Source organism: Antennarius striatus, chromosome 6 (genome assembly GCF_040054535.1).
Source record: "Antennarius striatus isolate MH-2024 chromosome 6, ASM4005453v1, whole genome shotgun sequence".
Classification (NCBI taxonomy): Eukaryota; Metazoa; Chordata; class Actinopteri; order Lophiiformes; family Antennariidae; genus Antennarius; species Antennarius striatus.
Genome location: NC_090781.1, coordinates 24071903 through 24210762, shown reverse-complemented (window position 1 = coordinate 24210762; position 138860 = coordinate 24071903). Strand labels below are relative to the sequence as shown.

Here is a 138860-nt window from a genome sequence, read left to right as displayed (position 1 = left end):
GTCCCAGAACCAAATGAGATTTTGAGGCCGGAGCTGGTGTGCTCTTCCGAATCACTTACTGTAGGCTGCATGCAGGTATAAACCCATTATGCTTCCAAGCACCTCTTAACCAGCCACACATTGAATGGAGAGAGGGAGGATTCACTCTATCACCCCCTTTTTACCTTTTTTTATTTGTTTCCCATCACACTTTCTCAGTTGCATTTTTCCCCATCTGATTTGAGATATTTTTTTGCATTTTACTCAGGCAAAGTGTGTCTGATTCACATAGAATCAGTACATATTTGTTAACATTGTATGACCAAGATGACACCACCACTCTTTAAAGACTTGTCTGGATGGAAATTCTTAACCTTCTTAACCAATGTCCAGGCATTAAGCTTAATGCCTGGACATTATAAATTTTCAGAGGCATGTTGTCAACTTTCTGGATCACATATTTGGAAAAAAGTTCATTTTAACTTCCACAAAACACAAATCAATAGTGTTTTTTTTTTCTCACTGTATTCATTTCGAGCCTCCTGAGCCTTTATTGCGCCTCAACTTTCTGCGTAAACACTATAAAGGTGTAATGAGACTGTTGTTGTTCTTCCACCTCTGAGCTGGCAGTTTAAACTGGCCGGTCTACATAAGGGACAGCATAGGTGTGTGTTGTGTGTGTGTGTGTGTTTGCACAACCACAACCATGAGATTTAAAAAGCACTTAAAAGTAGATAGTAGCAAACTCCAGGAAGAAGAAAATCAATTTGAAGTGTGTGTTGGGGGGGGGGGGGGGGGACCAGGGGGGCGAGATCAACAACTACGTACCAGAGAAGGTAAATGATTACTAGGATATTTAGAACTTTTTAAAAAGTCTAGTTTAATGCATGAACGAGACAATTACCACACACAGTCTGAGTTGGGATGAAATAGCTATTTCTGATATTATATTCATGATTCAGATGAGACGCAGGTCGGCAGGTTTGGTTTTAATGCACTTCACCATTAAACTGGATTATGCTGCATACATCTGCAAATTTTTGTATCCCAGACAAAGCAGATGCAGGTGTTTAGTCGGTGTTTTGGTGGCCTAAAGATTGAACACTGTCTATATTCTTGAGGAAGCTGAGGTGAATAATAAGATTTTTGGCTGAGAATAGCTAAAACTCACACGCTGCTATTTCTTACAGTCTTGGAGGGGTGTGTAAAACGCAGGGGAGTGCGAGGTCATTGCGCCGGGTCAGACGGAAAACACAGATTTTTTTCAACTTCATGCATTTGTGAAACAGATTTGAGAGAAAGTAAGAAAAATATAAATAAATACACTGCTGTTTGTACAGATTCAATTGCACTATTTTGACATCCTGGTGTATCATCTGCTTTGTAAGTCTGTGTGTGTGTGTGTGTATTTCTCTATAGGGGTTGGGGACAGCTTTTGCTACCCAGAATTCTTCCATACCTCCTCCTTTATATCAGCCTTGGTGGCACCAGTCGAATGTTATCTCTTGCATCAGTGGACTCTAAATTGTGGAAAGGAAATAGTAGTTAGCTCCTGCCTGGGTCTATCCAGCAGGATCCAGCCTTGAGTCAATCGAGGGCTAACCGTGTGTGACAGACCATGGCAGAGGGGAGTTCGATTGAGAAAAATGGAGTGAGTATCCATAAGGGCCTATTTAGGTCAGGAGGAATTCTGGGACAAGAAAAGCTTTTTGCTCTGCTGGATATTTATTCCTGTGCTTAGAAACCGTGCCAGTTGTGCACCAGTGTAAGAAAAATGTTTATCGACTGCTACTTTTAGTGGTAATTTATATAAGTCGGAGATGTGGTCGCATCAATTCTGCTTAAATAGAGCCACAGCTATCTAATGACATGTTTCAAGTAGGGACGTCTGAAGAGATGCAAACCACCAGGAACAAGCTCTTAGTGACAGTAGCAAGGTAAAGAAGGTAACTAGTTGACCTTAACCTGTTTGTATCGGGAGAATTTTATTCCAGGAAATGCTGTTCAAGACCTGAAATGGACTAAAAGAAAACTAAAACCCTCCTCCAGTTATATTTCTTAACTTCTGCTTCACGATCGGAGCGTCTTCTCACCTTTCTGCTCCATCCATCCCCGTCTTTTCTTCATGTGAATCTCTCTGACTTCATGCGGTGAAAATACGGACACACTTTATCATAAGCTATTAAAATTGTAATGTGACCTTTAACCGTGAGAGTCACTACAGTTGTGAATGTAATACCAACCTCCATCAGTTATCCAGTAAAGCCACAGTAGAGCAGTGATCTGTTATTATGATAGTCCATGTATTTACTTAGTAATCTGTCTAAAAAGACTACAAAGAGTGACATTCTGATACCTCTTTTTATCTTTTCTGACCCCTTAAGCTTATTTTTGCTCCACGTTCGGTCGAAATCCATTCTATAATTTTTGAGTAATTTTGCTCACTAACAAAGTAATTGATCTGGTTAAAGGTTTTATTTCCTTGGCAAAAGTAATGATTCTATCCTGTCAGTTAATTGTCAAATGAAGTACAACACCTCTATGCTGTACAGTTTTCAAATTACATATTGATGAGATATACTTTTCAGGACACTTTTCCCTCATCTGCTTCTTTCCGTCTCCACCTCTGCCCCCCACCCCCCATTTTCCGTTGCTCCAAAGCGACTGATGCACTGATCCGTCCACAGCAGGGTGCCAGCTTCACCTATTGCCAACATAACTCGTGGCGCAGCAGGCCTGTCCTGTGGAACCCCACGCCAGGAGAACAGATTAGAGCCACTCCTGCTTCACCCTGCTGGTATGCCAGCTTTACTTTACCTCAGCCCCCCACCTGTGGGTGTGGAGGTGCTGATCCAGCTGAGCCCAGCCCCTCTTAAAGGGTGTGTGTGTGTGTGTGGCAAATGAATTCAAATATGCATTAGTGTAAGAACTGAGCGTCCCCATGTTTCATATTTAGGAATGAAAGGATTATTATAAGAGGGTAATAATGTGATACTTTTGACGTAGCTAAAAATATCAAATTACTGTAAAAATGATTAATTCCGTTTTACCAGTTCCTCATCAGCAAAATCAATTAGCGTAATTGCTCATTGCTTAACTAGATGTCTTCAAAGATGCTTTTAAAACAGCCTCAAAGGGTTTTAAATGAATGGAAATGATGATTGGATCACGCCAAAGCTGGGGTGCAAATTTTGGAGTTTGTGGAAACGTCTCCTCCTTAACTTCTTTGGTGAGTTATCATTTATTAATGTCTGAGTTTTGGGGGAAAAACAAAATAATGATGCCATTATTTTGTATAATTATTTCTCTCTGCCTGCCATTAAGGCCCAGTTCTTGTACTTCTAGGAAAAAAAGCTGATAAAACATTTGATTACCTGGAAAAAAAAAAAAAAGAGAGAGAAGAAAGAATGGAAAAACAGAAGCAAACAGGAAATGATGTGCTTACTATTTTCTCTTTTCTCACCCCAGTGGCAGTTTTGCTCAATCAGAGCCGGGACATTGGCTGACCAGCAGAGCAACATTATTATCAGTCACCTGACAACATCGCTTTATTAAGTTATCCCCCTCTTACATTTCGGTCTCCTTATTTGGCTTTTCTCTCGCTCCCTTTGTGTTTTATGAGCTGTAGAGAGCAATAAGAGAGACGGACGGAGGGGGGAGCGAGGAGGGAAGGGGAGATGGAACCGATGAATAGAGGTGAGGAGATAAACAAATGGGAGATTCATCGAGAAAGACAGATAGGGGGGTGTGGGAGCGAAATAGGATGGCAGGGAGGTGTGTGTGTGTGTGGGGGGGGTGTTGCAGAGGAACAGAGACTCCGTCTTCCGTTCGATGTGCCACCGCCACTGGGTTGGAAAAAGAGAGCCGATGTAAGAACGAGAAAAAGAAAATGAGAAAAACAAAAAGGAGACAAAGTGAAAGCACGGATGCAGAAAACAGACAGTGACTAAGTGAATGAACAGGAAAGAGGAGATATCAGGTGACAAGTGAATTAGTGGTTGGATGGAGAGGTGATTGATGGAGGAGGAGAGAGTGAAAAAGGGGGATGAAAGGTGTAAGCTTTATAAAAAAAAATTTAAAAAAAGGGGAAGAATTCTCCTGAACAGCAGAGATAAGACCTGAGAAGAAGAAGGATTTCAAGCCGGGACTGGGGAGTTATGTTTGGAACATTTTTCTTATGTTTCTGGGAAGAAAAAGGAATAAAATAGCCAGAATCAAATTTCCTGACAGATATTTTTAAAAACACAAAAAAATCCCCATAATTTCCCATGTTTGGCACTTACAGTCCTGTAATAGGGCCATTCCATCACTTCATTTGGCTTTGCCCTGAATCTGGACTCTCAGGCTAAGTGGAAATATGGCTCCGGCTGTTAGAGCGCTGGTTGAATAAGAATGACTGAGGAAAGTGTCACCAGTGCTTCTAACTAGCCATGTGTTGTGTTCCAGAGGGTTCATTATCACGGCGTTGGGTCCATTTTTAAAAAATTTCCAGATAACAATGATAATGGCAAACACCCTCATCATCACGTTAATGACCAGATGGCTGTCGTACCGTCATAAAATTATATAGAAGAGGCAAACATTTGTTTTCCCCAGAGAAGAACAACTCCTATTAACTTTGTGCCATCAGGTCAAAATTTTTAACAAGCCTGTAAAATCTGACATTTCTGTCATCCGTAGCGCTCTGTTAGCGTATCTCAGCGTGCTAAACTTTACCATTCTTTCTACTTATAGCAGGATTTGCATTCTGTGTGCTGCTGGAATGTTTCAGGGGCTGATTTAAATGGAGGTGTCTGATCGTTTCCTCTCAGGAGGGCATGGATTGGATCTCCACTGATCAAACTTATTGATCTGGAGACAAATTATTGACAGAATGGGATGGATTTTGTGACCCTGTCACCGTCGTATTTTAATGCTTCCTGAGATTACTGCATTTTCCCTGGATTTAGAAAAGTGGCAGCACACACTTTAACCACATTTATTCACAAACTAAAATAACCAGAGAATCCAATCCTACACGAAATTTGATTTGTGATTTTTAACTTTTGTCCTTTTTATTTTTTTGTGCTCCTTAAGCACAGATCAACCAGAGGAGAAGAATATTTATTAAATGGGTGAAATAAACTGATTTTTTTCATTCAGGTGAAAATCGTGTTTTCATAGGTCCCTAATTGTTCAGTGGAGGACGGTTTATTCACCCCTGCTTTAAATAATACCTGCAGACAAAGCAGTAAATAGACCAGATTCCTCTTGAAACATTACAGGTGTAGAGAACGGCCGTAGAGACAGATGCACGCAGCACATGTTCATCCACAAGGGGAAGTCTATAGGTTAAATATGTGTGTGTGTGACAAATAAAATGTACATTTAGGGTGTTTTCTCATCTGCGATGTAGATTTTAGAGCGTTCCTTCCTCAGATATTCCACATATTCTCGTTCATATTAATTTGCCCACTCTGAAATGAATACTGATTAATTCCCTTGGTTGGTTCTAGTAGATCCTTTCTATACTGATATTCATTCTCTATCTCTCTTTCTCTCAGTTTAATATGTTTGCAGTCATGCATGCATTCCCTCATTGTCTGTCGGCGTGGGCCCCGGCGGCAGAACGACTCCCCAAACTTCACGGCCGGTGGGTATTGTGTCGATTCCCCCCTCCATGCAGCAGAACGCTTCTTGTGCGTTTTCACTTTCTCTTCCCTTCTGCTCCAATTCATCTCATTTCTACCCCTCCCTCCCTCTCTCTCTTTTTTTTTTTTTCTATTCCTCTCTGAACCGTGGGCAAAAACACTCATAGCCTCGTTACACGCTGCCGCTGCTTCCGCTTCCGCCCCCCAGCTTGAGCGGGGACCCCCTCTTTTTTTTCCACCACGTGTTACACACTCCGACAAAAAGGCTCGTGCATATAGATTTACTCACCGACATCGGCGCGTACAAATATTCATCCACACTGATGCGGTTCGCTGCACTTATTCAGACTCATTTGAATTGAAACCCATCTCATTTGAATAAGTGCACAATGTGGTCTTTGAAATGAATTTGCTTTCATATCCAGAGGAGAGAAGCAAGTGAAACACCCTCTAAAGCGTGTGTGCATTAACTCCAGCCATGACATCACACACACTCCCCATCATCATCATCATCATCATCACCACCGCCGGATTCTCCCCTCTCAGGCGGTCCTGTTTGCAGAGACAGTGGTGTAATTATCCAGTTTTACAGTTGGGATTACTGCAGGAGAGACCTTAAGGCGGCGCGTTAATCCATCTATTCCCTTCCTCTCTGCTAATCTCTCTGCACACCTCCTCCATTCCCCTCCATCCATCTCAAACCGACTGCGGCGACGGCCGTGCAGCTACATCAACTAAATGACCAGCCATTGTGACTCCTTACGTTTGCCAGGGTATCAGCGGCAACCCGCTGTGTAATCGGTGCACACACACACACACACACACACACACACACACACACACACACACACACATGCACGCACACACAGTTCTTGAGTGAATGCTGTATGCCCTGCTTGACCCTTCAATTCCACTGCCACACACCCACTGTGATGGAGTATTAACTGCCACCTCTCCAATGTGTGTGTGTGTGTGTGTGTGTGTGTCAGTCTATATTTGTGTGTTTTCTGTCGGATGCAAGTGTATTGTTTGATGTGTTGTATGTGTGTGTGTGTGTGTGTGTGTGAGACACACCAGGGTTTGTGCATTTCGCTGCCATGCAGTGGACTCATCTTCACGGGTTCATGAGTCTGTCGGGGTGGTGTGTGACTCCGGTCAGCGTGTGTGAGTGTGTGCATGACAGGTGGGGTGCAGCGAGTGCCATTTTAATTTTAATGATGAAGTCAGTGGAGTAGAGATAGTTCTAATTTGCTGCTGCCTCCCCAGTGGCCCGGCATAATGGACTGAAAATAGGCTTCAAATTAAAGTTGGGGGCTTCCAAACACAGCCAGGTGGACGCACAAGTGAAAGCTTCGCACAACACACTAACACACTAACACACAATGTCCTAACGGCACAATCTGAAATGAACAACACTGCAGGAGCTCCATCAGCACAGATTAACATCACTGATTGATATAATAATCTGTTATTATTAATTTCAAACCAGAGATGTAAACAATAGAGAGTTTTAAAGTTTTGCAGTTGTCTCTATGAATTCTTCTTTTTAAATAATATAGATAAAGACCTGATCTAGAATTGATCTTTCTATTCTTTTATAAGTTTGCATCCCTTAACCTTTAAAGTTATTTTCTTTTTAAAATTGAAGTTTGCAGTCCCATCTTGAGACGTGGTTCAAACCACCTAAACAGTTCTATGTTGAAAAGCACGATGTAAACTTCACAAAGGCAGTGAAGTAGAACATTTTATTTTATAGGTTATAGTTATTATTGAATACATTTTAAAGTGACTCATTTTTATGGCAATTGGAGCATGTGTTATTCTGGTAAACATCAGTAACAGTAACTCTATAGTGTTGTCATAGCAACGTTAAAAGGATTCAACGGAAAATTCATGTTCGTGAGGAAATTAAACATAGTTCATGTGTTGCCTTTAATCGATTGCATTCAACCCCTCAATTTGGAGGCTTATAATAGCAATGAAAGCAAAGTAGTACAATAGATTAAAAGGGGTGGGGCGGCAAAATGTTTTAACAGAACACTAAAAGATGAAAATATCAGTTTAAATGTCTGCAAATTTGAAATAATTTAAGTTTTTATATGTTGCTTTGCCAACACATCTTCATGTTGTGTTCTGGTGGAAATCAATCTGTTTGTGGTTTATGGGGTTGACGTGAGGATGTAATATAATATAATAATATAAATGCAGTATGTAGAAAAAGGTTCTGGTTATACTGGTACTGGATGTTTGGTTAGTGGTTTTAGTATTTAGTTTAATCTGTGTTTCTAGTTTACAGCTGAGATTCTAAAGAAAATGCCTTAAAGCTGTGAAACGTCCCCACGCATACCTTATATCCTACCCTATATGCCCCAACTCACACTTGGACACTTCCTTTCTGGTGTTTAAAATGCATTTTGCTGCTTAACATTGGTGCCAGTACTCCTGTCCGCTTCTACAAACCGGGGCAAGAGAATAAATATTATGGATTATACTTCATACAAGCCCCTTTAAAAAACCCAACTATTCCTATGAAGAATGCAGCATATACTCACAGAGGTGCAGCTGAGTCATGATCAACTTCCACGTACACCCACACCGAGGCTTTGAAATGTTATTTTCACTCAGCAATATGAATTTATTCCTGCATCACAAACAATAAAATGAATACTTGATTCTTGAAACACTTTCCCTCATTTAGGCGCTTTGGTTGTAAACAGCAGGATGTTTTCCTTTGTTCTTCTCTTCATGCCTTTTTCGCATAATTTGACCATATTTGTCGACACAATGCACAAATCATTACCGACACGTTTAGAATTCACCTGCTGTCAACACGGAGTTTATATTTTTCTGCTCAGATTTTAACCCAGCTTGTTAGAATGTGTCACATATACCTTTTATTTTGACTCCTACTGATATTCGATGGACAAATGGACCAAAAAGGAGGTATTACGTCACGTAAAACAGTTAGAAAAAGTCATTCAGTTGTTGCCCTGTGCCTCTAAACAAATAAGATTTACGTCACTCGCAGTCAAAGCAAAGGGAAAAAGAGGAACCGCAGAGGTTAATGATGTGAGAGGAATCGATGGGGGTGACTGGAATCCAACACCGTTCATTTGCGCAAAACATATATCTTTATTTGTATTTGCTTTCATAAGTCATGCTTTCGTGCCCTCAGGGGAATATCAATTAAAATGTTTTTGTAATCAGTTTTCACACGTGAACTCTTGGGTGTGTCATTATTTCCCGTCTTGTCCTCCATGGTTTAGAGTATCTTGCATCGGATGCATCGGTGCACAATTAATCACCTTCTCTGTAATTACAGGAGCAGGCTGGGTGGGTGGGTGGAAAGAAAAGTGACTCATGATTACTGCTCTAGAATTAGGTTATTATTGAGATACAGTTGTATGTTTGAGGAAGTATGGATGGGGGGCTAAATAGGGGCCGGAAAAGGAAAGCAGCAACAAAGACCAACTAAAACTTGCTTTTCATGATGCTAACCTACGTATCCTGGCATCTGCTCTCCTCACTCGGACCGGATATTGCGGTCCTCCGCCATCATTGCGGAAAAAAAAAAAAAAAAAAGTTCATTAAATCGAAAAGGAGGAAGGAGAGAAGGATGTTTCTGGAAGTAGATGCATCCTTTGTAAAAGGTTTGTAAGGAATGGGGAAAGTCTACCGATCGATCAAAAACCCGCAAGTCCATGTGTTCCGTTTTAAACTGAAGATCTGGCTGATTCTAGTAAGGAGTGCTGGAGTTATTAATAGTCGTTAGTTTGTGAGAGAGAGAAAAAAACTAAAGGAGATTTCTCGTCTTTAATCTTTCTCCCCCTTTTTTTTTTTTTCCTGTAAATTATAAATCAGCCACCCAATCGGTTCAAAGAGTCGCCGTGTGGTTTATTCCCACTCACTCCTGTCTCACAATTCTGTTCTACATTCAGTGAAGCTGGTTTTTCAGTGTTCACTATTCCTCGTGCTCAACGGCCAAACGCGGGATGTCTATCAAATTATCATTGTTTCAGTGACTTGAATTGTTTTTTATGAAGCTATTCTGCAGAAAGTAATGTTCTTTCCATCATGTCTAGGTTGACACCAGAGAAGCCGAATGTTCCAATCGTTAAAGTTCCTCCCTGCTATACGGATTTCTGACGTTTTGTCTCTCTTGTCTTTCTTCTTGGTTTCCTTGTTTGTGTGTCTTTAACCTTTTTCACTTTGATTTCTAAGTCATGCATCGATCGATCCTCCAATCGGAGGACGAGTAGCTCCCCACTGTTGCTCTGGTTGTCTGATTTGACGACATCTTTGCTTGATTTCCTCCCTTGACTTTGCTGCTAACTGGTGGCGTAGAGCCCAGGTCTCTTTGTAAGTTCCCGGTGTGAAATCAATTTGTTCTCTTTTTTATTTCCTTCCCTGTGGCCTCGATGGCTGGGGGATATTAATGCCAGACTGCCTTCCATCTCTCCTCTGCTAGTCTGGATACATAAAGAAAAAAGCTCAGCCTCCACTCAGACCTTTTCAGGCAATCGAGACACACCGTCGGCTTTCACCTCCGGTTATATTCAGCGCTACCAACAAACAGTTTAAACCTTCCTCTAGGTCTGATCAGAATTCAAAGCCAGATCTGATCAAAGATGATTCAATAATCACTTAAGTTTGATCATGTACAGTGGTACCTCTACTTACGTAATTAATTGGTTCTGGAAGAGATTTCGTAAGTAGAGATGCATTTTCCATGCTAATGCCCTAATCCGTTCCAAGCCCTCCAAAATTCAGACAAAAAAACTCTTTTCTTCGTCTTTTCTTTTCCTCTTTTCTCCGTCACTTTCTTGGGGTCCATAGTGAATACTCAAAAAGTTAACATATTTACGTTAAACTATCAGAACACCTCACAGGTCGAGGGCTGAATGACGAGGACGCTGCATAGACACCTATCTAGCTCCACACAGAGGTCCCTCTTAGCCAATTGGATGCCAGGATGCTAGGTAATAGCCAATGGCAGAGCAGCTATGAGAATGTTGTGTTCAGGAACCTGTGGGAGCTGGGAGTATCAGCCCATACTGTATTTTTACCTTTCGTAACTCGAGATTTCTTTCGTAACTAGAGGCAAAAATTTTCTGTTGAGGCGTTTTGTAAGTAGAAAATTTCGTAAGTAGAGACATTCGTAAGTAGAGGTACTACTGAATTTGTTTTGTAGGGGTTTAGGGGAGGAAAACAATGCTTTTCTTTTGCCTCAGCAGACAAACTGTTGGGTGAGTCGCCCAAAGCGCCGTCCTCCATCACTAAACGGATGTTTCTGAGAGCGCTTGTTGTGAGACTTCACGGTGTGGTTCACTTCCAGAAATATATACGGGCCAAGGAGTCTATAAGCCAGAAATATCAGCCCTGTGGACAAGTAATCAGCAAACCATTTATATTGATCATCAGTCCAATCCCGCCCAAGAGATATGAAAAACATGCTGTCTTAAAGGAAAAGGGATGAATGGAGATGAGGAAAGAATGATAATGCTGCAGCTCAGTCATTCTCATTTGATCTCTATTGCTCTGCAGTAACTCTTATCCGGTTTGTCAGTTTGACATTCAGGACTAGGAATACACAGATACAGGACGACGTGGGTAGACAAACACAACGCGGCAGACATGAAGACTCGTCCAACTTAATGATATCCAACAGCCCTGCAGCAAAAGCAATCTCTGTAAACATACTTTCAGAGCGCCCCATCCTTGAGTTTCGACAAATTTGTGGAACGTATTTCCCTCATTTTAAAGCAACAATGTGTTAAGTGTTTTTAAATCAAGGGGATTTTACAGGCATGTTTGTTTGCTTTCAAATCTCTTCCTTATTGCATTTCGTTGACATTTTTCCATTTATTTGTATGTTACCTCCACCTGTACATAAATGGAAAAGTGCAAAACAAGCTCCAGGAGTGTGCAGAGATCCACTCAGAAAGAAGAGCATCAAATTTTTAAAAAACACATCTCAGTACGCCAGCATCTTTCATTAAACCATCCCCACCCTCTGTTAAAGCGAATACCATTAGTCGTTTCCCAATCAATCACATGGATACAGTATTCTTTATTAGCATTTAGAAAAACACTGGCAGTAATTCTCAGTCAGACGTCATTAAAATGAGGTGTTAAAAAAAAAAAAAGGATGTTGTAAAAGAGCAGCTGTCAAACTTTAAATTAATTAAAAACACATAAAAACCTGATATCATTCACGTTTATATTATATTTTAATTTGAAGAAAGACAGTCTTATGACTCAATGCAAGTATTCTTTTTATTTTTTAATATATTTTTCATCACCACAGTGGAAATTCAAGTTGCAATGCTTTAGGGAAGAATTTATTAAGTCTCTTTTTAAAGCGCTTTGCATTTTACCTTTATTAATACAACAGCTTTTCCACTTTAGTCAAGAAAAGAACATATAACATCATTTTCATCATTATGCTCCATTTTCTACTCACACAAAAAGAACGTATGCAATCTTAATATTGTATGCACAGCTTCTTTCATTACTTATACATGTCTATCTGTCTGTGATAGAAGGAAGTTAAAGGTTTGAAATAAAGTCTTCAACTTTCACTCTAATGTGCTGACTCAGCTTTTTTCAGTTGTGTGTGTGTGTGTGTGTGTGTGTGTGTGTGTGTGTGTGTGTGTGTGTGTGTGTGTGTGTGTGTGTGTGTGTGTGTGTGTGGTGTGTGTGTCAATCAAGTAGAGTGGTTGCGTTGCTTGAACCGATCTGGCAACATGTGTTCAGATCAATCAACGCTTCCAATCAAAGCTAATGCAAATAGAGTTCAGATCTAAACACAACACACGGGTGCAGCTGTGAAATCACATGCAAAAACTTTTTTTTTTTGCACCAATCACAAGTAATGAATGACCTCCCACCTCCCCATGCTCCCACCTCCACCTTTAGTTAAAACTGATTAACACATTTTCCTATTATCACACTCGGGAGGAGTCTTTGTTGAGGAATGTTTTCTTCCTAACGAACAACCTACGCCCAAATAACTTATCAAACACTGAATTATTTCACCGTTGGATCAGGAACCCACGTCTTCACGCTAATGACGGCGTCATTAATAAATGTATTTCTGAACTGTTATCTTTAAATCCCCACCTGTGACGAAGCATTCTTCTTTTATCTATAGCTCTGGACGGGTTCTCATCTGGGAGCACAGACTGAGTTGATGAACAGTAATAAATCCAGAGTGGACTAAGAGAAACATAATGAGCCACGGGGAGTTGGAGTCAGTAAAACCTTGGAAACATTTGCTATTAAAGACGTGAGATGTGAAGTGCTCCAAGATAGAAAATAAATCATTGGTCTTTCATGCTGAAAACAACTGTTTATTTCCTTTTTTACTGCTGACAGTCATCATTGCTTTCTTTCATTAACTATGACCTTAGCAATGTCCCATTTGTAACTGTGTGCTTTTTATTGTCACCATGACAACACAGCTTAATAGCAATCGTTTTAACACAAACCACTATGTAATTCCTGTAAATCCAATCCTGTTGACTGTCTGTCAGAATAAAGTATAGATTATGGAGGAAAGTAGAGTTCTTCCTAAAGGGGGAAAATCCACTGCTTGTAATATGATGGTGGATTTTATACCAAAAAAACCCACCCAAAACAAGCCACAGTTTGACTTGATTTATGACTTCAGTAAACTGTTTGTGTTCTTATCCTCTCAATTAAATCTCCTTCGATACAAGATGCTCATTCTGTAAATCATAGTCCTTTTTTAGACTAAAATAGGCAATAAATTCTACCTGTCATTTCATAGATCTAATCAAGATATACAGTGGGTGGAGAACCCAGTGACTCCATCGTCTCATCAAAATACGGTCACTTCTGGTTTCAATTACATCAGTTCTGACTCACAAACCATGATGTCACAGCGGGTTTAACTTGTACGAAATAAAATCTCCAAGCAAAGCGTTGATGGACAGATTTTGTTGTTTTGATCATCAGAAACAAACGGATCATGTCATCGTTTGTTTCGACTCATTTTCACACACAGTTTTGTTTACAACCTCTTTCCAAAAGTCACATTTTATCCCTGGAACTGAAGACATGGCGAATTTTCAGGTTCTCCTTATTGTCTTATCTTTGGAGGTCACTTGGTCTTTGTTGGGATAATTGCTGAAGCACATGCAAAATCTATTTCTCTCTTTTTTCACACACACACACACACACACACACACACACACACACACACACACACACACACACACACACACACACACACACACACACACACACACACACACACACACACACACACACACACACACACACACGCACATCATGGCAGGTCTGCAGCTCTCTTTCAGGGCAGCTGTTCAGCTCCATAATCAATATGTGTCAGAGAAATGCCAGAGTGGCCAGAGGGTCCTCGTTCCATTCACGGCGACTCTCTGCTGTCTCCCCCCCTCTTCAAAATTCAAATAAAAAGATGCTTCACAATAGCTAGTCTCATGTTATAGAATTCTGTAGTCTAACATTCATATGCATTCTGATAGCAAATGTGGAATAAATGTAGAAGCACAGATGTCAGGAACATGTGTCATGTTTTTAGCTTACTTTATCCTTATGCTGCAGACAGAAACTGTTTAATATTCTGTTTACTGAAGGAATTATAAAGATTTTTTCACCCAGGGACACCCTGACATCCTCCATCCATTGGATGGATGGATGGATATTTTGTCTAGCTATAGTCTGAAAACCCGTAGGTTATAGTCTGCAGGATGAGATGCTGCAGAAAAAGTGAAGGTATCTTCATCTGCATGAGCGTCTGCTCATCTGCTAGAAACCTGTGACTTCCTGTGGGGGCTAGATGACATATTGTTAACATTGTAAAGTGATGAACTGACCCTGGACACATGTTAGGATCCCCTTTGGTGCATCCAGTCATGTTGTGGCAATAGATTCAATAACATCTTGGTATTTAGAGAAATTCCCACACCAGGATGTCGTAACAAACCGATTTGCACGCCCCTCAAGGTCCTTCATGATTTCTCGCTCGCCGTTCATTAACAGCTAAATTATGGATGTCTCGCTGTTGAATTTAAGTTGTTCCACAAATGAAGCTCATCTTCTGTCCGTGACACCTGGACCCTTGGAATATTAATATTTAGATTTTCTTGAGGGGTTAATGTTTGGGGCATGAGTGTGGCAGAACATGTCTAATAGAGGCAGGTTCTACTGCAGAACCAAGCACATGAAGGTCACAGCGACTCAAGACTGAGGATGTGGACAGGGTGAAGACAATTAGATATTGGAGTCTTCTTGGGGTTCATGATTGATAATGATCGCCTGCAATTTGATTGGATTTCAATTTGTCTTCAGGACATTTTTTTGTCTTTGCTCCAGAAAATGATTCCTAGAGTTCTCTGCCACACTTTTCATGAAAAACCATTATTTCATAATGACAATAAAGTGATGACATCATAAAATAAATATGAGGTCATGGTATAGACCCTTTCACGCTGATGTCAGGCCGGGTGGCATTCAGAGATGAATGAGATCAGAGAGGAAAAAATCTGGATTGTGTCACTATTAGATTCAGTGGAAGTAGCCTTTGTCTTTACAGTATATCATCCTTAATGGGTTGTCTTAACTTTCCTCTTCACTTTCTTAATTTACTGTACAATTTCAGTCAAAAATGTGCAGTACGACTAAAGTTAACAGCTGTTAACTCTGAGCTCTTGAATTAGCCACAGTGAAACGTGACGTCACATTTGCATTTGGTATCTTTCAGTATAAAAATGTAATTAAATCATTCACAAGAAGCAAAGTCGAGATCCTATATCTATACCTGTGACTGAGCCCATCCTGTGTTTGACACTTCTCTGTTTTCACCCCAGCAGCGCCCCCACATATCAACACCTTTTCCCTGGGCTCAGCGGTAGTTTGTCATCAGGTTGTGTCTTCCACGGATGAAATAATAATTTTCTGATGGCCTCAGGGACTGACTGCCTCACATGATACATGGCGGGTTACTCCGACAACAATAAGAAGACATTGGTTGACATTTCTGGAATCTATTGATTTTCATATCATAGAATATAGGGACGTATTGAAAAAAAAATGTTTCAGTTGGATTAAACTTTTTAAAGACATGTAAAAGCAAACTAAGTGCATGACCTACAAATGCTGGCAACATGTGGAAACAAAAAAAACTGACCAGGTTATGTTCTAAAACTACAAATTACATCATTATGTAAATGTCCTTTGCATGGAAAGACTTTTTTTGCCGTGCAACACCTACTTTGGTAGTCACAGCAACAGTAAACTAAGGATAGAATAGAATCTAAAATCGCATTTGTGAATTTGGGCTATGCAAATAAAATTTGACTGATTGATCGGCAAATAAACATTTTGCGTGCTCATCCCTCTCTTTCTCTCTTTGCATCCTCCTCCACAAAAATAGTCATCCTCTAAATCACATCTCTCAAGCATCTATTTCACCTGAAATTAATATAAAACCCCGACTGATGTTTGCTTAGCTTTTGATGATGTCATATTCTGGCTGCAGCCACCGAAAGCAAACTCTGCCAAAACGATAAAGATTTTTGGGAAGGACACATCTGAGCATCTTCTGCCAGAGGAGATTTCAAGAAGTTTTCTTCTTTCCCCTCTTCTGCTATTTAGAAAGTTTACAGGATAACGACATCATTCATTTCCAGTGTGGATTCTGCAGGTTTGGGATCTGCACCAAAATCATCAGTTTGATTAATTGTTATGATATATTGGAGGCTTATTTCTATATGTACAACCACAGTCAATCCTATGAGGATGTTTAACTTGTTTAAACATATGACCTAACTCCTGCCTATAAAGTACACCTACTGAATAATATCGCATAGAGAACATCCTGATAATCCAGTCCACTGCTTTTACTGTAGCACTTGTTTTATGCCTTTTATTTATCAATTTTACAATTGCATTGTATTGTATGTTGTATTTCTCGCTGCCGGGTTGGATTTCGCTCAGCGGCAATGAAGTCTTAAATCTTGAAAACCTGTTATGCGGCCGTGTTATTAGGCTGCCTAGGCAACCGCTTATGACACATGATATTTGCAGAGGCGCCGTACTCTCCTACACTCTCTGAAAAAGTACATTCAATTTGGTCTGGACTTGCAATGGTGATTTTATGAGTGCTAAGCCATTTACAGATATCACGTGCAAAGAGCAAATGCACCGTCTCATAATGAAGGTTGAGGCTTCTGTTGAACACAGCAGAAAAATTATTATAGAAATGTTTTTTGGTGTTTGACCTTGCTGGCTTAGAATGATAGAAAGAATAATTAGTATTTTTCCTGAAGCGCTTTACTGTAGAACAAGTACCTCTGCTCTATTTTACTGCAACGGATGTCGGATTGATTTTAGAACCCTTATTACATGTTTCCTATTTTAGATATTTGAATTTCTGTAGTTGTAAGTTATTACTATGAACATGAAATTCTATAAAATTATATTTTTTATCTAAATGGCCTGTTTGAGTGTGTGTTGCTGTAAACGCAAATGAAACACTCCAGTTTGAACCAGAGTCAAACCTCCAGCAGTGTTTCTTAGCCTACAGCTCCAAAGCAGGCCAACTGTCTACCGACACCCCATAACTAATATTAATATTATCCGTAGGTGTCAGTGTGTGAGTGGTTGTTTGACTTTTGTATGGATCCACGGTGCACCGGCGTCACGCCCAGAGTGTTCCCCACCTCTCGCCCATAAGAACCCGCGTGAGCCGCAGAAGCAGAATAAGCAGATAAAAAAATTAATATATATTCCATCGAATATTCTGCAGTATATTTAGCAGTTATCACATAATTTTAAAAGGTAACACTTAAAACAAGCACTAATGACATTTAACCCTTTACAGACTTAACCATTAAAACAAATTTGAAATCTTTTTTTTTTTTTTTTGGTAAATAAGATCTTTAATGGAACCTTCTGTCAAATGTTTATACATGAATTTGTATGTAAGAGTTTTATGTTGTGTAACTTTTGCTAAATTTGGTGTTTTTTCACATGCAAAATGCAGATGCATGTGTTCATTTAGGAACAAAAATCAAACTTTGGAGGTAAAAGTCTCAAAATCCTGATGGGCCAACTGTATCAAATACGATCAACTTGGCTTTAAAGGGTTAAAAGCATGAATGCTTGGCGAATGCCCCCCCCCCAAGTTCCACTTCTCTACTTAGGCAGACATTATAAAGACACTTTGACCCCCCTGAGAATTTGAAGCATCCTTGAGGTCTCCGGGGGTGACCGATTCACCGACAGGATGCTCACATCACCCCGCGAGACAACATCTTGAACCTCGGCAGCCAGAGGTACTGATCAGACTCCTAAAACCCTGGATTAGCCAAAGACTCCCAAGCTGTTGGAGGATGAGGAGCTCACTTTCTATTTGCTTTAGCCCAAGAGGGTAATAGGAAACGTTCACCTGCAATCCCACCTGTGAACTCTGAACAGTCGGAGAGGTTTTGAGCGAACTGGACGATGAAAAAACGTGGCAGGATTTCAAAAAATACACCTGTGCCCGTCGGCCCGTCAGGGTCTTTTGTGTTTTTTTTGAGAGGGTTCTTGTGGGGGTTCTGGGTGAATGCACGTGTTTTTGTGTTTGCAGGAAACACTGCCATTTTGGAAACAACATTTCATTTTTAAAAAAAAGATATTGGGAGCTTTAGAGATGAATAGCGGGGGTAGAAGGCCACAGGTGGAATCAAACTGGCTTCGCCATATATCAACACGGCACTTCCTGTCTCACAGGGAAACATCAATGTTCCGCTTCACTTCCTGGATCCTAGCATTGTGTCCACATACAACAAAAAAAGGATTATTTGTATTTGCTGGTTTTTTTTTTTTTTTTGCCTTGTCCAAAAGTGTGCTCTTTACTTTACTAAAAACACAGTTTTTACTTTAGAGCTACACTTAAAACTTAATGAAATATAACAAACTTCTCCAAGATGCTAATAAAGGAATCAAGGTGACGACTGGAAGCAAATACATGTTTGTAGACTTGATCCAAAATACTCCTTAAAAGTAATACTCAAATATTTGTTCATTGTATTTGCGTTCTCAAAATTATGTCACAATATGCTAGTTTTCTTTCTGAGACATCTACACCCAAGGACATACCGTTTTCTGCACAGGAAGCGTCAAAGTTTTTATTTCCACAGATTTTAGGGAGCTGCAGGATTTTTAAAAAAAAACGGGTATCTTCATATTGGCTGGAACAGAAATCCTCTGGTTTCTAACCTTAAGATTTTGAATCTAGAACTTTCACCTGTCGTTTAGTGTTTATTCTTTGTCACTTTGACTCAGCTGATGCAGAACCATCTGAAAAATTCTCATTAAATGGAGAATCTGGAAAGGATTAATTCAATTTCTGGGTTATTTCTGCCAATGTCAGCTCTAGTAGTCGTTACATAGATATAGTAGTCAATAGATGAAACTCCAATCTGCAACTAGCGCCAGATGATACCAACATAAGCGCACACCAAAACGAAACGCCGTGCTCTGTCTGTCACTTCACTTCAGCTACTACAAAAATAGACATAATAAACACACACACACACACACAAACACACACTTATGCATTATTTATCATGTATTCAATTGAAAACACACCGACGTGGTAGCAATTCATTCACATATACCCGCATCATTTCACAATCCACTGGCAGCGCTTTGCTGGAGAAAAGGCATGCATGCTCAAACGCGCGCACACACACACACACACACACACACACACACACACACACACACACACACACACACACACACACACACACTGGTCCGTGGTAATAACAGTGGGGCTGATGGAAAGGCGGATGAATGCTTAGCTGCAGCAGCAAAGGGCCATCCCAGCATGCTGCCTGCTACACACCAGTCCTCCCACCACTCCCAGTCTGCAGTGATTTCTCATACTCATCATGGGAGGAGGGAGTAGTGATGAGGAAGAGGGAGACAACTGGTTCATACTCTCCACAGGGGAACTTTCAGTAGGAAGATGGATGGATGCGTGGAAATTAAAGATCTTGGTGCGGCAAACGTGAGCTGTGACACAATCTGAGACCTCATTCACAGATTTACAGCCTCAAATTCATTCTCTGTGATGTGAGAGGGAGAGCAAAGGTTCTTCAAGTTTTCACTGAGCTTCGGAAATCATTTGATCCATAAACCTACCCAAACTTTCATCACCTTATTGTCTGGTAATGAAAAAAGATTTATGTTTTTCTACAAAAGTTGCAGCAGTTTTGGGGCTGATAAATGAGGCTTTCCTGCTCCACACTATGTCAGAGAGCATTCAGACCCCCAAGCTCCCTTCTCCTCTGTCCTTGAGTTCTATCACCATGAAGACACCACTAGAACTTGATCCATCCATAGGTTCACTATTTCATTCTGTTTCCATCTCCGGTGAAAGTTTCAAACACAACACCTTTCTGAGTTAAGTGGATTTCCTCAGGGTAGGTCAAGATTTAATGCTTCCTACTTTCATACAAAGTCTTGCACTCTTATTTTTATTTTTTTTTAGTTTAGTTTAACCATAATTGTCAAAAATGCTCTAAAAGGATTTTAAAAGTCCTTTATTCAGATGTTGGACAGTTTCATGTCGTCAGAAACAACAGCAGTCGAATGGGGATTATTTTAAGACAGCTAATCCTTGTGGATGAGCGCTGGCTCAATAACGTACTGATGGGCCTGGCATCCTGTGTTTTGTGTTGACCAGAAAAGAAGATGCTAACCATGTCATTAGCACAGTTTCTTTATAACGTGTTGCATCTGACTACAACGAATGAATGCATTCAGTCGGACCGTGTTCTCAGAGCCCGTGTCTGTGGAACCTGTGCGGGGGTGTTGTAATGAATCACTACACCACACCGGCCTCATCCTTCAGGCGAAAGCTGTATTGACAGGTGTCGTCAACAGGGGGCCTAATCCTGTTTGTATTTTCGCCAGTGGCATTTGTACCCGTGTGTGTGTGTGTGTGTGTGTGTGTGTGTGTGTGTGTGTGTGTGTGTGTGTGTGTGTGTGTGTGTGTGTGTGTGTGTGTGTGTGTGTGTGTGTGTGTGTGTGTGTGTGTGTGTGTGTGTGTGTGTGTGTGTGTGTGTGTGACTTTATGGAGGAATCCGTGTGCCTGTTCTTGTGTCACTCCATTCTGATGTTTGTGTGTAGATCTTGCTCCCCGGCTGTGGTCGCCAACAGAGTGCCATATCTGGATGTGCCTGCATGCATCTGTCTCACCTCAAAAAAAAAACAAAAAAAAACCCCAACCCATAATACTCTCTCTGCAATGGCAAAACATATTTTTAACAATTCACCTTTTATCCATGATTTCACAGCGACTTAGACATGAAAAACAACCGATACCTGATCTGCATTATTTAGAATGGGATTAGCAGTGAATTAAAAATAAACCCTGGAACAAAATTATTGGTATTTTGGGGTTAATTAAAGATTTTGACGAGGAGCCTGGAGTGATGCTCAGGATGACGCCGCAGAGGAAGCTTTGATGACTTCTTTGGGTTTAATTACAGTAAAGAGAGCATATTGTGTCAATAAGGTGACACAAACTTTTTGGAGATCTATTTTTTATTACATGATTTACTTCAAAACATTTGACATTTTATATAAATGACTACATATATTTACATATAATCATAGTGAGGTAAGAATACCACCTATAAGCCAATATCCAACTGTCCATGTGTCAGTGAGATAATATGAAAATAACATCCTGGAGAAAAATCAGGGTTTGGAGCAGCCACACTGCACCAGCTGCCCAAGAAATAATCAATGATATAAGTTTTACACTTAAAATGATTGATCATGATGTCTTAAACAACCCCCTTTGAAACATTTTTTGGTCCTCTGACTCTTTTAAACTTCTTCAAAACTTTTGTCAATATGAGAATGTTTTCACTTTTACAGACACTTTATATCTGAGGTGTTCTGATGTTTGTTGTAGTGTCACACAGATGAGTTGTCTCGGTCCACTATACTGTTGTAATCATGCTTACAGAGATTGATTCAAAAAAACACAGTGCATGTTTCTGCAGGTATGCAGATGACACACTTCTATTACTATTTGCTGTGGCTCTCATTACAATCTCTTTTTGGCTCTAAATAACTGCAGAAGTATTATTTTAAGTTAAAAGATTGTTGAACTTTAATGTGTAAAGGAAAGCTCTTCAACCAATTATTGACTTAGATATTAAAACATGAAACTTCTTCATTCTCAACTTCTGCACAACTAAACTATCTTGAAAATGTGTTTCCTTTTACTTTATTTCATTTGAACTTTATTTCATTTGAACTTTTTCTTGGATGTCAAGTAGATGCCATCATTTACATATAAACATAACTCAATAAACATTCAGCGGTGGAAAATTATGATTATTATGAGAGCTGGATGTCTTGGCACCGCTAGTGAGAACAGAGGCCCAGACAGAAAAGATTACACTGAATGCATCTCATTTAATATTAAGATTGAAATCTCTCTACAAATCAATAATCTAAATATCACTCAATAAAACCAAGTTGTGGCCCCAGAAATGATTTTAGTGTGGAGCTTGTCATCGGCTTTTGGATGGTTGGATGAGATAAAGATAACTTTGTTTTTTTGTCTTTTTTTTCATCATAATGCTCTTTCTGATCCACAGTAAACTCCTGCATATTCATGAGGATGAAAATAAGATTCTCAGAAAAAGAGAGATTATTTTTTGCAATAAATTATAACTTCTGTCACATTGCAAAGATAACAATCATTAATTTAAGAGAGAGAGATTTAATTATATGCTGTACGTACATAATAGCCCGGTATTTTGCACTTGGCAATTTTCATACAGCTCTCCCTCAGAAATCATGCCATTTATGGAGCAAACAACCTTAAATGTAAAGATATATTTACGAACCTGTTGGTCATTATTCCTAGAACAAATTTGTTTTTCAATGTCTCAAATATTCCTCAATGTTAATCTCTATTTGTAATAATCTTGGAGTCTTGTGACTTGTTTTGCAGAATTTAATCTGGAATTGACTTTTTTCCTATTTATTCCAGCTCGTTCTTCACTCTTTTAATGATGTATTTTTCATGTTTGGGACTATTTCCCTTATTATAGTATAATAAAGAGGTATGTGTGTACACTTTAAGGTAAATGCATGTTGTTGGTGTACGTTCCACACCATCATGCTAGCAGGAGGAGGTGTTATGGCAGGTGATGCAGAATTAGAAAAGCAGGAAAATTGAAAATGAGTCTTGGAGGTGGCTCCCCCCATTACCGGAGAGGCAATTCCAATCCAACATAATTAAGGCACAACAATGCAATAACTGTCAGCTCATTACAGGGAATAATAAAATTCACATCACAGTGTCACTCTCACAAATGCCAACTTCAGGCGCCAACTGTGATCATGCATCCAATCCTTTCCTCTTTAACAGAGAAATTACAATGGAGCTTTGGGTGGGGGCCCATCTGCTTAGAATCCTTATCTCCAGTTTCTCTCCAGTTGCAGAGCGAGGATCGGGTGAGACAAGAGGATGAAGAGGCATTAAGTGTGTGTGCCGACTGTAATTAAAAACAACCTAATAAATATGAACAAATTGGGGCAAATTCCATAAATTTTATTGAATTATTGTTTGTTTTTTCCTTTTGTCTTTCTCACCTTTTCTAGAACGAGTGAAAAAACTGTTTTCATGCCTAAAAGTGAGTCATTCCTCATGAAGGTCCATGTTAGCAGCACTTTAAACATGATTAGAGCCTTGACCACAAAAAAGGTTTATAACTCCAAAAGCAAATTTCTCCATCCATGAAAACTCATATTTCATATTTCCATATGAAACTCTGTATTACTATATATAAAATAGTAAAATGACATTAATAGTTTAAATAACATTAATTCCTTAAGCCATGCTTAACTTGAGGTGTTTAAGTAACATTTAGCTGCTGTGTGTTCTGAGTGTGTAGTTGTGGGTGTATGTCTTTATGTCTAATTTTTCATGAAAATGTTCATCAATATGTGTTCGCTCATATTTTTCTTCATATTTTTTTTTTACTTTTCAATGCTGAGTGTGATAATAACGAGCCCTTGACATACTGTTCAAGTGTAATATAATATCTTTCCACAATCCAGCCCAGTGTGCTTCTAATAATTCTACAGGGACAAATGGAGAATTCTGTTTGGACCGCGACACGCAGCAATATGACGATCTGCTGCTTCCCGTAAGAGAAACAGACCCAATGAGGGAGGGGGAGGGGAGACATGATCTCTGGGAGCACATACAATTTAATTATAGCTGAAATCAATCTGATTTATAGACACACACACACACACACACACACACACACACACACACACACACACACACACACACACACACACACACACACGGAAAGACAGAACAAACAAGGCTCTCTTTTCTTTAGCTTAAGCTTAGTTTCAGTTTTTCTCACTTTGCTTTTTTCACGTTACCACCCCCCCCCCCCCTCCCAACACACCCCCACACACACACACACACACACATGTAAACATAGATTTTTCTCAAGGGAACAAAAAGAAGCACAATCTGATGGATTTACTGATTGACGAAAACACACACACACTCACACACACGTCATTGTTCTCAGCAGTAATGTAATCTCGCCTCAGCTGCTGGCCTCATCATACTGATGTAATAGGAAACTGCTATTTATGTGTTTCAGAAGCGATGGATGGAGCTGGAGGATGGAGGGTGAGAGGAGGCTACAGCCCTGGACTGACTGGACTCTAACTGTCAGGCCCGAGGTGGGGAGGGGGCGACAGGAGTGAGGCAGGCTGGGAAATTGGATCAGCTGAGGTGGGGAGACTGGAAGAGGGTGAAAAAACGAGAATGCAAGATTAAACAGATTAAATGTAGGATTGTTTTCTTCTTTTCATCTTATGTTGGCTTTACTTATCAAGCGCGCGTGTCTGTGTATATGTGTGTGTGTGTGTGTGTGTGTGTGTGTGTGTGTGTGTGTGTGTGTGTGTGTGTGTGTGTGTGTGTGTGTGTGTGTAATCATGAGTGCAGCATTCTAGTGTAGAGTGATATGCAGCAGGGCTATTACATGCAGGAAATCCTCCCTGGAGAGTGAAGTAATGTAAAGGAATATAACACTATGTCAACAGGAGCAGGGTGAATGCTTCTATTTGTGCTACACAAACACACACACACACACACACACACACACACACACACACACACATTGTAATGATAATGAATACAGTGATAAGCCAGCTGTGTCTAGGATGAATCCAAATGTTCTTTAATTTGTTTGAATGAATTAAACTGTCAAAGCATAATGATAAAAATTATTTTAGCTCTTTAAAAAATATCAGTGCTGATTTGGAGCACATGACAATTCACTAAATGATCATTATTACACCCGGAGAGTGTGCGCACACGCACACACACACACACACACACACACACACACACGAACACACCAATGGAAACTAGTCTCCAGATGATATCAAAATATATCCTGATGATTTTTTTAGCAGATGAATGCACCCCCCAGTCTTTAAAATATATTCAGTTAAACGTGTCCGTTTCAAAAAAATAACAGATTTAAAAGCTTTTATATGTACTCTACTCTAATTTTAAGTGATTTTATTTTCAAAGAACCCGAGTTCCTCCATCGTGTGTCATTACACACATCATGCTGATGTCATCCTGATGACATCATTTTAGTCCGACCTGTGTCATACCAAATGAAGTGACACTCCAGAATTTCTCAACCCTAGAAACCAGCCTTTTGCATGTATGTGTGTGCGTGTGTGCGTGTGTGTGTGTGTGTGTTTGTTTGTGTGAAAACCTGGGAGGGAAGGCTGACAGATCAGCTTTTGAAATTCTTGTAATCTGCATACCCATAATTTATTTGACCACTGTGTGACCTCATAAGGACAACGTAGCTTTTCCCTGATTGGACCAACAAATTGCCAGGAAACAGCAAAATAAAATATTCAAATGTGCAGTAAATGTATCCTCAAGAAGACGTTCTAGAAAATGAAAATAAGGAGTGAGTTTAGCGTTCTCCTCCATAGACGGGAGGATGTTCAAACATTCTGTTCAGTATTTTCCTCCAAATTAATCAAAGTAATACTGAATGGAGCCGGTTGAGATAATTTCCTCCTCTTTCTCGTCGCTGTCTCCTCTACAGCCGGGCCTCGGGGTTATTTCTGCTTGAAATAGTTGTATCTTTGTTCAACATGGTCAGCATTTTCCCTTTTTCATGCTCTAATCTTTAGAGCGGCGTTGCCCCTGGCCCTGTTTCATATAGTCTGTTCATTACACCGTGTTCTGCTATCGACTGACCGCCTAACACGCCACTGGCAGGAGGAAAGCCATTCAGCAAAAACATGGCACCAAAAACCCAGGTGTGTTGCCATGGACACTGCATCATCCAAACCAATGAAAGCCGTTTTTCCAATCGTGTTTTTTGGGCGATGGGGTCAATCTGTTTTCTGCGATAAAGTGTCTTTAGGGTTTTTTACAAATGCATTATCTCATTCTTACTGTTTATGTTTTGACCGGCTCCCCTCCCTTCTTTACATTTCTCCATCTGCTACAGTCACAGGGATCAAAATTTACATGTCGGAGCCACATTTTCCGAGGCGTCCGTGTGCCTACAAGGTAGACTTTATGGTAATATCACGACTGACCAATAAACTGACTGGAAAGACTTGTGTGAGAATGGAGCAGGGTTTGATGAGTTCATCCTTAAATGGAGTTTAACCTGCAGTGAAAACTCTTATCTACAGTACATTAGCATGAGATACTTCACCCTCAAGTTGTCTTCAGGTCAAAAAAGAAACACCAGCTTTTTTTTAAATTAAAAAAAAACCCAAAAACACTCTTCCTGGAGTAATGCCAGTGTTAGAAAGTCAAACTTTATTCATATTTCCTTGAAAGATGATCTTCAAGTCATTTTAGAACCAGAAGTTAAAATCACAGTCATAGATTAGAGATGTAAAGATATTAAAACTGTGAGCTTCTGATGGATCTCAGACAAAACTACAACTTTCTCCTGCAGGTGCAGCGTCACCCCTCGGTGACATGACTTAAGATGACTACTGAGACATCTAGATTACCATGTCTGGGTTGTAAACCTCATTTTTACACCTGTTGATCACAGCCTTTGTAGAAAAAGTGTGGTTGCAACTGCAGCCCTGAAGCAGCAGAAGATGCCATAATCAGTGGGAGGACGCGAGAACTCGCCATACGACTATTTTCAATCTCAAACCCTGCCATATATTTTCAACAGTGCTGGTTGTGATCTACTTTGAACTACTCATCTTCTTCTTCTTCTTCTCCTTTCGGCTTTTCTCTTCAGGGGTCGCCAATGACCAACAGGAGAAACTCGTCTATGAACAAAAAAAACAAGTCAAGCTGCTTTGTAAAAATCTTAAATTTTCTATATACACAAATAAGAACAAAATAATGACCTGCTAGGTTGCTCAACATATTATTTTTCTTCTTCCGTCACATTGTTTTCTCCTCATGCCTCCTGTTTACCTGCTCGCCGCTCGTTTGCCGCCCACACTTCATTGTCACCATCCTTCAGCTTCTTGGGCTTCCTCAGTTCTCAGCTGGACACCGTCTTCTCTGCAGCTCCACCAACCTGTCCCCCCCAACCCCCCGACATCATCAAGACTCCCCCACACTCAACAATCCATCTATGTAATCTCCCTCTTAATCAGGTGGGATTGCATTTGTTTGACCAATCGGGTCCAAACAAAGAATATCGTCATCAGCAAACAAGTAATTACGAAGTTCTGACTTGCAGTTACACTGGTTATTTAATTCTTTAATAATAGATAGAGATAGAGATGGCCAACCAAGAGCTAATAATAGTCTGTCTTCGTCTATATTTGTCAAGTTAGCCACAATATAAACCTAACAGCTGTGACTCTAGCTTAATAATAAGGCTTAAATGCCATTTTATTCCCCTCCATCTCTTGGTGCAGTAGTTTATTACCACCCTCTTTGGGACAGGTTGCTCGTTCACCATAACTATATAGAAACTAATGAGGCCCATCCAAAAAGTTGTTGGGTGCACAGCCAAGTTTTTCCTCTTCCTGTCGTTAATCCGTCGTCATTGTCTGAAGAAGGGAAGCAGCGGAGCTGATGAACCAATCAGAGATGAGGGCGAAGCCACCGCTGCCCCAAAGTGTCTGGAAACACTCAGTTAGAGCAGAGGTAAACCCGGCTTCTCAAGGATTGGTTAAGGTTAGTAGTTTTGTTGTAAACACACACACACACACACACACACACACACACACACGTCATTGTTCTCGGTTTTCTGATTTACTAGAGATGTGTGACTTTTTAGAGGTCGGAGGTGCTGGTGGGTGTGGGAGCAGGTGAAGTTCCGCTCTGGGTCGTCTTCCCCGTCCCACCGGGGGCTCTTTAAGAAGCCTGAGGCTTACAGAGCCACGAGTCAGAGAACACACACAGACACACACACACACACACACACGCAGACACACACACACACACACACACACATGCAATCACACACACACTCGTGGTGGTGATAAGGAGTTACTTAAGGGTGCTTGAGCTTTCACACTTGAGCACCTATTTATTAGCTATAAGCACACCTAGTCCTGCAGCTGGGTCGCTTATTCATAGCACACAAAAACCCCCACACAGAACTGAGGCGGATACAGTATAAATAAATACAATATTACACACACACACACACACACACACACACACACACACACACACACACACACACACACACACACACACACACACACACACACACACACACACAAGAGGAACTCCTTTCATAGCATCGCTTTTACCACCTCCTCATCTCCGTCCCTTAATGAGGCTGTGAGCGGAGATCTGGTTAGGCTTTTGTTAGCGGGTGGCTGGAGCTCCACAGACAAATTAAAACTCAATTATGTTTTCATTTCACACTCTTTTATTGGGCCTGATAATAAAAAAAAAGGGGGGTAGCAGCTCAGGAGGGATGAGTGAAAGCAAAGGAGAGAGGATGGATTGAGGAGGAGAAAGGGAGGATACAGAAGGTGCTCTAACTGTTAACTCCTCCCTCATGAGTTTCTTCTACAGGCTATTATACTGTCTGCTTCTGTCTGTCTGTGTGTGTGTGTGTGTGTGTGTGTGTGTGTGTGTGTGTGTGTGTGTGTGTGTGTGTGTGTGTGTGTGTGTGTGTGTGTGTGTGTGTTGTGTGTCCTATTCTCTTTAGAAAAATAGCCACAAAGCCTACAAGGCCATTAAATTGAAGTATTAAGGCCATACAGCCCTGCAACGCCCATAATAAAAATAATGTATAGTTTTATATGGCCTCCAATGGAGACTACATAAAAGTACTGGATATTTGTAGGATTTTTTTTATATACAATTGAACTGTCAATGTTTGGATTGGTGTGGTCGAGTCTGCATTCAAAGAGAATCACTGGAAAAGAATAAATTCACGATCGTTCATTTTAGCTTGTGGACCAAATAGATTTTATACTATAAGATAGAAAAACATGCAACAGCAAAAATATGGCCGGTAATGATTTATCTACAAACATGTCAAATGTTCTCCTGTTGTAAATTTATTTAACTGAACGTTGTGTTGCCTAAACTAAACTGAACTAGACCAGACTAAATTGAAATAGACTAAGCTAAATTAGACTAGACTAGACTAGACTAGACTAAACTAGAGTAAACTAAACTAGACTAAACTAGACTAAAGGAAACTAGACTGGGCTAAACTAGACTACACTAAACTAAAATAGGTAAACTAAAGTAGACTAAATTAAAGTAGACTATATTAAACTAAAATAGACTAGACTAAAGTAAATTAAAATAGATTCGGTTAAACTAAACTGGACTAGACTAGACTAAACTAGACTAAAGAAATTTAAACTAAAGTAGAATAAACTAAACTAGACTAAACTAAACTAGACTAGATTTTAATAAAATATATTAGACTAAACTAAATTAAACCAGGCTAAACTAGACCAGACTAGACTAAACTGGACTGGACTAAACTGGAGTAAACTAGACTAAACTAAACTAGATTAAACTAAAATACGCTAGACTAAACTAGACGAGACTAAGCTAAAATAGAGTAAACTAAAGTAGACTAAACTAAACTAGACTATATTAAACTAAAATAGAGTAGGCTAAACTAAACTGGACTAGACTAGACTAAACCAAAGAAGAGTAAACTAAACTAGATTGAACTAGACAAGATTAAACTGAAATAGACTAGACTAAACTTAATTAAACTAGACTAAACCAGACTATACTAGACTAAACTAGACTAGACATCAGAGGTGATTTTCAGCCCTAGTTTCTGGTGTCTTTTTACGTCCAACATCGTCCCAAACCACCCACACCTCCACCTTGGTGTGGCCCGTTACTGTTATTCTATGAAATAAACTTTATGTCCTCTTGTGGAATAGTGTCATTAGAGGTGTGGTGTCCGATCCAGCTGATCTTTCACTCATTCTCTCCTCAAAGCGACTGACGACAGGAGCCTCCCTTGGTGTTCATGCTCACAGCCATACATTACATTGATGACAAGGAGAGTAAACACACACACACGACACATACTGTAGTGTCATTGTGTGTTGCTATAAAGTGGTGTCTTGAGAGGACACACACACACACACACACACACACACACTGCTGTTGCCCTGCCGTGGACTATCTGTGGTAATTGATTGATTGTACAAGAGAACACAACAGACACAATTAGTTCATCCTGGTCATCTTGTTAGTAATTCCCTTGGGACCCTTTTGACATTTTAGACATGCACTTCTTCACACACACATAAACACACATAAACACACATAAACACACACACACACACACACACACACACACACACACACACACACACACACACACACACACACACACACACACACACACACAAACATTTTCTCTCCCTTTCCTTCCTGTTCTCCCATTTTTCTTCCTCCTGCACGTCCCTCGTTCCAATCAGGCTAAAGGCTCTGCCCTTCCTACAGTTTGCTTTTTACCCCTTTGCTCCCTGCCCCACGCCACTTTCACCCCTATGCATCAATCAATCACCCCGTACCTCCCCACCCAACACCTACCCATCCTCACCTCCCTCCCTCTGCCGTTGTTGTAACACGTTTAATTACGGTGAGTTAAAAATTACGAGCTTGGAACAGTGAGTCGCTGGCAGGTTGGCTTTAATTGCCTTGTCTTGCAATTCCGGACAGAGGAAGGGGGAGGGAAGAGAAGATTGGAGGCGGGTCACAGTTTGGTGTCAAGAAGAGAGAGATAGAGAGATATAGAAAGAGAGAGAGGGAGATCGACTTTCATATGACCTCCTTCATTAATAGACAGTCAATAGTGAGTAGTGATAGAGCTCTGCAGCTGTTTCCACCTGCTCCACCCTTTACTTACTGCTCCTCAATGCACACACACACACACACACACACACACACACACACACACACACACACACACACAGACGGTATAAGGCCTGCTCAGACTCTTGGTGATTTTTTTCCAACAGATTTCTCCTCGTCCATCGTCTCGCTGTAGCTCATGACTGGTCCAACTATTGGACTATTGTGGGATCTCCAGTACCTTTCTTGGCCCACTCATTATTTTATTTATTTATTTTACTTTATTAATCCCATAGAAAATTATTAATTAAGCAAAACACCATTCACACCTTGATTCCAAATGCAGAAAAACAACCCACACACACACACACACACACACACACACACACACACACACACACACACACACACACACACACACACACACACACACACACACATACCGGCTTCTACTCCAAACCGTGAATTCATAATGATTTGAAGTGATTTATGTCTCCACCCTCCCTCAGGTGCACACCCGCCACTGGAGCCACTCTGATATATTAAAATGGAGCACACCCTTGTACCACAGCTCTAAGTGGTATGGTTAGCCAACCTAAACAAGCCATAAAGCTCTTCAAGCTCCGCTAGAGCTCGGCCCGTGGACGATCTGACTGCTTCACTCCACCCATCAAATGATACAGATACATTTGTGTCCTTTGCAGCCAATGTGCATTAAGATGTAGGTCGCTGCGGGGGTAAGTGGATGTGTGTGTGCGCAGATGGTGACAGTGACAGAGATGTAAGCAGTGGTGGCATCTGACCAAAGGATCCATATAAGGATGACATCATCCTTGGATGAAAGAAGGAGGAAGCGATGAAGGGGGGGGGGGGGCGGCGGGGGGTGAACGACAAGCCCGGAATATCAATGTAGGAGGACGGCTCTGAGCGCCACCAAGCTTCTCCTCCCTCCAGCCTCACACCCCCTCCGGCTCCATAACTCCTCTCTGGCTGGCCTTCCATCACAGCGCCCTGACACCTGTCATTTACCCAACCCCACCTCGTGTTCGCTCCTCTTTATCTGACGCTCCAGCTGCTCTAATCTTTATTCTCTAATATAACAGAGACACTTTCACTTCAGCTCTCCTCCTTTACTTCCCTTTTTTGCTTCCTGCTTCCATCGTGACCTTTAGGCCGACAGAGAGAGAGGAAACCAGGTGTTAACACCGTCCTGGGTCAACTAGACCATTAAAAGCTTCCATTTGTTCAAGCCTGGCATTAAAATGCATCTCCACATGCGTCTGGAGTGACTTTCCCTTCCCTACTTTTTATTCAAATAGTACTGTAAAGTGTTCTGTGGGACAAAAATGTAATGTTTTTAATCATAAGGACAAAATAAGTGAATATTTGCTCCTAGAAAGGTTTAATAAAGTTCCCAAGGACAACCTTGTCAATAAGATTTTCTTTAATAAATGTAATAAAAATGCCACAAAAACCAGTTCAACCAGTGTGTTGAGCCAGACGAATCCTTTTTAAGAAATTAAAACACTAAATGTGCTGCATTAAATGCCAGCTGCATATGAAATTTATGATTTTGAATTTGCCATGATTTTTAAAGGGGAGTCTGGGGATGCTGTCATTTCTAGTTCACACATTACGTATAAGCAGTCTGTAAATGCAAACATAAAAAAACAACAACAACAAATTAGAATTAAGTTTAAATTCTTTTTTAATTCAAATATTTGTGGATTTTTGTGACATTAAATAAAGAATACTTCATCAAATAAATGGTGTTGTGTTGTTGTTGTTTTTTAAACTTTAAAATGATTTTTGCCAAGTCATGCATTAGTGAAAGTGGAGACTAATCTTTTTCAGTGGTTTTGGGCGAGTGCAGTCACTAGACATTAGAGCCGGGAGGAAAAATCTTTTTTTGCTGCTTGTTTACTTTTTAATTTCGCTCCTTTTAGCGGCTGTTGTTGCTCTACATTCATTTGCTGACAGTCCTTCATTCTTCCTCACGTCAAGGTTGATGCTCCTTCACCAGTCTTTTGCCATCTTGTCATTTCTTTTCCTCCTCACTTGTGCTTTTTTTTAAAAAAAACAAAAAAAACCCAACAAAAAACATCCAAATATCATTATAAAATGAATTATTACACCTTTGTGTAATTATCAGTAAACAAATTAAACATGATAGGGAGCTTCTGTTCCTTCAAGGAATGAAGAGCGACACCACAAAAGGAATGAAGGATGATGCTGTCGTGTTCCATGCTATGAAGCCATCACACAATCGCTGGTGTTGGGGTGTTGAAGTGTAGAGGCTGGTTGAAACTGCCAATCATTGGGGTGGGGTGGGGGGGTGGTCTCGTTTGTTTATAGCAATTATACCTCCATCTCGGAGTTAATGTGCTGCTGATTTACTGGTGAAAGGAAACACGTACACCTTCAAGTTGCTTCTTAAAAGTTGGTTGTGAGGCATTATTTGTTCTGCCTCCACCACTTCATCTCTCCTCCCTCCATCCATCTCTTTCCTTCCCCACCATATCTCCAGCGCTCCATGCATCCCTCCCTCCCTGGTTGTTTGAAGGAGAGCTCTTTGAGGGTTCGCTGACTTAATTACTGTAATGGGGTTTTTGACACTTGAGACTATAGAAGTAAAAACGATGGGGAAAAGGGACTGAGGAGGGGGCAAACGAGGGGGCGTTATTATTAGTTTTATATGGAGGCCTGAGCGCGTGAGCTAAACAAAAAGTAGTCCTCGGCTCCACAGAGAGACGTTTATTTAACGCAATTTGTTGCACTTTTCATCAGTCCTCGGTTATTGTGGAAGTTTGATTCCACTCTCGTACAAGTTTGTGTGTTTTTGTTGTAGATTTTTTTTTTTTTTTTAGCATATTTCCACAGCAATTCACAGAGTTCAGAAGTGTTCAAAAGGGTCCCTCAGAATACATGTTAATTAAGAACTGACCACTGGGGGGACGTTCTGGCGTCTATAGTTTTGCAGGTTGTTTATGGCAGCAGTTCTTAAACTGGAGTTCAAGGTTTTCCAGAGATCCTCCAAGGGGATCAAGAAATTTAATTTTTTTTGTTTTTTTTGTTTGGAAAGAAGTTTTCTAATTTTATGTTTTCAAAAGTTTGCTCAAAATCTTAATTTTTCTTCTAGGGGAAAACGCACATGTTTTGTTTAATTTCCTTTACGTAATGAAATGTCTGCATACAGGAGTGAGAGACATCCTCTGGAAATTTTTTTTTTTTATGTGTTGGACTAGAAATTGAATTGACCCGTGTTGTCACACGGACTCAAACGAGAGGAGCGGGAAGAAAAAAGGATTCACAGAAGAAGAGACAAGATGGGAAGAAGAAAGCAGAGGAGGAGGACATGACAGCCAAGTTCTTGTCCATCTTCATTTCGTTTAATTTCAGTCCTTATCAGTTACAGACATCTGGCTCCATGCACTGGCACACATGGACAAGAACATTTAAATGAGGCTGAATTCCAATATTTTACATTTTAATTAGGATTTAACAGATGTGCAAAAAAAAAAGACTCTTAATAAAAAAAACTTGGAATGCGTGGGGGAAAAATGAAGTAAAATGGAAAAACCCTTTTGATAATGGGTGACATTTACATTACATTCCAGTGATGTGTATGAATATGCCGACACATGGCCACTTTTGACGCTATTTGCTATCCAAATCCCCTTCGGGAGCATAAAAAAGCAGAGCTGTGTGGCGGCGGTGATGGAAAGCTCTAAACATAAGTCAGATCATAAGATAATCCTTGGGGAAGCATAAATGTGATCTGTAAATTTCTTGGTAATCTGGCCTGTTGATTTTGTGTTAATTTTATCCTCATAGCAGCACCAGAGGGAATGTAAGTGTCACCTAAAACATCGCGATGCGTCCCTCGGGCCACAAGTTGTGAAATACGATCCAATGTTGAGAGGGTAGGATCGTTTTTGATGACCCTTGATGGAAGTTTGCCTCCAGAGACTTTAGAAATCACCCAAGGGCCACCCCATGTCAATATCAGCAGAAGAAGAAGAAGAAAGTGAACCATCAACGATGAACAGACCAGTTTTCACACATAAACATCTGATTTTAGAGAGAACAATAACAAAGGAAATCAATTTGAAATGAAAAGGGTGCGTTTGCTGCTCAAACAGCTCCAGAGGTCAAACATTTAAAGAACTGGTAAATCATTTTAGGCTCCTCCTACCTGTCATGTGACATAGGATGCCTGTTTATATGTTAAAATTTACAAAGTAAGATTTTCAGATGACCTCAATTCCTTCACTAACTTATCCTTTTACAATCCAAAACAAGCGACTTCATGGAGGACCAATAGAAAAGCGTTTTGTTTTACATCACTAACAGCGAACGCATCGGCTTCTCTTCTCACACTCTTTATATCTGTGAGGGTTCTGAATTTTTGGCGGTCTATTTAAGCTGCTTAGATTTCCCATCTCTCTTCCACGATGCCTCCGCTGCCCTACATGCAGATCGCTGCCTGGAGTTCGCTCATCACTCCCCAACATCTCTACACATACATGTAAACCAATGCAAACACCTGTGGGGAGGGAAGAGGACATCACCATGACAACAAACTCATAATACCCATGAAATGGGTATTACATATTATGAAATATGTACTATCCATGAAAAACACTGACACGTAACAGTTGTGATCAGTGGGCTGGAGTCAACATCCAGCGTTGGTTGTTAGTCGGAGGTTCCTGTAGCCACTAGTTTAACTCATAGAAAGACAAACAACCAATCACATTCAGATTCACACCTATACTAGAGTCAGCAGTTCAGTAATATGGGATATTTTCTGGATATTTTTGGTCCACGTGAACATACAATGTCCTAACAGCTCCAGGTTGGATTTGAACCCAAGTTGTTCTTGTTATGAAGCAACACAAAAGTCACGAGAACACACAAGCTACTGTATGTCTTTACTCCACCAATAAGGAAACGATCCGGTCTCACTATCCACCAACACGTGGGAAAGAACGAGATCCGGTCTCACTGATGTTGTATCCATCCACCAACATGTGGGAAAGAACAAGATCCGGTCTCACTGATGTTGTATCCATCCACCAACACGTGGGAAAGAACGAGATCCGGTCTCACTGATGTGGTATCCATCCGCCAACTAGCAGCGGTATCCTGAAACACAACTCATATCTCGTATTTTGAACGAAAATAAGAACGGATTGACGGCGTGTATCTGGAATAACTTGTATGTCGATCAGCTCGTATCTCGAGGTTCTGTTGTACATTTAAACCAAGGCATTAAACTTGCTAAGTTACCAAAAACAGAACCATCCAGCGGATGTAGAATCTGCCCCCCAACAGCTGAGGTAGAGTGCTGGTGGGGGTTGAGTTATATAAATGACCCCCTCAGCTCCCCATTAGTCTGTATTTAGTTGAAGATAGGGAGGTCACATGGGGTGGGGTCAGGCTCAGGTGCTGAGCAGACTGGAGACAAACCGTCTCCTTGTCCTCTTCTCTCTTAACCTTATCCTAGCAGCTGCGACTTCACCTTCATCAGGAACTCAGACGAATGTCTGAAGTGAATATTTTCAAATTCTTCTAAAACATTTTTTCCCTTTGCTAAAAAATACATGTGTAATCCATGATAGAGGGGAAGTGATTAAGTGAGCAAAAGATGTGTGTTTCCTTGCGTTATTCTTGTTTATTGTGTGTGTCTATGAGTGTATAGTTGGGACGGAACTATAGAGGGAGTTTCCTCATGTGTCCCGAGGCAGCAGGTGTTTAAATAACACCATCATAAAAAAATGATGCCGAATCAAAGTGCTGAGGGACCGGAACGCCACTCATCCTCACACACTCCCTCCTCTTGTCTTCATCAAACTCTGACATTGATCCTGGCTCATGTGCTCATTATAGATGTCCCCCTGGCTGTACAACCCCCCCAATTTGAGATCTGCTGGGCCACTCGTTATAATGCTGTGTCTGTGAGTGTCCTGCCTCTGCCTGAGCGTGAGCTGGCAGCTGAACCCAACGCCGCTGCTCCAGTGAGCCGGATTATAGAGCGGCGCGCCTGGTTTGCCTCGTTTCCCTCGTTTCCCTCGCTGTTGTCACCTGTTAGCATAACGAGCCCAGGAAAACCGCCGGGGAGAGCTGGGGGGGGGGGAGAAGGAAAAAAAAGGCCTCGTGTTAAAGTTAAATTAACCAAGGAAATCACATCCAAGGAGGAGGCAGTCAAACACAGTCGGGGTGGATGAATAAGTGCAAACAGCAACGGTGAAGTCTTCTGCAGATGTGTGTGTGTGTGTGTGTGTGTGTGTGTGTGTGTGTGTGTGTGAGGATAACATCAACTTTGGCACTGGATCTAGTTTCTGACGCGCTCACAGCAGGATGTTTTGTTAAATCTGAGGGTATGGCCCCCGTTTGGAAGAGAAATGACTCACCAGACTGTCTGCATTGTGGGTCCAGCATCAGAATTACATTAATTTTTTTTGAAATAGCAGGTGGTTGTGATTGATAAAACTGAATCAAAACTAAACCATTACGTTTGCAGGCTGTTAACCCAAAAGCAGGGAGCCAAAAAAAAACAAATAATATTTAATAGAGCTGACAGCGCTGAGTCATGTTTCGGTGCCGTTTGTCTGTTTGTGAGGGAGACAGAAAAACGACCCGCCTGATCGTCGTGAAACTCGACGCAGGCAGAGAAAGAAACCATTAAAAGCATCTTTCACTTTTGATGAGAGGGATGCGGATGATTCAGATATGCTGCGCTGCTCTTTCTCCCCCCCAGCGGCGGCGAAAAAGATGCCAGTGAAAGGTTGTTAAAACGAGAATAAACCGCACATCCCTGAAGGAAGGCGACGAATTCAGAAACGGTGGCGTAACCCGATCTCTCACCTGTAGCCTGACCTCTGACCCCAGACGCCATTGTCAGGGAAAAGGCTACAAATCCGCCGCCTGACTGACGCACAAATACATCCATAAAAAAAGCGAAGCAACCTGACATAACACAACCACACACTTTTTTTTTTTTTTCCTGTCTTCATTGTGATGTTTGGCTCATCTCTCCAACGTGATGCTACTGGGAACTAATTACATCTCTGAGGTGAACTGCCGTCTCTGTTTTGATAGACGTTTGTGTTTATTATGCGACCTTTAACTACGGGCTGAGTGAAGTAGGAAACAGCAGAGCTTTGGCTTCCACTCTCCGTGTTACTATGTGTTGTTTACTGCATTGAATATTAGAAGGTATCAACCTGACATATTAGCATCAAAGTACCCTCTGCTCCCGGTGTGCATTAGTGAGGACTTGCCGTTAAAAAAAACAAACCGCTTTCAAAAACCAGCTGTTTTTGTGTTGTCGGGGAAATATCTGCAAGAAAAATAACTTAAGTTCAATAATCAGACCTTCAAGCTCAATCAGCACAGACTCCATTTCCTCAGGAGCACCATTAACAAAGCTGGGATACACACAGACATACAGTATATGGCAAATGAAAAGTTTGCATTTCTTTGACTATCCATCAATCCTTAGGAGAAAAGAAAATCTTAATCTACTTTTTTTGTTGTTTCACATGCAATGAATGCATTTTCTTTCACTTTTGTGTCACTTGCTTTCAAAAGAGGCGCTGGCTCTGATTTCCCAGCTCTGCGACAGTTCAGACCTCTGAGCAGAATCCATGAAGGTCATCAAAAAAAGCCTTCAAAAAGGCCTGTGCATAGAAGATTTCTGGGTTGTTGACTATTAAAAGGCAGATTTTCTTTCACTAAATTTACAATAAAACAATTTATTAGTTGGACAATTGCATGAAGTTTTAAAGTTTGTGTGTCATTTCCGCTTCTTCCCTTCTCTGAGGTGAGTCAATACACTCTTTGTTATTCCACCTGAGTGTTTCACACCTTTCCTCTTGCACAACTTCCTCTTATGAGTCAAAAGCCTCATCATTTGTTGCAAGTCACCCCTGCCTGCATCTAGTTCCTGTGAAACTGTTGCCTCCTGCTGGTATTTTCACCTGTTACCTGCCTGCATGACTTCTGGACGTGTTGGTGTGTTATCACCTGTAATGCTGTTACTTTATTCCACATGTAAGTGTAATAAGAAATTATCTGCCTTAGCGTCCTAATTGGTCATCGCCCTCCTACCTGACAGACAGGAAGAATAGAAACACATGATAAAATATTCTTTTATATTCCTTTATTTAGCCACCTTTTTCACCTAATTCTTTCTCTTCCTTTTTATTTTTATGCATTTTTTTTTCATGAAGGCAATGGTGAGCAATTTTGATAAATGGCACCGTCTGTTGTTCTTTCCATTTGATCAATAATTCCACTAAGAAAAGGTGAAAAACGAGCATTTTGTGGCTACAGTCTCCCACATCCACCCGTAATCCTTCTCTCACAAGCTCTTTAGTCTCTGAACACTCAGGGTAATGAAATGACCAGTTAGTTACTCAACTGATTTGCATAATATTATTAGTTATCCTTTTGGTTTGATTAGTTTATTTCCATAGTGAATGTATAGTAGTTGTTTAAATATTCATTCCAATCTGGATAATGACAGTGAAGCAGTGATTTTTTTTTTTCTTCCAGCGGTAAGATGTTCCTGTCGTGTTTCGATGTGGATGGAAATACATGGGAATGAGTTGGGGGATAAGTTTTTTTCTTTTCTCGTGGTGTTGAATTAAACATCAGGATCTCAAGTCTCCCTCCTTATAAAATCCGGGATATAAGTAACAGGTCAAGTAGGAGTTATTTTAAGAGGAACTAGTTGCTCCCAAATTATTAAAAATAAGCAATTTGAGAAAGATTGACAAGCAGATCGATATCTGTTCATCCGTGTGTGCCTGTGCGCCTTAGCTTGTTAATGACTCTCTCCCCCCACCCTGACCACCCCCTTCTCCCCTCTCTCTCTCTCTCTCTCTCTCTCTCTCTCTCTCTCTCTCTCTCTCTCTCTCTCTCTCTCTCTCTCTCTCTCTCTCTCTCTCATCCATCCCCCTCCTCCCTCTCCGTCTCTCCTCCATACATCGGAGGCTGCGAGGCTGCAGCGGCAGCAGAAGGCGGTGCGGATCCCCGTGTGTGGCAATCTCCTGAGTGGGGGGGGGGTCCCTGAATATCCAGTCACTGGAGTGGATCTCCAAATTAACGGACTCACTCAGAGCGAAGCGCACGATAACGTCTCCACCGGCGATCCAGGTTTTTTCTCAGGACAGGTAAGGTCGTTTTTCACAAGTTTTCATCGCTCCGGGTCAGACAACACCTCTAGCGCTGCTCTCCTACCGGCCAGACAGGCTCAGGGCTCTCGAATCTAAAGGTTATTATGTTTTGTTTTATTATAATCACGACCAGTGAGGATGGATTTAAATAAAACTAAACAGCCTAATTTAGAAGTTGCGTCCGAACAGTCGGCGCCTCGCCGAAAGGTGTCCGATCGTTTTTTACGCACATGTTCCTGCAGTCGTTGGTCTTCATGCTGTTCATGAACAGGTCGAGAAGTTTGGTTGGCTGGTAGAAATAAGACGCTTCCATTTGTCAAAAACATTTCAAAGAAACCCCAATAAACATCGATGTGCGCTATCCCAGTGGGTTTGGAAATGACTTATGTTGGCAGCTGGATGTACTTTTTTCAGAAGGATTTGCGCGGTTTATTGTGATCGTCTGATTTGATCCTTTTCTCACCGTTTCCATGTGACTCGTTGTTGTCCACGATAAGAATCGAACGCACAGTCAATGATTAACAATTAAAGATGAAAATAACGCGCTAAGATTCGAGTTAAAGTCAGACTAACTCCATGCCCATACATCTGTTTTCCTTTCCTCTTTTGCGCACCAGCATCATGCGCCTTTACGCACCAAGAGTTTCCGCATGAAAGTTTAAGTAAAGCTTCTCTTCGCTGTCTTTATCAGCCATCGTCGGTTTTAACTCCATGCATACTCTCTGTCTGCTGTGTCCAACACCAGACACACACTTCTGTTCTCATAATCAGTGCAGTTGAACACCGACGTGTTCCACAACCCATTTGAGATGCTTTTATCTGAACGCAATAATCATATTTATAATCCCTCCCGTCATAGAAATACACGAAGATGGTTTCCTAACAAGGTTCTCCTAACAAGTTAGATGAATAGAGATGGGGAGAGCTAAAGTTTTACACATGGAATTTCACAGAAATCCCAAATTTGAACTGTAGATGTCACACTCCTCTATCCAGTAAAAGAGATTTGGCTGTTAAAGTTAATGGGCTTACAGTGTGTGAGTGCTTTTCACTTGGTGTAGTGCCGTGTGTGTGTGTGTGTGTGTGTGTGTGTGCGTGCGTGCGTGTGTGTGTGTGTGTGTAATGGAGAGAACAGAGGTACTGAACAAAGGAGCGTTCTTCAGTCTGCTGTTCTCTAAAATGGTTAAATTTCTCCTCCTTTGGTGAGAAAATGAAAAAAAAAAGTTTCTGTATTCTCCTTAAAATGTCTTTCAGTACTAAAGCAGGACACAGATGTGGGGAATATCATGCATAAATAGTATTTAATGGCTCCACTCATGAGGTTCTGCTCAGTATAAGTCTATGAAGCGCCCTGGTCCCACATAGGACTCCTGAGCTGCATGTCCAAATCTGTAGTCCACACAAACGTAGCGCAGCACTCTGCTGCAGCCTCTGGCAACCGGTGATAAGGCTGGAGGGGGGCCGACTCCGGCACTGAAACCTCCGAGAGCTTTGAAACTTCTGGGACCACTTTGATTAGGGGATAATAAACCCATTTCTTGGGGGTGCTTTCAGGTGCCCCAGAGGAGATAAAAGTTTGTGACTGTGCTTTTACTTGTGGTCACCAGAAAATATCATCATAAACCGCAGAGAGGAGTAGAATCTAAGTGAATGTATTTCAATGTTGTACACCTGGAAAGCAATAGCAACATTCAGATTTTTATTTTTATTTTTTAGAAAAAGGGTTGTTATGTACGCCCCAGCTGATAACAGCGTGTGGTTCCCATGAAGTGTCACTGCAGGAGAGGTGTTGGTTCAGCAGGTTACAGTCCTACAGATTAGACTGTGGAGCAGCTTCTTCTTCCTATTGATTCGACAGTAAATAATGCTGGCAGGTTTAATATCAATAGATATATTTTATAGTCTTTTATTGTGCCCTCTAGCAATAGCTGGCAACTTTTCAACCAGATAATGTTGATCAATAAACCAATCACTGGAATAACTGTTGACACTTTTTCCACACTATCTTTCTACAAAACCTGAATTTGTTAAAACTTGATCAAATGTTTCTGATAATCGAAATTTTAGTTTGACTCTAGAAACCTGGTTTTGTTTCCTGGAATTCTGCTTTCAGCACCACAAAGAAGGCTAGAAATACCCCAACAATAGTAAAGCTGAGCTGGTTTGTGTTACAGTGGTCTCTTACAGAAGGATGCAGAGCCAGCATCCTTTCTGGTGGTTACTGAGTCGTAACCTGTGGCGCTCTGAGGTGACCACAGGAGGAGTTGATGTGTGAACTGCCAAAGCTCTGAACAACAAATGCAAATCTGTGATTATCATCGATTATTTAAGGTCCCTCACAAATTTCAAATACTTCTAACCTACCTGGACACTAAGAGAAAGCTGTCAGGGTCATTATGGGTTAATGAAGTGACATTTGCATTGCAGGATTTTCAGATGTTTCCTTGAAGTTTAGAAGAAAGACTTATTTTATTGTCTTTGAAAAAATAAAAGCGTGTTTTCCTGTACTGAAGAGAGCGATAGCATCACTGTCATTATTATACACATTTTACTAAAAAAACAAATCTGAAAAGTTACTCCTTGAAGGTTTTGTGGTTCATTTGGATCTATTGAAACACTTTCAGACCGTTTGGTACTTTCTGCAGGTCTCCTGACGGCACTCCCCCCCTCCCCCAAACCACAGTTTGAGAACCCCCTGCTATAATTTAAGTGATTGTCTATTGCTGGAAAGATATATGGGAAATGCTTCGCAACTGACACAATGCAATGTATCACCAGGGGTGTGTTTTGATGCACGCAATGAGTGTCCATGCATGGGCTGACAGAGAGAAAGAGGATGTGTGTGTGTGTGTGCGTGTGTGCAGCAGTATTAATATAACTTTCAGATATTAGGTCTTGTCATGTTTGGTAAATACCCATTCATCACCTGTGCCTTTTTTTTCTTTTCTTGTGATGATAACCACAAGATCCAATCCATTAGCGATATGCTGGGTGTCCACTGTCTGTGTGTGTGTGTGTGTGTGTGTGTGTGTGTGTGTGTGTGCGTGTGCGTGCATGTTTGAGACTCTTAATTAATGATAATGCTCAAAGATCCATGGCATATCAGAAAGCACACATGCATTTGAAAGAAAGAAACAGAGAAGTGGAGGAGAAGAATATATCGCCAGTTAATAACATTTCCATTCTAATCTATTACATGGCGTCTGTTCTCATGCATGAGGCGGATGAGGCTCACACTGACCAGATACAGGTTCATAGATGTGGAATGTGTGTAATTGTTGTGAGTGTAACAAGACAGAGGGGGTGATGGATGATATTTTGAATTGACAGTGACACCTCACAGACGCACACAATCCTACCCCCGCCACAATTTTCTTCCGCTGTAGTAACACTCTGTCCCCTTTGCACGAGCACGTGTCACCACTGCTACTGTTGGCATTGAGGGGGATGCAGGCAGACATGTGTTGCACGCTGTCACTATAGAGCTTTCTTTTCACCTGCCGGCCGTGAGTTTCACCAGGACACGGATTAGACGTGTAGAAGGTTTTTGCACTCTCCAATCCAGTTTCTGCATGTCCACTGTGGAAAAAACAGCAGGAAGTCACCAAAAGCAGCGACAGTTGCCACTCTGTCGACAAACACGGTGTTGATATCGGTTTATTGGCTGCAAAATCCCCAGAACTGCAAACAAGGAAAATGTTTGTTTATTCAAATGCCAAATGTTCGTTTGGCAAATAAGACATTTTTCTCAGGTTAATGATTGGGGGATATTGGAAGCAATGCAGCATGAAAGGTGAATTCTAAGTAGCTAATTAGTTGTTCAGGTGCATCAATGAAATATGTAAATGTCACTCGGGTTCAGTTTTATTCTGGTTTTTGGTCTTTAATCTTGTATACCACAAACAACACACGGGCCTCTTTTATGCAGGCTGTTCCAGACTGGCTTGTTATCACGCCTCACAGTCCTGTATTAGAGCTACAAAGGCAGCGTGTTGTTGGGTCACTGATGTTCCGCCTTCGCTGGAAATAACGGTGCAGAGCTAAGTGGTAGAACCGGATGAGGCAGTCACATTTTTTACAGCGTGTAATGTGTGCAACCTGCAATGGAAGGGGTTTAAAAAGCAGATATCAGTTGACTTTGATACAGGGGTGACAAACTCATTTTCACCCAGGGGCCACATCAGTATAATGTCTGTCCTCAAAGGGCCAGATGTAACTAATAAATGTAAGTAAACGTAACTCAATTATAACATGAATTTGTTTAATTTGTCAGGTTATTAAACCCACAGAACTCCATCAATCAAGGATCAAACTATCAATCAATAAAGAAAAATAATATCAAACACAAGTTAGGACATTAACTTTGTTCAAAACTTTTATGTCAAAGTTAAAATGGGCTTAATTGCTGCATTGTGGGAAATGTAGTTTTTAGTCAAAGCACACTTTTGACCTATTTATTTTTAGACACTCTGACTTTTTATACTCTAGCCACCCACATAAAATGACCTGGCGGGCCACAATTTGGCCCCCGGGGCCTTGAGTTTGACACATGTGACTTAGAAACTCGCTTAATGGAAATAAAATCAACTTCAATGTATGCTATGGAAGCCTGGTCATGCAAAAATGAAGATAAACTATCGACACCATCACTTTTTGAATTTGGACACTGGACTGACATTAGACCAGCTTTACATTCTTCAGTTACAAAAAATAAAAATACAGTCTATGAAAAGCCAGTGTAGAGAAGGACAGGTCTTGACTGCAGAGTCTTTCTGCAAAAAAACGGGCGACTGACTTCTCCTGACATCAAGGCTTGTTCCCGGATCACAGCCTGTCAGCTGTTGCAAACAAACAACACATGTCTGAACATAAAAGAGGTTTTTTTCTACCATTTCCCCGAAGACTTCTTTCGACTCTGGAAAAACAAAATAGACTGACAAGAAGTTTGTGATTTAATTTGAGCTTTATAAAACTTGATGGAGGTGCATAATCAATCACGGTGGAGCCAAACTGCTTCATTACAATAATGTTCGTCTGACAAAAATGGATGCAGATGGTCACTGTGATTGATTACTTACTTAAAGGGTTTTATTAGTGTTTGGAAAAGCTAACGTTGTCTGTGTTGGAATAATACGTCCAGTTTCCAAATCTCTGCAGTATGGTTTGGAAGTATAGACGGTAAGGAGAACACCGGGAGCGCACGGTGTTCTGCATATGTCAGATTGAGGGGTTTTCAGGTGGGGGTGGGGGGTGAGAGATATTCATGCTATCATTCATTTCTTACAATGCAGACACTCTCTGACATGAAGACAAATGTCTGCCTTGCAGAACCTCTCAGCTACCAGTCGAGTCAAATTCAGAGCTTAGCTGCTATCTTTCCTCGTGGAGCTCCCTACTCGCAATATAGGCCTTTAAAGTTATACAGAATTATTCAGCGTGAGAATAAGTTCCAGGGATGTAACAAGGAGAAACCTTCTTGGCTTCTCTATTGGATATTTAAGCCAGAGCTACCACCACAAACCAACTACCTCATATTGATTCCTTGAAATATGAGTAAAATGCTAAATGGAATTAATTTGTTGCATCACTGCCAATCATTCTTGTTATGACAAATAACGTCCAAGATGCAAAAAAGACGAGATTGGAAAAAAAAACCCCAAACATCTGCTTCTCCTCTGCCTCCTGCTGTTCAGCAGTGATATTGCAGGAGAGTTTTATTTTTATTTATTTATTTTAGTTTTTAAAGTCCTCTCCAGTCATCACCACCAGTGCTTGGTTATCCTTACCCTCAATCAAACAAGTGTTGGCGTTAACTTCATCTCATCATCCGTGATGTGTGTTCGATCTGTATAAGCAGAAGATCTCTGCCGTGTTTTCTTTGGTTAATATTTTAACAGATGTTTGGAAATTTGAATTTTAGATGATCATTTTAAACCACCCGTGCACGTTTGTCCCCTAAGAGCATAATACTAAAACCCACTCATAATCCATCAAGTCTACCTGTGAACACAAAGCGTTTCATTTCTCTGTTTCACTCTTATCTACAGGCAGCAAGCCTGTAAGGTGAAGGAACTCTTGTTAATGACATCAGTGAAGTCTATCCTCACACCAGATAACACAGATCAATTTTCACAGATCGCTTTCACAGCATCCAGCAAATTCACCGTGTCTAGCTGCACACACAGATACACACACACACACACACACACACACACACACACACACACACACACACACACACACACACACACACACACACACACACACACACACACACACACACACACACACACACACACACTCATTCCCAAAACTATTTATGGGTCAGTTTCTCTGTCTAAATACTTGATATTGCTTACAGCAGGAGTGTGCAATTAAAATTTCATGAAGTCCAGTAAGTCAAGCCTCCCCTCCTGAGGTCTGAATACTTAGGTAACTACAAATAGGGGTTCACGCTTTTTGCCAGACTAAAAATATCAGTTTCCATCACATTTTTATTCAAAAAAACTTAATAAACTCTATATTAATCTCTTCATAGCTAAATTTAAGTTGTAAATAAGTTCTTTTCTGTCCATAAAAACTTGACATCCCCAATAAAGAACTAAATAAATTGTTGTTTTAGGATAAACGGATCTTAACTATCACTTAAAGTTGGACACACATTCTTTATATTTGGATTATGGATTATCACAACTCACATTTAGTCACATAAATTCAAAAATAAAAGTTAAACAGGGAGCCTGTATAGTGCAGAGACAGGGTATGTAAAAAACATGGTAAATATGTTCTTTTTTAGTCCATAGAAACATCAAACCATCAAAGTAGACTTAAATAAAGAGTTTGTTTAGGCTGAACTGAGTTTAACAGTCATTTAAAGATGTATTGGTAACCTCTGCATATACTCCTGCAGCAGAGCACCAAACAGAAAAGTGAATGAGAGAGAGGTCTGGGGTGTCTTCATTCATTAGGTCACTGCATCGTTTTCTTGTCTCATCGTGGAGGCAGCAGCATCAGTCGTCATGGATGCAATGATCTCACCTTGATTCCTCTTTGTGACATAATTTATGTTACTGCCAGGTAACTGGGACCAGGATTGGCCAATGACAAAAAAAAACATTGAATCTGATCTAAATGTCTTTCCCTCTGTCTCCAATGAAATCTTTTTCTCTCTGCCTGGTAAAATATAACTTACAATAAAAGTTGTTTGCTGTCACTGACCTCAGTTGATTCATGACTGCTAAAGAGACGCCTGGTGCGGTCGGAAAAGCAGCACCGAGCTGCAACTATTGGAAAAACTTTTTTTTTTAACGTTTTTTTTTTACTGTTCATGCCATTTTTCATGCATTTTGGGATCTCTGTTTATTATTTGCTGTGTCAAACTGTTGTTTTCTTCGTTTGTTAGTGATTAAATCAATAAATCAAGTAAGAATCGTAGCAGCCTTGCAGCATAAGGGATCAGCAATCACTTCTTAAGGACATTGAATGCAATTTAAAATTGGTTGCCGATATTTTTTCACACAGAAGCCCTACATTTGGTCCACATCTGGACCACAGACCTGATATTTCCTGCTCTATACTATGAAGTAAACAGTACATGAGTAGAATGCAAAATGCTAGAAAATACATCTAGTGTCCCTGAATTTGTCTGGGTGTGTTCTGTTGCATGATATATAAGTATAAATGAAAACACTTGGGAATATATGCGCATATGATTACTATTTAGCAGCTGCCTGTGGTCTGACTTCTTGTTCTTCCTTTAAAACCTCCACTGAGGATCAGCTGATGCCCTCGACGCTGCGCCGGAGACACGAGACATCAATTCTCCACGCCGTCTGTAATAATATCAACTTTTACATCTGTTTGATTCGGACGCGGGCTCAAGTCACGGCGATTGCTGCTCGTCTCCATGTCCAGCTGATGCTCACATCTTCGCTCCTGTCTCTACTAATTTATCCAAAAGCTGTGCGTCACCAGGGGGGGGATATTATCCCCCCAATAGGAAGACTGAAAAGATGCCGTTTTGTCATTTTCTGCTTTAAGAATCGTCGATAGATTTCCTGTCTCTTGCTTGATTTACAGGCCGTCCCTCACCTCATTTTTATTCCCGTTGACAGGTGACCTGTAACCGGTTGGAGAGAGAGAGGGAGGAGATGAGAACAAATGGAAAGGGAGCAGAGAGGAAGAGGATGAGAGGGAGAACACATGACCCTTGAGATTTCCACCCGTGCACAATGGGAGCCCCCCTCTGGCTTTCACTGGCTTTTGATTTCTAGCAAATAGAGTGAGTTTTTACATAACAAGGACCAACAGGATTTGGAAATCACTTCAACTTTTTTTTTTTTTTTTTTAACCTGTAGAGACTCAGTGGGAGAAATCATGGCTGTACACTGATCACAACAAACCCCCACTTCCTGTCATCTCTACTCTCTACTTCTTTCCACTGCCATGGAGAAGACGTACTCTCTGACCGCCCACTACGATGAATTCCAGGAAGTGAAATACGGCGGTCGCTACAGCAGCGACATCCTCAGCAATGGCATGACCCTTCACCTGGGGGGCAGCCTCGACCGACACGTGGGTCGCGCCCGTGGAGGCACCTGGTCGAACGGCCGAAACAGAGATCTCAGCAGCGGGTCCAGCAGCAGCGGGGGGCTTCCCCGATGGAGCCGGAGGGAGATCTGCCTCCTTTCCGCTCTGGTCTTTGCAGCAGGGATGTGTGTGATTTTGGGGAGCATGCTGGCACTGAAGTACATCTCCCTGGAAGCCCAGCAGGACCCCCAGTGTCGACAGGACTGCCAACGCAAACGCTCCCTGCTGCGCGCGGCGAGATTCGTCCAAGCCAACATCGACCCGACCATCCAGCCCTGCCAGGATTTTTACTCCTTCGCTTGCGGCGGATGGCTGAGGCGCCACGGCATCCCGGAGGACAAGCTCAGCTACGGCATCATCACCGCCATAGGAGAACACAACGAGGACAAGCTCCAGCGGCTCCTCCTGGAGCCCATACGGAGACACGGGCCCGACTCGGCAGAGAGAAAGGTCAAGGAGTTCTACCGATCCTGCGTCAACATAGAGACCATCGACAAACTGGGCTCTGAACCCATGACGGAGGTGATAGAAAGCTGTGGGGGGTGGGATCTGGTCGGAGCGCCTCCCGGGTCAGCTGGGTGGGAGACAGAGGGCGCCCCCCAGAGGCCGGACTTCAATGAGCTGTTGTACCGGACCCAGGGGGTGTACAGCACCGCCGTCTTCTTCTCCCTCACTGTCAATGTGGATGACAAGAACTCCTCCAGGAATGCGATCAGGGTGAGAGAAAGTCTAGATGTGGATGGTGTGTGTGTGTGTGTGTGTGTGTGTGAGTGTGTGTGTGTGTGTGTGTGTGTGTGTGTGTGTGTGTGTGTGTATCTGAAGGTCACCAGTGTATTTGAAGTTGTGTGTTTCCTAGAAATCGTATCTATTTTTGCAGATTCTCTGAAAAAACACTGCGTCGCTCGCATCTTCAGCTCCTTATGATAGAATCTTTGCTGGATTCAAATATTCTTTAAGCTTCATTTCCCAGCTTTTTTTTGGGTTTTTTTTTTTTTTACTGCAACCTACTTTGATGGCACTCAGCAGAGTACACACCTAATTCTAATTATTTGGTGCATCCACTCACAGACACAAACTCACTAAGTAGAGATTCTGTTCTACATATCTGCAGAGAAATTAACAAAAACGTCCAAAAAGAAATCAACTAACACTGATCAAGGGGTTATTTATTAAACGTTAATAATGCAGAGGTGTGTTTGTGTGTGTGTGTGTGTGTGTGTGTGTGTGTGTGTGTGTGTGTGTGTGTGTGTGTGTGTGTGTGTGTGTGTGTGTGTGTGTGTGTGTGCATACAGGTTGATCAGGAGGGACTCACGCTGCCTGAGAGAAGTCTCTATCTGGGACAGGATGAAGACAGCGTCAAAGTAAACACGCTTCCTTGACTCCTTTCCTTCATTTCCCTCCCTTTATTTTACTCTCCTTTCATCTTTTCTTCCTTTTCATGCCCCCCCCTTGACCACTTCCTGTGTTTTACTTCATCTACTTCCTTCTTTGCCTCCATCCTCCTATCATTACTCTTTCCAAAGCTCTTCTTCATCACATTTGATTTCCTTCAGCGCGCTCCCACCTGAACTCCCCTCCTGCTGACCTTATTTACTGTTTTTTCTATAATCCCTCCGCTCCCTTCTTCCCTCGCCTCCATCTGTCTTATTGACTTGGTTCTCTCTCTGGTCTTCATCCATCCCCCTGTTTTCCTCTGTCACCCGCTGTGCTTTTGTTGTCCCGTCCACTTTGCCACATGTCATTCCCGTCACCGATCATTACTAACGATGCCACAGCTCCTTCTGTCCATTACTGTCGGTGTAATTGTGCTTCTCAGATCCTGGTGGCGTACAAGGCCTTGATGGAGCGCCTGCTGAGCATGCTGGGAGCTCAGAACGCCACGCAGAAGTCCAAGGAGATTATACAGCTGGAGACCCGTCTGGCCAATGTGAGCCGTGTGTGTGTGTGTGTGTGTGCGTGCATGCGTGCGCGTGTGTGTGTGTGTGTGTGGCGTTGAATTAAATTTCTTCTCCTTTCCTCCAGATCACTGTGTCAGAATTTGATGACCAAAGAAAGGACATCAGCACCATGTATAACCGCATCACCCTCAAACAGCTACAGCGTATCGCTCCCAGTGTGAGTACTGCACACGCACACACACACACACACACACACACACACACACACACACACACACACACACACACACACACACACACACACACACACGGGGCCCACAGGCACAAGCACATACTTCAAGTTAACATTTTCAGTCATATGTCTAGTGTGTAAGAGCCAAGGTGTGTGTTTATGGGGAGGGTAATATTAGAGATTGCACTAAACACACATGTATAAAAAACCTTGTGGATATAGAAGCATTTTAAATACTTAGGTTGTCTAATAAAGACAAGGTAAGACACTATTTGTGATGATTTTTGTCGGCGATGCAGTCAGAAGGTTCTGACTAATATCAGTATTGGAACAGGTCAGTAGCTAAGAGAAGCATACAAGCGCTAAGTCATAAAAAAAAAACTCCATAAGTGATCAAAAGTATATTAAAATGATTTCTGTCTTGACAGGCAGCCAATGTGGTTAGACAGTAATACGAGATCTCTGATTGGTCACAGTTCAAAGTGTAGTCGGTCCATTCTGGGCGAGTTGGAGTCAGACCAGAATGGTGTGAAAGTCAAGGTGTGAACGATGCATTCAAGTACAGAGACTGGTTGTAATCATTTGATTTGATGTACTTGTGTATATATTAATAACAGTAGGGAATGGACCAATATGTTTAAGTTTTAATAGATGGTAAAAACAAGCTGATATTTGTGTCAGTGAGTTCTTTATGGAGGCTAAGTAGTTGTAGAGATCATCTGAGGTCCTTGAATTATTTGATTCCGAATATATATACAGAATATATACAGTATATATATACATAGCGGTGTATTCTCTGACTCACAATGTGATGCTATACAAACAAAGTATCTCATTATATGGAAGAGATGGGACCAGAGACTGAACCCTGAGGAATCCCATATGGTGAAGGAGCAGAAAATGATGCATGGTTACCTGGTTTAACACGTCAGTTTGATGAATATGAAGACAGAACCTCCGTGAGGCTGTTCCTGAGGTATCAGTGCGTGCTGTCTGTAAATTAGGATGTTTATTACGATGGAGTGATGGATGTCACAAGAATAACAAAAGCTGTCCACCTTGCAGGGTAAACGTGAAAGGGAATAAAAGAAGGAAGAGCAAAATTAGACAATATGGGTTGGGGGGGGGGTCAGGGTGGAAATGATGGAATGATGGGAAGGGGAGGGAAACATGCCAGAAATAGAAGCTTAACGAAAGAGGAGGAAGTTGTTCTCTAATGGCTCACAAGGAGGAAAGGTTTGATGTGTAAAATATCCGTCCTTTCCTGGAAGGTAATTATTTTTTAAACATGCTGTTTATGCTGAAATGATCAGTAACGGTATCTCCAGTGTGTCTGAAGTGTGCACAATTGTAGAAGCTTGAAGTGTTTTATTGCCAATACCGTTTTTGCTTTGCAAAAAATAATCATTTTCCAAGATTTGTGTTTGTCTGCCACGAGAACATGATGTTCCTGTTTGGTTTATTTTCAGCGCTCAGCCTTGAGCTTGACATCAAGTTATGGGTCTGGTTTTACTGGGTCTGGTCTGATTTAAAGACATAGAGGTGTGATCCCTCAGGTTAGAGCTCAAAAGAGGGTCTAACAGTAGAGTTTCAGGGTCGGGTGAGGAGCAAGTTTTCAGGACTTTTTTATTTAACACATAGAATGTGTAATTATGATTTTAAAAAATGTCATGTTCTCAGTAGGACAGTGAGCACCAGAACTAACATGGTTCCTTCAACCCCTGCAGCTTCACTGGAAGCGTTTGCTGGACAGAATCTTCCACGACAACTTCTCCGAGGACGAAGAGATCGTCGTGCTCGCCACCGATTACATTCAGAAAGTCTCAGACATCATCAAGAACACGTCCAAGAGGTAAACACGGGCGTGGCATGTTGGAGGCGTGGCATGTAAAAGAAGGATGAAGGGCACTAAAGTCTATGGGAGAGAGGGGGGGGGGGTCAATGAATTTAGATCCAGGAATTTTTGTGAATGTCCTGAAATTGCTTAAGCGATAATGTCTGACAGTGTTTAGTGTGTGTGTGTGTGTGTGTGTGTGTGTGTGTGTGTGTGTGTGTGTGTGTGTGTGTGTGTGTGTGTGTGTGTGTGTGTGTGTGTGTGTGTGTGTGTGTTTGGTTGAAGGCTGTCAGTGTAGGTTTGGTTGAATCCCCGCGTCACAGGGTGTATGGATTGGTTTCTGAGTGCTGCTGCTCACAGATTCCAAACACACTGTGTGTGTTTCAGGTGAGTCACTGTTGGATGGAATTCTAGTTCTGCTGCAGCTGATTATTATTGATCTGCACCCACCCCCACCCCCAGACAGGGACACATGCACTCTTGGGACATTGCACACACTTATATTCATCGCTTAGAGGCTAACCTAAATCTCTACATAGACACAAAAGTAACCTTAAAGCCGTCACATCAAATATTAATTATTTATGCTTTGGGCGTTTGCATTGTTGCCCCAGGAGGAGGGCAAGTCCCCACTGTAGGACTGTGTGTCCCCACATTGTGAGTAATACACACACACACACACACACACATATAAACACACTGTTGTTGACAGTCTCCAGACGGCCAAAGGGGGCTTCTGCGTGTCAGGATGTGTGTCACAGCCGCTGACAGCTCGCCAATAGTGGCTGTTCTCTACAGAAACACGCCGCAGCACGCGGCCCCCGTGTACAGCCGACTGGTCGGATGACTGGCAGCTGGATTACCTCCTTGTCATTTATGTGTGAGGCCAGATTCATGTCTGTCTGTCTGCGTAGCGGCGTAACCTACTCATACAGTTTGGTAATTTTATAAGCCATCAGTTTTGTGACACTTTACCGTCACGTTTGGTCATTATTCCACCCCGTGTTGCCAGTTCCAAATCGTATGAGGCAATTCCTGGTGAGTTTGGTGTAAGGCTTGTCCTTCTCTGTGGTAAAAGGATTTCATCAGAAGAAAATAGTCCCCCACTCTGCCAGGAAGGGGCAGCCTCAGGTCAGTCTGATCGGACAATGAGGACGATGAGCAGTCATGGGTCGGAGGTGAAGCCAGAGGAAACTTTGGTGATGTGTAAATCCACCATCTGACCAGGAAACAGAAGTGAGTGACTAACAGAACCATCCAGCAGCTGGATCCCTGCGCTTCCCTCAGGACAGCTGGCGCTCACAGTTTCATCGGGTAAATCCACTGATTAGCGGTTTTCAGGGCCAAAATGATCTCAGCTTCTTCTCAAGCTTGAAATGGGTAAGAAGCTCGGCTCGCTTTGGAACATGGTCCAAAAAAAACCTAAAAAAAATCAGAACGTGTTCCGCGTCTGGATGCTTTCCTTAAACTGACATCACCAGACAGACACTTTCAGTAACGCTGCATTATTAATCAAAGCGCTATATAAATCTAATCCATTATTATTATTATTGTTGTTGTTGTTGTTGTTGTTATCAGAAATAAATTAAAACAGCAGTTAAAGAAACTCTAAAATAATAATCAGAAATATCAACTTCAGGTTTATTAAAACTAGACAATAATATGTTGTGTTCCTTGACAAAAAATATAATGCCATGACTTTAAAACTTAAGATACAGAATAATGTTTGTCATATAAGATTAAAACATAAAAGGACAAAAATAAATAAATGAAGCAAAAGAGGTCTTAATTTTTTAGATATCATTGTCATCTGTGTTCTTTACAGTGTTGTATGTCGATTCTGTCCCAGTTAGCGTCATCATCTCATTTTTAAGTATAAGACAGATAGGAAATGAGGAGAGCATGGTCAGTCGGGACATTCAGGCTGGGAAATGCAAAAACAACAGAGTTTAGGGAATAAAATTTGTATATATATAACATTGAACTGTATAAAACGTAAGTAAAACTAAAATTCTGTTTCATTGTAGCACAAATTTCACTCAGATAAAGGAACACTGAGTCAGATAGACTACCAAACTACTTTGTTTTAATATGGGGAGATTTAAAGGAGTGATGGTAACATAAGATTTCATTTTTCTGAATCAAGGGATCGGTTTCTTTACCTGCAAGATTCTAACATATTCTCTGCACCAGGCGGAGCGAAATCAGCAAGAGGCTCAAACACATTCCAAATAGAATATCTTCTCTTTATTTGCTTTTACTTCAATCTGTGGCCTTATTTTTCTTTTCTCTTTTTGAAATGGAGAAAAACTTTGTTATTGTTCACTTTAATTTTTCAGTGTTTATTCTACTTATTTTTATCTGCCGCTGCAAACGATAGCATCTTTTCTTTTAGCGCTGATTAAACTTTGCTCCCATCAGTGTAAACAACTCTTCCATATCACATTTCCTACCCTCTGTTTCGTGTTCCATTTTTTTCCCCCTCTTATCTCCTTTCATCTGGTCTCCTGCTGCTCTCCATTCTTTGTAAAAATGTACCTTTTAATCACAGCGCTCCAGCATGAATGCGCCTTGAGTTTGGGTCCTATCAATAAGAGATTCATATTCTTCTTTGCAGACGTTGCAGCTACCGTCCCCTGTGTCACATCCATTAGCCCGGGTTCACTTCTCCTCAGGCTCCAAACTCTATCGCCTCCCTTGTTGTTTACCAATCTTCTCTTGGTCTGTTCATCCATACCCCCCAATGACTTTAGGAATAGACTCTACATTAAGTTTCAATCATCCTCCCTCTTTTGTTCCCCTCCACCTGCGTCTATCTCACATCCTGTCTTCTCTCGCCTTTATCATGCATTCACTTATTCAGCTATTACATTCACCTGATAAGGACGTCATTGTTCAGCTGCACTCTGGAAGTTAAAACCAGCTGACAATCTCAAAGAACTGCTTTGTTGCTGAATTACATCCCATGGCAGTCCCATCTGAGCCATATGACTAGAAGAATGGCTGCTGTTATCCAGGCAAATATGGCAGTTCAACCTCAAGCCTAAGCCTAAACCAGTGATTAAAATACACAGGTGACCAACAAGACTGTGTGAAGATGAACAATTGTGAATCATAAATTAATTTTTATGTCAAAAATAGTCGAGAACAGTCCTTCTTTTCACATCAAAAGTTGTCAAATGCCAGAATTTTACAGTCTGAACTACAAAAATGACAATCAATACCTGTTTCGATCCTATAAAAACGAAATAAAAAGGTGTTTCATGCCAGCGGCAGCTATTATCTAAGAAAATTAGAGTTAGAATTAATTACCTACGAATCCCTGTTTGACACTATTAAAAACAAATAGTGATACATTACTTACAAATTTTCTCGTGACCTTTATATCAAATAATTAAAGTTTGACTAATTTTAGAAAGACTAAGGATAAACAATAAATCTGTCTTATATTTTTGTGACAATGGGTGGTAACAGTGATGACTCCCAATGTCTCTGACTCACTGTCCTTCCTTCTCTCTCATCCCCCCATCATTAAACTCTTCTCTTCAGTCTCCTTCTTCCCAGCACTCTCCATCTGTCTCCCTTCTCCTCCCTCGCCTCCTTTCCCAAATTTTTGCACGATAATCCTCACTCTCCCCAATTTCTGGCCCAATCCCATTACGTTTTCTCTCCATGCATCACTTCCACTGTTTCTCTATTCCTTTCTGCTTCTTTCACCTCTCTACCTCCCGCTGTCATCCTCCTCCTCAGGTGTTCTCGTTTTCTCCACGAGAAAAGGCATCTTTTCTTGGTCACTCCAACATTCTCATCTTCCCCCAAATTCCAGTCGGTCCCTCCTTATGTCCCCTTTGGAAATTGCTGCTGCATTCACACACAAATGTGTTCTGTTTTACATTAGATTGTCTGCGGAGCTTTCGAAATGCCGCGCTTCCTCACATCATTGACTCTCTGCACTTATGGCGCTTTCACACTGATGGCATCAACTCTTCTCTACTCTTTTTTTTATTTATTTTTTTAATTTGCATTGACAATCCTGATGTCTGGCACTCTGTGTTGTTTTGGTATCACCTCTGTCGACATTCCAAGAGAACCATTGTGCTACCAAATCCAATTGTGGAGCCAATGTCAACTACTGATGGGTTGGATAGAACTGTCACTATTATTAAGATGGGACAAAATTAAAGACAAACCAGACCTGCCATTTATAAATTACCTCGCTACTGCAGGCACACAATCGCTCTTGGTTTGAATATATTCATTGTAATTTATTATGGCAGCACAGAAGACATTGGAGCTAAGGATGATTGGTGGTGTGTGTGTCGTTTGTTGAGTGTCGCTATGGTAACTGGATATAATATGCAGAGACCTCACTTGTAGTATGAACAAAATTACGTTAACAAAGCAAGGCAATGTGAGTAGAGGTGTGTGTGCTGTTTGTACACACTTAAGAAAAATAAGCCAGAAATTGACAGTTTTTACCATATTCAGTAAGTTAGTTTAGTATCTTATGCCGAGTTCATTAAGCATCTGTTTTAGGTTGTTAGCCCAGATTACAGAATCTTTTACAAATTTGGTTTTAAAACTGTCAAATAGCTCAGAGACTCACCAGGAACCAAACTTTTAATTTGTGACTTATTTGGTATTTACTAAAGCTGGATGTTGAGCGTTGGAATTTATTTTTGCAGAGAGGTGCATCATAATTAGAAGTATTAAACACTTTTCATCCTTTGCATGTATACACACACACACACACACACACACACACACACACACACACACACACACACACACACACACACACACACACACACACACACACACACATAAAATGCCATTGTTTGGGTTCATGCAGTGTGACTCTAGGGCTGTGGCAGAGGTGTTAACCTATTGTTTTATTGTCTGTGACCCGATGGAGACGTTTGTTTCCTCTCTCAGACACTAATGGACCGGATAAAACCTCCATTGTTCTCTTCTGTGCAGCAATATTCCACCAAAGTGCACAAACCGCATCCAGAGTGCAGCTGAACAGGGTTGACCTGCACAGAGTGACATTCCAGGAAAAGGACGAAGAAATAGGTCCTCCGTTAAAATAGAACAATGGTGTAAAAATTTCATCCTAGACAGGTGAAAGGGTACAAAGATGAAATGTTAGCCTGTTAGGGAGATGCGTGTTTCAGCATGACAGGATGCACAACAACAAATGAATCATCCTTCTTCCCAAAGTGCTTTCTATCTCTTGACTTACAGTAATTTTTAGTGTTTTATTTTTATTTCTTGTCCTTCACAGATCCTCCCTTCACACCCAATTTCCCAGTTTTTACCCTCCTCGTGTTAAAATCACTGATGTCCCCCTTTCTACTTCATTCCACCTCCTTTCATCAATGTCACTGATTTGAGGTTGCTTTTGATGAGTCCCTTCATTCATCTATTTCCACTCGCCGATGCCCCCGTCTGTGAGAATACACACTCTCCATCTCTACAAGTATCTATTGAACAACTCCTTCTCTTCATTGTTATCTCCCTCTAAACCATGTCCCCCCGCACTTCTGAGTTAACAATCAAATATGTCTGCTGACAAGTGCGGTCACACCTCCATCCATCCTTCTTCTTCAAAACGTGCTTGTCTGTGTGTGTGTGTGTGCAGTCTACACACACACACACACACGAACACACACACACACACACTCCGATGACTGCACCCAATCCCATTAGCCAGATGAGCAGGCCTCAATGAAGGGGAAAGCATAATGACCACACCGGCATCTGTGTCACACACTCTTCCTCGCAGCTGCTCTCTCAGTCTGTCGTGTGGGAATCGAGTGTGTTGTTTCCCGGAGCGTCTGAGTTTTGCAATCAGACGACTGGATGAAGACATGTTCCAGCACACGATGTGTGTTCGCTCATGAGTAATCCAAAGAAGTGAAACAGTCGAGGATTCGCTTCCTAGCAGCTCCACTGCTTCTACATTTTCAGATGAGCTGTTCGCTAAATTTCATGGCGCTGTGGTTTTCAGGGTCGGGGTTTAATTCTAGGCGAGGTCTCCAGAGCTGAAAATGTACGCACTTATGCTACTATAAAGGTGCTTTGGTTAAAACTCTAAACTCTTACCGTGTGATTTTTACGCTTGTGGGTCGAGAGCGTTTGTGTGGTTAGTCTTGTTGTTCCACATTCACTTCATCGTATAACAGATCAAAAAAATATCGAATGGCAGTTTTCAGGTTATTCCAGGTTTAGGAATAGAGGAGTCCCTCCATCCTCCGTTACCTGCAGGGTCATTACCTGTGGTAATGTGTTGATGTAGTGCACAGGGACAGTGTCTTTTTATCTCCCTAACTAGCCCCATTAAAATCCATTCAGCTAATGAGCCTTCACTCAGTCCTCAGGTGATTAGGACCTACTACTTGATCTGAACAGCTCTCTCACCGACGAGCCCTCTGCCTCCATTTAACACTAACTCCATTACAGCTCTAAGCATGGCGGGTTCCCAAACCTGTATGGATAACCACAGCGACCTGAGCTTTAGGGGCTTTCTAGGGAGTCAAAGACAAACTTAGGAGGAGATCTGTGATTTTCATCAGAGTATAATCCATGTGTTGGTGGATGGATACAACATCAGTGAGACCGGATCTCGTTCTTTACCGCATTTTGGCGGATGGATACATCAGTGAGACTGGATCTCGTTCTTTACCACATGTTGGCGGATGGATACATCAGTGAGACTGGATCTCGTTCTTTACCACATGTTGGCGGATGGATACGACATCAGTGAGACCGGATCTGGTTCTATAGATGGATTTCAGTACACACCCACAAACACATGTACATAGATGAATTCTAAACTCACACCTGTTCACACGCGTGTATGTGATAAAGCAAACACACACAAACCTGACAATCAAACAAAACAGCCAATTAAACCTGTGGAACTTGTTGATTGGTTCAAGAGACTGATGATCAAGGACAATGCCTGAGTCTCTTATCTTTTGTTGTTGGTTTTTTTTTACCCCCCCATTCCTCTACCTCCTAGCTTCCTCTCCCTTTCCCATCAATTAATTTCACTTCACAAGTGCTCTGCTGGCAGGGCCTCAGGGTGCAGTTTCCAAGATACTTTTGATTTAATATCTGCCATGAATAAGGGAGAAAAAACAAGGGAAAATGACAACAACATGCCTTTAGGTTCACACAGAGCCTCACAGTAGGAGAGTAGGGCGTTTATCCCTGTAGGGCAGATGAGATATGTGCTCCCAGTGGGGGCATGAGGACACACCAACACTCCATCGTCCGGGGGAGAAGACACAGCTTGAATACATAAATGAGTGATCCATTTTTTCCTCACCCCTCCGCCGCTTCGCTGCTCAGAAACACTTTGAATTGGAGGGGGTTGTTCCTTAACTGCTGGGCCCTCTTGACTCCTCACCACCCGCTCTCCATCACTGTCTCCGTCTTGTTTTTCCCCCAAAACTTTTCTGAATGTTAAGTGGCTCAAAGGGCAGATGGAAAAACAGAACTTTGAGCCAGATGGAGCAACATGACAGTTGCACACAGAATATGTCAATTTACGAACCTAGCGCTAAAGGGAGCGTGTCGTTAAATTTGGAACTATAAAGAAGATGTGAGTTGAACGCTTGAGTGTAACCTCCAACCAAAGTCCCCTCAGTTTATTATGACATTGCACCTGAAACCAAAAGTCCCACTTCTATGCAATCAATATAATTATTGGACATGCGTTTTTATGACCATCCCATTTTTGAAATCCAAAAACACTGATCTGGCTCTTATTTGACACATGTTCAACCATTCTACTAAGATTATTCAAAATCCATCCGCTACTTTTTAATCCTATCAGTTTAACCAACACCAACAAAATATCTCCTCTTTGTTGGAGGTAATAAGACGTTATTGTTGTTGTAGATGAAGAGTTGAATTCATTAGAAGGAAAAAGCAGTTTTTGTTCAAAAAACTAGTTTTTGGTCTGATAAGACTTGTAGCTTAGAGTTTTAAGAGTAGCTAATAGAAATTCCCTTCACATAAACATTTGTTTGTGAGTTTTCTGACTTTATGACTCTTTCGCACTCTTGCTGCTATCACGATATGTTTAGCATTTATATATGTCACATTATAAACTCCTGTCAACATGGACAGGCCAGTAATAGTTGCACAAGCCTATCATAAAAAGTTGGAAACTTTTCATAGCCCAATTCCATTTCATCACCCCTCTGTTGAGGTACCTAACAAACTAATCTGATACTAAAAGTTGAAAACAACAATACAGGGAGAGAGAGAGCAGAAAAGCAAATAAGAATAGATCATAGGATAATGTTAGCAGATTGTATGTTGCCAATCAGTCGACAATGGGCTGTATGGCAGTTAATAAATGCTGCTGCTACTAAAGAGAGAGAGAATTCTCTTCTGTTGTTCATGTACTGTTAGAAAAGTTGAAGTAGTTGCCCTCAAAAGCCCCAGTAACAACTTTTCCTGTATTTAAAAGTCTTATTGTGGTGGAAATATTGGACAGATGTAGGGTTTAGGTGCGTCTGTCACAGGTTACTTGCAAGAGTACCACCAAAAGCCCTTTATATCACATATAGATGAATGTAGATAAATGGTAAACTCCTTCTTCCAGCTGCTTCCTCCGTCTGTCACGTTGGTTTAGCAAAGCATTCAGGTACCTGACCGGTCCTTCTTGTTTCGCCCACACCAGAGTTCTCCACAACTACATGCTGTGGCGCATCGTGGCGGCGCTGAGCGAGCACCTGTCCACCGCCTTCCGGAGCACCATCCACGAGTTTTCTCGAGAGATCGACGGGACGGAACAGCAGCTGGAGCTGGGGAGGCTTTGCCTCACTCAGGCCAACAAGCACTTTGGCATGGCCCTGGGGGCTCTGTTCGTCCAACAGCACTTCTCCTCCCAGAGCAAGGCAAAGGTATGGAGGGGTGGGGGGGCGATGGAGCTTGGTTTATCCATGGATGGATGAATTTGAATGAATTAATGCTTTTTTATTTTGTACATGTGGTGATGAAATAATAAAATAGACAGAACAGAAAAACAAACAAGAAGTTTGGAAAAAAGACGTCAACTTCTTAATTAATAATCAATGAACTCAAAGATATATGGTTATACATGAATATTTACAAAAACATAGTTTATTTAAATTATTATTTCCAAAAATAATTTAAAAAATAGTGAAAATTTAAAGGTCTTCATCACCTTTGCAGAGGAAGTCACATTTTCAGTCCATTGGTTATCTGTTTTCTGATTGGTTAATGGGAAAAAAATATGCAGAATTCTCATGAAACCGAACAGAAAGTCGAAGTCAGTCAATACATTCTCAGTCATTATGTGCGAGTACAAAATATTTGTGTGGTCCTCCTCACAAATGAGGATGTGGATGAGAAACTGTGCAAAGAGAGAGAGCAGATTTGGTGGCAATAAAAGCATTCAGTTGCAAAAATGAAAAAGTTCTGATTGTGTCACAATAATGCACAAATAAAGAAAACTACACCTCCACACAACCCTGCAAGATGAGATCGCATCACTGAATGATGTTTCTGAAAATTCAGACATTAGAACACAAACACAAATGCAGCATTTTCTGAGAAAGAGCAGAGGACAGTGATGGAGACGACAAAGTCTGGTCGCTATGTTACCAAGACTCGACTGGTGGGTCATGAATGATGATGAGGGCTGGGGATGATGCTTCAGCTGCTCACAATGTTTTGACATGATTATAATACTGCAGGAAATATCTGCACACAGGTCACACCTGTCGATTTGATTTTAATAGAAGCGTAGGGTTCTGGTGGTAAGGTACGAGTTGTCTGAGCAAACTAGTTTTAATCCAGTTTTCAGGGGAGAAGAGATTTGCCAATGTTCATTTAATTAATGTTATCAAGATGTTAGCTGTATATCACCCAAATGGAAAAGGTTAAGGTGATGACTTACAATTAAAACTTTCTACAAAAAAGACAAAGAAACAGAATTACATGTCGAGTTGTGCTCTGTCGGGGTGTATGAAACTCACCATTTGCCAAGTGTCAGCTGGGACCAGTTCCATTTCTCTGCAACCAGTCTTAGATAATGAAGGCATGAATGGATGTCGAGTTCAGCTCGTCTACAACCTGAGAAACAAGTCAGTTTAACACAAATTATAAAGTCACAGCCGAGTCTATTTTCAGTAAATTTATTTAATTACAGCGTTTCAGGTTTATACAATGCATTTGCTGAAGTTTAGTCTTTTAAAAACTTTTTTCTAAAATAATTACTTCCCATTTGTAGCTGCTTTAAAATGACTCAAAAACAAACACAGGAAGTGAAATACAAATTAAAACAAATGAAATGTTACTCTTAAATGTATGCAGTACTTTATTTGAAATTTTCATGTAATTCATTCAAAGTCAGCAGGACCGTCATCTGCTCAACGCACAATCAACAACCTACCCACACACACACACACACACACACACACACACACACACACACACACACACACACACACACACACACACACACACACACACACACACACACACACACACCCTCCTCAGACAGCGAGAGGAATAACTGACCTTGGCCTTGCGTTGTACTTAATGTGATTGCACTTATTACTTAAAGCATTTGAAATGCCTGCACAGTCATCTGAGACATTTCTGTTTCCAGAACTTAGTTTTAGTAGTTTTTAAAAAAAAACTTTATTTCTTCTATTTACTCTGTGTTTCTTTTTCTTTCATGTTAGTTTCTATTCCAGTTTTATCCTTTGTTGCCTCTTCCACAGAGACAGTGTTGGAAGGTGTTGCTTTTTTTTTGACAGGACTACATGTTTTCGATGAATCCCTGCATTTCTTTGAGTAGGTCAGGCGGTACTAATCCCTCAGATCTGCCTTTTTGTCCTCCTGTCCTTTACCTTAATCCTTCCTCTTCTGTATTATTATATCTTATGTCCATTTCAGGACATGCGGCTTTGCTTGCCAATGGGTTTTCCAACCTCAGGAACTCCCTAGTCTACCCTTCCTTACTTTCATCCTCTTCCTCCTTAAAACTTTCAAAGTCCACCCAACATGATTTATCTTTGCTGCTTTTTCTTCTTCTCTGGCAAAAGTTTTAAATCTCTGCCAAAATTCAGGAGAAACTCTGCATGAAGCAAGTCTGATGTAACTCCAACTTTTAGACACTAATTACTTCCTTTGTATTGCACCTCAATTAAGTTTGTTCCCATATCTTAATGTTCCGTTTATGATTTTAATAAGATGCAAAGTGTAGATTTCAATCAAAAGTTCAAGCTGGTGTGATTAGCCGTGTTTGTGTCATAAAATAAAATAGAGAATTGATTTTTTTTGGATCAGTTCCACATTTTTGCAGGGTTTCTTTGAACAACTGATATCAACACTAATCCCATAAGGATGTGAGCATTCAAACCATCAAGGCTATTTGTTCTCTTTGTGTGTACAGAGCGTTTTAAGTGTATTATGTTGAAAGTGTCAGGCAGGGTTAGTGCCTCTTTTTTTTTTTTCTGGAGTTTTCCATGTTCACACTAATCATCTCACATTTCAAGAATACATCAATCTGGATTTTTGGCATGTCCACACAGGTTTGAGAGCTCATTATCAACACGAAATGGACTGGCCAAGTTGCCAATGGCGATATGTGAAGCCTTGACTGACTCACTGATGGTGCTTACCTCAGCATGAACAGGAATTAATGAGTCTCAGGAGCTGAGGCTGGGAGACGGGAGGCAGAGTGGGAGAGATGTTGCTTTCTTGTTAGTCTGAATTGCCAATATAGAGGGGGCTGAAGGACACACCATGTCCCAACGTCTTTTAGGAGCAGGCTCGCATACTTATTATAGTAGTTTGAGTAAGAAACATGATTTGTTCATGTTATCGGAAGTAAGGATGGAAAATGTCTTCAACCTTGTTGTCTCTTAAATGAACTTATGGGCGACAACTATGTGTGTTGTAGAGGGCTCATTTACAGTACATGCAATTATTAAAAAGACAAAAAGCGCAAAGAGAAACCTTCAATTAAAGTGTCTATGTTTCTTCATATATAATTCTCTTCATGTGATGAACAAAAACAGGCATGGAGAAGTATAAAAGAGTCACATGAGCAAATTCCTCACACTTCAGATACTTAACTGTTAGAATTTAGTTTCTCTTCTGACCTTCTGAAAATTAAAATAAATAAAAAAAACATGACTTAAGTCATTCATTCATTAATCATATTGGTTGCCTACGCGGACATGTTCCAATTGTCCTGACTTGCATTGGTGTTTTATGTTGGTTAATAGAATTGTGTGCCATACGTTTTGTGAAATGAAAATTTTCAGTCCATTGGTTATCTGATTTCTGATTGATTATCTGTTTTCTGATCAGGATAATGGAAATAAAAATATGCTCTTAATTCTCATGAAACTCAACAGAAAGTTGAAGTCAGTCAACAAATTCTCACTCATTTTAAGCGAGTAAAAAACATTTTTGCGGTCCTGCTCACAAATGAAGATGGTGGATGAGAAACTGCAGAGAGAGGGAGCAGATTTGGCGACAATAAAAGCATTCAGTTGCACAAATGATGAGAAGTTCTGATTGTGCCACAGTAATGCACAAATAAAGAAAACTACACCTCCACACAACCATGCAAGATGGGATCACATCACTGAATGGTGTTTCTGAAATTTTAGACATTAGAACACAAACACAAATGCAGTATTTGTTGAGAAAGAGCAGAGGACAGAAATGCAGATGGAACATTCAGAGATGATTCGAGTCTTCAACTTGTGGTTCACAGTGTTTTATCAGCTGCTCATTGGGTCAACAGTAATCACATGTTGGACAATGAGAATTCGCTATTATGGAAAGAAAATGCAGCATTAGAGACAATTTAATTGATTAGAAAGCCATCAAGTCAGATATATATCAGTTAGATTATTGAGTATTCATGATTATTTCCTTTGAGTTTAAATAAAAACTGCATCCAAGTTTGTTTTCAGTGAATTTCTAGTCACAATATCACTCATTTGCTCCTGGTCTTAGTCTCCTTAGAATTCTAGGTCAGTGTTTCTAGTGGGTTGCCTTGAGGACAGACAATAGTTTGTCATTTTACATTTCTAATAAAACTTTCCCACATTAAAAAGAAATAGCGCTAAAAAATAAATAAGATGAATTCTACTTTTTTCAAGAGCGAAGTAGAAAAATAAATAGTGAAAGTTTTACAAAAAAAACCCCAAAACAATCAATAGACTTGGCAAGTAATTAGAGACCAAAAGTACTGATACATCTAAGCCCTCAGCGCAGTCTCACAGGAGAGAACCATAGACCGCACAAGCAACAACATTGCTTTCATTCCTTTTAAAACTTCCTCCAGTGTGTGATCTCCTTCCAGGTACAGGAGCTGGTAGAGGACATAAAGCATTCCCTGGACCTGCGTCTGCACGAGCTGGACTGGATGGATGATGCCACCAAAGAGGCTGCCAGAGCAAAGGTTTAGAGAATAACTCCTTGTGCATCACAAACAACCACGACTCCCTGCCAGATCCGATTAGAATTAGAAAAGGATTTAATTATTTCTTTGCGATTCCTTTTTCTATCCCGAGGGTTTGATTGATTGCTTGGTTAGATGGAAGTGTGTGATAGAATACATCAAGGGCTTGACATTGAGAAGTGAAGATTGTCTAATCCGGATCTTTTTTGTGGTGCTGACGTCGGGTCTGCACTGCAAGATATCTCTTCTAATACTTTTACAATCTGAAGTTATAATCCTTTTAGAGGGGCATGCTGAATATAAAGAGCTTCCCTGTAATCCTATTACTCTGGGTGTGCTCGATTAGTCGAATGTGTGTGTGTGTGTGTATGCTTGCATAGTTGTGTGCCCAAAAACAAGTCTGGGAGTGGTTTTTAGTTACTCGAAGTGTATTTGGGGTGATGTTGGGTCTGTTCTTTCTATCCCACTTTCTCCTTCCCCCCCATTCACTGTCTTTTCATCCTCTCTCCCAGTTGAAGCACATGATGGTGATGACAGGATACCCCGACTTCCTGCTCAAACCTGAGCTCATAGATCAGGAGTACGGGGTGAGTCACCAGGATTTCATTTCATTCTGCATCCACAGCCGCACACGAGCGCCCACACATCAAACCGACAGATTCCAATTCTCAGCGTCCCTTTCCATCTGTGTCTCGAATGTCATGTTAGAAATCACCCAGGGATCCTAACTTCAAATTCAAATGCGGGAGTGAATGAACCCAAAACACACCTGTTTGAAAAGTATGACTATAAATCAGTCGGCATATGTAAAATCAGCTCAGTTTCTAGAAAAGGAAAAGCCATGAAACATGTATGTTTTGCACATTTATGGGGAAAACTGGGATGAGATTTCTCTTAAATGTAGGTGGAACACCAAAAGATCCAGCGCCTCATGCAGGCAGTGCTGAAAGTAAATTAAAAAAAAAAAAAGCAACCCTTCTTTACATCTTTTATCAAAAGTTTAAAGTCTAATGTGTCTTTGGATCAACTGTGTTGTTTTGTAAAGTGCTATTTAAATAAAGTTTGTCTGATTTGAGTTGGATTTCAAAGCACACAGACACAAGGTGATAGAAAGAACCTCCATCGCTGGCAAATTCCCTCCATCTGCTTCCATGACGTTCAATAATTCTCTGCAGAGATTTGTATGTTTGTCACAAAGTGACAGAAGCACATCTGGCCCTGTTAGACTAAATAGGCAGAAACAAAAAGAAACAAAAAAAAACAAAAAACAGCAGAAAGATGATTTGCAAAAGTATGTTTGCATAAAACACTTTTGAATAGCAAACGGATAGGCTTTTCAATATACGTCCAATAAACTACTGCTGCTGTGGCATTTTAAGTGATACCTACTGCTAACTAGCATTTCACAAATTCTGAAGTGAAGAGTAGAAAAAACTTTTTTACTTCCTTCTGCTGCAGCAACTTTCTTTCATCCCTCCGTCAGACGACTCTCGCCTCCTCTCGTACTCACGGTTCTGTCTTCTTCTTGTCAGTTGTCTCATTCATGCAGATGTAATAGCTCACCACAGGCTGGGATGTATTACATTTTGTTATCAAGTCCCTTCAGATTTCATTTAAGTTGATTAAAATGGCTGAACACATTTTTTTTTTTTTATCCATCCGTGTCAAATTGATGCAAAGTTTTTTGGCAGGTGTGAAAATGTGGTCGTCTTCTGATGCTTCTTGTTGCTGTTGCAGCCTTTTATTTTCTTACGCGTCTCGTCTGATTGGTATTTCAGGCATAAAAATGAACCAGTCTTGCATTAGTCATTCACAGGAGAGATTTATGCAGCAGGTAAATTTAATATGACTCCAGCAAATCTGGCTTTAGGTTGAAGCCATATGGTCGAGCCCAGCCTCACAAATACCAGCTGGCTGCTGCTGTAAAGATATTATCTGAACAGAAAGTGTATTATTGCAAACATTTTTCTCAAACTTACAGTGGTGCCTCTACTTACTAAATTAATTGGTTCAGGAAGAAATTACGTAAGTAGAACATTTCGTGAGTAGAGACGCGTTTTCCATGCTAGTGCCCTAATCCGTTCCAAGCCCCCCAAAATTCAGACATAAATGTTTTATAAAGCATAAAAATGCGTCAAAACATGTAACAAATACATGTTACGATTAGATTACTACACAATAAATGAGAGTCGTGCATAACGTAAAAAACAAACAATAGAGTAAAGAATAAAAAATGATGGTCATTTACCTTTTAACTGTTGTCCTCATTGTTTTTTTGCCCTCTTTGGTTCATGCCCTCTTTCCCCCCCATGAACAACAGAGTGAATTCCAGTCCTCCTTCTGAACTTCTCCAACCACCCACGCGACGCCTTGAACTCCTTAAACTTCCTTTTGTTTTAATAACGTGGTGATTGTAGATGCATTACGGCCATATTCTTTGGAGAGATCAACCAAACGCGTCCCTTTTTCAGGCTTTTCTATTACCTCTTGCTTTCAATAGACACCTATCTAGCTCCACACAGAGGTCCCTCTTAGCCAATGGGATGCCAGGAAGATGCTAGGTAATAGCCAATGGCAGAGCAGCTATAACAATGTTGCGTTCAGGAACCTGTGGGAGCTGCGAGTATCAGTCCATTCTGTATTTTTACCTTTCGTAACTCGAAATTTCTTTCGTAACTAGAGGCAATATTTTCCTGTCGAGGCGTTTCGTACGTAGAGGTACCACTGTACTTAAAGAAAAGGGTGTTCACACTTTTTTCATGACTGTTTTTGCAGTTTGATGTGGACGAGAAGACCTACTTCAAGAACATCCTCAACAGCATCAAGTTCCACATAAAGCTGTCCGTCAAGAAGATCCACGAAGAAGTCGACAAGACGACGTGAGTCGTATCTGCAGCGATCTCAGCCCTCTGACATGCAGCGCAAAAAAGCAATTACTCCGGGTTAATATATTCTGAAATCCAGCCTAAGCTGGTGCAGCTGAGTCTCACACCGGACGCTCACTTTCCCCCCCTGAATCCGTCTTAATATATTTGACACGTCTAACATGTGTCCCCGTGAATCCGTTTTTTTTTTTTTTGGACATTTTTTTGTTGATGCGCCTCTAAATTAAACTAACAGATACCGAAATCGACGTACACAGCTGGAGAAATCCATTTGATTTACTTATCTATAGCAGCCAGACAGCAGGGAAAAGTGCTCTGGGACATGGAGCTCTTTTTTTTTAAATACTGCCCTGTTCTTCTGGATTCAATGATTCTCCACTATGACAACACATTACAGAGGCATCAGTATGCTCAAAAACAACTGTATCATGAGCCCACGCTCCATGTCCGGAAGAGTTAAATCACACACACACACCCCCCCTTTTATCACCAAAAATGATCCCTTCATCACTCAGTTTGTCTCATTGCTGGGAAAAAGAAATACACAGGAACCCTCCTCCTCCTCCTCCTCCTCCTCCTCTTCCTCCTCTCTGTGTTCGTCTGTCCTCAATCTATGCAGAGGCATCAGTCTTTCCCTCCCAGCGCAAGGGCATCTCACAACTTCAGAGTTAGTCATTTTTGGGGGGTGGGGGGTGTGGATTTAGTGCCAATCAATTGGTCTGGCTTTAGTGGATTACCCCAAAGGAACTGTCCGTGGTTTCACATGCTGAGAGGAACGCCGGCCGTGGGACCACACACACTGATTATTTCTCACCGGGGAGGGGGGGGTGTTTTTTGGGAGGCAGTCAGAGGTGTTTGGCATTCTGTTCAGGAGCCTGTGTGTGTGTGTGTGTGTGTGTGTGTGTGTGTGTGTGTGTGTGATCGGTGACTGGAGCGTGGGTGTTGTTGTGTTTGCGATCACACTCTTCTTGTTTGACACTGTTTTTTCTCTCGCTAGGTGGCTCCTCCCCCCTCAGGCCCTAAATGCCTACTACCTCCCTAACAAGAACCAAATGGGTGAGTGTGTGTGCATCGTCCATCTGCATTCACACACAAATACACACTCCTCTTACAGAAAAATCAATGGTATGATCTCAAAGTGACGCCAGAGAGCAGGAGGAGTCAGATATGTGCCCCCCTCCCCTCGGGGGGGTCGTTTCTGTTAACCTACAGACATGATTTCTCTCACTTAAACACTCCTTTAGTCCTCCTTTGGTTTTCATGAGTGTTTTACACCACTGATAGTGTTAAACCCCCCAAAACAAATTACTAAGTCAAACAATTTGCTCCAAGTAAAGATGGAAGCTCAATCCATTCTGTTGTATTTTTGGATGGTGTACATCCAATAGTTTCAAAAGTTATATATCAGCCTAGGTGGTGCATTGATTTTAATGAGTGCAGATATTTCACAATCCAGCTGCAGACTCAGGAAATCTTATATCAACCTCCAACAAATAAAAACGAGCGCCAGGAGTTACTAACATGAGATTCAGATGCTGTAACTATTTCACCTCTTCAGCAAACGGAGCACAAATCATTTTTCCACTCTTAAGGGCACCCCAGGGCAGAAGTTCTGAGACTAAACCGTCCTGGAGTTCCTTCAGCAGCTCTTTTTTTCCTGCTTCATTTACACCTTCAGAGGAAACGCTGAAGTAACACGAGCTGGACGGGGGTCAACGGAGCAAAGTCAGTCCTGCAACAGTTTGGGTTGAACTTTGTCTGGTTTAGTTTAGCTTTTAAGGCTACTATAAGACGCCGTTACAGGTTTTTAAAAATGGAGTTGACAGAGATGCATTGGTCCATAGATTCAACCAATCACTGGAGTCTTAATGTCCTTTGGGCGTTCTTAAATCTAATCTAAAGCAGGGACAATAAACGTCAATCAAAACTAAACCACAATAATTCACAATTCTTAAAGTTTGATACCAAACATTATAATAAAAATGCTGATTTTTAAAAGAAAAATCCTTAGAATATTGCCACTGATTTTTTTCCCTATAATATATGATAATTTACTTCCCTCTAATAAAGTTTTTCAGTTGAAGGTTATGACAATCAGACAACAAGCAGCGGACATCCTGTGACTATAAATACTGGACATAAATCACTCCGGGCTCCACGTGGAAACCATCAGCGATGGAGAGAAACTAATGTTCAGGGGAGATAACTTCTTGAATTATTTTAGGACTGAAGGAGTTGAGGAGAAACTGATGATTTTTGTAAATGAAATGTCGTCTTTGGGAGTGTTTGATAGCGTTGAGAGGCTGTCCTCTACAGCAGCTACACTACGGAAAGTTGATGTATGTATTTCATATAGACATCAATGCATCTGTGTCCCTTCCCTCCAGGAACTTTCCCCATGTCTTGACATTAACAATTTTTATTTTTAGTGATTATTACACCAGTGTGTGATATTAACACTGGGATTATTCCCCTTTCTTTCACATTTCTTGCTCTCCCAGTCTTTCCTGCTGGCATTCTCCAGCCAACTCTCTACAACCCAGAGTTCCCGCAGTAAGTAGACCTGGTGTCCTTGTCTTTCCCTGCATCCTAACGTGACGACAACATCATAACCTCACAGGTCATTCAGTGTTCCGTTGTTCTGGAGAGCCTCTGGTTCCCCTCAAGTCCCCCGAAACACCTGATTAAAGCAATTTAAACTACCCACCAAGAGCTCAATTACTGAACAAGGTCCTGCTAATGGAAGACGTGTCATTGCCAAGTCGCCTCCCTAAATCCGAGTCCATCCAGTGAGTTGATGGTGCATGGAAATGGATCGCCTTGCCTGTCTGCATCTCCGCTCTATCTATCTATCTGTGGATTTCATTTGAGGCTCTGGAATAAAAACCCCTTTGTGATGAAGAAAGTGTCTGGAGACAGAGTGATTGCATTACGACAGCTTTTAAGAGCGCGAAATGAGCGATCTGCATTTCAAAATAAAATAAAATAGGAGCCCTCATGGCAACAAAACAGGTATAGGTGTTTATTGTTACAAAATAGTGTCGTAACAATAAAGCACTAGCTGTACTAATGATATAAACACACACACACACACCTTACTCATTGAATTCATTGGTCGGGTGGTGTCGGGTGGTCCAGGTATCCAAGGCATCATCTAAATGGTCAAATATTTGCATTCGGTTGTTGAATGCAAAGGATTTTTTTCATGCATTGTGTTGCAGAAAGTGTTTTAGATGCATTCATCACAGCAACACTCAAAGTGTGGTTTGTCACCAGCATAACTACAAAAAAAGAGTTTTTAATGAATCTGCAGAAGATAAAGTGTAAATACCTTTACTTTTAAAGCGATGAGCGTCTCTCCCAGAAACATCAGGCGTTTCTTGAACATCTTAAGATCAGGGTAACTGAGGGGAAAAAATAGTTTTTTATAAAATGTTTTGGCTTTTTTGTAAAATGGTCTGGGAGAAAAACAACGCAGGTAAAAAAAAAAAAATTGTTCAACTCCATCTACCTTTTGTTAGCAAAGCTGTTTACCGAGGGGAACCTTACCGCTGCCAGTGCTGAGCATTATTCTAAGCCAGTGCTGCAATACAGTCCAAATACCTGCTGCACAATACACACACACACACACACACACACACACACACACACACACACATCTCAGTTAGCACTTTGTGTACCCAACATAAGCCAACACTTCTGTCTTCATTAGAGCTCCACTTCTTGCACGACCAGCTGCCATGAATGCTAATCAATATCAATTAATGATGTTATAACGCGTGTGTGTCTGTCCCCTTAAAGTTATTACTGCAGCAGCCCTAACCTCCATAAACCCCTCGCTCCCTCTGCTCCCACACACACACACACACACACACCTCACCACGGCATGAAGAGTATAATGAAGCCTCAATCAGCCATTTAGTTTTCTAGGAGTTGGGCCCTCTGTAAGGCAGCGTATCGACGAGCTGTCAGAAAGTCATTTTCAGACGTAACCATGTGGATAGCCCTAAGTCTGCCCTCTCGTCGCCGCCTTTATCTGCATGGGTTGCAAAGACAGCCCAGCCCACATCTTTTTTTTTTTTTTTTAAATCAGGATACACGTTAGCAAGGGTGGTGCAACACTCTCAAAAAAGTTATGTTGCTTTAGTTTATCGTAGACAGCTTGAGAAATTAAAATTTATGCTCAGACCGCTCCTGAAAGGTACCCGGGGCAGATTTTCCACTCACATGTGAAAACAGATATCTGATGTTTCCAAATCAGTGAGAACAGAAAAAAAAAGAAAAACACAAACGTGGCAATGAGCTTATTTTCATTCGATACCAATCCAAAACCGCATGGATCCAAAATTTGATCCCAAGTGCAGCTTGTGTTTTGCTTTGGCTTTGGCTTGAACAGAATTAACAATGAGGGCCGATAAATGGAGAGAAAGCCACAGAGATGACTGTAATTAGACATCTCCTACCAGTCAAAGGGCAGATTGTTTTGTTCTGAAGTGAGTGGGTCTGCATACTAACCCAACTCAATCTGTTAGGTCTCATTCACACCAAATTATTCACTGCTGCAATTAGCATGGGGTTGTGCTGTTGCTGTGGGAGGACACAACTGTGGGGGTATCATTGTTTGGTTCATGCACCCCTCTCGGATGCTGCTCTCCCAAGACAAGAACCGCTTCCCGTTTCCAGCCCGGGAGTAGCAGCTCCTGTTGCTCCTGCAGCAAATTTGTAGATTAAATTTGTAAATTTGGATGTGGGATGGTTTTTGAAGTACTAGGATAAGTAATGCTCAAAGTTTTGATAGTGACATTAAAAAAAAAAGATATCATTTGCATTCTGAGTGAATTAAAGGTGGATTTTGACGCTCTGGGCTGCACCTTGTAGAACTTTTGGAAACTTGCTCTCTCTGTCTCTGAGGGTCCAATGGGAAGATCAATAATTCTCCGTCTATCCATTATTGAAACTGAAGCCAGGAGATTCTTACCTTAGCTTAGCTTCGACTGCAAGCTACAACTCAAAAAACAAAAAAGTGTAGTAATAAACCATTTTGATATCATGTTTGTTTACTTTTTATAAAAAACAAGAACTCAGGAAGATTTTTATGGATTTTTTGTACCGTAAAAATGTTGACTCTCTACTCCACTTCTTAATTCTGAGTACATTTTGATGAACATTGGCCGCTGTTGCCATTAGAGAGTCAGGAATACACACGTTTGCTTATTTAAAATCCATTCAGTTTATCAAGGGCGTGTTTTATTGCTTGCGATTTGAACTTTTCTTGAAGAAAATTTAATGCAATTTTGTGTCGTCTTTCAAACATTAATAGTTTTGCTTTTGAATTTTAAAAACACTTTCCAAGGACCTGCAGATAATTTTGTCCGTTCTTCTGCCAGGTCTCTGAACTATGGAGGGATAGGAGCCATCATTGGACACGAGCTGACACATGGATATGATGACTGGGGTAAGAATGGCGGCCGGCGCCATAGCGACAAAGTCTGTATGCCTTTTCATCATTTTAGAGATCACTGTTTTCCCACAAATGTGCTGAATTAATTGTAATTGTAGGACATTTGTATGACACCCATGAATGTACAGCAAAATACGAAGGGCTTAAACAGAGATGGTGAATTTTGAAGGAATGGTAAAGCTGACATTGACCTTTTTGTTCGTAACATTTTTCCATTGCAAGAAATATTCAGCGTTGAAAAATAAAAGACAAACATTAAAAAAATTTTTTTTAATTTTGATCATTTTTAATGCTTGTTTTTGTCATCTACAACAGCTCAAGTTTCGTTTGTTCAAAACACTTTATATCTTCAATGCCTGAATTCAACGTCGCCATCCAGACCACTTTCAAAGACAAATTAAGGCCACAATCTGTAACTTTTATTTCTACTCTAAAGTGCTGCCTTCTAGGATACATTAAAATAATCAAATGAAGGTGTAAGATTTCTGCTAAACCATCTTCCAATGAAACAAATGTGGGTGTGACTGGTAGGGTTGTGCACCACCAGCTACTTTGGCAGACAGTCATGATTTAATTCAATGCAATTAAATTAAATCCACAATAATTTACCTCCAAATACGTGAATCGTAACTTTACAAAGTTTAAAAAAACTAAAAAACAATTGATGAGCAGCTCTTTGGAGTGAGAAGTAAAGATGCGGATTGTGATGTCTTCATGCTAACTCTGCCCCCCCTCCCTCCTGCACCTTTTGCCCCTCATCTTAGTGATGCAATGGTTCATGTCCCTAGGGGGCCAGTACGACCGCCATGGCAACCTCAAGCAGTGGTGGACTGAGGAGTCCTACAGGAAGTTCCAGACAAAGGCGGAGTGTATCGTCAAGCTCTACGATAACTTTACCGTCTACAACCAGAAGGTTGGTCTGCACGCGCACACAGGTCTACACCAGTAGGATGACATCTAGTCGTCTCTGTCTGGGGTCGCCAGGGAAACGTGTTTCTGTGATCATCTAAGAACTAGTCGAGACCCCCGTTAAATCCCAGCGTGTGGTTTTTACACTCGCCAGTGTCACCCCGGTAAGAAGCATCACTAATGGTTTACGAGGTGCTGGTGGGTGGAGTCCTCGCCACCTGTTTCCAGTCATTATGCGAAGCGACGGCCACTGAGGTTTCCTGGCTTCAGTTTTTCAGTACAGACATGTGAGAGATTTTGATCTTCTCTTACAAGTATTGGCACGAAAGTAAAAGAGGCTTCTTCCCCCGAAACTTTCTTTTTTTTATAAAACAGGGTCAGCTAGATCCCCCCAAAAAACCCCATCAGTGTTTTATTTTATCCATGTAATCCCACTCCAAATCCCAGATTGAACTACATCATTGAAGTACTCGTATGTTCTTGAATGTATCTTCATACCGAAGCGATTTGTGAAACACGAACACAGAGTTTTCAAGTATTTTTACTTGAGTATTTAATGTTCTGACATGTTCTTACTTGAACTCTTTACATTTCATCACAAATATCTGTTCTTTCCACTCCTTTGCGTTTTAAAACAGATGTGTTGCTTCACTAGATTACTGCTTGTATTTAACATAAGACTGATTACAAACCCAATGGATCATTAACGCCAAGAAAAAGACGATATCTCGCCGCATCCATCAGCGCACGGCAGATGAAATCAGACAGCACACAAAGAAAAGGCGCCGTGTTTTTCCGTGGTGATTTCCTCCTGCCTGTGTTCTACATAACGATCATTTACACTGAATAGACTCGTCTTCCTGTGAATGGCGGGAACTGAAGTTGAAGCAAAGCTCTAAATCCTTTTGAACTGATTTGTTAATGAGACACGATTCAGTTCGCTTCGTGCAAAAAAACAGCCATTAAAAGGAGCTACTCTTTACTTTTATACTCCGAGTACTTTTCACTTTTACTTTACATTTTACTTTGGCTGCCCCTCTCTAGGTGAACGGTCGCCTGACGTTGGGAGAGAACATTGCAGACATGGGAGGTCTGAAGCTATCATACTATGTAAGTAACATTCTATGTCATCCTCAATTCACATAAGCAGCATTCAGTAACATCTAAATGTTATCATTTGTTCTCAGCTTGGTGCAAATATCTTCATTTTTCATAGAAAACTGTTTTATTTGCATAAAAATGAAAAAGCACCTCTGAAACAAGAGGAAAGATAAACATTCCACTTGAATTTTTTTCCCTCACATCAGTATGTGTGTGTGTGTGCATGTGTGTGTGTGTGTGTGTGTGCGTATGTGCCCGAACACCATCTGACATGCTGCATAATTCAATTCCATATTAACTGTCTGAGTGTTCTATATTAAAGTGAGCGCTGCTTTGTGCATACAGAAACAAAAAAGTACAAAGGAAATGAGTGGACGCTTTTTGAAATTATAATATTAAAATGCAGGCAAATGTCTTTCAGTCCCGTCAATCAGTTTGATTGGCTGAGGTAAACATAACATGCAAAGCCAGGAGAGATTGAATAAAAAAGAAAAAGAAGACCCATTTGGTTTCACATCAGAGTGGAAACGAGGACATGAGGGTTGAGGGATCACCGTTTCATTTTGTTTCTCCCTCTTTCTATTATTACCGTCCTCCGGCTGGACAGGCGTATCAGAAGTGGGTGAGGGAACACGGTCCGGAGAGACCCCTGCCCGGCCTCAGATACACACACGAACAGCTCCTCTTCATCGCCTTCGCTCAGGTACAGAAGCCCTTTATGGCCGCTTCGTTTCATTACCTTCACGTGTTACGTCATTTCAGGCGTCAGTCTCCACTGAAGAGCCCAGAGTTGTACATTGTTGGAACACGAGCTGATGGATGTGTTCATCATAAATACAGACAGTACAGTGAAGCTCCTCCTAACCATCATCACCATTCACTAGAATTCAATGCTGTCATTGAAATTCATGTTTAAATGTAATATTGAGTGAGTGCAGACACACATTTGGAGGATTTTTTTTAATTTTTTATGTTTGTACCTTAGAGCAAATTATTGGTTGAGCTCATTTGAAAGTCATTTCATCCACAGTCTAATTGTATAAAAAAAAAAACAACGGAGCAATTATGGAATTGTTGTTCATTGATTTTCGAACACATTCTAGGTTATAAAAGACCTAAAGGCAGCGTGTTGTTTTATGGCTGATAGGCAGTGTTTGTTTTATTTATTTCTCTTTTAAAACTGTCTAGACGCAGGTTTAGCCCAGCGCTGAGTATGCAGCAGTGAAAGAAGAATTAGCAAATCAAAAAATTAGAAAAACATTAGCATTAGTAGCAGCTTACTGTTGTATCTCATGGAGCTTGAGAGTTGTAGCTTTTCGATTTACCTCCCACCTGTCGTCAGACTCCCTCTGAGGAGTCACTTGATAAATCTGAGGGCTTCTGAGATGATTAGTCTTCTGGAGACCCCTGAGAGGACCTGAGCAGACATGAGGAGAATAATCAAATCCACACAGAGAAAAACCCAGGAGGACTTGAACCCAGGACCTACTGCATGTCATTTCAGAACTGGTGCATGAAGAGAAGATCTCAGTCCATCTACCTGCAGCTGCTGACCGACAAACACGCACCAGAGCACTACAGGTACACACAACACGGTACACACACAACACAATACACACAACACTATTCCAGCCCGGCAGAGCCAATGGCAGAAAAGAACCGACTTCAGTTTAAATCCATTCAGCAACACCTCACTGTCATTATGACACACATGCACGTGTGTGAGGCAAAACAAACACACACAACAAACGCTTCACCATCATTTGTCGTTCTTGTGTTTTCTCCCCCTGCAGAGTCATCGGCAGCGTGTCGCAGTTTGATGAGTTTGCCCGTGTTTTCCACTGTCCAAAGGGTTCCCCCATGAACCCCGAGGATAAATGCTCCGTATGGTGACTTCTCCAACCCAAGCGCAGACCTTGGGTTCAGGCGTCACCCCCCCACACACACACACACACACACACTCACACACTACATCACACATTGACGATGACACCGATTGTATAAAACTTATTCTTACCTACCAAAAATACATTATTATCAGTACACGTCTGTCTGGACCAATCTAAAGCATGGGTCATGTGACCACCTCTCATGTATGTACATATTGTTTGATTATATATATTTTTCTATGTTTACTTTTATTTTCAAATTATCTATTTTTCTATTTTAGCACATACATGACATACATTGTGCATAGCGTAGGATTAATGAGTTATTTAGTTTTTCATTGAGAGAGATATTTATCACTTTGTTTGAACAATGAGGAAAACTTTAACAGGAAGTTTAATGATGGGCCAAAAAATATAGTTGTCAGACCTTGATGTAAACCAGACATTGATCGATTTGAAAATGATCTCAGATCAGTAGCATCCTGGCGCCTGATTTTAAAAACAGCAAACAAAACAAAAAAAAATGCTTTCAATTTGAAATTGAAGTGTGATTTGTTTAGCAATGCTGCCCTCTGGTGGCCACAAAAAGCAAATGTCAGCAATCCACTGTCACGACTGTTGTATTCCTGTGAGTGTTTGTACAGTTTTTAAGATTTGACACCTCTTTTTTTGTTCTTTTTGAGATAAGGAGGACTCATGATGGACATTTTTTCTCAGGATTTGTAGCCAAGTTGCAGCGTCTCATGGAAGCTCTTTGGTGTCTGTGTCAACATTCAACTCTTCAACAGCTGGTGCATTTATTTTAAAAAAAAAAGAAGAGAGAACAAAGGGAGAAAAGGGAACTCACAGCACAGATGACAACGTAGCTCTGGATGAACTGATCGGAGAGTCTCCTCCGCTGAGAATTCTGTGTTTTCCGACTCTGGATGATCTCACACACAAACAAGTTTCATCACATTCAGCATAGAAGAGAAGCCAAGACTCTACAGTGGATGGAGAACCATGCATCCGTACAGTGTTATTTTGAAAGCTTACTTTTCTATGGATAATCTGTCGTTACAGAAACTATGAATCTTTGTACAGTGGAGAAGTTTATCAGATGTAACGGTTGTACAGATTGTTTTGATCAGTGTGCATGTTTCCCTCCTTACTATCTCAATACAATTTGAACAATATATAAAGAGGAGACAAATACTTCTGAATCTACAGCTGCTATTCCACACATGGCTGCTATCTCTGGTCACCGTTTAATGTTTGAATAAATACAAAGGATCGGTGTGTCATGTGGCTTCAGTCTGTGTCAGAGTGTGATGTGTTGTTATCAGTGTGGTTGTGAGATCAGCTGTGTTTTCATGATGCCAGCCAGCTCTCTCTTGGCCTCCCAGACCTGGATGGTAGAAGTTAGACCTCTCCCAATCTGCTGTTTGCATAAAACCTGCAAAACCCAGGAATCTAAGAACAGATTGACCATGCAGCATCAAAAAACTGCAAACCAGAGCAATGCTTCATCAAATCATCGTACATTTAAACACTGCTTCATCTCCAGGGTTCCTCCTCTTTTGTACTGCAAGGTAAAAACCCATCAACTTAAGACTGACCATATTTTGAACTGTCTTTTTTTTTCTGTTAGTAGAGAAGCTACTACACAATTTGGACCCATGACAAAAACTTCAAAATACGTTGCACTATTTCAGGTCTGACAACATTCCTGCACTTTGCTTAGCAGGTACAAGACTTTACAGTGAAGCCTAATAATAATTTGAAATACTAGTAATAATTGGTGAGGACCCAGAGTTCATGCATAGTTTCCCTTTTATTCAATTATGATTTCATTCTATTAAATTCTCTCTATTCTGTCTTTGGGCTGCTGATGAGGTTATTTTATGTAGAGCTAATGGCCACAAACTAGTTTCAATCCATCATGCTGTGGTTGTGCATATTTGTATCCTCAAAAGAGACTTTACACCCGGAAATTTGTAGAAATGATAGTAAGAGATTTATTGGCGCCATCTTGTGGTCGTAGATGCACACGACAAGGTGTTTGTGGAGAGGGGCTGGATTTATTTCACTTTCGGTTCTTTTTTTAGTTTCGGGTACCACTGGGATCGTGCAAAAGATCTTACGGATTTATGGATGAGGAGCAGGAAACGCGAACCTGTGGACAATGGTGAGCATTAAGTTCATGTGAAAAGTTTGAGAAAGTTTCCAAATTATGGGAGTCAGATTATAGTAGAGTCACAGTCTCAAGAGTCATAGCGTAGTACAAGGGTTCATTATCATCCAGGTAAGTAGTCGTTAACCATTAGTTTATTAGTTTAAATGGGATTTAACCACATTGAACACTCAATAAAACAGTAGGGATAAAACAAACAGCTCAGCTTCATTTATGATGGAAATTTTGTAAGAGTTGAGAAAGATGAGGTTCACAGTGGAGGAACATTTGTTAAATGATGATATCATATTACAACAGACAAAAAAAGAGATGCTTTTATATGCAATCTTCAACTTTATTAGATACTGGATGATTGTTGAACTTTAATTCAAAGAAAAAGAAAAAAACTAGAGAACAGTCAGAGAATGTACTCCTCCACCAAGGAAGTTTATTTATAGTTTATCCCCCAGGATGTCCTTGACCGTGAAAACTTCCACAGTCAAATCAGTATCATTCTTAAGAATAACAACATATTTCACTAACAAATTCCAACTTTTTTAAGATCAGTAAAATCTGACACCAAACTGAGTCAGTACAGTTTCAGCTGCATTGTGATTTTAGATCAAGTTAATATTATTATTTATCATCACACAGCAGCAAATTTTCCATAAGATAATGACTTACTTGCTCATTTACAGGTGAACATTTAAGCCCATATCTATATTTACTTTAATTATGTTCTGTTATGGTTATGTAAAGCACCTAAGATACAGATAAATGGTGGACAAAAGTCACACATATTTAATAAAGAAAGAAATTAATCCTCTGTTCTCTATGAAGCTGCAGAAAGGTTGCAGAGACCAACTTTGCCCTGCATGAAATGCACTGCAGACGCTTCTTGTGCGTCTGTCCTGAATGCGACGAGGTGGTTCCCAGAATGCACCTGGAGCAGCATAGAGAGGAACAGCACGGCCAGGTATCTACAGACACACACATGCACCTCACGACGGTGCCTTTGGAGCCTCACACCTCCGTTTGTTCACAGGTGAAATGCTCCAAGTGCACCCAGAAGATGGAACGTCGTCATCTCAAGGATCATGAGGTACATTTGGTGGGAGTGTTAGCCCCCACCAGAACAGCTAGCCAAAGATTATTTACTGGTTAAGCCTTTTAGTTTAGCAGCTACATTGAGGATTGCAGTTTATCTAATTTATGAGGGGACTCCAGGCTTCAGAAGAGCAGTAAGGAGGAAGTTATTTTATGTTCTCAACACCTTCAGTTACTTAGGAGAATTCTTTTTTGCTGTTAAGCTCAGAAATGATTTATTGACAAGGAAACTCACTTTTCAGAATGCAGGTGAGTGGGTGATGATTGAACTTTCATTTTTGAGCAAACTATTCCCTTATGCCACACTGGGGATGTGGACTTAAACCCATTTTATAAAGGTGGACCATTTGACTGTGTCTCATTAGCATGCACAGTACAGAACAGCTTCCACCAGATCACATTTCAAATAATAACTTTAAAATGCCTTCATATAGTTGCCCTAACATCTAATTTTCAAGTGTAAAAGGCTCGATGAGATGAATGCATGCTGACTGACTTGCAGTCCTATGACCTGAGGTGTATTTATCAGTGGATCTCTGCTCTGCCTCCCAGACTGATGAATGTCAGGAGCGTCTGAGCGTCTGTCACTTCTGCAATCTGGAGCTCCCATGGGAGAAACAGGGTGAACACCTTCTGGTCTGTGGGAGTCGAACCGACCTCTGCGAGGACTGTGGCCGTTACATCCTCCGGAGGGAACAGCAAGAACACGGCTTGACCTGCTCCGGTGCTCACGGCACCTCAGGTACTGCTCAGACTACCAGCAAACTACCAGCAAACGACAGTAAGAGGAAGAAAACTTTAAGGGGCTCAGCATAAACCCCAAATAACTTCAACTATACTTCTGGAATTTAGTGACTACTGTGCTTTTTTTCACAGCAAAAATAAAAGTGGCAGTTAGATGTGAGGCATCATCACCAGCTGAGGATATAGAAAAAGATGAGGTACAGTATAGTATTTGACAAGCCAGAGATGACATTAACCATGTGCTCACTGTTGCCCCTAGAGGCTGACAGAAAATGATGCATGCACTCAGTACAGCACACCTGAGTCTGTATCCCTGAACCTAGCTGGAGCGTTTGCTACTCGCCAGTGAGGAGGAAGAAGAGGAGCAGCAGGAGAAAAAGGGTATCCTTGGGCTAAGCAGCACCTTAAAGGCCACTTCCCTAACACACAGGACCCCCAGGGGTGATGGAGGTGACATCTATGCAATCAAAATCTGCCCCCATTGTCATTTGGCTCTGCCTTTTCTTACATTACTGTGGCATCAGGTAGTGTTCCTGCAACCATACAGGGTTTTAAAGAATGTTGTTTTAATATTCTGTAACAGATTCTCCTCTCTCCTCTGTGTGCTTTTTAGAAGAAGTGTCAATTCCATCGTCATCTGACATAAAGAGAAAATGTTCCTCAGACAAGCTGCTTCAGAACCGATGGAAGCATTCAAGCCGTTCGAGCGTAATTTTATCATCAGTGACCTTTAACTTTTCATGTTAATGAGGGTTTATATGTAGGTTTGTTTTTTTTACAAATACGACTAATGTGGTGCTTGCGTGCAGAGAAAATGGTTCAGAATGTAAATTCGTCACTCCTGATCATTTTGGTTACTAAAAACAGACTGTGCACTTTGCATCATATCTGTTGTTTAAGTTTAAGAAGGAAATAAAATGAACAAAAGATGAAAGAAATATTTTTACAAAATGTTTACAAAACACTACATTATTTTTTATGACTCTTATTAATGAAATATTTTTTTAATGTTTTAGTCAAAGTGAATAATAATAACATCATAATGGATTGAAACCAGTGAGATCTCTGCTGTCAGAAAGCACAAAAACTATCACAAAAGCTCTGCAACATGACGACGCAATCTTGAACCACAAGAAAGACAAATAATTTCAAATATTCATAAAATAAATACAACTCCAAGTGGGCTCAGAAGTTCCGTATGACGATTGGCTCTCTGTGCTGTGTGCAGACGACCTCATCGGTGTAGAGAGAGTTGTCCTTCATCGCTATGTTTTTCTGCAGCTCCAGCTCACACCGAAGCAGAGCCCTGCGCTCTTCGTCAGACTGAGCCACTGCCTTACGCATCCTGCGCGTACAGATGAAGAGACGTCACACGATGCAAACAAACGTCAGAAAGCTTTTGAAAATACTTATTCTTCCTGGCCTTACTTGTTGATGCTAGCTGTGAGCTGCTGGACCTCGGCGAGGAGCCTGGACTGTGCCGGATCGTGGCATTGCTCTTTAGGAGGCCTCTGCCGACGTAAAGCCAGGCGGGCCTGGGCCAAACTCAGAATGTGTTCGGTCTCTGTCATGGCCACAACCAGATCCTCTCTGGTCTTGTGCTGGCTGGTGAGCTCAGACCTAAACTAGAGCAGATAGAGTTCAGTCTCAAAAATTAAATCAGAGCTAATGCTCAAATTTTCATAAAACTCAAATGTTGGCAGGACAAATCAAACAGATCTCTCACACATGTATTAGTGACATCTTACCTTGGCCAGCTGATCCTCCATCTGACTCTTGGCAGACTTGATCTCATGGATGTTCAGCTGAAAGGCTGCTGATGTAACCTGGACCTGCTTCTGGATATCAGAGGCCGTCTGCTCCAGGAGAGACTCCACCAAAGCCCGGAGCGACATGGAGTTGGCCTTCTGCTGCTCCGCTTTGGCTATGTTCATGTCCGATATGCTCTCCCACTGCTTTGGAGTCACCGGCAGGCTAAGAAAGAAAGGCATTAAATCCCTAATGAGGATAGGGAAATAACAAAATGTCTTTTTTTTAATTTTACATTTTACATTCCCTGAAAATAGGACAAATTTTGTATGCCAGACATGGGAAATAATTTTTAAAAATGAGCTTAAAAAAATTCCTTTTCATAGACATTATTTAACATTCCTCTCTTCATGTAGTAAAGAAAAATATGAAAATTCACCTCGGGAGAAGAGTTTTGCCTTTTGTGGATTTATTTAAGCAGTCGATGGAATGAGTGATTGTGAGCGTACAGGAGGTGTCGATGCAATGAGCCTCAGACTTCTCCTTTAGATCTCGCTCGAGTAGATATTTTGCACTTCGGTTCAGTCTGGAACACAAAAGAACACATAGCATGTTGGTTTTCCCGACAACTTCATGCCTCAATTTCATTTTCTTCTCAGGTTTAGAAGACAACAAATTTGACAAAATCCGAACTGTCCTCCTTACCTTATCTGCTCGGTGATTTGCTCGACTACGCGCTGAAGTACGGAAGATGCTCCCTCAATGACCTCCTTCTCCTTGAGCAGCTCTCTGTCCACTTCATCATGCAACTCCTCAGAAGATGAAGGGGAACGTTTCATCCTGCACACCACAGAAAAAAAGCGTGACTCCTGCTACGTCTTGCACAGAAATATATGAATTTAAATCTTTTAATCAGTTTTTTGGTCATTTGGTTCACTTAATTGAAAGTTTTCCATCATTTTCCCATCTAACCTTTCCTCCAGACATAGAACTGTGGCTTTCAGAGGATCTTTGCAGGCATCCAGTGCTTTCATTACTCTGCTATGCAAGACAATGAGGTCATCCGTCTCCACGGTAATCTCCTCCAACTTCAGCTCCAACTCCTTTTTCAGAAACTGGACATCTTTAAGCCGCCGATCTAATCAGAGGAAATTTAATTACAACCCACTCAGCTTTATTTTCTTCATTGCTGAAGAAAATAGTCTTCCTTACCCAGCTGCTTGTTGGCATCCTTTTCTATGTTCTTACATGCTTCATCGGTTTCTGAGATCAGCCTAGAGCATTTTGCCCTGAAGAGCTCGGAGTAGTTACGCACAATCTCAAAATTGTCTAGACTGATTCCACCACCCTTTTGGGGAATGCGACGTTGAACAGCCATCTTTCTCCACCGGAGGTCTGTTGGTGATGATGCAGGGATGGAGAGCATATGAGAAGAATTTACAAGAAAAAAGGCTAAAAATATACAGACGACATGAGGTGTCAAGGATTTAGAAAAGACTCAACATTCAAACCTAATTTCTGTTACGAATAGATGGAGATAGGGTCACACAGACAGATCTGGTGGTGATTTATTACTGAACAGATGAAGATTTCAGAAACAGAATATTCAGTAAAGCTATCTCTAGACTACCGGGGTTATGTCTGTCTGGAGAATTGTGCTGACTTATGGCGAGCTGACATTAAAGAATTGCACTGACCAGAGAAAAATGGAATGATTTCACTTTAACTATGACGTCACATGGGTGTTATATTTAAAATGACACTAAAGTCAATAATTTAGCCAACTTTAGGTTCTTATATTTAGATGAAGAGCAGTACAAAAACCCCTATATTTAATGTAATTAATAATTTTGATTTAATAATTTGTTTTATTTGTGTGTATATATATATATATATATATATATATATATATAAATTTTTTTTTTTTTTTTTAACATCAGATTCCTGTAAAAAGTTATGCTAGCGGTATTTAGCCGGTAAGAGCACTTAACACCAACACCAAAGGTAAAGTAGTTCCTCGGTAAACCTAGTCTTTATACTCATATGACGTCTCATAACATGTTACGGCCTTATAACGTCACCAGATAAGACATAGCAAGATAACAAGCGTTTTCTTTGGTCATACCTCACTCGTTCGGACTCTGTTCTTCTTTTCGCACGATGAACGGCGTCACCAAACAAACGGTTACTATGGAAACGGATGACACAACAAGCGCGGATGAATTCAACACTTTTTTGCGGCGCCTCCGCCGTGCTGTCGGAAGTTGTAAAGGGGCCCAGGGGAAGACTGCAGTAGAGGGGATTCCCGCAGAGATACAGGGGAAACTTACTCTTGTTAATATTTTAAATATTTCTATATCACAGCATAAGATATACTATACTGTATATATTATATTATACTGGAATTTGATCACAATAATTCCATTTTTAATTTGCGTCTGTAGTGGTTCTTATTCTGCTTTGTGTATTTTGTTGGTTTGGAAATCACGACACCCTCTACTTTCGGTAGAGAATTTAATTGTTTTCATGTATAACGCCAGGTTTTCCACGTTAGTGGTACCTAAAGAAGTTAATAATGTCCACCGACTGAATAAATGAATTATCCTCCATGGAGTCGCTTCGAGTCCATAACCGATAATCGATATGATAAGCGGGGGTCCGCTCCTCCAGGCACATGAAGAACGTCCACTTTCTGGTTATCCCAAGTCCCGTTGATGCGCTGCTCGACCTTACGTCACAACTGCGCTTCTCTGGAACCCCTGACGGAAGCGCTGCACTCCGCTCTACAAAATAAAAGCATGTACTTCCCCCACAGCAAACTTCAAAATACAGGCTGTTCCTTTTCATCATACAGCATCATACTTTTCAACAACACACAGTGCTACAGCTACACGTCCTCTATCTTATTAGTAGTGGTGTTAGTGTAGTGGGGTTTTTTTTTTAATGAAAGCTGTACCTTTGTGGATCACAGAATTATCTTCTTCTTCTCCTTTCGGCTTTTCCCTTCAGGGGTCGCCACAGCAAATCAGTCGCCTCCATCTAACCCTGTCTTCTGCATCCTCTTCTCTCACTCCAACTAACTTCACTAAATCCATAAACCTCCTCTTTGGTCTTCCTCTAGGCCTGCTGCATGGCAGTTCAAAACTCAGCATCCTTCTACCAATATATTCACTATCTCTCCTCTGGACATGTCCAAACCATCTCAGTCTGGCCTCTCTGACTTTATCTCCAGAACCTCTAACATGTGCTGTCCCTCTGATGTACTCATTCCTGATCCTATCCATCCTGGTCACTCCCAGAGAGAACCTCAGCATCTTCATCTCTGCTACCTCCAGCTCTGTCTTACTGCGGCTAACCTTCATTCCTCTCCTTTCCAGGACAAACCTCCACCTCTCTAGCTTCTCCTCCACCTGTTCCCTGCTCTCACTGCAGATCACAATGTCATTTGCAAACATCATAGTCCATGGAGATTCCTGTCTAACCTCGTCTGTCAGCCTGTCCATTACCATAGCAACAAGAAGGGGCTCAGAGCTGATCCCTGATGCAGTCCCACCTCCACCTTGAACTCCTCTGTCACACCTACAGCACACCTCACCACTGTCTTACAGTCTTCATACATGTCCTGCACCGTTCTAACATACTTCTCTGCCACTCCAGACTTCCTCATACAATACCACAGTTCCTCTCTGGGCACCCTGTCATCAGCTTTCTCCAGATCTACAAAAACACAATGCAGCTCCCTCTGCTTCTCTGTACTTCTCTATCAACATCCTCAAAGCAAATACTGCATCTGTAGTACTCTTTTTTTTTTTTGGCATGAAAGCATACTGCTGCTCACAAATGCTCACTTCTGCTCTTCGTCTAGCTTCAACTCAATAGTGTCTCTATAGAGTCATAAAAACATCAAAGTAAAGTCTTTGATGCTTTGATGACATACAATCATAAAGTGATTATGCCATGTTACCAACATGGCAGAAGCCATTCCAAAGAACAACCAGCTGTGGCATCAAAAGTCTTCAATCCATCAAAATAGTAAGGATTGTCACATTTCTATTTCTTTTTCAATTCAGTTTTTTGGGGGTGAACTGTGCCTCACAGGGGCGACATGGTTGTGCAGTGGGTAGCAGTGTCGCCGCACAAGAAAAAACAGTTTGCTGAGGCTTGAATCATACTTATGAGTAGATTAAAGTGGGCTTCCTGTTGTGTTTCGTCCCAGCTGGTGAATCCAATTCAGAACTGGGGGGAAATGCGGATTGATCCAAACATTGATTGAAACTTTAAATATTTCCTCTCATGTGAAGCATTTACAATCCTTCAATCCTTTAGGTTATGTTGTAGGTTGTGTGCTCTATAGTGTTGTATATGTGTGTGTGTGTGTGTGTGTGTGTGTGTGTGTGTGTGTGTGTGTGTGCGTGCGTGCGTGTGCGTGTGTGTGTGTGTGTGTGTGTGTGAATCAGTCCGTTACACCGAGGTCTGTAAACTTGTTGACATCATGTGTAATTTCACCTCCGTTCCCTCTGTTTCAGCGCCGCCTGACTTCATCTCCAGTGCGACTCAGTTGCTGCCATGCATCACGACCATATAACAGGGACTACCTCCACAATGCCCCCAGCCACTCAACCCATTACGGAACCTTTTGGTTTCGTGAGAGCCCACCCACCTATGGCAGCAGGAGGCATCCCGACGATACCCCACAGCCACCCTCTGCCTTTGCAAACACCCAAAGCGATGCACTCTCCAGCTGGGCCAGGGCTGCCCCCACAGCAGCAGGATGTTGGCCTTGCTACATCTCTGCCAGGAGTGGCCCTTAACCCTCATTACACAGCATCCCACAATGTTCTCCAGGGTCCCAGTGGCGTAGAATATACCCCATCCTCACACATCAAACAGGGGTATTTTAATTCACGAGAACAGACAATGTCCATGGCCCCGGAGTCACTGCATGTGGCCCCAGCCTCAGTACCATCTCAGACACCGTTTAATCGTGAACTTCAAGGACCACCTCCCCCCAAACCTCTCCAGCCTGTGCCTCCAACCGTCTCCTTTTCCCAGTGGGGACCTGATCACAGAAGTCGGCCACCACTGGTTCAGAACTGTTTCCTGCCTACCAGTGACTCCCCACCACGGCCTTTCAATTTACCTCCTCAGGCCCAGATGCACCCCTCTCACACTCTGTCACCTCATCACAACATTCCCACCCTTGTAACACAACCTGTATGTTCCCAGGCACAAGCTCCACTTCCTCTTCAGAACTCTGTAAAAGCTCCCGATTCTCACCCGAATGCACACCCACTTCATAATTCCCAAAATCGGAGCTACTTCGGCCAGAGGTCTGCCCCGCAAGCCACCTGGTTCAACCGACATCCACAGGACTCAGGCTACCACCAAATGGGGTCCAGCCTGAGTTACCCCCAGCCCAGGCCAGATTATACTGCTTCCCAGCATGTGTCCAACCCCAGACCTGGTCCTGGGCCAAGTGCAGCACCTGCCCCAGGCTCGTGTTCTCAGGAGACCGATATGCACTCAATGTTTTTCAAAGATGTGGAAGCAATGTTGAACAGTGCCAACAGCTCTGTCAAACCAGTACACTCCCACGGGGTTAGGGTGAATCTTCCGGACGTTTATAGACCTGATGCAATGATTGAAATGGGTGCAGATTCTACACCTGGCAATCTGGAGCATCTACCAGATAACATGGAAAGTATTTATAGAACAGGACAGCCGCTTCATTCAGTTCCTGGAGACGGCGTACCTCATCTGACTTATCCTGGGGTTCACTCTCACTCTCAACTTTCATCTTGTGTTCTGGGGGCCAACCAGACCTGCAAGAGTCCTACTCCAAGGCCTTGGGCCCAGAAAGATCCTTCTAGCCTGGGCGCTAACATTGTCCTTCAACCCATGGCATCAACAGTTCCTGCCCCTCTGCAAGAGCCCAGTGGTGATGTCATCCAGCCTCCAGAAGACAGCCCCCTGGACTTACAGTCCTCCCTGAGAATTCGGCCAACTTCACAGCAGTCAGAAAACCTAGAAAACCCACCAAAGGTGAGCGAGAAAGAGACAGCTGACTCCCAATGTGAGGGAGGTGTGGCCGACGTAGCCGACGTTTCTGACTCGCTCCAGCAGCCTATTTTGATAGTCAAGCCAGTTTCCAGTGACAATTTGATTCCCCAAAGTGGCTTCGCCCAATCAGCCAGTCACAGTAGCGTAAAGCAGTCCACGCCACCTATGGGATCACACCCACAGGGGCAGGGTGCTGGCCCCTCCCAATCACCTTTATTAACCTCCAGTCACAATCCACTAATAGCCGCTGGACACCTAAGTTACAGTTCTTCAGTCTCCGGCCTGGTCCCGCTCAATCTGGCAAGAGACAAGACAGATGTGACCAAATTGGACGTCACAGTGTCTGCCCAGCATCAGCCCATATGCTGTCCTGCATCAAGTGGCCAGGCAGGGGTTGGACAGTGGCCACACTCTGCTCTACAAGGAAATCTACCTGCTTCTTTTGTGGCTTCTCCCATCAGTAATCACAACCAGCCATCAAAGTACCAACTTCTTGATTTTTCTATACAACAACCACAAACCCAAAGTCAAGTGTCTGGTTATGCTTCCTCTGTGCAAGAAGTTCTATGCTCCACTACTGGATTTTACTTGCAGGCGACCAAAGATGTTCAACAAGGGTTAAGAGAGAAGGGGACTGGCCCTGTCCAGACCTTGATTTTGTCATCTGCCAAACAGGGGCTTGAGGTCCCTCGCCAAGGAGCTGTAGATGCCCAGCCACCCCCGACCAAACCCCCTAACACTTCAGATTCTCAGGCAGCACTGCAGCGACAAAATGTTGATCCCCCTGTTCGGGTCAGTGGAGGACAAACCCCTCATGGCCAGTTTTCAACTCCGCCTCAAGGCTCTACGAAATGGAGCGCTCCTCCTCCTTCTTCTTCTTCTTACCCCATCGCCCCACAAGGACCAGCACCTCCAGGAGCCCCCCTGCCAACTCTTGCACAACCGCCTCAACCACCTTTCTTTGCATGTAGCCAGCAGGGTTACGGGCCCTCTCCTCCAGGCCCAGGGCCCATGGATGGTGGTTATTATGGAAATAATAGAGAATTCCCAGAGAGCAGAGCACCTTATCATCCTGGCCAGTACCCACCTCCACCTGTGGATCCCAGACTGCAGCAATGCTATCAAGTCAGTGGACAGGGATTTCTATTTTTCTGCTAGGTTCTGACCGGATCCATCTGATCCTGATCGATTGTTCTTTCTTCCCAGGACAGTTACAGTAGCAGGTCAGATCCTTCTGGTGGCAGATATGGACAACCACCAGCATATCCAAACTACCAGAACAGAGAGCCACAGCCGCAGCGAACCAGCCAGCACTCCAACAGGCCCTCGTTTAGGTGGGCAGCATTCTCTTTCCATCTCAACCGTTTCACACCTGATGTATAAATCATTCCAGAGCAGCATTTAGCTCAGCCATTGATTCAATCATGCTGTTTTTGTATGTCTGCTTGTTAGCTGGCTCTTGTATGTGAACATTAAACCTCACCTTCTTCTCTTTCACCTGCAGGCTAGGGTATCCTGACGATTACCAAAGAGCAAACCGAAGTGCCTACAATGATTATGATGCAGACTACACCAACTACTATGATTGTGGAGGTACAGTCCACAGCTGAGTGATGTGTTCACTGCTGACATGAAGGAATTTCCTTTACTTTTTTTTAATACTTCAAATTGTAGCTTTTTTTTAATCAAAATGTATATAATCTCCTTTGTTCTGTTCGAAGGGTACAACTATGGACAGTATGACCCGCAGTATTGGGGACACTACGAGCAGGCCAACTTTTCGAGTTACGATGACACCTGCAGAGGCAGAGACAACTACTATATATACGATCTATACTATCTAGGCTATCTATACTATATGTATTATATATACTATACATACAACTATTCTCCCAGGTAACTGTCCACCTGCGACACATCAGTAAAACCGTTGTCATGTTATTCCCAGACAAATAGCTAGAAGAGCTCTGTGAATTCTACCTACAGGACAGAGGAACATGGTGAGCATCAGCAGTGCAATCCTTGGTACAGTGCTAGTCTTGACGACGACTACCAGTGCCGCGGGGAAATGCACTTGGATGACTTTGACCGAGGCAGCGTCCACAGGGAGCGGTCAGCCCACAGCTCCCACAGCCACCACAACAGGCAGGGCAGCTTCAGCTCGGGCTCCCAACAGGTAAGCAATGACCAGGTCGAGGACGAGGCTTGGTGCACGTGTTCTGGTGGTTCTGGATCAATCATCTATGGTTGGTGGTAATCGTGCCAGAATCTGGAGACGGTGAACATGATCCCTCTGGCGCTGTGTAACTGTTGTTTCTAGCTTACCTTTGCATAAAGACGGGATGTGAAGATGTTTTGGTCTTCGCAGAATGACGCTCTTTCAGTCTTCTCAATATCTAATAATTATGTTGTCCAAAATGTTGAACTATCTTGGGAGATGTTACGTATTACCTTTGATTTGTAAGGCTTCAGCTATCTAGCAGATATTTTGACATGACAGAGCGTTGCCGTCAAGTATCCCATGATCACTCCTGTTTGCCAGGTGCTTCATTCGTAACAACTCCTTACAAATCTTACGATGGCCACACCTTTAAAGAAAGGAGGCTTCCATATGGAGGGAAGTGTGATGACTGATCTCGATTGCATGCTATACAGAGGTGTACAGTCAGTGGATCAGCAGCTTTGTTTGTCTTCCCACCTTGCAGAGCCAGGACTACAGAAGGCAGCCTGAGGTGGTGTCAGCCGTCTATGACAACCACTCATCCACACTGGCTGTGAACAACTCCTATGGACAGCCAAAGCAAAACCAGCCCCACGCCCCCCAGAACTACTGCCAGTACCTCTATCCCTCTGAACACACAGCAGACAGCACCTGCATCGTCACCCAGCAGCATAAGTCCAGTCCTCTTCAGGGATCCTCTCAAGCCCACAGCGGCATGGCCCCCCCTCAGTCAGTCCCTAAGCCCCCGTTCCACCCCGTACCTCCCAGTGGACAACCAGGCCGGATGCCCGTTTCAGATCCTGGGAGGAGATCGAGGACGACGTCACAATCCTCTTCTGATATGGTGAGTTCACGAAGGACCTGTGTTGATTCTGCATAACCCCTTTGTTTTTTGCGTTTCACCTGCGCAGGAAGTCTTGTCTAAATTCCCACAGTGTGATGAAAACAGTTTAGTTTCCTGAGGGTTAACTAATGTTCAGTGTGGATAACTGGACTTCCTGGTGCACAGGCTTCTGGGCGGAGCTGTCGCACCACATCAGAATCATCCACTTACTCCGGAGGAAGTGAGCGGAGCAACTACTCCAGCCGGCAGGGGTCTCCACCCCCATCTCCAATCCATGAACCACTACGGAACAAGCAGGTCAAGGAGGCGAAGAAAGACTGCTCAAAAAAGGTTTGTCCTGACACAAACTGGTAGATGTTCAGTGTTCACTGGTGACCGCTGGTGACCACTGGTGAACACTAGTAAACACCTATGAACACTAGTCAACACCAGTGAACACTGGTGAAGACTAGTAATCACTAGTGAACACCGTTGAACACTACTAAACACTGTTGAACATGGCGTATTTTCACAGGGGGGAGGCCTAGTGAAGTGGTTTAAAAGCCTGCTGTGGGTGGAGAGGGGCGCAGTGCACCTACCGGATGACACCAATCCATCGGTAATTGTGTGTGGGTATGTGTTTGTCTGTGTGTGTGTCTCAGTGTGTGTGTGTGTCTGTTTGTGTGTGAGGACTGGACTTATGCTGCTGTTTGTGTGTGTGCGTGTTTCTGCGTGCGTGCAGAGGATTGTACTGCTGATGGTTCTGTGTGTGTGCCTGTGTGTGTGTCTGTATCTGCGTAAGTCTGTCCGTGTGTTTTGGGGTGTCTACGTGCATGTGTGTGCTTGTGTGTGTGTGTGTGTGTGTGTGCTTGTGTGTGTGTGTGTGTGTGTGTGTGTGTGTGTGTGTGTGTGTGTGAGTGCGTGCGTGCGTGCGTGCGTGCGTGTGTGTAAGTAAGTAGTGAGTGTGTGTAATGAGGGTTGTGTTCTCTCCTGTCAGATCTTGTGGGACCAAACCAAACAGGTGGACCTGAAGGAGCCGCAGGAGGAGGTGTGTGTTTCTGTGGGTGGAGCAGTGAAACATGATGGAGGAGGTGCTGATGTCTCTTTTACTGTTGTTGTCTCTCAGAGTAAGCCTCCTCCTCGTCTTCCTCCTTCTGAATTCCGCATGATGCCTCAAAAGACCGGCCCAGAGGCCCCCTCTTGGTGCCCAATGGCGGTCTTCCTGTCAACAACTTCTACAGAAGGACAGGTGAGATGCAGGTTCCCCTCTAAGCAGATGAATGATGGCATTCAGTTGGTGATGACGGGACGTTTGTTCTCCTCAGACCCGAGGAGTCGATACATGGATGTCCTGAATCCCGGTAGAACTTCTATTCCGAGCGGATTAGCTCCCACCCCCATTGACATGTCCGCCCCTTTGGCACCGATACCCACAAACCTGTTTGAAGGAGAAGATCAGGAGAGTTCACCAACCAGCGCCGCTTCACAGGTAGTTCTGCGTTCCATAGTTACCACGGTGATGTGATCATTGTCTGCTAACAAAAAAGAAAGGAGGACTTTGCACATTTTCACCAAACCTCTATTTGATGGTTTAAACCAGTACATGTCACTAGGAGTGGATCTACCTCTCCTTCCCTACCCATGGAAATAGTAATGCTGTGTCATGTCCCCTAAATGCCCCGTGTTTGCTCCTTTTTGCAGAGTCATTACCAGGGAATCGTGCCTGCTGAAGACATCAGCTTCTATAGCCTTGCATAGTTTGCACAGATGAGGATCAGAAGACAAGTCCAGAGTTTAGACGTCGTCCTTTGTTGTCGTAACGCTGTTGTTCCTCAGACGAGTGCACCATCGGGGCGCCACCGTGCCGGACATTTTTGAGGCAAGCGCCAGTACCCAGTGTGGGAGCCACACATCATCTTGTCACTGTCTTTTGTATTTTTCACCAGTACAGCTCTGCGTTTTGAGGAAAGGCATTTTGCCTGCTGCAGTTTATTGATTGTGAAAAAACAAACAGTCACATGCTGTTTTGATTAAATATTTTCTTGCAGTTTTTGGTGGTTTGTTTGTACACTGAATTACCATAAAAAACACAAAAATCACCTTTACATTGTCTAACACCATACCTGCATTACAAACACTGAGTACAAAGTATGTTCAATCCGCTTCCAGAGCTTTCTAAATCTATGCCGATAAAATTAGTCACCAACTTTCACCGCTCGAAAGTCACTTCTGGTGAGGTTACATCCGTCAGCTTCTAACCCTCAGTGGACGTAGCGCTCCCTCGCCAGGTGTGGTGGCGTACGCCTGTAATCCAAGCTCCTGTGAGGCTGAGGCTGGCGGCTCGCTTGAACACTGAGTTGCAGTCAAACGGGCATCCGCACTAAGTCGGTTATCGATATGGTGCTCCTGGGGGAGCCCGGGATCACCAGGTTGTCCAAGGAGGGGCACACCGACCCAGGTCGGAGACGCGCCCATGAATAGACATTGTAGTCCAGTCGGAACGACACAGCAGTGCCCAGTATTTATACCGTCAACAACAGGCTGACACAACACAATTAACATTTACCTGCTTTGTTGTTCCAACAGCTTCTTCCCGGACTTGTTTAATTTTACAACTGAACCAACATTTTTTGGTCGGTAAATTTTTTTAATTATCGCTCGGTCGGTCGGTCAGTCAGTCGGTCAGTTGGTCTAGATATTTATTTTTTCCAACGGTCGGTCAGTCTAAAAAAATTTTTGTTTTGGGCGACCAGTATGTTGGTTGGTCTGAAATAAATGTTTTTTTCGGTCTAAATTTTTTTTTTAGGTCGAGAAAAAAATTATTTTCGGTCAGTCAGTTTAAAAAAATGTTTTGTTTTCCACCGGTCGGTCGGTTGGCCGGTGGAAATATTTGGCCGACTAAAAATTTTTTTTAGTTGGCCAAAAAAAATATTTTTTTAGACCACCTACAAAAAATAGTTGGCCGACTGAAAAATTTTTTTAGTTTGCCAAAAAAAATTTTGTTTGACCGGCCCAAAAAATGTTTTTAGACCGACTAAAAAAGATTTTTCCACCGGTCGGTCGGTTTAAAATAAAAAATTTTTTTAGTTGGTTAAAAAAAATTTTTTTTTTAGACTGAATAAAAATATTTTATTTGGCTGACTAAAATTTTTTTTGAGTTTGTGAAAAAATCCTTTTTTAGTCGGTCTTTTGGCTGGCTAAAAATGTTTTTAGTTGGCCAAAAAAATTTTTTATACCGACTAAAAAGTTTTTTTAGTTGGCCAAAAGAAACATTTTTCAGTTTGCCAAAAAAAATTTTGTTTGACCGGCCAAAAAAAATTTTTTAGACCGACTAAAAAGTTTTTTTAGTTGGCCAAAAGAAACATTTTTTAGTTGGCCAAAAATTTTTGTTTTAGACCAACTAAAAAAAAATTTGTTTTGACCGACTAAAAATATTTGTTTTTTGCCAATTAAAAATTTTTTTTAGTTGGCCAAAAAAATATTTTTTTAGTCGGTTTAAAAAAATGTTTTTAGACTGACTACAAAAATGTTTTCCACCATCTGTCTAAAAATATTTTTTTGTTGTCTAGTCTAGTCTAAAAGAATGTTTTTTTTGGTTGACCAGTATGTTGGTCGGTCTGAAATAAATGTTTTTTTCGGTCTAAAATTATTTTCTTTAGGTCAAGAAAAAATTTATTTTCGGTCGGTCAGTTTAAATTTTTTTTTTGTTTTCCACCGGTCGGTAGGTTGGCTGGTGGAAATATTTGGCCGACTAAAAATTTTTTTTAGTTGGTCAAAAAAAACATTTTTTTTAGACCAGCCAAAAAAAAATTTTAGTTGGCCGACTGAAAAAAGTTTTAGTTTTACAAAAAAAATTTTGTTTGACCGGCCAAAAAAAATTTTTCAGACCGACTAAAAAAGATTTTTCCACCGGTTGGTCGGTTTAAAATAAAAATTTTTTTTAGTTGGGTGAAAAATGTTTTTTTTTTTAGACTGACTAAAAATATTTTATTTGGCTGACTAAAATTTTTTTGGGGTTTGCGAAAAAAAACTTTTGTAGTCTGTCTTTTGGCTGGCTAAAAATTTTTTTAGTTGGCCAAAAAAATTTTTTTAGACCGACTAAAAAGTTTTTTTAGTTGGCCAAAAGAAACATTTTTTAGTTTGCCAAAAAAAAATTTGTTTGACCGGCCAAAAAAAATTTTTTAGACCGACTAAAAAAGATTTTTCCACCGATTGGTCGGTTTAAAATAAAAATTTTTTTTAGTTGGGTGAAAAATTTATTTTTTTTTAGACTGACTAAAAATATTTTATTTGGCTGACTAAAATTTTTTTGGGGTTTGCGAAAAAAAACTTTTGTAGTCTGTCTTTTGGCTGGCTAAAAAATTTTTTAGTTGGCCAAAAAAATTTTTTTAGACCGACTAAAAAGTTTTTTTAGTTGGCCAAAAGAAACATTTTTTAGTTTGCCAAAAAAAGTTTTGTTTGACCGGCCAAAAAAAATTTTTTTAGACCGACTAAAAACGATTTTTCCACCGGTCGGTTGGTTTAAAATAAATTTTTTTTTTAGTTGGTGAAAAATTTTTTTTTTAGACTGACTAAAAATTTTTCATTTGGCTGACTAAAATTTTTCTTGGCTTTGCGAAAAAAAACTTTTGTAGTCGGTCTTTTGGCTGGCTAAACTTTTTTTAGTTGCCCAAAAAAATTTTTTTAGACCGACTAAAAAGTTTTTTTAGTTGGCCAACATTGTTTAGTTGGCCAAAAAAAATGTTTTTCCACCGTCTGTTAAAAAAATTTTTTGTCGTCGGTCAGTCTAAAAAAGGTTTTTTTTTTGGTTGACCAGTATGTTTGGTCGGTCTGAAATAAATGTTTTTTTCGGTCTAAAATTTTTTTCTTAGGTCGAGAAAAAATTTATTTTCGGTCGTTCAGTTTAAATTTTTTTTTTGTTTTCCACCGGTCGGTAGGTTGGCTGGTGGAATTATTTGGGCGACTAAAAATTTTTTTTAGTTGGCCAAAAAAAAAATTTTTTTTAGACTGGCCAAAAAAAAATTTTAGTTGGCCAACTGAAAAAAGTTTTTTAGTTTGCCAAAAAAAATTTTGTTTGTCCGGCCAAAAAAATTTTTTTTAAACCGACTAAAAAAGATTTTTCCAGCGGTCGGTCGGTTTAAAATAAAAATTTTTTTTAGTCCGTCTAAAAAATGTTTTTAGACTGACTACAAAAATGTTTTTCCACCATCTGGCTAAAAAACAATTTCTCGTAGTCGGTCAGTCTAAAAAAATGTTTTTTGTATGGGTCAGTTGGTTGGTCTAAAGAAAATTTTTTAGACTGAATAAAAATATTTTATTTGGCTGACTAAAATTTTTCTTGAGTTTGCGAAAAAATCCTTTTTTAGTCGGTCTTTTGGCTGGCTAAAAATTTTTTTAGTTAGCCAAAAACAATTTTTTATACCGACTAAAAAGTTTTTTTAGTGGGCCAAAACAAATATTTTTTAGTTGGCCAAACAAATATTTTTTTAGTCAGTCTAAAAAAATGTTTTTAGACTGACTACAAAAATGTTTTTCCACCGTCTGTCTAAAAACAATTTTTTGTCGTCGGTCAGTCTAAAAAAAATTTTTTATTTCGGTTGACCAGTATGTTGGTCGGTCTGAAATAAATGTTTTTTTCGGTCTAAAATTTGTTTTTAGGTCGAGAAAAAATTTATTTTCGGTCGGTCAGTTTAAATTTTTTTTTTGTTTTCCACCGGTCGGTAGGTTGGCTGGTGGAAATATTTGGCTGACTAAAAATTTTTTTTAGTTGGCCAAAAAAAAAATTTTTTTTAGACCGGCCAAAAAAAAAATTTAGTTGGCCGACTGAAAAAAGTTTTTTAGTTTGCCAAAAAAAATTTTGTTTGACCGGCCAAAAAAATTTTTTTAGACCGACTAAAAAAGATTTTTCCACGGGTCGGTCGGTTTAAAATAAAAAATTTTTTTAGTTGGTTAAAAAAATTTTTTTGTAGACTGACTAAAAATATTTTATTTGGCTGACTAAAAATTTTTTTGAGTTTGCAAAAAAACCTTTTTTAGTTTGCCAAAAACATTTTTTTTTAGACCAACTAAAAAATTTTTTGGTTTGAACGACTAAAAATATTTGTGTTTTGCCAATTAAAATTTTTTTTTAGATGGCCAAAAAAATATTTTTTTAGTCCATCTAAAAAATATTTTTAGACTGACTACAAAAATGTTTTTCCACCATCTGGCTAAAAACAATTTTTTGTAGTCGGTCAGTCAAAAAAATTTTTTTTGTATGGGTCAGTCAGTTGGTCTAAAGAAAATTTTTTAGACTGACTAAAAACATTTTTTACTTGGCCGACTGAAAAATTCTTTTAATGGCCAAAAAAAATTTTTTTTTGACTGGCTAAAAAGATTTTTCCACTGGTTGGTCGGTTTGAAATAAAGACATTTTTTGGGTTGATCCTTCGGTCTGCAAAGAATATTTTTTTGGTCGGTTGGTCTTAAACAAAATTTTTTTTAGATCAACAGAATTGTATTTATTTTTTTGACCGGTCGGTTGATCCATTGGTCAAGTGGTCGGTCTAAAATAAATTGTTTTTTTTGGTCGGTCGTCAGTCCAAAAATTTTTTTATCCAGGTTATGGTTATCCAAAGCTGTTTAAGTCAATCCATTGGACTTTAGGAAATGTTTTGATGACGTTTCGTCTCTCATCCAAAACACAGTTCTAAAGGTGGCTGGTCCCACCTTAACCCTGCCGGGTGTGGTCAGTGTTATTCACATTCCAACGACCGTCGTTGAAACCCGTCTTCTGCATTCACACTGATTTTAAACTACTGTTTGAAGTTATGGTAAAAGCTAGTTTTATCTGATTTTGTCGTTTTCATCTGTAAGTTATGTGATTTAATGTGAGGTCTGTGTCGCTTCTAGGGACCGGATGTGATTGTGTTTGTTACAAAACAAGAGCGCACAGCTGTCATTAAAAATAAAATAAAACTACGTTGTTAATGTTCAATTTAATTTTATCATGTTTGATTTGTACAATATTAACATTATATTAATTAATATTAACATTAATATTATTTGTTTTTTGCTAAATGCTACATGTCAAGTTGAGCAACTAACAACTTCCGGCTTTACTTTGAAAACCAACTGAAAACATCCGTTATTTGAAATGACAACTTTATTAACAAAATTAATGTACACGTCATTTCCTGTTCGGCCGAAGCAGAAGGAGACAACAGAGTAGCTTCCGTAGTGTGTGGTGCGTTTGGAATAATAATTTCTACCGCAGATAAGTTGTTTAAATAAATAAAAATTACAATGACTCGCCACGGGAAGAACTGCACAGCTGGAGCTGTCTACACATACCACGAGAAAAGGAAAGATACAGCCGCATCTGGTTATGGAACACAGAGCATTCGGCTGGGCAAAGACGCCATTAAAGACTTCGACTGTTGCTGTTTGTCCCTGCAGCCTTGTCGGGATCCTGTGGTCACTCCTGATGGATACCTGTACGAAAAACAGGCCATTCTGGAATACATTCTGCACCAGAAGAAAGAAATTGCTCAGAAAATGAAGGCTTACGAGAAACAGAAGCAAGCGCAGAAGAGCAACAACCAACTTGAGTCCAAGTCGGAGGAGAGAGAGAGGGTGGAGAAGTTTAAAAAACGGGAGAACAGCATCGTGTCCAAACCCATCAACCCGTTCATTTCTGGGAAGTCGGTGGGCGAGAAGAGCAGAGGAGACTCGGGAGAATCCTCGGATTCACATGCCGGTTCCAGCCAGAGCCTGCCTAGTTTCTGGATTCCCTCCCTGACCCCAGAGTCCAAACCCACCCTGATCAAGAAACCAAGTAAGGCTGTCTTGTGTCCGATGTCAGGACGACCCATTAAGATGAACGAGCTGGTCACGGTGCGCTTTACCCCCCTGGACTCCAGTCTGGACCGGGTGGCTCTGCTTACCCGCCAGGACAGGTATGTTTGCGCGGTAACAAGAGACGTTCTGGGCAACAGTGTCCCATGTGCTGTTCTGAAGCCCTCGGGTTCCGTGGTAACGCAAGAGTGTGTGGAGAAGCTGATCAAGGACGACATGGTTGATCCTGTGAATGGGGAGAAACTCCACGACAAAGACATCATCCCGCTGCAGAGGGGTGGCACAGGGTTTGCTGCCTCTGGAGTTGACCTACATGCTAAAGAAGCTCGTCCAGTGATGCAAGTGTAAGACAAAGAAGGACCAGAGGACTGACCGATAGTTCTGTTGATAATTTCTGTTTGCTAACATGTTTCTTGCTCCCATCGATTAGTGGCAATCGGATGTAATTGATGTTTTTTTTTTTTTTTTTTTAATGAAACCATCATGTAGTCATTCTTATGAAATCCTTACCTGAATTAAAAACAGACTTACTCCTGACTGCTTTCTGAAATATTTATTGTCCAGGAAGCAAATAATTCTGCCTGTATCATATTGTATGTCCTACATTATATGTGATAAATCCTCAATAGCCTCCACTTGCATGTGCTTCTATATCCTATATTAATTTATATCACAAATACTCTTCAAACTACTGCATGATTATGACACAGATAAGAGTAATGAGGAAATACAACACCAGTCCTACAATTGTAGTTTTTCCATTTTAATTTGCACACAACAGTAAAATTTAAAAAAATACACATAAAATCACTTTAAAAAATAGTTAAATTCCCACATCATGGACTGAACCATATGTGTTTTGAAGGTAATCTATTACACCTGAGGTACTGGACAAAGAGTTGAAGACTTTTCTCTCGGGCTGGGAGCTAACCCTCTCCAGCATGTAGATCAGATGGTGGTGGAAGCAGGTGAACGGAGTGCCCTGCTCTATGGAGATGTCCACCCAGTCCCATATGCATTCCAAAGGAGTGTCCTCATAGCCACCGAACATTGCAGGATTAGCAAGCAACCCCCGAGCAGCCATCACGCCTGAAAGTGAACAGCAAATGAGATTAATGCAGTGTATTAATAGTGTAATAGTAATTGTTCAAAGGTAGACAATCCTACCGTCAACACCGGTGAGATGGTGAGTCGACTCCACGTCACGGAGGTATTTTATGTCCCCATTGGCAATGACAGGGACAGAAACGCTGTCTTTGATCGTCTTTATGGCATCATAATGGACTGGCTGATGGCGTTCTTCTGATGTCCGGCCGTGAACGGTTATCCACGACACGCCTGCAGACTCAGCCTTCTGACAAAGATCAACAGTCCGCCTCAGGTCTTTGTGAATTCTGTGGGGAAGTGAGTTTCATATTCACCAACAGCGTCATGATTTGAACATGTTTAGATGTCTTTTTCAAGGTACTTTGTTACCTAGCACCATAATAATGATTTTTATGCTTGCTAAATTTGATGAGAATAAATCTTCAGATACTAATTTTAAAATATAACAAATCACATACAATGAATAGCACATGTTACTGACATAAAATTCTATGTGTTTTCTGGTAGACAAGCTGTGATAAAAGTTATACATCAATATTTCACCAATAATGTAGTGTGACTTTCCTCTAATAAATACACAGATGCCAATAACAATATAGGAAAATATTTTCAAGAATTTAATAATGGCTGATACATTCTTAGCTCTGTAGCTTCATGATAAGTCTTCAATAATAAACTCCTCCAGGTTTTTACCGTATTTTGATGGACGCTGTATAGTTTGGATTGTCCACTTGGTTCCTGACATGTCTGACCATGTCTTTTACAAGTTCAGGCTTGTTGATGAGGCATGCACCATACCCCGCTGACATAGCCCACCTGACAACAAACATAACATCAGAAAGTGGCATACAGTATACTTCCAGGTAGCCGCAAATTCATTCAAGATACGGCTTTAGTCGCACTAGATCAACCATTTTAAACGAATTGCACATTTTTCAGTTACGCTCCAGTAACGCTCCAGTACTGCTGTCTGCAGTCGTACCTTTGGGGGCAGCCACAGTTGAGGTCGACTCCATCTGAAAAAGGAGCAACCACACAGGCTGCGTCGGCCAGAGTCTGAGCATCATGAGCAGCAAACTGAACGACGAGAGGACGGTCATCTGAGAAGGAGAAGAAAAAAAAGACAAGCAAAACCAAATCAAATATTAAGTTATGGGAAAAAGTGAACAGATTATTAACAAGATACATAACGTGGTAAGGCAAGGATGTTGTGCATACAGTTAAAGTAGTGACTCACGTTCATTAGTGGTGAATTCACTGTCTCTGGCTTTGACGGATCGCAGGAAGTCAGAGGCGACTATCATTGGGGTGAAGCAAACATCACAGTCGTATTTCCTCACCAAGGACCTAAATGCAAGCCTGTTGGGATCATTAGATTTTGATGAAGACACACAGACTAACACAGAACGCACTATAGAAACTAAATAACATACAGAAAGGGAATTCTTGATGGCATACTGGGACACCTAAACGACCAGTGATACACATGGAATTAGTGGTTTTCCCCACAAATATACATTTATACAAGTGCTAATTAACAAACAAACAGCTGCCATTAAAGAAAATAAAGAGTTTCAGCTTACTTTGAATATCGAACCATCGGAGCACATATTTTCACCACCTTTCCCTTTTCAAAAATGTCCATGATGCTGGTAACACCGCTGATCGTCTTCATTCTTCACAACACCGGTAGCCAGCTAGCATTACAAGCTAACAGCTAAAGACGCTATAGAGACTACAGGCTGGTCTACGGACAGCATGTGTCGCCTGAAATCTATTTCATTGTTTCACAGAGGATGATGAACGGAATAAAACACACGAAGCTCCACAATTCCTATTTAAATCCATGGATAACCAATAGATGAAAGAAAGAACATCATCACAACAACGCTTCCGCTAGCCATGAGGGTACCAGGAGTGGGCGTGTCTTTCAGACCGCTACTACGTCATTCACGTAAAAGTTGAATTATTAATTTTGATTTTTTAAAATTATCGTTCAAATAAGCCATAGTAAGCAATTTAGGTTGTAGAAGACAATGTTATTTCAGTTAAATAAAAAAAATAAAATACATTTTGTTCCAGTCTACCTTTACGTTCCGCCTCCTTGTGCAATGGTGCGTTTATTCAGGAAAACCAATACACTGTACTCAGAGGCACCAATGATCCCCCCCCCCCCGAAGTTTCACAGAATGACGCATTTTACTCACCTTTAACTGTTATATCATTATGTGGGTTACGTATCACGTTGTAATGGTAATATTTATTATTGTATTTAGTGAAAAGTCCTACTTTGATCCATGACGGCATAAACTCCTTCAAGACAAATTAAGTGCTATCATCATCATCATCATCATCATCATCATCAGGGTAGGCGAGCCAGAGACTGGTCAGATGATATAAGGGTTCCATAAACTAAAGCAAAGGTGCAGGAGGTCGCCAAATGCCCACTGTTACCCCGTTCACATCACACAATGAGCGGTGATGGTTGAGAATCTTTGTCCACACCCTAAAACCAATCAAAAATGCTTTAGAGTATCCTCATTTCCCAAAGTGTGTTATGTTGACCAGTTGCTTTAAAAATCCAAATTAAAGATCAGACCTTTTCTTTTGAAAATTTTGAGCAGGCCGAAGGCGCTCCCCTCACTGACCACAGGAGGGCGCTGAAGAAGCACAATTCGGACACTCAAAAATTGACACAGGTAGTTTTCCAACTTCCAATTGTCGTAATTCTCATCCGCTGTCATTTTGTGACATTTCTGTATGGTGAAACTGTTTCATCATATATTAGAGCAACACATTTGAAATCTCAAATGTGTTTATCATCTGTTCAAATCTTTTATTATATTTGCAAATCAATGAATGATACACTTTATCTGATGCAATCTTTAAAACAAAGACAGGTAGTCCAATATAAAAATACTTTATTGTTAAACTTTATTTAGAACTGGCACTGGAAAGCTTAAAATAAAAGAAGCATTCATATAAAACAAAACATTAGCAAAGAATAAAATTGCAACACACAATAACCCTCAAAGTAACGGTGCAGAAACCTGTTAACCAGCTGATGAAATATCAGAAACTAAAAAACTCAACAGAATAAATACAATTTCAATGCAAGCAAAGCCAAAAAAAAAAAAGTGATTGCAGTGGAATGCAGCATGCTATTTTCAAGTAGCAAGCCATTGAGTGATATAAAAAAAACAAAACTATCCACTTGTCAGTACACGCCACACAGTCGTAATACAGCTCCACTAACTACTTAGCTCATGCATACACATGTTCCCCTTAATCTAACATTTACAAAACACATTGGGAATCACAGCCATGAGCAGTGGTCGGAGAGAAGACCGCAGAAGAGCTTCGCTTGTGCTACTTGTGTGCAGAAATGCAATCTTACCCTGTGAGAAAACAGAACAAGTGAAGTCCTTTCACCAGTGTACAGTGTTGATACGATAGTGACTTGTTAGCATGCAACTAAACTCCAGCAAAAACATTTAACTGCCCATCCTCTCCCTCAGTCTAAAAAAAGCACTCTTCCCCTGGAATATTGGCTCATCTTTACATTTTTTCAAACCAACGGTGGCCTCATTGCTTACTTCTTAAAATTACTTTGCATATTTGATTGAAAGTGATTAGCAGAGGGTAAAAAAACAAAAAACCTCCTGTTTATCAAAATGCTTCACTTTTAAAACCAATATAAATAATATTAAATATCAGCACACCTCAGGGAACCGACAAGCTGATCATGCTACACAGAGGATCTTCACCGGCTTCCATGAGAAGCTCAGTTTAAAAAGGAGAACAGCTTACACGAGTGTAGAAAGACAAGACAGCAGGTCGATGGCCATCAGCCGTGAGAAGCAACAGTATCACCGCTCTAGTGTGTCCCCGGCTACCCGTCCACCCCCTCACTGAGGTAGCTCTCTCCGACCGATCGCCCCCAGTTCTACCCTGGACAGGAACTGCCTGGATGTTCGGTGGCAGTCGTAGCTCAGCTCCGTGGTGCACACCGCTCTGGTTTTCTTGGGGTAGACGATGGTGGTGCTCTTGAAGCGCTGCGGCCGATGGCGTGGCAGGAAGTCGAGCTGGGTCTTGTAGTGGCGCCAGGTGCTGTGGGGCAGGGCCAGGATGGTCTGCCTGCAGTGTTCAAGGCCCTGACCCCTGGGCTGCAGGGCCACGCACTGGATGAAGTGTCGGTCGGAGTTGTAGTGCACGGATGAGGTGTATCTGCAGAGGAGGGAGGATCTAGTTGTTTAATTTGATGTTAATCATTCAGTTAGTAATAAAAACACATTGAAATTTAAAATTAACGGCCTTCCAGTTTGCTTACAAATCGTAGATTATTTTGGTTTGCATTAAAGCAAGAACACCACAAGTGTGCATGCAGTTTATTGATGCACATCCTCTCTCCTCCAGCCACAGGAAACATCAAGGCTAACCCACCTGACTTCCTTGGCTGGTAACGGATGGAGAGCGATGCCCTCTCCGAATGACAAAGGCTGCAGCTGCTGGGAGGATTCGGTGGGTAAAACCGGAACCTGCAAGGTAGAAATTTAACCCCACAGTTAACACATGAGAAGCAAAGAGTGAAGATGCACTAAAGCAGTGACCCAATTACTTTGTAGTCTGAATAAGTTAGTCCCTTTTACTTTTTCTGTGTTTACCTAAAGCTGGCTCATAGGTTAGTTAGAAAAACCAACAACAATGGGGTATTGTTTGATTGGAGGACCATTTTGAGAGGCTGCATCCTGTTGGCTGAGGTCTAATAATGCAAACAAAACTTAAACTCTGACATGCATTCATGCATTTGAACAAATTGTCAAGATTTCATGGTGGGATTTCTAAATTCCCAGAACAAACGCGCACCGTGCGTTCCGCATTAAACAGCAAGTCATGGAAATGTACCGGCATTTCACACCAGATATTTTCTCTGCTTAAATCAAATTTGCATTCCTCCAGGAGGTCGTGCCCACCCACCTGGGAGCCCCTTCCCTCGTCTTCGGGCACCGGGCTGACGCCGCCCGGCTTCTCCGCGCACGCAGGCTGCAGCCAGGCGCTCGGACTCGGGCTGGAGGGCAACCCGGAGTCCGGGCTGTCAAGTCCTCTGTCAGCCCTGCAGCTCATCACGTCGAGTGGTTCTCCTTCACATGCATGAGGCAAACTCAAGCTGCCAACCATTTCTGGTGGAAAAGTTGCAAAACTCGCAGGTTGCGACAGTAAAAGAGCTCCAGTTTGCAGTTTCCTCTCCTCGGGTGTGGATTTTGACGCGCAGTTCCCGCAGGGTGCGCGCAAACTCCTTCCACCCCCCCCGGATAAGCGTGGCGACGATTTAACGCGAGTCAGACCTTAAAGCCACGTCACATGAAAAAGAAATTTAACTCGGTTTGACATTCAGAAGCGGCAAAGACTCGACCCACAGCCCGTGGGTCGTTGGGGGAGTTGTTCCTCTTTTTGGAGGCGAGCGCACCGGAGGAATCCTGCAGCCGCTCTTCAAAGCTCTGCTGCCTCAGAGATCTTCAAACCCGCAAACATTAAGGGAGGAAACGCCTTTTTGAAGCCTTTACAGGCTTCTGATTGGATGGGAGGGAAGTGGCAACCGGAGACGGAGCTGATTATGGGAACTTCTCCAGAACTTCATCCTAAACTGGAGTTTTTGTTTTTTTTTCCCTTTTAAATGTTGGTAATCTGCATGATGTGAAATCATTTGATGAAGGACAAGAGGACATTGGTGGGAATGTGTTCATAGAGTTGAAGGATTGAATAGAAGAGTAGGGAGGGAGGTCTGATAGACTCGAGGAGGCCCTTCATAACAGTCTTCATCAATCAAAAGGTCACACTTTTCTTTCTTCCAGATTGTGATTCTGTTAATGTCGAGATTTAAAACCTCAAAAAAAAATTTTTGGGTACAATTTTAAAGCAGATTTCACATCATTGGCATCCAGCAGTGAAGATTTGACGACACGGGATTTTTAAACCTAATGTCGACTCTAAAAAAAAGTGTGTTTTAAGAGAAATATCCCACCACATCACACACTGGGGTTGTACCACTGGGATGCTGGAGGTGGTTTTGGAGTCCTGGGAATGTCCTAATTTTTTTTTTGCTTTAATCTTAACACACAAAACTAAGAATTTAAGTAGGACAGAATGATGACATCTGACTATTTGTGTCCAGGATTTTTGATTTATTGGTAGCATCCTCTCACTCATTATATTCAGACATCAATATAAATAAAATTTACGCCGACTGTTCTCCTGTAATAGACACGTCCTTCTGATTGATATCGTGTTGTTTAAAGCACAGACATTTGAAGACAAAGGTGTGAACATAAAGAAGCAGTTGAAGTTTCCTCATCATCGAGAGCAAGCTTGAGTTCATATTACTTCACTTCCTCTTCCTGTACGTCTCCATGGTAACAACGACTGGAAGCATAATGAAGTGTCTGAGCTCTAATAAGCAGCCACAGAGGTGAAGACCGTTTCATCTCGCAAACCCATTTCCATTCCCCAGGTGGTTTCGCCGTGCGCGTCCGTTCACAGTCTCTTCTTGATGAGTTTCTCCAGTTTACGGATTCGTGAGGACTCTTGCTCGGGGGTCGGGGTGCTGAAAGACAGGGAGGGGCCGCCGTCGCCTCCGGAGGGTGGAGTAGGTAGCCTCTGTCTGAAGAGCTCCAGCATGCTGCTCTGTTCGCTGCGCTTCAAACCCTAACACACACACATCCACACACAAACAGCGTAAATAAAATTAAAAATACAACTCCGACTGAAGAAACGAGAATGAAAACGTAAAGATTGTTCAAAGTGGGACTGGTTGTGTTGTTACTGGGTGCACTGGTTCAGGTGTAGTGGGCGGGGTCGTTGGAGGTCGTATTTAACATATTAACACAACATAAAAACAACCGACCTTCATGTCCAGAATCTTCTGGAAGGTTTCTGGATTGCCGTCAGCCAGGAGCTTAATGTAGTTATCCACAAACACAACTGGGGGTTCATGGGGGGCCATCACCACCTGCAGGAAAGTAGAGTTTACCGTTAGGTTCAGCACCCCCTCTCCCTCCCTCTCCAGCCCCAAGGGATGTTTAAATGATCCCACATGGGGCAGTTATGGCTCCAGCTGGGGGGTGGGGGGGCATAACTGACAGGAACCAAGCAGTTTTAACAGCAAACAAAGTCAAGTCTAGGTTCTATATTTAGAACCCCCCCTCTCCCAGGTCGTTTTTTTTTTTTTTTTTTGCACAGCAATTACTTCACGCATGAGTGGGTAAGAATTAGTTATACCGGTAATTGTTTCTGGGCTATAAAGAGTTCGGGTTAAACCCAGGATTAGTAATGAGCGGTGAGGTTTAGTGGAGGGGGGGGGGGTCATGTCTCAATGGATCAGCCCCCCCCCCCACATGAGCTGTTTTATTTTACAACAAGGTGGAAAACATGGATGAGGTGGTGTGTTTTTAGAAAAATGAAAGACTCAGTTGCTCTAATTTGACTCGTTCAAACATCCCATAATGACAGAGAGCGCTTTTCCTTCACTTCAAAATAAAAAAAGTATTTTTGCTCCGTTCTTTTTTACTTAACGTAAATACGTGTGAGCTGAACAGGGACAGAGTGTGTGGCATGGAAGGTTCAGGATCGCGTGGAATTCTTTGCTTTTTTCCTAGCTCTTGCTGACTTGAGTGATTTACTTAGCAACTGTCCTGGAGCCAGGCCAACGGAAAGGCCTGCAGGGACGCTGTAAAATAAATAAATAAATACAAGAAAAGGTAGGGGGGGGGGGCAAAAAAAAGGGAAAGAAAAGTGGGAGTTCAAGAATGAAAACAGGCATAGAAAGGGGAGAAAAAGGAGGAGGTATTGAGGTTCAACAAGTGTGGGGAGGAAGAGGAGGAGGAGGAGGAAAAGGGGGGGTCTGCCTTTTAAATTTACCACAAAGAGGAGAATGAAAGAGAGAGAGAGGGAGAGTGGGTCGGGCTGGAACAGCGTGGAAAACAGCCACGTCTCACAGGACTGGAACCTGCCGGGAAAAAGGGCCGTCTCAGACAGACAGACAAGAATCCTACGGTCTTTGAACTCAACACCGTCTCATAAAACAGACAACCCAGATAAATTCGCCTTCAGCCGTCAAAAGCAGATACGAGACAGCTACATAAAGATTTAACAGATGGGGAAGCGCAGTAAAAATAGAGCGATCGCTCTCCGCAGTGAACTGAACAACCAGTCGTGTATCTCCCAGCAGTCTCAAGCTGGTTTTTGGTTCCGAATTACCCGTCTTCTCCCTCATGGTAGCTTGTATTTCTTATAGCAGTCAGACTCTGATATACCTACTCCACTACTGCTGGCCCGGCACCAAACAGAAGAAAAAAAAAAAAAGACATCTGGCTGTGAAAGAGCTCGATATTTCCCTCAGCAGTCAAAAACCAGAAGCTATGATTAAACCCAATTATGAGAACCCATGTGTGTTAAATGTGCAAAGAGGAAAATGTCTAAACGAAGCAAATTTATAAGGTGATAATATGTCAATTTTGTGTGCTAACAGCTCGTTTTACTGCACCACCATGCCGCTTAAGGTCGGAAACTATCAACAAGACAGTTTTCATTAACGTGAGATCGTTTAATCAAGTCTTCAACCAACACAAGATGAGACAACTTTCAATCGTCCCAAACAAAACGGCAGGTTCTCGGTGCGAGCTGCCAGATTTCATTTCAAGTCCCGGCATCAAAGAGTGTAATTTAATACTAATGTTGAAGGTAGACAGAGGGATTTCTGTACTGACCTTCATTTGATGGGTCTGTCTTTCAGAGGCGTCAGTCTCAGCCCAGGGTGAAAGCAATTACTCGTGAGGGAACTTCACAGAAGATGGGCTTAAATGTCTGCTGTAAGACTAACGTGTTATTTTACCTGCGTCGGTTTTTTCTCTTTCTGAGGTCAAAAACATTAACGGAATGAATTTTTATGTGAAAAGGATTCACACCAAGGACAAAATTTAATATTAATCTGATTTTTTATCTCTAAACTTCCAAAAGGCATTTTTCCACAATGATTAATGCATTTTTCTACTGTCATAATGGTGCTCACAGGACTCTCTCTTAGTGCAAGTTACAGTATTTTCCACACTTTAAGGCGCACCTTCAATGAATGACCTATATCCAAACTTTTTCATATATAAGACGCACTGGATTATAAGGTTTTTGAGAAAGTTAAAGGCTTTTAGGTGCACCTTATAGTGCGAAAAATACTCTACATCTGCTGCACACTCTGGACAATATGAATGCCACTTTTATCTGTGGAAAATGAGGAATATATGAATTGAATTTTTGCAAGGGACAAAGTCTGGCCTCACACGGGGACACATGCATCCCAGCGTTAACAAAATCGATGGAGGTTTTTTAAATAAAAAGGTTGGTTTTTAGGTGGTGAAGATGAACAAAAGCTGGTTTGCCAGAAGGCCAACATCTAGGACAGGAAGTTACAATATAAAACCATAAATCCTAAATATTTTCTGTCTATTAAAGAAGCGCTGCTCTTCTCATGGGCAGGATTAGAACAGTCACACCGACGGCTACGAACATCAACAGTCCAACCATAATAACTCCAGGAAGGAAAGCAAGCAGTCCAAGAGAAATCAAGGGACGGGCAGGCATGCAGTGTGTGTGTGTGTGTGTGTGTGTGTGCATTTCTTTTCACTCCAGGGACAGTTAATGAGGGTGGAGTTAATCTATGGCATCCACATACCAGTGTCCTCTAGAGTCACATAACAACTGGCTCAATAGCGTCCTCACCGAGGAAACAGAAAGCCTGTACATTCAGCGTTGTGCTGCAGAGGCGTGATGGTGCGTTCGTGAGTGTACGCATGGCTGCATGAATTTAATTATTTACTAACTCATACCTTTCCCAGTGGCTTAAGGTCAACCACACACCAGGTTTACAGAACATGTGTGTGTCTGTCTGGTGTTGGCCTGAGTCTCACTCATTAAAGGCTTTTGTGCAGGAGTTCCATTCCCTATTCCTCCCTCATGTTCAGTGGGATATTTTATGGAAACATGCTCATAAAGAGCTGAAGAAACTGGGGGTTAAAGACGCCATTAAAAGGCTATTCTGCAACAAAATTAAACTTTGAGCAGATAATCTGCTTTAGAAATACGAATAGAAGAGCAATTTAATACAGGCTGGTCGCAACCGCTCAGAATGGGATGCGTTTTGCTCAGGCTATTGTTGCTTTTAACGACAAAACCTCAATCAGTGGAAAAAGCGGCCGAGGTCGTAGGTTGTGTCAGACCATTCTTGGTCAAGTGTTAGCATCAACACCGAAGCTAATGTTTAACTGGATGTGTCAGCGGTTATACACTAAATCTGTACAATGGCAAAGGAGAGATTTAGATAATTTACCCAAACTGCACTCACACAAAAGTCTGTCAAAAGTTCCGAGCCTTTAAAGGCCAGAAGCTGAAGCTTCGGTTAAAGAAGTGTCCGGGCTGAATTTACCCACCCAAGTGAAATGCCATAAAACCTTAAGTGTGCCATAAAGATTGAACTGCTGTGATAATGTGCGGGAGTTGAACTATTGTGTATCAAGAGTTGAACTCCGGCTCCCATTAAAATCCATCAGTTTAAAGACGAGACGGCTGCTTCTGAGTTTAGACACGGAAGATAAACTGTTTGCATTTCTCTTCGCTGGCCTGAGGTGTGAGACAGATTGTGTTTTCCAACATTCATCTCACTTAAACCAAACTTTTAAGTCAGCTAAAACTTAATCTGAAAAGAGCTGCTACGTTAAAAATTCACAAACTTTTCAAATCACTACAATGTAAGAGCTTTTCAGTGATTTTCAAGGTTCCAGTTCCAGGACCTAGTTTGAGACTCAGAACAGAGTAAGATATTAATTCATATCGGAGAACTTCTAGAACGAGACGGAGCTCACCTTAAGGATCATCTCTGCACGGGTCATACCCTTCACCACTATTTTGGTGTAACTGGCAGGTGCCTTACGAAGCACCTGGGACCCAATGGAGGGCAGATCCAGCAGCACCGTCTTCAGGGAGTGTGTGTCAAGGAGGAGCTGGTGTGGTCAGATACACAAATCAGGAACTGAAATGTACTTCTAATGAACGGACTGCATGAATATTCTAATGAAATATCCACGCTAACGTATTTACATGTCGAAAGAACCGACCAGCTTCGATTCCACTTACTTGCTCTGCTCCCACCATGCTGATTGGCTTACATCTGAATAGGTGGTTGATAAATTTCGGAATGAAAGAACTGAGGAAAGAAATACAAAATTATGACCTGTGTATAAAACAACTGAACTGTGTGGGTGAACGTCTGCGCTGTACTTTGTGAACTTGATGCAGAATTGCGTGAAGTATTTGCGCGTGGAGGCCAGGTTGTCTCTAATGATCGGCACGTTTTGCTTAATGTGCATGATGATTGACGTCACGTATGGACTCTGGTCGCCCACATGCTCTACACTCTGCCATGGCATCTGAAGGGAGGGGTGTGGGGGGAGAGAGAGAGAGAAAATTTAGCTTCAGACGACTGTGTATGAAAAAGAAATTCACAAAACCGCCAGGGATCGTCTAATGGTAGATTTCTACAATATTGTGTGTTTATCTGGATGTGGTGTGTGTGTGTGTGTGTGTGTGTGTGTATCCAACCTTGCTCATAGCAGTGAGAGCTGGGTCGCAAGCGGCATCCAGATCTTGTACAAGCAGCTGGATGCTGTTTGAGATCACACTGAAAACATAAAAGTACCCCCCACCCCATTAAAACCTCTTTAAATAAATGAACGCAGGCTATTATCTAAGAGGAAGAAAACTGTTAGCTTACGTGCTGAACGTATCCATCTCCCCAGTCAAATTAATTCTCTCCACCAGGACCTTATCTACTTTCTCCTTCAGCTTCTCTTCAAGCTGGAAGATACACAAACAAAAGCAAAAAGTGTAAAACATGAAAGGCTTTTTTGCTTAGAGGTGAGTGCATCCTTTAAAATCTGTACTGGTGTGTTAAAAACAACAACAACACTGACACCTAAAAGAAATCAAGGTTGTGGTGCGTTTGTGTGTTTGTCTGCGTGCGTGCCTGTTGTGTGGTAGCGAGGCAGTATTCTGCAGTACTGAGGATGCTGCAGATCAGGCAGAGCTCATCTACGGTGAACTTGGCAGCTTCGGAGACTTCTTTCTCTTTCAGCAGACTGCTGATGGTCAGACCCCCACTGTTCGTGCTGGATCTGGACAGAGTGATAGATGTAACAGGAGAGGAAGAAAAACAGCAGAGGGGATTAGCGTAAAGAGGAGAAAACACATCTGAGAGTGCTAAAGAAAGGTAGACGCTGCTCAACGTGGTTTCCGTGTTGCGTGTTTGAAATATTTGTGTTTAAATTTGTGTCACAGATGACTGTGTGCCTCGTCGAGCCTTTAGGTGATGGTGGGTGGGAGGAAGAGGGGGTTGAGGGTTTGAGATGAGCTCTGAGACGTTGCGGCTTGTTTTTCCATCAGAACACCATTTGCTGCAGGGTTTAATAAAAAAATTCTTTTTTAAACCCCCCCCCCCAAAAAAAACTATATATACAAATAAGTCCAGTGACTGAGACACAACAGGGATAACTACAAGCAGATGCACGTCAGGACGCTGTGCCTACGGAGCTTCACTGGTAACCCAACCATTAATAAATGTCATAACGCAGACATGTGGGTAAAAACCACAACATAGTTCAAGCTCTATTTTTTTTTTTTTGAGGGGCCCCTTTGAAAAACCTCACAAAACCAATTTACAACACACTGCGTCGGCTGCGTCTGCGTGTGTCGTAAGCACATTTGTGCGTCTGCGAAAGCCTTTTAACGCACCGTTGAATCAAATATGTATGCGGCTGAGAATACGAGACGCGTTCGTCGGCCAGCACACGTGAGGAATAAGTAGTCGAAGGTATCAGAGAGCGAAACAACACATTACTTTGTGTGCGTGTTTAGACACACCACAGGCAAGTGATGAGTTCTAACGTGGTCGATGATCCAGAGATGTTTTTGCTGGTAGGGTATTAGGCTTCACCACAACTTAACCAATTCCAGATCCCGCATAGCCAGACATCCCAATCCATCAAACGCAATGACGGCTGAAGGCTACAGGAGTTTCAAACGGAACCTAAACAGCCTCATCACTACACCGAACGCATGAGTGAACGCGTGCGTGTGACAGGCTGGCAGTTGCTTAAATACTAGAAACACTATTTATTAAACAGAATACGCTCAATTATGCATTTTTAAGAACAAATTGTACGTAGTTCTATGACTCATTGGAATACAGAACACACTCACTTGTAAAATAATTTTCAGGGTAATTGTCAAAAAAGAGAAATAAAGGACAATTGCCACACTTTTGTATTCAGAGTCTAACTTTTGTAAATGCATAAAACAAAAATTGTGACAACTAGAAAAACTGAATTTATGCTGATGTGGCTAAACCACAATTTAGCGAGTGTATCAGGCGATGTATTTCACTCAATTTAAAAGCATAACTTGATGGTAAAACCTTTGAAGGTCTTACTTGGGCAAGTTTCCAGAGAGAATCTTCCAAGCATACTCTCTCAAAAATTTCTGGAAGATGGTTGTGAGTGCGATCATTGGTTCACCCGTGCTCAGCTGGGAGCACTGCACCATGCACTTTTTGTAATAGACGAAAAGGTCAGCGCAGCTGGGCAGCACCGCCCCGCCCTCCTCCGTGCCTGCCTTCGGCGGGCCCTGCGCTCGAAAGTCGGCCACGAACCGGTCGATCAGCTCGCCCAAGTTCCTGCAGACGAAGGAAAAAAGTGTTAAAACAAACACAGACACAGACACACACATTGGGATTAGGAAGTAAATGAGTCAAATATTTAAACAGATAAACCATGATTAGTTCTCAAGCCCAACAAACAGAGGAAAGAAATGATACAGACGGTGGGCCAGATGGATAAATAGGTGAATATACTTCAAGTATATTAAAATCCAACTACAGTCACAGTTGGGATGGTTCAATCCTTCTACATTTTAGAACTAAAGCCAAGAACAAAACAAGCAGGCCACTGTTCTCTCCTCTTATGTCCCACTGGGGACCAGATGATCAGGCTGCTGCCTGTTAAAGGCCACTGGACAAAACCGAAGCGAGGCTGCGCTTTAAGAATAGGTCAGTCTTCTTCCTTTGGAACAGACAAATGCATTTAACGCCACAGAGAGCAAATTCAAGGGGGGCGACATGCAAGTTTAGCAGAACAGAACTGTTTGAGGAGTGAAATGAGGGAAGAAGTCGCAGAGAAGTGCAAGATGTTGTAAGGTGAAAAAGAGAGGAAACAGTAAGAAATACAACCAAGACAAGCAGATAAAGAGAATACAAGAAGATGATATTGAATGAGGAGGATTTCAACGAGATTCACATATTAAATAAAAGCTAGAGAAAGGGTACGAAGCAGAAAACAAATAAAGAGGTGGGAGAGAACGCAGGCAGATCTCCTTTGGCAGCAGTTATTTAACCTTCCCCTCTCTCTGTGACTGTGGTTGTGCAGTTAATGGGAAACATTTCTGCCACAGCGGAGTCAGAGGCATGTACAGGAAGAAGGGATGGAAAGATAGAAGAGGCATTGAAGTAGAATGGAAGGTGGGGGATCTGATTGATGAGTGGGCAATGGAAAAACGATCCAAGCGCCAGCTTTCGACACAGAATCAGGATCTGTGTGCGCCATGGCCCAATTTGGCTGTGTGGCTCGTAGAAGTGTGTGTCGCTTACTTGTCTTGGGACTCTATGTAGACGTACAGATGAGGTTCAAAGCACTTCGACACAATGCCGTGGAAAGGGTTGTCTGGAGCTTTTGGCTTCCTGGGCTAAAACAAAGGAGGAATAAATGAGTTTAGCTGTAGCTGCTCTGCAAAATAATCAGGGAGCTTATGTTTTCCATCTGACTCTGCAAGTAAAGGTAAATGTCAAAACTCAACACAACACACAGGGCAGAAGAACAAGCCTGCAATTTATCTTAAGAAGGTTGTGTTCGCTGTTGAAAATGATACCTTCATTGTCCCAGAGGGGTCGTTTATTGTACAAGAATGAGCAGTGATGTGAATAATGGTCAGTTATTAACAAATTTACGTAAACGAGATAATTTCATATAAAAAAGACTAAATTATGAAGGAAGTAAAATAGGCTGCATTGAGGGAAAAATGTTTCAACCAGTAACTACAAATTATTAAATTATTCAGTAATTTTTTTGGTATTTTAAACAACTGAGTTCTGCAATCTACTGATTAACATGCAGATTAAACATACTAAACTTCTTTCTGTGTTAATACCAAAGTGTCATGGCTCTCCTTTGAGGTCGTGAATGCGAGGCTGCCACACTGGTTTCCCATGACAGCAACAACAGCTTTGAGGAATCTTTGCATCAGATGTCTAACAGGTTCTGTAAGTTGTGCGTGTGTGTGTGTGTGTGTGTGTGTGTGTGTGTGTGTGTGTGGTGGTGGTGGTGGGGTGTCTGCTTACCTTGGCCAGACCCTCGTCCTTCTCTGTGCTCCCGTCCTCCCCCGGCTCATCTTCGAGGAAGGGGTTAGTGGGGTCTAGAGGGCTGTCTGGCCTCTTTTGCTGTAAAAGGACAACATATAGATAGATGGGTTTCAACTGCTGAGACTCTTGATGTTTTATCATTACTGATTGTCATGGAGACACAAGGATTCAGTGCCAAAATACTCCAGAGTAACCAAAAACTAAAAGTTGGAAAATAAAGTCCAAGTTTCATTTATATTTTTTTTTGCAAACTATTTTGTGGAAAACTGATGAAACTGCACCTTCAATTCTTTAAAATTCCATTCTACCAAATCCCTGATTGAATTACGAAATGCTACAGGCATGTGTGTGAACTGAACACAGAACAGAGGGCCTCTGTCCGACCTGAATATTATCTGAAAAACCCCGAGTTGTGATCCAGGTCTGTGTACCACCTTTGTTTCTGTGTGACAATCACAACTACACATTCTATGTGTTTAGGCATAGCATAAGATAATTCTTCAACGCTTTAATACTTGGAAGATGTGTATATTGTGAGGCTGTGTGTGTTCTCCTCACCCCAGGTTTGTCAGTCAAGGTGCATCCTGTGAAGCGTTTGGCCAAAAGACTCTCGAAGTTTGTCGTCCTCTGAATGGCGAACAGAAGCAGCTTCACTTCGATCTCCTTGGCGCGTGTTCGCATCACTTTACCCAGCTCCACCCTGACAAACACAGAATCAACACTCATATCAGCTTGTGTATACCCCTCTAGCTCCTATGCTTTTGATTATGTGCCTTACTGGCACATAATTACAGTCATAAATCTACCATGTAGCGTTGCCAGGCTTTTTTTTCTAATGCGCCGCAAACTGTGCCCGATATTTGATTTCATTTTCAGTTGCAGCCTGCAGTTTGACGCACATAGCAGGCCGCTCTTTCTTCTCTGCTGGAGTAATGGGGACACCAGGTCACTGCTCATGTAGGCCACCTACATCAACGGCAAAATTGCAGACTCAAGCCAGGCACGCCACACCAGAGCGGTTCACTTCGTGACGCACGACATTCTTGTAACCTATGTTTCAATTTCTGCTGTTTTAATTTACTTGCATTTAGCCTCTCATTTCCTGGCAATGAGAAATGGGATTAAATTATCCATTTGGAGGTTGTTTGCTCCTATAAGTTGTCTGTTTTTACCTGGTGATGTGGCAGAACTCCACAGCAATACGCTCCGTCATGCACCACTCCTCTGGAAACATGCGTCCATACTTCTCCTCGTAGTCGACCAGCTGCCGTTTGATCCAGGCGTAGCGTCGATCGATTTTATCCAGCCATGCAACCTGAGAAACAAGGAGGAAAGGTCCATTCATTAATGGCAGCCCTTGAAACTAAATATTATATAATATGGAAACCAAATACTCACATCTTGATTTTCCTGGAACAAAACCAAGTACTCTGAGAGGTGCTGCCTGATGAACTTTTTGATGATCTCCTGCTTGATGCGTGGATCCAGTACATTCGCCACCAGACAGGCGTCTCTCAGGACATTACTGGGGCCACCCGGTCTCTGGAGAGACATGAGAAAAAAAGTGTGATGTAGTTTTATATAGGAAAGAATAAGACAAGACATTATAACTATACAAGTTATTACCTTAGAGCCTTGAGCGGGGAAGGCCTCTTCAAAATCTGCCAGAATCTGAGTCCCCAACTCGCTCTGTGCTGCCTTTACTCTACAAAGGATAAAACCCAATTTTGCAAAGTCATTTACTGTTTTCCTCAAAAGAAAAAGACCATATTGAAATGTCAGTTTTATATTAAAACCTCCAAAATACAACAGACTGCCTCCTGTAAGGTGTGAACTTTTTGGCTTAACAGCAAAGTCCAACAGAAAAGACTCGTTGAACATCCAGTTCAACCCTTATTTAAAGTAAGACAAAGACACTGCAATGTTCTCAACTCGCTGTAAAGCTTCAAGGTGATTTTTATTTTTAAAAATAGTCACAACAGCCAGATGAAAATAGCTAATTTAATAAATACATCATATCTTTGATTTTAAGCGTCTGCTGCCAGCTGAATATTATTCACCTCTGTCTCCTCAGCTGCTCACCATGAGTCGGGAACAAAATCTACAGCTGTTGCGGCCGACTCAGACCGAGACGTCAACTGTAAGTATAACTGTCCCCATGTGAGGCTGTGATTTGTCTCACTAACAGGGTGTATGTAAAGACACACAATGCAGTGGCTCTCAGTGAAGCATTAAGGGCCCCACAGAAGTGATTTGACGTGAAGTCTATCGTGCATGGCACAAGTTCAAGTAAGGGGTGGCCAGCTACTTTTTGCAAGTTAAGCGGCACAAAATCTAACTGTCAAGTCAGCAACAAGATGAAAATGGGTTGTTTTTAGTTCTTTATCATGATCATCATGTGTATTTGGTGTAACGTGGCTTAAACCGATTATTTTCATCTCCAGTTTCCTTTAAAAGCTAGGTTCTCCTGTCTTGTTTTCTGTTTACCACCATCCATCACTAAAAGCAGGAGGTCCTGGGCTGGCAGAACATCTACTGGCACCACAACCCGATTCTCTGAACCATCCGTGTGATCCAACGCAGCGATATTAATCCAACAAGGAAGGGGCTCATGAACACAATAGGTTTACTGATGCATGCAGGTCACATTCTGCAGCTCTGGGCTCAGGGACACGATCATTCTGATTAACAGCAGACGCAGGTGGGTGACAGAACGCGCCATCAAAGAGGAAACCAGTATCGGGCTGAAGTCCCCCAGAAGACGAACCAACGTGTGTCTCTGCTGTCTGTGCGAACATGCCCAAGGTCGCTGTAGTTTGGCCGCTTTGACAAAGTGAGTGCTGGATGGAGCGGGTTTAGGAAAAAAAACTGATCAAAGTCAATCCCGCTCAGAAGGTGAAAGTGGCACCGGCTCCATTTAGTTACAGCTCAAAGGAGCATCAGGGCGAACACATGATTTACAAGAATGACTTTAAGAAGTGAAGACAGGAACAGCCTGTCACCCTCAAAGAGTGTAACATTTATTAACTCTGAACCCAGCCCTTTAAACACAAACCAGAACACTGATGTCTGTGCATCCGTCTGTCGTCTGCTTCTTGTGATATAGATGATGAGTTAGATCATGATTTTGTCTACTAACTGTTTGTCTCTTCATAGTTCTCCTTGTCTCCTATCATCTTTTTTCCCCCTGCAGAGTCATTTCTTCCATGAAGCTGTTATTCGGTCTGAACATCATCTGCCACACCTCGGTCAAGATAGAACAGAAGGTCATGTTTTCTTTTTCTTTTCTTTTTTTGGTTTGGGGCTCAGCACTATTTGGAACCTCAACGCCAACTAAACTATTGTGTGCCAAACTGATGGTGGAATTCTTGGAAAATAATAGCAATAATGGAAATGTAATCAGTCACAGCATATGGAAACAAAAGCATGACAACACACACAGTTGCGTGTGAACAAAAGGCCTCATCCAGATATTGTTAAGACTCTCATCAGAGCAAAAGGTATTCTAAATTTACCATCGTACCAAAACTTATACACATGTCGCAAGAAAAATATTTTGCACACACACAGGAGAGGATTTACACACTATAAACATGTGAAACTCTGAGAAATGATCGTCGCTAATCACTGAATGTGGGAGTAATTCTGGCCTAATGGGACAGTACTGAGTGGGTTTCCTTCCTGTGTTCTTTTATGTGTGTGTGTGTGCCTGAAAATCTGGATAAACAGGACATAACACACAAAACACCTTCAGCCACATACAGCAACCACCTCTCCATAGTTCTGATGATGAGCTGCGGAATATTTTGGTTGCAACAGGAGATCACACTCTGAAAGGGCTACCAAAATCAAGCTAGCTCAGCAGACAGCATGTGTGTGTGCATGTGTGTGCGTGTTGGTTACCTCTCAGAGAGCTGTCTGATCTGGGGTATACCCATGTACTTGTGGAAATGTTCAAGCACGTTGACGACTCCCTGCAGGAGGTTGGCCACTTCTCCATACTGCCTCTTTCTGGTCATGGCTCTACAAATAAACACGTGGGAATTATTAGTATGGTCATAGAAAACATCTCTTTTTATTATATCTACAACTGTAATTTTCTTGTCATTCATATCTGTATCTCTCCAGTAATAAGAAATCTGATTAAAAATAGGGTAGAGGGTACAATGTTTTAATGGCACATCCTGGTTTTACTTCCATCCTTTTGGAATTCCATATTCTTTTAGTATTAAATCAGAGTGCAAATCAGTGCTTTTAACCCCTGGGATTTTATCATTTTTGGAAAAAGACTGAACTGCTATGATTCAGTTGACGGTTCGTGGTTTATATCAACCTGTCTTAATCTGGCAGCAATGAAGATAATCTGAAAATTTAGTGTATATCAGTAAATCAAAAAACATCTTAACAATCCCAAATACTACATTTTGGATGTATCAACTCAGACCCACTCTAAAGAATCGACACCTCCTGCCAACATGTGCAGGTGGTTGAGGGTGGTGATGGATGTGGTGAGGTGGCGCTTGGCATGGTCCAACTGCTTTATGTCCCTCGTGATCTCCTTGACCTGTGAGCGAAGGAACGAGACAGTAAAGTGGGTTACACGGGAAAGGAAGAGTAGATAAAAAAAAAAGAAAAAAAAAGTAAAGACGAGGATTCACTGGATGTGGCAATGAGAAAAAGAGGAATAGACCAAGACGAACACACCCACTGGTTAGAGAAATATTCGTTGCTACGTGCCTCCTGGGGGAGGGTCTGCCCTGCCTGTCCTCTGTTGTAACAAAGGGAGGATTCAGACTGCACCTCTATTGTATCCCTGTTATACTTCACAAGCTACATTTGAGTGTGTGTGTGTGTGTGTGTGGGGGGGGTGTGTGTGTGTGTATACGCACCATTTGTTCAGACTTCTCTGCCTTGTCCTTGATATCTTTGATTTTTCCAAAGAGCTGCTGGATGGCTATCTGGGCCTCTTCTAAAGCCTGCACGAAACACAGACGACACGATTCAAACCTCTGCATCAAAACCGGTGGAAGTGAAGGGTGTGTGAACAGTTCAAGAAATCTGAAGGCCGAAGTCGAGCTAGGCCAAACCCTGAGCGGGCCAGAATGACACCTCAAGTAGAACCAGCTCAGAAAGTGGTGGAAAATTGTTAAAGCAGCTGTTTGTCACTGAATGAGATGATTTTAATTGCCAATGTTGAAATGTGGATGAAAATGTACCCAGTTTTATTTCACTGACGATGCTTGTGTGCAGTTTCATCCTACTATATGTCTGTGACGTTCACACATACGGACAAGCAAAACTCACTTTTAGCAACGGCTTGAAAACATATTCGGTTGTCTGGTGATTCTAACGTGTGTTTCAGTTCATTTCATCTCACATCTTAATCCCATACTGTATATATTGACTTACTTTAAACATTCACAGAAAATGAGTCACCAAAAGCATATTAAAGGGTTCTCTGGTTGGAAATATTTTTTTTTTAAAAGTCTTCTATCCACACATTCATGGGTGGAGAACATTTCAATCCTGTCAGCAGCTGATTTAGTTCTTACACTGCTTTTATTCAAATGTACCACCTGATGCATAATCTATCAACTCGCCTTCATATTTCCTGTGCTACACTTGCACACCCACAGTTCTAATAATACGTTGTTGTGAGAAGCAGGGCAGTGATGGAATGGCTGTGTCAGGTGTTGTGTGCCAGTTTGAGTCATTTTTCAGACACACACACACTCAACTGGCTGTGGTCCATATGAAAAAATCATCCTGCTAATGCTTGGGTTCCCGGGTCTAGAGAGGGTGCGATGCCAAACAGACTAATTGGCCATCTAATTGACGAGGTATGTAGATGCCCGACATGAAGAGGTCTTAAGTTGACACATGAGCCATAGGGCTCACCTCTGCACAACGGCTGTCGCTGGAAAGGATGAAGAGGTTATTAACACTTTTAACAGCTTATAAAGCCAGGCAGGATCAGACGACGTTAGACCTTTAAAACTGTACGACGGTTAAAATGCTATTCTAATATTTCCCCGTCAGCTGACGCGGCAGCTGTTCTTTGATCGTCCCGGACAGAGATTGTACTCCGACATCCGATGCCAAGGTAATTGGCTTCACTTGGTGCAATGCTGTGGCGACACAACTCTGACTCACACACACACACACACACACACACACACACACACACACACACACACACACACACACACACACACACACACACACACACACACACACACACACACACACACACACACACACACACACACACACACACACACACACACACACACACACACACACACACACACACACACACACACACACACACACACACACACACACACACACAGAGAGAAAAGGAATGCTAACAGCCGGCACCAGCTGTGCAAAGAATTTATCAATTTTACAAGCACCTCTAAGAAAAAGCAAGTGAGAAAACATGCACAAAATGTGCACATGCAAACAAAGATGCATAAACACACACACACAAACATAATTATAGCTCGAACTGACGGTACAGAATCGAGGATTAAATTTACTTCCTGAATGTTGCTGAAATGACAGTGTCGTACATGTGACCAGGGTCACAGAATCCCAACTCAGCCATGTTGACATCTTTAACCTGAACGTTGCCTTCGTCTCTGTCTTCATAAATAAACATGCATATGGACAGTTGTTACACATAAAAGATTGGTTCTGAGGTGACTAGATCAATAAAACAGGCATGCGTATTGATTAGTCTTTGATCTGAGGAAGAAGGGAGCGCCATCAACTCTTTAAAAAGCTTCCCTGGTGAGGATCGTGGGTAAATCAAGCTCTTGCACACGAGGCCTGAACCTCCAGGGCTGCAGCTGACACTCCTGCAGACTCAGCTGAGTCAATCTGGCTCACTTCCTAGCGCTCATTTCCTGTATTTAGCCTTGAAGAAAGCAAAGGGAGACAACTGGCCGAAAGGCGCCTCCATGCCTGAGATGTTATCTCCCATCACACACAGACAAGCACACACAGTATCCTTAACATGCAGCAAGCAGCACATGCACCCCAGAACACACAGGTGAAATTGTAGAGGGATCTATGTAACGTCTCTCTCTGAAATATTAGATACATATAAAAGCTTTACTACCATGCTGCTTCTTTAATTTTCTTGATTTAATTTTTATTTTGATATTCATTTCTGGGGCAGTTGGTTGCAGATAATCCAACAGCCAAATTTCATTGGCTGCACCAAAACTGTCACAAAGCAATAAATGAGGCCTAGACTGATGTGTGACCCACATTTCTTTATAACAAATAAAGAAAGCAGGATGTTATAAGTGTCACTGCTGCAAAACTATAAATTATGAGACAGTTTAGGGGCTCTGAGAAGATGACATCATGGAAATCAAAACATGCTGTGGGTTTTCTGAGTAAAACTTTAATATGTACATTATTGTTGATTCTGTAGGAAGACCACCTGACCTCTTACTTCCCAAGTGGGCAGGTAAAAAGAGCACTTATTTATTGTGCAGGTATTTTATGTGGGTCAGAAATCCCACGATCTGCCCTCAATCTCTGAACCTTGATGACATATCATCTGTTGTGTCGTGAACTCACACAGAGTGGAAGCATTAGTGAGTTGGTTCTAATAAATTCTAATAAACGGCAACGTTCATATTCTAACAGAGCGTCTCTGATACCTGAGCCCCGTTTCACAGTCCTTAATGCATGCATCAATCATAATGCACTGCAGGTCATTTCAGTGTTTTCTGGGCTTTCATTCGCTAACGGTGCCCATGTACTAACAACACTGACTTCAAATTTTAATCATAAAAAGTCATCACCTTGGTTCCTTTTGTTTTTGTTTAATAAAACACATTTTCTTTCGAGCCCAGTAACACAATAAATAACAGCTTTGGCCACTAACCCCGTCACATTTCCACACTCTCAGAACTGCAGCATATTACTGTCTGAATTCCTACTAAAAAAAAAAGAAAAAAGAAAAATCATTCCCCCAGACCTCTGCTTCCACTTTTTCTCTCCTCCGATCACACACTCTCCATCCTCCTCCATAAATGTGACCGTCTTGGGTTTCAATCCAGGAACTGCATCTAAATTGCTGATCGTGTTGGTTTTATTCTATTGCTGTCTGTATGTTTCACTCGGCATCTTGAAATGAACACCTCTCAAGCTTTCCATCTGCAGAAAGGATTTTCCCTCTGTAAATGTTGGTATGACATTGTGGGGTTGGAAAAACAAACTAAAAATTATTGTGTGTGACCGTGTAATGTTATTGGTCTGGGGGTGGGGGCTAGAGCCAAACGGTAGCTAACTGGGAAAGACAGGGCCACCAGGCCAGACACCCTGACGCTAACGCACACCTAATCATGTCAACTGGTCAGAACAGACAGCAAACACCAATCAGGTGTCACATTCCCTTTACCCACAACTCCTTGACAGAGCAAGAAGCTGGATTGAATCAGGAGGGGCTGTTCTTTTCCATAGAGCTCCCACAAGAAAAGGCAAGAATTCCAAAAAAAAGGTTGGGTTTAAAAGAAATTTAAGTATTTACATACGGGAATCTATTTCCCAGACATGTTTTCTATAAAGAGGAGCAGCTCCAGTAGTGAAAATGGTTCTGAGTCATCCTATCCTTTTCCATGGAACTGATGTGGAGGAAGGAAAGAGCCAGTAGAGGCCAGTAGAAGGAACATTATTCTGGGTTGGGAGAAACCTATGTCTCCATTCTAGCTTCAGGAAAGGATGCTGGAGTCTGGTGTGGATGTCAAATATGGAAATGTGGCTGTTAATCTCCCCCAATGGGATATGTAATGTGTGCAATGATATGTTTGTATATACAGGCTTCCTTCTGTTTTAGATCATCAGATACGTCAATCAGACATTCGTTACTTTGACAGTGTGGAATGCTTACATCCATACTACAAAAAAAACATTATTAAAGGACATTTAGTCCAGAGAAAAGTCATATGTAGCTGTAGAAAAACTCATTTGAAGCTGGTTTTGTCAAACCATTACAGTAGGTTCCTCTATGAACTGCAGCTCAACTCACCTGTCTGCCATCCTGGCCCACATTTGTCTGACCTCGCACCACCGTCCTGATGTTGTCATCTAGGCGCCTATCAAATTAGACACAAGTTGGCAAGTCTTAAAAATTAAGTCAAAATACAAAAAAAAAAAAAAGTATTAGGAATTTAATGACCAGAACTTACCTAATCTTTAGACGGATTTTGTTTACGACATCATCAATATTAGCCAATGACTAAATGAAATGCAAGACAAAAAAAAATTAGGAAAACATTATGCAATCTTTCTTCATACAACCAAGATACATAATGTTTGACTTGAAGGAGACGAACCATTCACACCTATTTTGTAAGAATACTTCCTCTTCAACAGCTTAACTTTCTTTTAAAACTTACATGAGCAGTGCTGAAATGCACGTGTTTACATAAAATAACACTTTAGGTTTAAACTTGTGCTTGAAAACACAATTATCACTTTTTATAATTACATTTATTAAGCAGAACAGGTTGAACCACTCACCTGAATCAGTGGGTGAGTGTGGGTGGGTGAAACTGCATGCCCACCTAAAACCCTTTGTGTCTATAACATCAAACTATAGGCTAACAGTGACCCCTTATGGAGGCAAAGTAGACAAAAATATGAATGAATGATTGGTTTACTGCTCATTGATTTCCAAATTATCTATTTAAATACTCAAACACATAACCATACACACATGCAGTATAAAAACCCACCCACACACATATACACCACATCAACCAAGACATTTGCATCTATGGCCACCTAAATTCTAATCTGTCACTTCTTTGGTTTATGAAGTCAAGTACTAAATAGAGTTTAGAACTATTTTGAAATGTTAAGATATTGAGTGAACAAATTAAAAAACAAACAGAAGGTGCTAAAATTGGAATTGTTTTGGAGTTCATAAATATTCTCACCGAACCAAGAACAAACCTCTCTGTCATCACTTTTCATTTCTACACTCAAGGGATTTAAAAATGCACCACTCAATCTTTAGACCAATGTGTTAAAACATTTACCAGCATTCTATTTCCAACCACTGTAATCCCAAATGACCACTTTCATGTAAATCATAGGAGCATGACGTTTTGCTGAGTTAAAACTTTATCTGGATTGTAATGCATCCATTCCAGTAATACATAGCAAGAGGAACAACACGTTTGCAACCAGGTAATGACCCTGAATTTGAATCAGGGCCATCGTATCTACTGTTGTGCATAAAAAAAAGGTTCCAACCAGAAATCGTGAGAAAGAAGGATTTTTAAAATTCCTTAAGGAGTTACCAAAACAGACATCAGTGCTAACATTCATATCCTCAGTCTAAGTGTGTGTAGCTCTTGACTGTACCTGCTCTGTGGGAAACAGGGTGTTGATGTATTCCACAGCATTGAAATCTGCTCTGTCCAGCGGGTCTTGGCTGGGAAAAACCTTTAAAAAAATACACAAAGAATTTTCAAAAAGCCACGACTGGTGGTCATGAGGACTCTGGTTTGCTGTCATGGCAGCTATATTCAAAGTTTAAATGACAAAGACAGATTCGTAAAGAGAACACCACGCTTTTCCCCACACATATAACTTTAAAACGACATCAATATTTAAAATAACTGGTGCTTGTGGGCTAAACGCTGTTAGCATACCGGAAAGAGAAATTGTCTTGTAGCTACCAGAACAATGCTGTCATACAAACAGCCCGGCTGATAGGCTAACCTGCTAAAGCTCACCGTATGGTGGTAAAAAATTACTACAACATTACAACAAACACAAAAACCTGACTTTATGTGAAATTAAACGCGCTACCTGTTCAATAGCTTGTTGTACTTCTGGGGTAAGATGCAAAATAGCCTCCAAATCCTCCGCTAACTCAAATTCCTCCTCCTCCATCATTGTCAAAACAAAACCTTATCAGCAGAACACTTCCTGGTGAGGAGACTTCTGGGATACCTGATGACGTCGACAAATGGTGCTTTCAAGGCTATCGGAGAAAAATCAGTACAAGGTTGAAATGTGAATGATGCGCTCAATGATTATTTCTATGTAGCGCATTTGTGCCTGTAATTCACAGTGAAATCTTTGTATTTCTATAATTATTTATTTGTTATGTTTGTATTGTTTATCCGTTCCAATAGACAGTTTGAAGTTGGACACAAGACCAAGTCCAGGCAAGGTCTGAGTGTATTATGGATTATTCACACTTGGGTACTATTTTATTTTTCATTGATTTCAGCACTTGAGTAAATGGGAGAATGAAGTAGATATATAGATCCAGAAAATTTAATGTGTGGTGTTTTTTTAAAATTATATATATTTTCAAACATACTTGATATTTTTTGCTTTTCTGTTACATGTTTGTCTTACTGAATGACATTACATGGGGTTACTCTGGAGGTGGGGTGCAAAATAAAAAAAATCAGTTCTTATAAATTTAGTAATGGTTGATTGTAAATATGCTTTGATAAAATTTACAGATACATTAAGATTACACAAGATGTCGCTTTGCAGTTTTTAATCCACTTCCTTCCCTTAAAGCCTCTATGTGTGGAAGTAATGAAAATCCCTTTACATTATTTTTAAATAAATTCTTAGACATCCTGACAACCTCCTCCCACGCTGTCTGCCTTCTACATATATTTAATTCTCTGCATAGCTCAGGTCTTAATATATCATGATCTCTTCTGACCTAAAACATTAGAGAAAACTGGAACTGTGCCATTATACATTGAAACGCTATGTACCATGACTGAAATATTGTGAATAAGCCTCTACTATATGTTGTTATTAATACTGTATCTGTTCACATAATTAAAGATATGTAGTGCCCCCTGCTGTTACAAAAAGAAACAACACACAATTACAGGCCCATGTCAGGGTTATACTGAATGTGTTTTTCCAAAAAAACACATATAACCCTTAAGAAAGCATTTAATGCATTTTTAATCGATGAAAGTGGAAAACAGATCATAGCAAAGGAGAAAAGGGAAGCTGTGGGGTGAGGCAAAAGCAGAAAATGACAAATGTGTGAAGAGAGTGTAGTTTGGGGGTTGAGGTGAATAGAAAGGACAAAAGAGACAGGGAAAGATGGACGGTGGTATCAGTTTTTAACTGGTTATTATTTGTAAGGATGGAAATCAATAAGGAGAAAATAGAAGAAAATGGAGACAAGGCACGAGGCATACTGTGACACGGTGTAAGAAGTCCTCCTTGTACCTGGAATTATCTTCATAACGGCTCATTTTAAAACTAGCACAAAGACATATAATCAAGGACACACGGAAATTAAATTATGATTCACAGGACAATGCAGTGAAAGTTTTTTTTATCAGTTTTTTATTGAAAGAAATGGGCTAAATTTAATTAACAGTTATTTAACATTTATAGAAGTGTATTAAAAATCTGAATGAGGACAAAATACCAAAAAAGAAGAAGCAGTGAGACACACAGAGAGAGGCAAAGTTGTAAGCTTTGATCACATATTAATACATAAGAATAAAAGTATATATATACCTTGTAAAAATACTAAAAAGTATTTATCCCCACCAAAGGATCATGCAGTTCCCTTTCTTGTTCAGGTCAGAGTGAGATCAACACTTCTCACCATCATAACATTGTTTTCTTGGGAAGAAAGCAGATAAATATATTTCACCAAAACGTTTAACTATTCCTGTAAAAGTAATAAATGTATTTATTCTGCAGAATGGCCTGAAACGACCCCTTTGAGAGTAATTTATGCTTCTATCTTCTATATTACTGCATTTTAATATTTATACATCAGTCCGTGAGCTGAATGTTATTGTTGTAGCAGGTCGAGGTGGAGCGATTGTTAATCACTTTATGCACTGCTGGGTTGTTAAACCCACCAACAATGGAAAAGGCAGAGAAACAAAGCCCTGCTGCAGCTTCTGCTTCTACTTCAATCTTTGCTTTGTCATTAATACTTGATAATTTTACCTCATTGGACCTGAACTGTCAAGAAATATTTAGATGAAATCAGTTTGCTGGAAAATTTAAAAAAAAGGAAAAGGTTTTGATGTTAGGGGCCAAAAGACAATTTAATGTTCATTCAAGTGGTTTGATATTTAACAATTTACTGTATTTGTCAAAACAATTGAGCGCATTATGGGAAAGTGTAGTGAAAATAACAAAAAAAAAACCAATTAAAATTGTCAAATAAATATAATGGAAACAAAAAGAGTGCAATGCCTCAGAAAGAGAAACTTCCAGTTAGTTTCCAGAGCCTCAGAATTGGAGAGAGGAAGACAGGAGATAACCTCGGCCATGATAACACTTAATTAGCCAGATGGCTTCTGATAGCTTGAAAAAAAGTCATTTGCTACTCATGCCCAAGATGAAGTGCGAGAGTTTCTTTTTTTTTTTTTTTGTCTTCTCTACTGGCTGGGCCGCGTTCAAGATGCCAGACATTTCTAGGGAAGATGCGTAGAATACTTTGGTCCCTGGGGGAGAAAGGAAAGGCAGATGAGACGAGTGCATATCAGGATGAAGTCGATACAAGTTTGCAGGCTCGTCTGTGTGGATGGACGTCATGTCTTTTGGGGTCGTGCAGATTGGGAACACTTTTGTTCTTAAAGACCTGAGGAGATGCTTCTCTAAATGTCAGCTCTTCTGCTACAAATCCCACCTGGATATGAACACATCTTTAACCTGATTGTTCCACCTGATTAAAATATCCAAGAGTCATTTGACAGATCTGTACGTGACGCCGCTCACCACCACCTCCAAGGCTGTGTCGAAAGCCTTCCTCCCCAAAATCAGCTGCTGTGAGCATAATTTGGAAGTAGAACAGGACCAGATTTTGCAAAGTGGATGCAGCAGTTGGCAGCTTAGAGGGTGGTCTTGGGGTTTAACTACAGCTGTATGAAATGGGCGTACAATATAAGCAGAACCCAGTTCTGCTCATCGTATGGTCCAAGAGATTTCTTCATCAGCTAAACATGAATTTCTTTTGGAGATAATGTTTTTTAAATTTAAAATAAAATACAGTGAAGGCATGTTGATAATATGGAATTAAATATAAAGCTTATAATTAAGCTGACAAAGAGGATCACACATTTAAACCCTGAAACCTGCTTTCTGCTTCCACAAACTGATCCTAAGATTAAATTGCTCCCTATTATCAGGTACAAAAGCACCAAATTTTGGCTCCGTTATCCTCAGCTAAGCCAAGCCATGTGTCAATGAAAAGCAAAGCAACATCTTGTTCTAGTGAACCTCAGCCATTTTCTGCTTTTACAATCTGTCCATTGTCAGACCTCCAAAATATTTCCATTGGTTAAATCCCGTAAACCTCCGCAGTGTTGCACTACAGAAGGGCAGATTGTGCAGACTCACTTTGGCAAAGGGTATCTACTCCACGTCCGGAAGAAGTAAACTTAATCAGCTGCAAATGCCAAATTTTACTTGAGAAAAGGTTGAGTTAATGAGGCGCTGTAAAGCTTGTGAGAGAGTTGGCTCCTATCGGTGCCTGGCTCTGTCATTACCTCTGCGGTGCTGAGGCTACTGTGCATGAATAAAATATACTTGTCATGATCGGCGCATCCATGTGTCACCGAGAGCAACCCAGTGTCACACGCCATCTGCACAGACCAATTGAAGGAGAGCAACAGTCATCATAAACATGCAGCTTGGACTGTGGTTTTTTTTTTATTATTATTTGTGAGGATCTTCCAGACACCAAATGGATTTTTTGTTTTTAAAAATCGGGATGCAACTGAAGGCTTCTTGCTTGAAATTGAGATGAGATTCTTTCAACTCTTTGGATCTAAAAAGCTTGTCTGGCCTCTTCAGGATTATCACACTGCATGAGGAAGTGGAAAACAACGCGAAACAAACAATCCACAAAAAAATAAAAAGTCACTATCAAAAACACTGTGGGGTGAAGAGCTGCTCGGCAGAAAAACACTCCAAGATTGAAGACTGGCAGAGCTAGATGTTTTGTAGCCAGTCTGCAAGTTGAACCCAGACAGCTTTCTGATCATGTGTGAAAACGTCTGGCCATGTGAGCGTTTTCTCTTCCAACTTGGTCTCCGTTACTCATCTCAAAATGTGTAGAATATTTAATGAGACAGAATCCAAATGTGTTCTCATTTAACAAGAAGAACATTTAAAAAGAAGCATCTAATTCTTGCAAATGATGAAGATGATAGTTTAGGATTAATATACTTTCTCATTTAATTTAGAAGCAAACTTTTAATATCAGCGAGCGAGTTGAGATACATCCGTTAGCAGATGGGGGTTGATCCTACATGCTCCTCGTGACACTTCATGTAAGAACATACACTCTTAGCCCTCCCCACATACATTCAAATTAACATGCAAATTTAAATGTCTAGGATGAATTTAATTTTGTGGATTTGAAGAGAACTGAAATAAACGTGTTTTGCCAAGTTTATCTGCCAGAGCGGATTTAGATCTGTGTTTGTCTTGCAACTGATCAAAAAAAAATAAAGAGAAATTGAAATGATGGTTAAATTTAGCCCTTTAATAAACTCACCCACAGGGATTTTAATGTTGTAGTTGTCACAGCGGCAAGGTAAATTCAACATGTCTGTATTAATTTATTTATAGATATGAGATGAATGAATTAATAACTTGTGTAAATTCTTCAACACTTGCCAAGAATATAGGATGTCAGCGTGCTTCGCTCACAGTCACTTACATTTATTAAAACCTTCAATCAGGTTTTCTCAACATGAAGTAACATTTAGCACCTTCTTAAAACCATGGAAACAAGAAAAATGTCTGCATTGCAGTCGACTGTTAGCAAAGCAGATGCCTTTCTGCATGCATTGGTTGAACGCCTGATCAACTGGAAGGACGAATCCCGTAATATAACATTTGTGATGCAGTGTTAAGCCGGCACCAATCAGTTACAGATTATTATCAAAGGCTCACTTTCCATCTCTTTTAAATTTCTGCTGCAAAGGGTGTGTGATCTGATAAATTATATCTCTTCTCAAAAGAGTTGATCAACGTGCTTCAATAACTACAAAAATGGCAGAAAAGCTGTTTGAATACTTATAAAAAATATAAATGCAGTTGAGCTACCAATAATCTCCAACACAATGTTCACCAGTGTGTGTGTGTGTGTGTGTGTGTGTGTGTGTGTGTGTGTGTGTGTGTGTGTGTGTGTGTGTGTGTGTGTCGTTGGTTGTGGGTTACATGCTCACGTGCTCCCAGGAGCACAGAGGAACATGTGGTGGTAATAATAGTGTCAGAAAACATGATGTTTAAGCACAGGAAAGAATTCCGTCTCAATCGCTCTGTCTCAACAGGATAATTACACACATGATTTCATTGTCTGTGGGTGTATCTGTTCTACCGCTTAAAAAACATCCTACAGAGCCTGTCTGAGTATTGTCGTGTGAGCATGAGGCTCTGTGCAGATGTTCCCTTAATGCTAAAAGAGACAGAGGAAATATATGAATGTGATCTGAAGGAGAGGAGTGTCTGGAAATCACATGTGGAGGAAGGCAGCCCATAAAAGGAGGAACCGAGAGGACAAAGAAGATTAAAAGAACGCAGAAACTTTCATGAGTGCTTTTTTTGGAACGTTTTATGTTACTTTCAAAAATCATTACTGGAGATGCTGACTTTGTATAATTTCTAGCTTAAAGTCCCTGCATCCATTGAATGACAAGCACTAAATCCAAATGAGTCGTTATGGTACAGCGTAATCAGAGATTGGATCCCAGATTTAGATCTTGGATTTCGTTCTTTGACAGGCATCAGCATCAGACAGACTCTCCTCTGTAGTAAAGAACAATAGCAGGGCTTTTCTTCATGCTCCCACTTGAAAACTCATAATACTGTATATTCTTCCCCACTGATGTATTTACTGCACATTTGAAATCTGTACAGCACAGATGATCAGGACGAAGGGGCCATTCATTCCTCCAATCCATTTTGCGATTACTCCTAAATATTGATGAGTGGATTACAGCTGTGTGATTAGTTCCCTGGTCTCATCCATTTTCGTTACCGCATAAATTTGCCCTCAAGCTGCTGCATTGACACGCGGGGCATGTGGACACACGGGCAAACACACACCCCATCAGAGCAGATATCTGGAATCTGGAGAGAAATCTACTCCTCAAATTAACGTCAAATGAACTGAATGGGAGTTCTGGTGAGTTGGAACCACTTAGAAAGTGTTTGAAAGACTCCGATCATTAAACCAATGAACCGCATCGTATCCACTGGTGCTTACCTCATACCATTCATCTCCAGTGTACTCCGTATCATCACTCATACATCTGATTATGTGTCGTTTAAACCTAACTATTCAATCTTTTCCTGACTGTCTTCCAAAATCATATCTATTAATTATCTACGTAGCATTCCGCCCTGTTACATTTCTTTCTCTCTTTTCTTTTTTTTCCTTTTTTTTTGCAAGCGACCATTGATTCTTCAGGCTGAAACAGTAAAAGCTGGTGTCATCTGTAAAGAATTAAATCTGAGATTACCCATTTAATAAAACCTAAAATAAGATTAAAATTCAAATAAAAAAAACTTTATTTGTCCCCAAGAGGAAATTGAAGGCACATAAAACAGTAAATTTAATATACAGAAAGCCAACACTAACACTAAAATACACAATAAACAGATATGTATAATGTAATAATATATGTATGTGCAATGGGGTAATAAATATATAAAAACCGTGGAAGCTGTAAAACTATAAAGATCTCGAGACCTTTCAAGATTAGTTAGTTAATAAGATAATGTATAATAATTTTTTTAATTTTAATTTTTTAAAATTTTATATACTGTTTTGATCCCCGAAGGGAAATTAAGAATGCACACTCTAGCTAATGATTCAAACGCATAATAAAATGAAAGGAGGGTTTGTCAAGGCCTGTGACCTGCAAAAAACTGAACAGTGTCCACTCCTGCAGTCATTTTTGTTGCCTTATAAGAATAATGTAGGCAAAACAAACAACTGTTCCAGCCACTTTCATGAAAAGGTCACTTCCTGCCCTCGTTGCGTAACCTTTCCGACGGGAAAAGCTTATAGAAAACACAGAAGCGTCTACTTTGTCCACGCTGAAGGATATCAGTAGTTTACGGCGCGACTCTACCATCCAGGCTAAGCAGCACCCTCACTGCAAAGGTCGTGTTTCCGTCTGTTCAGAACACTGAGCACATTCAAGCTTCCATTCCAGTTCTTCTTGTCTCACCTGTAGATCCCAAACACACACACTTTTGCTGACTTGTAAGCAGCGACTTAATCTCCTCAAATCCGTCTGTGGTTTCTTCTTCTTCATCTTGCGAAGTCTTCCTCTTTACAACAACACCTTTGTGTCTGTCATACAAAGTAAAAATAGCTTGAAAAGAAAGTAACACGCACAAAGAAACTCACGATTGTTTTGTTGTGCGTTGCCTTTTGTCGTTTCTTAAGAGGGCATGTATTTTTTCTGCTAGTTGTTGTTAATCTTCCCTCCATAAAAAAAAAATTGTTTCAATGCCCACAGCCGGGGGTTTCTGTTGAAAGTATTTGTGGGAACAACAGCTTGTTAAATGTCAACTTTTACCGGATTATCTGCTGCCTGCTATTCAGTGATAATCATATATGAAGTATGCATTTCTGTGCGAGTGTTAAAAACCATCCATGCATGTGTGCATACTTGCGAGCGTGCACGTGCGTGTGATGAAGACAAACTATTTGTATTCTTCTGGCTCCCTGGGTGATTTCATTTTGAACATGCAGCCTTTATTCTGTTCCTTTTATTAAATCAGAGGGAGACAGAGAGGAATCCCAACAGAGGGAAAAGGGGTGAAAGGGAAGCAGAGAAAAGCCGAGGGAGAGTTTAATCCCTGTCCTGTTTGTTGGCGGGAGAACGGGGCAGCCATGAAAGCCTGGCTTAGGCTTCAGGTGTCTCAGCTATGTTTGAACATCGCCAACAAAAACAGGAATATTCCCCCAAAAGATTATATAGTAAAAAAGTGATTCGATATAATAGTCTGTATGAATCAAGAATAGCAAAAAAAAAAAAAAAAAGAGAATCCACTGGACTTGATAATTGAAGACTTTCACGTCTCATCCACGACACTTTTTCAGTTTGGAATAACCAACCTTTAGCAAATCCAGTTGAATCCTTTTTTTTTTTCCCTCTATTTGATTAACATTGACTTCACCCTCATCAACATACACACAAATAACCAGCCTGTCTCATTAAGTCAAATATCTGACCCATGTTAATTAAATCAGTCTGATTGATAATTGTCACCTTCGTCTCAGCTTCCATCATCCTTTATTTTTTACCCTTCTCCTTTCCTCCTTATTTATTGTTTCTTTCCATGATCATATTTTTCTGACTCTGTGCTTGAATTGTGTTTTAAAGGAATACCCATTACAGGTCATGTACTTTTTACTAGAATGAATATCTATAAAAAATGCTGGTATCTGTACCCATGATAAAGGGAAATCCTCATCGGTAGCTTCAACTCAACCATGGTAGAATGAATGTGCATGGAAACAACAAGCAATAAAAAAAGTTAAGCAAAAAGAGGGAATAACTCTCATTCTGAAGCACCGAACATAACTGTGTAATCCAGAACACAATCCGTGATTGTTCCATTCCAGTACAACGTGATCCCACACATTCCAGCAGGGATAAACCAGTAACATCTCAATGCAGACTGGTTGGAATGTTTGCTTTCAACCACAAAGTTGTTTATCTGATTCAAACAGATGCCAGAGAAGACCGGCGGTGGCACTTTAACGACCAGAGCTGTGGCGCGTCAGTGTGTGTCTGTTTTCAACCTCATATTTCTGTTGCTGGGTGCGCAGATAGTAGATAGTAGTTGTCCAGTGGAGTCCAGGCCGGACATAAATCTTTGTAGTCTAAAGTCTCTCTCTCTCTCTCTCTCTCTCTCTCTCTTAAAAGTTTGGATGCATTCAAGACATCTCTAACAAGATATACGTAGGATACATACTGTATGCTCACACAGAAGCACACACACACACACACACACACACACACACACACACACACACACACACACACACACACACGCATGCACGCACGCACGCACGCACACACATACACACAGTGTGTATTGATTATAGTTCCCTGATGTAGTCTACCCTTCAGCTGCGTACCAGATAAGACACAAATGCTTCTGTTCTGTTCTCTTCTGTTTCCTTCTGATTTTTATTCTCTGTCCTCTGTTTGTTCTGCTCTCCTCTGCTGGAGTTTTTTTTATTTTTTATAATCTTTTCCCATCCTATTCACCTTCATTTGGTTTACTTTGTTAATTTTGCTGTGTTGTGGTTCTTTTTGAATGCTGCCTTTCTTTTATCCATTCTTCAAACGACATAATAAATGGCTTAATTTGAATTATTCAAACAATCACAGGAGGAATCTTCAAAAAGATGTTTGTTTCAAAATCTCATACGTCATCTCATTCATGATTCTTGTTTGCATTCAGCTTTGAAATTTCTTGTTGATGAGAAACTTGTGATCTATTAAACATATTGTGCATATCCTACATAAAATTCTGTTTTGATGAGGTCGATAATTCAGATATCTTGTCCAAATTCCAAGTGTCATTTCTTTCTAAATGCACATTGATTATTTTGTACAAACTGAACATTCCTGATATATATTCAACCTATTTCTGTAACATGCAGGAAGCAGATATATTTTCTCTACTGACTGTAGTTTTTGGAGGAACTCATTCTCAGTATAAAAAAACAAACAAAAAAACCCCCAAAGCTAAATATTTCAAGTTAATGCATGTTGCTTTTTTTGATTTTCAATTTTACTGATGATTTAGAAAAGTGTTGTGGGGCATTGCAATAAAGATGTCCAATCATTTTATCAAATTACACAGATAAACACTTGTTTCACCTCACTGCATTCAAAGAGATAAAATACAAGTAAAGCATATGTGCTTGGATAGATGAATAAAAGATGATTAACAATAGTTTTGTTGAATTTGGGTCCATATTTTCCCCTTATAGCTCCCAATCACCCATTTTTGTATTTTTTTCCCTCAATCTGTATTGGTTGAAAAGTAAGGAAAATACAAAGAT

At 41.2% G+C, this 138860-nt stretch overlaps 8 protein-coding genes across 20 annotated transcripts; 4 read left to right on the top strand and 4 right to left on the bottom strand.

Moving 5' to 3' along the window:
- Positions 1–40052: 40052 nt before the first annotated feature.
- LOC137596810 (endothelin-converting enzyme-like 1) lies at positions 40053–79720 on the top strand. Of its 2 annotated transcripts, XM_068317565.1 has the most exons (19): positions 40053–40181; positions 48299–48465; positions 48542–49490; positions 50066–50134; positions 50590–50700; positions 50796–50888; positions 52631–52755; positions 61439–61661; positions 66113–66211; positions 66724–66798; positions 68987–69090; positions 70094–70152; positions 71598–71649; positions 74484–74551; positions 75322–75470; positions 76511–76576; positions 77175–77270; positions 78072–78148; positions 78361–79720. In XM_068317565.1, exons 3-19 carry the CDS (start codon positions 48630–48632, stop codon positions 78458–78460), a joined length of 2427 nt encoding a protein of 808 aa, XP_068173666.1. In that variant the 5' UTR covers positions 40053–40181; positions 48299–48465; positions 48542–48629; the 3' UTR covers positions 78461–79720. The 2 variants fall into 2 exon arrangements, with proteins under 2 accessions (XP_068173666.1, XP_068173667.1); XM_068317566.1 differs by having other exon boundaries at positions 48299–49490; positions 75346–75470.
- A 701-nt stretch (positions 79721–80421) lies between these two features.
- On the top strand, positions 80422–83412 carry xaf1 (XIAP associated factor 1). Of its 7 annotated transcripts, XM_068318083.1 has the most exons (7): positions 80446–80623; positions 81449–81584; positions 81654–81710; positions 82268–82496; positions 82592–82656; positions 82783–82983; positions 83073–83396. In XM_068318083.1, exons 1-7 carry the CDS (start codon positions 80586–80588, stop codon positions 83103–83105), a joined length of 759 nt encoding a protein of 252 aa, XP_068174184.1. In that variant the 5' UTR covers positions 80446–80585; the 3' UTR covers positions 83106–83396. The 7 variants fall into 7 exon arrangements, with proteins under 7 accessions (XP_068174182.1, XP_068174183.1, XP_068174178.1 ...); XM_068318079.1 differs by having other exon boundaries at positions 80442–80623; positions 82783–83405; XM_068318080.1 differs by having other exon boundaries at positions 80443–80623; positions 81449–81710; positions 83073–83404.
- Positions 83413–83487: 75 nt separating this feature from the next.
- tekt1 (tektin 1) lies at positions 83488–88222 on the bottom strand. Of its 4 annotated transcripts, none has more exons than XM_068318073.1 (9): positions 87165–88222; positions 86334–86396; positions 85421–85603; positions 85181–85346; positions 84914–85048; positions 84648–84794; positions 84208–84433; positions 83888–84084; positions 83489–83804 (listed from the first exon to the last, which is right to left on the bottom strand). In XM_068318073.1, the coding sequence occupies exons 3-9, from the start codon at positions 85584–85586 to the stop codon at positions 83645–83647; spliced, it is 1197 nt and encodes a 398-aa protein (XP_068174174.1). In that variant the 5' UTR covers positions 85587–85603; positions 86334–86396; positions 87165–88222; the 3' UTR covers positions 83489–83644. The 4 variants fall into 4 exon arrangements, with proteins under 4 accessions (XP_068174173.1, XP_068174174.1, XP_068174175.1 ...); XM_068318074.1 differs by lacking the exon at positions 87165–88222 and adding an exon at positions 86769–87018; XM_068318075.1 differs by lacking the exon at positions 87165–88222 and adding an exon at positions 86796–87018.
- LOC137597120 (protein transport protein Sec16A-like) lies at positions 85201–95342 on the top strand. Of its 3 annotated transcripts, none has more exons than XM_068318070.1 (13): positions 85201–85282; positions 88735–91393; positions 91475–91602; positions 91773–91861; positions 91990–92164; positions 92255–92444; positions 92974–93333; positions 93499–93663; positions 93848–93931; positions 94310–94360; positions 94439–94561; positions 94638–94801; positions 95014–95341. In XM_068318070.1, exons 2-12 carry the CDS (start codon positions 88775–88777, stop codon positions 94665–94667), a joined length of 4014 nt encoding a protein of 1337 aa, XP_068174171.1. In that variant the 5' UTR covers positions 85201–85282; positions 88735–88774; the 3' UTR covers positions 94668–94801; positions 95014–95341. The 3 variants fall into 3 exon arrangements, with proteins under 3 accessions (XP_068174171.1, XP_068174170.1, XP_068174172.1); XM_068318069.1 differs by lacking the exon at positions 85201–85282 and adding an exon at positions 88146–88240; XM_068318071.1 differs by lacking the exons at positions 85201–85282; positions 94310–94360 and having other exon boundaries at positions 88405–91393; positions 95014–95342.
- A 5158-nt stretch (positions 95343–100500) lies between these two features.
- On the top strand, positions 100501–101685 carry nosip (nitric oxide synthase interacting protein). Its single transcript, XM_068317384.1, has one exon. It carries the CDS (start codon positions 100597–100599, stop codon positions 101494–101496), a length of 900 nt encoding a protein of 299 aa, XP_068173485.1. The 5' UTR covers positions 100501–100596; the 3' UTR covers positions 101497–101685.
- Positions 101686–101776: 91 nt separating this feature from the next.
- On the bottom strand, positions 101777–104188 carry dus4l (dihydrouridine synthase 4-like (S. cerevisiae)). Its single transcript, XM_068317383.1, has 6 exons — positions 103839–104188; positions 103493–103614; positions 103238–103355; positions 102949–103071; positions 102316–102542; positions 101777–102237 (listed from the first exon to the last, which is right to left on the bottom strand). Exons 1-6 carry the CDS (start codon positions 103928–103930, stop codon positions 101972–101974), a joined length of 948 nt encoding a protein of 315 aa, XP_068173484.1. The 5' UTR covers positions 103931–104188; the 3' UTR covers positions 101777–101971.
- A 980-nt stretch (positions 104189–105168) lies between these two features.
- Positions 105169–108291, bottom strand: rflnb (refilin B). The gene is made up of 3 exons (XM_068317623.1): positions 107233–108291; positions 106699–106793; positions 105169–106482 (listed from the first exon to the last, which is right to left on the bottom strand). The coding sequence occupies exons 1-3, from the start codon at positions 107431–107433 to the stop codon at positions 106164–106166; spliced, it is 615 nt and encodes a 204-aa protein (XP_068173724.1). The 5' UTR covers positions 107434–108291; the 3' UTR covers positions 105169–106163.
- Positions 108292–108423: 132 nt separating this feature from the next.
- On the bottom strand, positions 108424–128722 carry vps53 (VPS53 subunit of GARP complex). The gene is made up of 22 exons (XM_068317622.1): positions 128606–128722; positions 128156–128236; positions 126973–127022; positions 126813–126879; positions 122653–122739; positions 122212–122327; positions 121667–121786; positions 119390–119468; positions 119162–119305; positions 118936–119078; positions 118322–118463; positions 117743–117841; positions 116996–117090; positions 115784–116026; positions 114323–114470; positions 114071–114153; positions 113899–113977; positions 113578–113726; positions 113434–113503; positions 113163–113300; positions 109157–109261; positions 108424–108957 (listed from the first exon to the last, which is right to left on the bottom strand). Exons 1-22 carry the CDS (start codon positions 128690–128692, stop codon positions 108787–108789), a joined length of 2496 nt encoding a protein of 831 aa, XP_068173723.1. The 5' UTR covers positions 128693–128722; the 3' UTR covers positions 108424–108786.
- Between the last annotated feature and the right edge of the window lie 10138 nt (positions 128723–138860).

Coding starts and splice junctions, on each gene's coding strand:
- tekt1 (XM_068318072.1), bottom strand. CDS start 85,634: ATGCTCTCCATCCCTGCATCATCACCAACAGACCTCCGGTGGAGAAAG. Junction 84,434..84,647: donor GGCAAAACTCTTCTCCCGAG/GTGAATTTTCAT, acceptor TTTCTTTCTTAG/CCTGCCGGTGACTCCAAAGC. Junction 83,805..83,887: donor CTCACAGCTAGCATCAACAA/GTAAGGCCAGGA, acceptor CTGTACGCGCAG/GATGCGTAAGGCAGTGGCTC.
- LOC137597120 (XM_068318070.1), top strand. CDS start 88,775: ATGCATCACGACCATATAACAGGGACTACCTCCACAATGCCCCCAGCC. Junction 91,862..91,989: donor CAACTACTATGATTGTGGAG/GTACAGTCCACA, acceptor TTCTGTTCGAAG/GGTACAACTATGGACAGTAT. Junction 92,165..92,254: donor ACATACAACTATTCTCCCAG/GTAACTGTCCAC, acceptor TTCTACCTACAG/GACAGAGGAACATGGTGAGC.
- dus4l (XM_068317383.1), bottom strand. CDS start 103,930: ATGAAGACGATCAGCGGTGTTACCAGCATCATGGACATTTTTGAAAAG. Junction 102,543..102,948: donor ACAGCGTCCATCAAAATACG/GTAAAAACCTGG, acceptor ACTTCCCCACAG/AATTCACAAAGACCTGAGGC. Junction 102,238..102,315: donor CCATCTCACCGGTGTTGACG/GTAGGATTGTCT, acceptor GTTCACTTTCAG/GCGTGATGGCTGCTCGGGGG.
- nosip (XM_068317384.1), top strand. CDS start 100,597: ATGACTCGCCACGGGAAGAACTGCACAGCTGGAGCTGTCTACACATAC.
- rflnb (XM_068317623.1), bottom strand. CDS start 107,433: ATGGTTGGCAGCTTGAGTTTGCCTCATGCATGTGAAGGAGAACCACTC. Junction 106,794..107,232: donor ACGAGGGAAGGGGCTCCCAG/GTGGGTGGGCAC, acceptor TCTACCTTGCAG/GTTCCGGTTTTACCCACCGA. Junction 106,483..106,698: donor TTACCAGCCAAGGAAGTCAG/GTGGGTTAGCCT, acceptor CCTCCTCTGCAG/ATACACCTCATCCGTGCACT.
- xaf1 (XM_068318077.1), top strand. CDS start 80,586: ATGGATGAGGAGCAGGAAACGCGAACCTGTGGACAATG. Junction 82,497..82,591: donor CAAACTACCAGCAAACGACA/GTAAGAGGAAGA, acceptor TTTTTTTCACAG/CAAAAATAAAAGTGGCAGTT. Junction 82,657..82,782: donor AGGATATAGAAAAAGATGAG/GTACAGTATAGT, acceptor CCCTGAACCTAG/CTGGAGCGTTTGCTACTCGC.
- LOC137596810 (XM_068317565.1), top strand. CDS start 48,630: ATGGAGAAGACGTACTCTCTGACCGCCCACTACGATGAATTCCAGGAA. Junction 61,662..66,112: donor CCTCCCAGAGCAAGGCAAAG/GTATGGAGGGGT, acceptor ATCTCCTTCCAG/GTACAGGAGCTGGTAGAGGA. Junction 69,091..70,093: donor GAAGAAGTCGACAAGACGAC/GTGAGTCGTATC, acceptor TTCTCTCGCTAG/GTGGCTCCTCCCCCCTCAGG.
- vps53 (XM_068317622.1), bottom strand. CDS start 128,692: ATGATGGAGGAGGAGGAATTTGAGTTAGCGGAGGATTTGGAGGCTATT. Junction 122,328..122,652: donor CAGAGAAGTCTGAACAAATG/GTGCGTATACAC, acceptor CTTCGCTCACAG/GTCAAGGAGATCACGAGGGA. Junction 114,471..115,783: donor CTCTCTGGAAACTTGCCCAA/GTAAGACCTTCA, acceptor CACTCTGTCCAG/ATCCAGCACGAACAGTGGGG.